The 144,179-nt window shown below is 38.2% G+C and overlaps 1 protein-coding gene, 1 long non-coding RNA gene and 1 pseudogene across 2 annotated transcripts; 2 read left to right on the forward strand and 1 right to left on the reverse strand.

Moving 5' to 3' along the window:
- Positions 1-5,134: 5,134 nt before the first annotated feature.
- On the reverse strand, positions 5,135-65,492 carry RGS5 (regulator of G protein signaling 5). The gene is made up of 5 exons (XM_033200696.1): positions 65,111-65,492; positions 30,217-30,327; positions 23,862-23,923; positions 15,341-15,507; positions 5,135-10,336 (listed from the first exon to the last, which is right to left on the reverse strand). The coding sequence occupies exons 1-5, from the start codon at positions 65,152-65,154 to the stop codon at positions 10,175-10,177; spliced, it is 546 nt and encodes a 181-aa protein (XP_033056587.1). The 5' UTR covers positions 65,155-65,492; the 3' UTR covers positions 5,135-10,174.
- On the forward strand, positions 23,429-75,440 carry LOC117076807. The gene is made up of 4 exons (XR_004434478.1): positions 23,429-23,792; positions 24,836-24,926; positions 68,942-69,084; positions 73,219-75,440. It is a non-coding gene; the product is annotated as an uncharacterized LOC117076807 (long non-coding RNA).
- Positions 75,441-99,143: 23,703 nt separating this feature from the next.
- LOC117076808 lies at positions 99,144-101,516 on the forward strand (annotated as a pseudogene).
- Positions 101,517-144,179: the final 42,663 nt, after the last annotated feature.

Below are 144,179 nucleotides of genomic sequence, written 5' to 3' on the forward strand. Positions count from 1 at the left end.
AAATTGGATTTCAATTGCCTTTATCTTCACAAGCAAACACTTCACAAGCCTACAGGCTGCTAATTAATAAAACACAAGGCCCTTCACACAAGCTAAAAATATATGTTATTTTGTTTCCTCTACCTATATTTAGTCATTCTAGAAAGACTGGACTGGGAAAATGTGGCAAAATGAGAGACACAATTCCTAAATGTCATTAAACCTTTTTAGAGAAATAAAGTGCAGTTTCAAAGGAGTAAGATAATCCCCCTATAACTGCTCACCCCCTTAAGTGAAACAGAATGATAGATTCCTGCTTTAAAGTAAGTTACCTGCTATAATAGTTACCTGCTATAAAGTACAATAGTTACCTGCTATAAAGTAATAATAAATAACTCATTTATTTTCTCAATGGTTAGCAAATTGGCTGGGGATGTGCAGGGATAAAGATCCCAATAGGTATCTAATCTACTTATCCAGAAAAGGAGCAAAGCCACAGAGTCAAGGAAATTTGATACGTAGCTACTTTGAAGGAGACAGAGTAGGTAACTATCTGCCTGGAGTGGTTTGGGGTTATCAATGGTCCCAACAGCTTCCTGTCTGTCTTGGTACCAGCCTTCCCTCCTCTCTGACTTGGTATTCATCACATTGGATAACATCGGGATGTGGGAGGGATATTGTTTCCTGAGGGCAGTTAAAAGACATAGTAATTTTAATTTCTTTTCTTGGCCTATCTTCCTAGGAACTTAGGAGGAGATGGGTCTCTGAAAGTTTACATGTCCAGATTTTTTTTTTCAGAAGTTAAAATACTAGACATTGACTCTTTCAACACACTTCAAAGAGAATTCTCTAACCGTCTCAAACATTTATCTTATCTAATTCATAGAGACATATCTTTAGTGAAAGTATGCCAAACTAGAGGAATATCACCCATTTTGGCTAATTGGGGTCTGATGGGTGTGAAGGAAGTCTTCCTGGGGAAAATGACATCTGTGTGCTAAGTCTTAAAAAATGTGTAGGTGTTGGCTAGGTGAAATAGAGGGAATATAGGGAATAGTACTGGCCTGTGTATAGCCTACAGCGTGAGAAAGCTTGGTGCATTTGGAGAGCTGCAAGAAGTTGCTGACGACTGGCTGGTTTAGAGAACTTTATCTCTCAGGCTGAGGTTTCAAGACACTATTCTCCACAGCAATGGTAATCAAAATTTTAGAATTATAACAACATTTTAAGACTAAGAGTGGTTTTTGAGGGCATCCATATATGATTGGCTATAATATCATTATCTGTTCACTTAAAATATTCAAAATGCAAGCTGACAGAAATTCAGAAGTTTCTAAAGTGAATTTGTATTTTACTATCAACAATTGAACCTGAGTGAGTTTAAAATAATATATGGGCTGGTCATGGGGGCTCACGCCTGTAATCCCAGCACTTTGGGAGGCCAAAGTGAGAGGATCACCTGAGATCAGGAGTTCAAGACCAGCTTAGCCAACATGGTGAAACCCATCTCTACTAAAAATACAAAAATTAGTCAGATGTGGTGGTGCATGCCTATAGTTCCAGCTACTTGGGAGACTGAGGCAGGAGAATCGCTTGAACCTGGGAGGCAGAGGTTGCTGTGAGCCAAGATTGCACCACTGTACTACAGCCTGGGTGACACAGTGAGACTCTGTCTTAATAATAATAACATATAGATATGTGAGGTGCTATTCAATCAATGGATAGTGAAGGATACCCACAGGGATTTATAGACTAGACAAGTCTTTCTCTGTCCTCTGTGTCTGAAGACTACAGGAGGCTGTAAAGCCTGGAAAACTATTGAAAGGTTTGAAACAGAAGAATAACATAATCAGATAAATGCTCTAAATTATTTCCTCCCTTGCCACAAAAAGCAGTTAAAGATTATATATAAAATTAGATTATATATATATATAAGATTATATATAAAATTAGTGTTACCTTTTTATAAGAATTTTCATTTAAGGGAGAATTCTTAAGAGATGGACAATGCTTAACAAAATGAAATAAATTGCAGATGACAGTTTGCAATGGGTAGTTGGGAAATTTAGTATGAGAACTCTGCCAGTTCTTCGAATCTCAGTAAAGAATAAAGCAAATACATGATCGTTGCTAGAGTAATATTTAGGATAAAAGACTTATGGAGATGCATATAATGCATATGAATTACTCATTTTCATAAAGTAACACTACAATAGAGAGACCTCTTTCTTCCTCAATCAAACCAGTCTTCTCAATCAGAACACCCTTTGTTTCTGGGCTGTATTCAGAAAGATTTTAAGAAGCAAGCAATATGTGTCATCCCATTGGAGTTATTTACATTAAAGAATGAATGGCTTTTAACTTCCTAATAGCACATTTTACACTTAAAGGAGTAGTTTGCTAACCCAAAAGGCTAGTTAGTTGGGAAAATTATTACAGAGATATGGGAGAGGAGTCTAGTTTGAGAAGCAGGATGTTTTGGGGTCAACTCTATCCTATCATTTCTCTAGCGTCTTATAGTTCTTTGATATCAACTTTAAGAATGTCCATTATTATGGTTATAGATATGTAAATATGACATAAAATGAATTTTATTCCAGAGAAAAAAAACCACCCACACTAGGAATCAGATCATATTGTAAATATTATGGCATTATACAGATGTGTAACTCTGGACAAACGTTTCACTTCTATGGGCCTCAATTTCCTCATATATAAAATGGAGATTGGACTGGGTACGGTGCCATTGTAGGAGGGCAGAGTGGTTTTTCATGTGTGATGACCATTTCCTGACTGATCACTATTAGTAATTCGGCTGATATGACTGGTCAGGAGAGTAGGTTCCTCCTTTGTTCCCTGGACTCTAAGTGTCTGTGCCTGCCAAGCTGCTGGCATCTAAGCTGAAAAGAATCTGCACAGAGAGGAGGAGTGAACTTTCATCCTGGGCATATGAGAGCATTTGTAATGTCTATTCCAACTCTGACATTTTCTGTATCTGGACTTTTTCTTTTCTTTTCTTTCTTTCTTTTTTTTTTTTTGAGATAGAGTCTTGCTCTGTTGCCCAGGCTGGAGTGCAGTGGTGCGATGTTGGCTCACTGCAACCTCCGACTCCCTGGTTCAAGCAATTCTCCTGCCTCAGCCTCCCAAGTAGCTGGGATTACAGGCATGCACCACCGCTCCCAGCTAATTTATGTATTGTTAGTAGAGATGGGATTTCACCATGTTGGCCAGGATGGTCTCAATCTCCTGACCTCATCATCTGCCCACCTCGGCTTCCCAAAGTGCTGGGATTACAGGTGTGAGCCACTGCTCCCAGCCTAGACTTTTTCTTTATCACCTTCCTTGCTTATTGTTAGTTGAATTGCTTGAGAAACTCAAATAGTATAGAAGTTAAGGCTTTTGTTTAGTGAAATTAAAATAGTCAAAATAAATGTTCAGTTAAAAGAAATAAGGGAACATTAATCTTCATTCACACTTATTCATGAAAGTGTCTAGGCTCCAATTTTTGTTTAAGTGTCTCTTCTGTTTTCCAAGAATTCTGCTTGGAAGCAAAGAGGCTTAGGGCATTTAGCAGCAAAATCTGAGGCAGGCATCTATTTCTCACTTGTCACAGACAGTTTCTTCTAGTGGCAGTCACAAGGCATCACTTTTTCAAAGCATAACTGACCTTCAAAATTGCCTATGGGCATACCCACCCCTGTACCCCTGTCATCAACAGCATTTTTCTATGGTGAAAGTGACTTGAAAATGTGACCTCATTAACAGAGACCAGGCTAACCTGGCCATGAAGACTGGCTGCCAAAGATCGAACAAAAAGGTTTACTTTTAAATAAAATTTTCATTGATATCTTTTATTGCTTTAACAAGTTAAACTGTTAAAAGAGGGCAAGATTTGACCAAAAAGTGGAAAGGCATGGAAAGTGTTCTAGGAACTTGCCAGATGAGACTAATTCAAATGCAGAATGCAGTGGAGGCATTGGGAAGCCATCTGAAAAGGTAATGAACTTGGTAAGTGGTTTGTAGGCAAAATAATTTTCAAGGTACTGCTGATTTAGGAAATGTAAAACTGGTACAATATGCTTTAGAAATCTGATAACCTGGAGAGCTTGGCCTACCTGACTTTGACAGATGGTAAAATGGGTTCCCGCTTGAAGAGTGGTTAATTTAGCTTCTTTTGCTCAAGTTAGAGCCAATAACCCTAATGTCGTGAGGGATTATATGGGGTTACTTTTGTTTATCAGACCAAACGGGCATCTGAGAGACAGTCAAACTGATCTCTAATCTCTGTTCTGTTCTGCTACTGATTTGCAGAGTGACCTCGAGAATGTCACTTCTCTGTAGGGGAAACAAAGAGGTGTGGATGATCTTTGCTCTAATAATAGTTTTTGGTGAAAACTCTTGGAAACTCATTCAAGATAATTAAAATAAAGAAAGAGTAGGTGGTATTGAAATGATTCAGGGGCATTATATCTATATTAAATACAGCTAGCCTCATGGGACCTGGGAATAAAAATTAAGAAATTTACCAGAGACCAAGACAGACACTCTCTTTAATCTCTCTTTGTCTGTCTGTCTGTCTCTCTCTCTCTCTCTTTCCATGGTTTCTCCTTGTAAATCTTCTTCTAATGCTTTTTTCTGAATATAAACTTTCCCCTTTTACCCAGTCCCAATCCCACTAGTTGTATGATCCCCTTTTATTCAGTTTCAATCCCACAATATCTTAACTACCTGAGCTCCAAATCTACGGTCACAGAATTAAGCTGCTTACAGTGGCATCTGGATTTCAAATCTTTCAGATCTTTCACCAGGGGAGGAAGAGAAAGGAATTACTATACTCACTGAATATTGCAGGATCCAAGTGATATAATATGTTCAGTCAGTTTCTAACAGTGATGGCAGCAGAATCAATAAATTATTGTCACCTAAATCCAAGGGAAAGTAGTCAACAGAGTTTATGAAAATGGGGCACTTTGTATTTCCCTGAGTTTTGCATGTCAGGCTGTATTACAGTTGTCCTTTATTAGTAAGCATCTTCCCAACTGATCAAGAGCTCACCTGGTGTAAGAAGCATGGTGAAAGCACAAGTGTATCTTAAGGAATAATGTTTCATATAGAAAACACTTGGGAGTCAAGAAGGACTCATGTGAGGCTGTTATATAGATATATATTTAATATAATATGTGTGATTGTGGTTACAGATACATATTTGGTGCTTTATTTATCCAGAAGCATGAGTCACATAGTACATAAAGTATTGAGTACAAAATTCTAAAGATAAACACAATTGTTCTTGAATTTAAAATGTGTGGGATAAATGCTTACAAATGGATTTATAAATCTTTCACTTCTACTTCATTCTCCTGGCTGTGTCTTCTGAAGATGAGTTGCTAGTTGCAACATTAAGAAGATAGCTCCTTCAAATCCTGACACTATATGACATAGAAAGAACTTTTGGCAAATATTTATTCAGATTACTTGTCTCCAGTGGCAAATTTCTCAGCATTTCTCTTTGTTTTGTCTATGCCTTAGCCTGTACTTTTTTCTAGAAAGGAAGTTAAATGCTTTTAACTTATTAATTATTACATAATTGAAGTTAGACCCAAATATGTTAAATATTTCCTCTTGCAAAAGGAGAAGAGGAACGGAGAAATAGGGGCAAGGTGGGGAGGAAAAAATACCTCAGGTGAGAGAACAAGTAACTTGCAAGAGGCTTATCAAACTGTATATAAATGTTGAAGAGGCTGATTTGTAGTTTCTCTACTAGAAAAATAATAAGATTTATTATTAAACCGTGAGTTGAGAATAATATTCCAAATGTTTGTTGTTGTCGTTGTTGCCTATTACTCTCTGCTGTAAGTTTCCATTCAAAGCCAGGAGTGTTTTCTCAATTGGAAGAGTTGATCATTTTAGTTCTGGGATGGGGAAGTGATGCTGGGAAAGCCTTTCTTTAAATATTAATTGCTCTTGTTTGCCTTAGAATCTATTTGGTGAAAAGTGTGTTTAACATAACAGTAGCTGCTAAATTGTTAACTAAAGAGCCTTGTGCAAAGCTAGTGTTCAATACATCCTTGTCTAATAGAATGAAGAGACTATAAACCAGAGAGGTTTAATAGTAATTGAGCCAGGATAAACCAAGATGCACCAAACTTTATGTCCGAAACCTACATAGAGTTGCCTAGTCCTTGGGTTTGGATGCTTGGATGTTGGAAATTGCATTTTCCATTCTCTGCTTTCTGGCACATGCAGCCAAATATGGACAGGAGACCCTCAATATTTATTCACTTTTCTGGTCAAGGCTTTCTAGGATGTTAAAATCAAAATTTACATTTAGCTGCATTGCAAGTCAGGAAGTACTTTCCTGCAAATATGGAAGATGACAAAAGCCAGTTTCAACCAAGCTGAGCTGCTCTTAAGTATTTCCCAGCAAAGGGATTAATTTCATAGGTCTGGGCACTTACTTTTTAACCACTTCCCTTCTCCCTTTCTTCCTTTTCTTCTCATGACCATTCCCTCCTAAACTTGCTAAATTCCCAGGAAAAAGGGGAAATGACCTGCTAGGGGGAACAGTTTCAATAATGAAATCATTTCTCTGAAATATAACTGGCTTTTTCAATGATTCTCAAATTTGTTATTGGATAGGCAGTTTGGTAAACCTACAAGGGAATGCTTACTAGTTTATCTATTTATTTGTTAATGGCCCAGTTTTTATTGAAATGTTTGCATGTCTATTACTCTTTGGAAAATAATTAACAGCTCCATCCTATTCAAATGGCTTGTGTACAGAGTACACATCAACCAAATAAAATCCATGGCTTTGTAAAGGATACAAATAAAAATAATTTCTTTCACCAAGTTATCCTTGGCACTGAATTCTACTTAAATTATAATTCATACAGTAGGGAATTGGAGTACATGGGGTACGGAGAGTAGGGCACAAAATGTTTCCATACATTTGACTTTATTGATTTGAAAGCAAAGTCACTGAAATGCCTCAGTTAGTTCTGCATTTTAAAAGGTGTATACCCGGAAGAAACAAAAAAAAATGTGTGCGTGTGTGTGTGGCGGGGAAGATGGAAGGTTATTCACATACTTGAAGGCTATTCACACTGCTTTAACAAATAAACATGGAACATACCTCCTAATTAACTGTAGAGTTAATAGTCTGTCTCTTTGTCCTGATGTAATTGAGATCTTAATCTAACCCCAACCCTAAACTATATCAAATCCAGGCAGAAAAATTGAAGTTACAGGCAATTACCTGGGCTAATCTTAGGTTTGTTTCTCAACAGTGAGAACCATATTCTCCTATTTCCATTGACCACAATTTGGTTCCGCCACCTTTCTACATCCTCAATGCACTCCCAAATGTAGTTACATTTTCACAGGGGAGGAAAACTCCAGCACAACAGTGTTCTTGCATCAAGCTTCATGCTTTCCCAGACATTTATTTACTCAAGGGAACGTGGAGAGGAAGAGGAGGAGGGAGATGGAGTGACAAGTAGATGTTACACATGTTTTTCTTGGAAAGATCACCCCACTTTTTCTAATTTCCCAGAATTTAAAAAAATGTATTTTATCTGTATTACCTTGGAAATTACTAGTAACACAGGATTTTTTTTTCTCTTTTCTAAGTTTCCAAAAACTTTCAAAAGTGTTCAAAGAAATTTTCTAGGACAATTTTAATATGTTAGATTTCTCATGTGGGGCTGGAATATTTGTATTCTTTTTAATTTTATTACTTCATATATTAGAAGAGTTTCTAATATGTGTATGAATACAATTTTAAATGTAAGATTATATAGCTGTAGATACAGATAGATAGATATATGTAGATATATAGATATAATGTCACAATATCACTATAAGGCATTCCTTCTTCCGTTCTTTTTATATCTCCACAGAACTGCTCTCATGGGGCCCTTTCCTGCCCTCTACCTCCCACATTCAGCTTGTTAAAAGGTAAAAGCCCTTCTTATTTTCCACTGAAAAGTCTACCCACTTTCACAGGGTGTCCAGTCAATTTGTGAGTACAGTCCATTGGAGTCTTCATAACATCAGCCCTCTAGGTGAGATCTGTAATAGCTAGTTACTTATCTGGGAATTTTCAAACATTTGGATATTTCAAATAATGTGAATAAAATACTTGAATTTTAAATAATTGTTTCTTCAAATGTTTTAGCATTAATGAAAAAATAATGCGCCAAGATTTTGGATTTCAAACATTTCTAGCTGTATGAGAGAGTAAAGGGTTGGCACTTTATTAACTTGGTGGCAATGTAGACAGATGTTGAAGCTGGTACTGGAAGTGCACTCTGGAAATTTTTGTCTGAGTTTCTTGTCAATTCTACAGAATTGCATGAAATGAGAACTTCATGATTGCAGCATTGATCTGGCCTAGCTCTGGACTGCTTGATGAAGGAGTTTCTCTGAAGTGAGCAATACTGGCAAATATGAATGAATTCATACCACTAGCAATTGTTGACAGAACACCCAGCCACTCTACCCATTTTCAGAATGTGAAATGGCAAGTATTCAGCAGGGCAAATTATCCTTGAAGTCACAAAAATAGGGAAAATCCAACAAGCACAGTCAGTGTTTACCCGAAGAATTCAGTCTCATAGTTGCTTCACTTTCAACATTCTTAGGAAATAACCAAATAAATGAGCTACAAATATGGGAAACTAAGAGTGTGTGAATGAAAAAGAGCAACAGAAGGAGGAAATACAAGACTAGACAATGTAGTCTTCTACTTAACATTTCAGAATTTTATTAATCCTTTAAAAATCACCCTCTTTCTTTTGAGTTAATATCCTCATCTCGACTACCATCATACATGGTTTAGTTTGATTCTGTTACTAAATTCTGTGAATCATTATTTAATCAAATCTACTAAATATTAGAAAAAATTCTAGCAAGACTTATAATCATGAAATACAGAATTAAAAGTTTAAACCTACCAAAAGTCCTATGGCCTATCATTTAGCTGTGAATGAGGCATGTCAGTAGTATAAATCTGCGCTTTTGACTGTAAGTAAAATTTACTAATGCAGGAAGCAAAATACTGAGGGAATACTGGGGTTGCTAAAAGGTTACTTTTTTTTTTTTTTTTTTTTGCAAAATGCAGTGTACCTTAAAAGTGTCTCACCTAGAAGGCCTCTACCTGTAGTCATATTTATTTTTCTAAAGACAATTTTGTGTTTTGAAGATAAATGTTATTAGTCTATGATAATAGCATGATAGGACAATTAGCCATTTTAGACTTGACCATATTTTCTCTTCTTAGTGTATAGCTGTCTTGATATTTAGGTGGGAGACTGCTCCAATGGAGCAACAGTTTCATTTTACATGATTGAATTTAGAAATTTATGAATTTTAAACATGTAAGAATTTTAAATAATTTGAAAATGGAAACATTTGACCTATAGTCTAGGAGCATAGATACATTTATAAAATACTTCATTGTTCACCTTAGGTCATTGATTTAAAACAGAATTTGGTAACTATGGGCAGGGGAAGGGGGCCAGTGAGGAAGGTATAAAAGAGAAATCGATATGAATTGTGCTCAGATTGATTTTGTATAAACACAGTATATTCATGGTTGTATCTCTTATTAATAATACCCAGCTAACATGAAGGTGGTGCCAGGGAAGGATCAATATTTTAAATAACATATTTGCTTAAAATATCATACAGTGGCTGCTTCATAAAAATCTTATAACCTTTTATTAACCAAGTTCAGAAATAATTAGAGGGGTGATCTCCCTGGATCAGAACTGAAACAAGTGAGATCAATTAAGCTCCTTTGAAATAGGTCTGTCCACACTTATATTCTGTTTTAGACCAATTTAGGTGGAAATCTATTACCTAAACCCACATTCATTGATATCATATTCTTGTCTTATATTTCTTTGCCTTAGGCAGGATTTGTCTGTGATTCTGACTGGTCTGACTACAAACTGAAGATATCTTAATTAATAACAGGGCAGGAAGAATTGAGTGGGGAAACAAGGCCTTTGGACGGTAGATAAGTATCCAAATCTATGTGGGCAAAAAGAATAAGCAACATCCCCTGGGATTTTTCCATGTGGATATCATTGAGCAAAGCTGCTGTGGGAAGATATGTAGATTAATGGGAAATGCAGGGTTTTTATGGAGGAAATAACTCACAGGATGATTTCATAGCCTGGTTAGATTACTACTTGATTAACTCCTGATAAAACTCAGAGCGCACAAAGCGAGGCAGAGAATCCTTTTCCATCAGGGCATGGATTCTTTTCTGGGCCATGTCAAAGCTGTTCAGGGAAGGTTCCACCAGATTCTTCATTGTGATGTCCTTAGTGAAGTGGTCAATATTCACCTGTGGGCCAGGAAACAGGGTCACTACATAAGCCTAGGTTATAGAATTTGATGAGGCATGAAGAGGGAGTTAGAATTTCTTGTCAATAAAACATAGGAGGGGAGGAAAGTCATTAAAAAGTGAGACATGTCACTTCTCACTTTACAGGCAATGGATTAAGACAGTTGATGTTCCAACAGATGCATCCAACCGGTATTAGACACCCACCAGGTGTCAGACCTCCCATAGAAGCTAAAACACACATTACTTATTTAATCCTTGACAACAATCTTGAGAATGATTCTTCCCTTTTATAGAAAAAAATATGTATATGCAGAAGGTTAAGTGGCTTCCCCAAGATCACAGAACTGATATGTGTATTTGAATCTAGAGAATCAGAATTTGAATCCAGGTATCCTGGTGCCTTTTTCTTTTCTTTTCTTTTCTTTTCTTCTTTCTTCAGATACAGTCTAGCTCTGTCACTCAGGTTGGAGTGCAGTGGTGCCATCTTGGCTCACTGCAACCCCTGCCTTCCGGGTTCAAGTGATTTTCCTGCCAGAGCCTCCCGAGTAGCTGGGATTACAGGCATGTGCTGCCACACTGGGTTAATTTTTGTATTTTTGGTAGAGACAGGGTTTTGCCATGTTGGCCAGGCTGGTCTCGAACTTCTGACCTCAGGTGATCTGCCTGCCTCGGCCTCCCAAAGTGCTGGGATTACAGGTGTGAGCCACCGCATCTGGCCCTGGTGCCTAATTTTAAAATTCTAACACAATATTGGGTTTCACATCTAGTGGAAGAATTGAACACAGAGAAGTAAATTCTGACTGGGGATCCAGGACCTTTTTCATGGCTCCAGAAGAACAAGAAAACTTGTTTTTTCCAAAAACAAACCAGGAAACAGTCATTCTGACAGAATAATAATGAAAACAGCTAAGAACAACTAACATTTATTGAGTGCTCGGTCTGTGCCAGGCACTTTGCAAGGATGAACTCATTTAATCCTACAACTCTATGAGGTATAATAGATGCTGTCATCTACATTTTACAGTTGAGGAAACAGATGAACAGAAATGTTACATGATTTACTCAAGGTTCATTAATGGTAGAGAGAAGATTCAGAAACCCAGTGATGTGGCTCTAGTAGACTCCAGCACTGGGATGATCTGTGGCTTACATGTCCTGAGTGCAGGGCCTGTACATTGCAACCATACTAGGGTCTATGTGAATGGCTCCTCTGGAGTTGTGCAAGGTACAGCCTGTTTGAACTTGGCTAACTATGAGTTTAAAGGAATCTTTATACTCCATGTTGTACGATTTAATGATTCTTAAGGATTTTGAGTGTAAAAGAGACAGAAATAGAATCCAAATCAGCCTATGGTTGTGAATTGAAACGTTGATAAAGGTTTTGGGTCTCTCCTTGGCTGTTAGAGGTTCTTGGTACTGAATAGAGTTCTTTGGGCTCAGAGAATTATGAAGCAGCTATTAGAGTTGGAGACAAAATGCATGATTCCCTGAGGAGCCAGGTCAGAACAGACAGCAGGAATGAACTGCACTTCAAAGTCCAGGATGAAGGGCGTTGAGCTACAGTAAGGTTTTCCAGAGGTGAAAGGGGTCAGTGTACTTTATGCAGGCCTGGTGGAAGACCAGACTGTCAGAATTGGGATCAGCGTCAGAGCCGATGAAGTCCAATGTCTGCCTTTAAATGTGAAGACCTCAAAGAGCTCAGATTACATGCCCACAAACAGCTAGTGCGAATTAGAGGTGAGACCATAACATAGATTTCTCTGTTCTCAGTCTATTATTCTTCCCGTCACACTGAAAGCAATGCTTCTTTCTTCCCTTATATTAAATATATATCTGTATTGAGCTGAGTAAACAGGCTTATTCCAAATGATTGAGTTTCTAAAAATTATAAAAGTACCTCCTAATCTTATTTTTTAAAGGAGTGATGCATTTTAAACCCTCTAGGACATAGTATCCACCAGCAAATAGCAGCTATTTCTCTTGTTATTTTTATGTGCTTAAGCCTTCTTTAATGAGTCATTCTGATACATATTTATCTGTTTAGTTATCCAGAAAAAATATTATTTCATTAATTTGAAATACAGTCAAATGATAATTTGCAATGTATAAATTATCTACTTATTGACCTCCACTTGTTTAAATTTAGTTCCAATTCTTACCATTGTATCTCTCAGTCAGTGTCTTGTATTAAAGAGTTGAGGTGAGTATTCAGAGAAACAAAACTCATATTACTATTTGCCTGGGTAATCTAGGTCTTATATAGGTCAATTTCGCCAAAATTAAATAGTAAATATTTACGTCAAAATACAAAATTTGGAGAATTTTTTAAGTAATAAAAGCTATGATTTAACATACTTCAGGTGCACATACATATATACAAGATGTTAACAGTTAGAAGAACTGAGGATTAGAGAGCTATAGCTAGAGACTTGCCCAAAATTCCACATCTAAGAATGTCTGAAGTTGGATATTTTCACGCTTTCATCTCAAAAATATTTCTTGAATGCTTTTCATGTGCTAGGAGTAGGATTCACATTCTCTCTAATGCCCAGCTCAGGATCATTATTCTACATAATCCTGGGATGCCTGTATTTGGGGTCTAATGTATACTACTGTACCCTTGCATAAGCATAGATCATTTAGAATGAAGGGCAAGGCTATTTTAATTATAGTCTTGCCACTAGTCACCACAATTTATTTGTCCCTGTAACTCAGCGAGCCATGGTATTATTTATTTTAAAATTATATTTTAGATTAGTGTCTCATATTTTCATAATAACCAGTAATGTTTTCCCAGAGCTCAGAGTAACTAACAATTATCTGAGTGGGGTTTCTACCATTTGTAGGTATTTCGGCAAATTCTAGAATTCTGTGAAGAGGAAGTCAAGTGATAGGAAGGTAAGTTGGAGAATCCTTTGAAATGGGAAAATGCATGTCTAATTTAATATCAAATTAATCTTCTTGTCAGTATATACAGAGAAATAACATGCTGACAGAAGAAAGGATGGCCCAGCACAAATGATAACAGAAGTAGGGTAGAGCTAACATATATGCTTAGGGTGGAGGTTGAGGAGAAGAAGGGGTGATCTGGAGAGAATTTCAAGATCAATATCCACATCAAAGCTAAATCTAGTTTCTTTCTAGGACCTTTTCATTTTCGTGGCTTTGACCCACAGTACTCTACATTCGCATACTCCTAACCTCCAACCCTGTGTCAAGGAGGAAGCCCATCTACTAGTACCAAGGTACATAATTTGTCCATCCACTCAAACACATTTAGGGTAACTCATAACTAAAGAAATACATATCTAATGGTGGAACTCCAGGAATCTAGAGTGTCTGCGTTAGAAAAGGGATATTTGGGAGTTTTTTTCTCTCAAACATCTAAAGTAGATTGCTGCCTACTCACAAGGCTTGCCCAGATCACCTCTGTGCTTGACTCCAAACCTTGATGAAACATTTAATTTCCTGACTGGATTAAAAGAAGCAAGTGAAAGTAGAGCAACCTGACCAAACGCTGATGAACAGGGCTTGCTGTGGCCATCCTGAATTCCACAATAGGCTTTCAATGTGGTTTTATAAATAACAAAGACAAAAGCAGATCAACTTCCCCAAAGTTCCTTTGAAATCAACAAAAATCTGGGCTTTAGTAGTCAGTCAGTGGTATATTGGCTTTCAACATCTCTAGCACCGCTTTCTTGTTATATTTTGATTTTCATGAGTAAATGTACCATTGTCCCAACTACAGTTTAAATGGCAAAGTCCAAGTGGGAAAATAAAGGATAAAGAAGAGTAGAGAGGGCAAAAAAAGAGAGGCGTTTAAAGGAAAGAATAGGAATGGGAAAAGAAAGAGGAACAAAGAAAAGTTGTAGAAATACTCATTAAGCATTAATGAGTTCAGACACTGGGATACTGGTTGGTATAGTTTGGCTCTGTGTCCCCACCCAAATCTCACCTTAAATCGTAATAATTCCCACATGTCAAGGGCAGGATCAGGTTGCAATAATTGAATCATGGGGGTAGTTTCCCTTACACTATTCTTGTGATAGTGAGTGAGTTCTCACGAGAGCTGATGGTTTTATAAGGGGCTTGCCCCTTCGCTCCACTCTTATCCTCTCTCCTGCCACCCTGTTAAGTGGTGCCTTCTATCTTGATCGTAAGCTTCCTGAGACCTCCCCGGCCATGCAGAACTGTGAGTCAATTAAACCTCTTTCCTTTATAACTTACCAAATCTTAGGTATTTCTTCATAGCAGTGTGAGAAAGGAATAATACACTGGATGAATATCACGGAATGCTTGGGACCAGAAATGTTTCAGATCTTGAATTTTTTTGAGATTTTGAAATATTTGCATATACATAATGAGATAAGATATCTTAATATGAGACCCAAGTCTAAACACAAAGTTCATTTATGTGTCATATATACCTATAAATATAACGTGAAGGTAATTTTATGTAATATTTTTAATAATTTTGTGCATGAAAAAAGTTGGCTATATTTTGACTGAGACCTATCACATGAGGTCAGTGGAATTTTCCACTTGTGACATCATGGTGCCGGAAAAGTTTCAAACTTTGAGGCATTTTGGATTTTGAATTTTCAGATCAGAGATGTTCAACCTGTATAAATTTTTATACCCACTATTTAATTTAATCCTGACAACATCTCCATAAAGTAGTCTCCATTATTCTTATTTTCACAAAGGAAGAAATGAGACTCAACAACTCATGCAAGATTTCACATTGGTATGATCCCCACTGTAGGTTACATGCTAGTGAGGTGAGACCTGTAAAACTAGAAAGCGGTCTGAACAGGATTCATGTTCATATATACTTGACCATATTGCTCTGCCTTTGTACTCAGTGGGTGCTTAATAAGGTGGCTGACTCACAAATAGGACTAGCCTTTGGCTCCCAATGGGAGGTCTGTGTCTCAGAAGTAAATCCTTCCTGAGAGCTAATGAGCTGCCCTTAACTGACCCACCTACCCACAGACCAACCTCTTTAGGAGCCTCCGTTTGAATGAATTCTTCATATATTTGCTTTGCCTTCTCAGTCATCTTGGCAGGGGACTTGATCTTCTTGTAATCCTCACAGGCAATCCAGAACTCAAGGTTTTCCTCACTGAATTCAGACTTCAGGAAACTTTTGAAACTGGCAAGTCCATCTAGAAAGAAAAAAAAGTCAGTTGGAGAAATGTATTAATTTACTTAACAAATGGCATACCCTTCTATATAGCCTAGTCTTACTTAACGTTTTTTTGTCATTTACGTAAGAATCTTACAAATGTTAACTCATTGAATCTTCCTTAAAAACCTAAGAGGCAGGTGCTATCAATATCCCATTCCCTAAATGAGGTCAGAAAGATCAAATGACTTTCCCATAAATAACCAGCTGCTACGTGGCAGAGCCAGAATTCAAATCCAGGGAAGTCTGACTCAAGAGTTCGTGCATTTATCCATCATTCTAAGCTACTTCTTAAGAGGTGCATAATTCAGCTTCTTGGAAAAGAAACTGTCCAATAATGACTGCCTGCTATCTACTGCACTTGGACTGGGAGAAAAATACAAGGCCAACACAAATGTTATATCCGCGAGAGAAAGGGAAAGGGCTTACCAATACTATTCTATGCACAAAGTTTTAGCTCATTCATGTCTAGCTTCCTTTACTCCTTCATTTGAATGCAGAAGGAATGAGACAGAGATGGAAGATAGAAGCAGAGAACACAGAGCTCAAACCCTGCTCATCATGCAGAGCCGTATGGAACTTTAGAACTAGATGGATTTACCACATTGTCTTTCCAAACAATCAAATGCAATGTCTATTTAACTGACAAATGTTTACCTATTTACGTATCAAGGAACACTATTAACACTAACGCCATTCTGGATACTTAACAAACTACCAAGGAGAAAATAATACATTTAAAACTTGGCTGGTCTATATAAGTAATGTTAATGTTAAGTATCACCATGAACTACTTACAATTCTTTATTTTCTCTTTGTACAGATAATTTTTGTTTAACTATTATGTTCCAAGCACTATGATAAGTCACCATGATAAGTAAAATAGACACGGTTCCTGTCCTAATAGAGATTATAGATTCTGGAAAAAGTAGAAAGAAAATGAAGAAACAGAAGAAACATTTACACAACGAAAGGAAACCTGTATGAAAGGTAGTAACAGAGTCACAGGAGAGTCCTGACTTTATTTTAGGCTAAGGGAAAGCAAGGAAGTAACATTCAATTTGAGACCCAAAGGATGAGTGGGAAAGGGCCAGATGAAATTACCCCATGTAGTATACTTACCATGTCCATCAATTATACATCAGGTTTTTTTTAACATGTTGAACTTAATATGATTATAGCTTTTATGATTCTGTTTCTGGTGTACAATTGCTCATGTAGGATAAACTTTAGTTTATAATTTAAAAACTATATCTATATATAATATATAGATATTATAGTCCATATAGATATAGCCTATTATATATAGATATAGTTTTTAGTTGTAAACTAAAACTATAAGACTAAAATTATAAAATTATAAAACTATGTATATGTAAGGATTCTTGGGCCTGATTCAATATTTTCCTTCTCCTTAATGCTGAATATATATGTATATTATTCAGCATATATTACACACACACACATATAAATATATATATATATATAATATATATATACACACACACCAAAATTCTAAACAATGTATAGCTATAGGGAGACAATTCGTGTTCATTTAATATCTAAGAAAAGTAAGATTTCAAATGAGAGAGAAAAACTCTAATTTTCCAGAGGCTGTGTCAAAATCACAGACCTACCCTCAGTAACACGTTTGGAATGTCACTTTGCCCCCCCCAGGGCAGAAGGCAGGATTATTGTCACCAGTACCTTAGGGTCTGGTTTTCTCTAACTTGCCCCCACCTGGAGACACTTCTGCAATACATTAGTTGTGCTTAGGGATCATATTTACATTCTGAATTCATTTCCTTTGGCCTAATTTCCATTTATTCTTTTTCCCTATTTTTTATAGGCTCTAAATTTGTATTTATTAGTCATTGCCAATACATTGATTTCACACAAGCATAAAATGTACGCAATGATAAAAACAAAGACACTATATATAGTTTTCCATTTTCAATTTACCTCCTGTATAATTTTACTGTTCTCATACCCTTCACAGTACCCTGAAACCATACCCAATTTTAAAGAAAAGAAATGGCTAGGATGATCATTAACTTGTATTAGGGTCACCATCAATTTCAGGATCCAAACAAGATACTTTGCAATTTGATCCCTTCTTCCTGTACTTACCTTAAATACATTTTTAATCGATTAACAATAAAAATATATCTAGGAGCAATGGTAGGTATGAAAAACAATTTTCAACACTTGTGAAAAGAAGGGAAAAGGAAAAAAAAAGAAAAAAACCACAATTTTTTCTAGAAACTTGGCCTGAAGAATTACTTTAAAACCATTTGATAACCTGTAACTGGATAAAATCAGGTGTATTTTCTCTCTCTTCTAATATTTCCTACTATATTTCCAGCACTATTTGTCTTAACTTAGTGACACGAGAGTTAACGTAAGTGCTAAAAGAAAAATATAAGACTTGTTTCTCTCTCTGTCATGGTTAAAATGTCCATTGTTTCTTAAACAAAAGGTGTCAGATAGTCTCTGTTAAAATGAAAACATTCTCAGGCACGTTTTAGCTTCCAGGAAATGAAGTCTTACGAGTTCCCACACAATAAGGTCTAAGATGGTGGAGGCAAAAATAATTCCACAGACTAACTCTGTGACAAATTTATTCTCATTAGCCCTATATCCTCACAACCTATCTCTTAATCACCCATTCTGCATCTTTGGAAAGCGTAGAGACAAAATCTCAGTCCTCCCAAACATTCTTATTTGTGACCCAGGAATGTATGTCGGGATTCCGCAGAAATGTTCACATTTACTGTCTTTCCAGGGAATAAGCTTGCAAAATAACTTTCCTGTGCAGCAAGTCCATTTCCTGGATACTAATTTCATAACTTTCATTAAATTCCACAATATTCTTTTAACCTTTTTGTTCATGTATGACTCATAAAATAGCTTTACATCGCATTGGTCTGCAAGGTGTGTAAAGCTATTCCTTCTCTAAATCTGTGCCCCTGGCTTTTGGACACTCTCTAGAGGGTCCCTCTAAAGCCACCCCTGAGACACCTTCTCCTCTTTAGCCCCTGGTTGTCTGTCAGTTCCTTCCTTAGCCATTCTCTCTGTTTAGTTCCTATCACCCCTGCAGACATCCTATTGGGTCAGAGTCAAACACAATCCAGGCCAAATATCTCTATTCTGCAAAGAACACCCATTTCTTCTTTGCCCTACCACCATTCCTCTACCCACTCCAGTAAAGCCTCAGCACACCTCCCCGACAGATCACCACATTCTTCCCTGCTGAGCCTGCACGGAACCTCTCAACCCACCTCTCCAGGCATCCACTATCTAGAAAGCCAATGAAACCCACATGATTATCTGGTCTTAGGGAAACACTCCGGGTTGTAATCTACATTACAATTCCAGAGTTTGCCCTAATGAATGGTGTCACTTTTGACTTCCATGTAAACTAGCAGCCAGCCCTACCTAAGAACAAGATGAAAATACCTATAAAATCCCTTTGAAAATTAAAGGAGCATTAGACAAATCCAAGTCAGTTTGCTATAAAGGAAAAAAAAATAAAAACTAGATTAATGCAAATCTCTTCAACCAGGGAGGATAAAAATGAAGTCATTGATAGTTGATAAGCACCATTTCTAGCTTATTGGTTCAAAATTATATTACTGCAATAACTTGAGCAAGTCATCAAATCTCTCTGAGACTCTGTTGCATCATCTGTGAAATGGAGATACTAATGCAACCTATCTGACGGGGTTGTGCTAAGAAATAAATGATTCATATAAAGTTCTTACATGGTACCTGACATAAATATCATTATGTAGCTCAATACATGTTGGCGTTCATTATCGTTATTCATTACAAATTTAAAATTAATATTTTAATTAATTAAAAGCCCAACTCCAATGTTGCCTCATCTGTGAGGTAGTCTTTACCTACTACCATTGACTTGCTCTTGAGGATTTTTATCATTATGAGAGAAGCAGTCACTTTCTGTTCTTTTGTTGGGATTGTTTGCTTCTATATCTTTTCCATGAGGCTGTTCTTTGAGTTCAAGGTTTGAGTTTCACCTGTTTGCTCCTCTTTTGCATCCCACCTCCCAGTCTAAATCTGTGCACCTAACATTTAATAGAGGCTCCCACAGAAATAAGACACATTCAGGGAAGCATTTCCTTCCAAGTGACACAGTCAAACAGCATTAACTTTAAAAAAAGTAATTTACGGATTTTGCTGTTATTATAGCATTTTATTTCATGGGCAAGTTGCCTAATCCCCCTTAATCTCAATTTCATTTTCTGAAAACTAGGGATTGTGATGGCACTCAAATCCTAAAATTATTGCAATCATTAAATTAACTAACATATGCAAAGTGCTTAGAACAGTGCTTGGCACATGATGAATAATAAGTGTTAGCTATTGCTTTTATTATTATAATTATTATTTTCAAGGAAATTATGGTTGCCCATGAGGAAGATAATGACAAAAATGAGCCAGAAACGAGAAGGAAGAAAACCAAAGAGAAAGAAGCAAAAGGGTAGTGCAAAGATAGAAACATAAAGATGTGTCTGGATCCAGGCTCCTTCAATTCCCATGGACAAATAAATCGCAAGGGTATCTCAGGGAGATGCTCTGACCTTCTGGAACTCCTCGAGAAGGGAGATTCACATAAAATCTTTGCTGCTTTTGGCTTGTTTCATTCTTCTCTGCTCTTAAAAATGGTTATGTGGGGAACTATTAAATGTCACTGTCTTATTTAAACTCCCATGTGCAATCTATTTTTGTGTTTGAAGAACAACACACTGTTTATACGCCCCACGTGCCTATGAAATGAAAACAGATGGTGCCACCTAAAGAATTGAAGGCAAAATATGTAGGAAGTTGATGTACTTTCAGAACACACTCACATATACTGGATGATTAAAATTTACTTAAAAAATGAAGGAAAGTGAGAAGAATCTTGTTAGAAGAGATTGAGTAGCAACTTAACTGTCATAATTTTTAGAAGCTTGGTACCAATTAACTTCATTTTCACTCAATAAAAATTAAGAAAGATGTGAAAATAAGGAATTCTTGGGGAACTATTTAACATATCAACTGTGAAAGTCAATATCCTACGTTAACATCACAATGCCAAATTTCCCTTATAAATTGACAAAGATGCTACTACTCCTCAAGGTTAAATGGTTTAAATTTATCAAATCAAACATGCAAAAACAGATTGTGAAGTGGTTTGTCTTTATTTGTTTTTAGAGCAACAGGGTCTCTCTCTGTGGCCTAGGCTAGAGTGCAGTGGTATGATCCTGGGCTCAAGCCATCTTCCTGTCTCACACCTGGCTAATTTTCTTTTTTCTTTTCTTTTCTTTTCTTTCTTTTCTTCTATTCTTTTCTTTTCCTTTCTTTTCTTTTTGAGATGGGGTCCTTTTATGTTGCCCAAACTGGTCTCAAACTCCTGGCTTCAAGCAATCCTCCTGCTGCAGCCTTCAAAAGTGCTGGGATTACAGGTATGAGCCACTGCACTTGGCCCCAGTTGTGAAGTTTTAGATACACATATGTCCCAAATGTGTCTTTCTTCATTACCTGTTTTGCATCAGCCACAGCTAATGTTGGGTAATTTCTGATTATAGACTACTAGTTTTTGTGGATTCAAATAAGAACTTCCCATAAGAACTGATTTGTCGGTTTGGCTTACAGTTACTCATGGTATTCTATAGCTGGTTTCTGGGAAAATAGGTCAAATATTGTCTCTTCAGGTCAGTGATGTTGGAGTAGAATTATCTGGGCATGCCTGGCATTCCACTGGTTCTTCTCTAGGAACAGCCAGACAGAGAGAAGCAAAGGGCAAAAACAGAGCGGCAAGAGAGACACAGAAAAAGACAAGTCATTGGGAGAAGCAGAGGCAGATAAAGAAGAAAGCAATAGAGTGACGATAAGAGAACTAGAGAGGGGAGAGACTGTCTAACTTACTGACGGCTTCGCCTCCCAGAGGGCATGGTTTGCCTTTGTTTCTGTGAGGTCTCCATACCATAACACTTATTTTTTAGTTGGGCTACTTTGAATGGATTAGGGTCCCTTTCAAGGAAAGCATTGATTAGAATACTTATAAATGCTTTCCTATTTGTTGCTTTAGGGAAATTAATTGCCCAGGTCTTAAAAATATTAATTACTTAAGAAAATAATGATGTGGAACTTATGTATAAACACACAGGCAAACACACAAAAGAATACATACACATACATACTACATACACATATACACACATATATAATTTTAAATGCATATAGAAATTAAATGAAATATTGTTACATACACACACACACACACACACATACATGTGTATACACACACACATACCTGAACACACACAGGTGTATGTATATTTTCCCCTCTGAGAAGTAGAAAATATTACTGTGAGGCTCTCGGGCCTCAATCTCACACTATGGTAAGCATCTGTTTGCAAGCTGAAAATCTTCAGTCCTTCAACAAACACTAACTGGCTCTAGCTTAACTCTCTTTAACTCTATCTAACCCTAGCTGTCTTATTCCGGTAGCTCTCTGTCTCCTAAAAGCCTGAAATATATAGACATGTGGCCCTAAGGATTTAGTGTGACTGAAAAGGATTGTATACGGGCACATAAATATTTATTATTCTCCTTAATGGTTTTGAAAACATGAAAATAGTTCTGCTAACTCTCAGGTTTTTTGACAATAGCAATAAATACCTGTGCTCAGAGTACTAGTATTCATAATTTATCAGTAGGTCAACTGTCAATCTGCTATTGGCCCAGAAACCACTGGGGCAAGATAATAAGTCCAATAATAAACATAAATATTATTCTACTAGTTGACCTCATGGAATTTCTAGGTCCAAGAAGCAAAATGAATTAGTTCATTCACTTATTCACTACATAAATATTCACCAAACCTCTTACATGTGTCAGGGCAGGGTACTTTGTTTAGCATAAGAAAAAAAGAGAGAGAATCAGAAATGAATAAGCTAGAGAAAGTTCCAAATTAGAGACTGTGGTGTTCTGTCTCCAAAAATAAAAGATTAATTCTATTGCAGGTAAGATTAATTCTATTGCATAAGAAAAGCTTATGACACCAAAAGCAAGACATAAGGAATGTTCATGTACAATTCAACATACATTCTTTGCCATCTATTCTGTGCCCATTAATCATAATGGTCTTGTGAAAAATATTTTGTAAATCCTTATTTTTGCAAAGCATGTAACAAAGTTCTATATTCCATTCTTGTTATAAAGATGGAGAAATATAGGTGGGGTATTTTAAATTGACTCATACTTTTAGAGTGAATTATTCAACAAATATTTGTTTTCCCTATACTATATATTTCCTGTTGTGAAACTATCTACATGAAAAAGACTAACTCTTGCCCGTTGGTGAGTTTGTAACCTATCATGGAAGGGAGCCAACTATGAACAGAACACAAAGCAACAAGTATTAAGTGGCATAAAAGATGTGCGGACAAACGACTTTGGAAGTTCAGAGGGTGGATAAATTGTTCTGCATGGTCAAGGAACACTAGGCATTTCTTATTTGAATTATCTATTATAGGAGGGGGAGAATTTGAAGAGAGAGAGATATGAGTAAAAGACATTCTAGTCAAGGGGACTATATGGAGAAATCCTGTATGGAACAGAGAACTGTTCAATTTGCCTACAGACCAGCCATATAGTTGTGGTGATCTTGAACATCAGAAATTTGAACTTGATACTGTAAGTCATGGGAATCAGTAAGGATTTCGGATTGGGGAAAGACACCTAGTTCTTATTGATGCACTGGTATTAGCTTGGAAAAGAGTCTGCACTGATCATTACCTTTGTCATTTCTTGAATGAAGATGTAAGAAGCATGGTGCCAGAAGAGGAAACTGAGGCTGGGGGGGATAACAACCCATGTCAGGTCACAAGAGCAGTACGATAGTTTGAACCAGGATGACTTGAACTCATGACTTGTTAGCGATCTTTACGCTGCTATATCTGATCTTTATTAATTTATTATGAAGCTAAGTCAGAAAACGTAGTTTCTCTATTTTACTGATGAGAATGTTGAGGAGGTCAAGCCACGTGTTCCGGCTCACACAAGTAAGCAGGACAGATGGGAACACAATTGCAATCATGAGTCTTCAGAACACCTTATGTTCACATTCCCCCATAGTGCCGCAGACCCTCCTTTTCTTGTGAACTGGATAATCATATACCCGCAGCCCCCTTCCCTTATTGATACCACCTTCAAAAATTGAAGAAGTGTCAAAATTGGGGAAGAAGAACACAGGTAATACAAAAGTGTTTTTTGTTTCTGTCCCTAACCTGACCTTTATTTAAAAAAACAATGGAAACTTACAGTTGTTCTGCAGGAGTTTGTCCAGAGAATCACGCCACTGCAGGGCCTCGTCCAGCGAGGGTCTACATCAATTACAAGGAGAGAAAAGGGGTATGGCATAAGTAGGCATTGAAGCACATGTACCAGCAGTAACTACTTCCTGTTTCTCTTAGATGGAAATGACATGACTGCTCGTCTATCCTCAGGATAAGGAAGTTTGAGTTATTTTCTCTCTAACAATTGGGTTTGATGAGCTGGGTTTGCTTTCATACATCTTTATTGCATATATTCATCTTTTTTGAACATTTTGGTTAGGTCTTTCCCTTTTTAAAAGTAGAGTTTGTTTGACATTAAGTTGTGTCTTGATATTCTTTTTTTTAAAATATATTCTCTCTTTTTTTCTTTTTTGTTTTCTTTCTATTTTGATTCATTCCTATTTTCTCCTTCTGGTTTTCCTGAATTGATATTCTTATATATCCCATGAAAGTTGTTCCAATTGTGGTCTTTTTTCCAAATATAACTTCATGAAATCTAGTTGTCCCATTACAGAGATTGAACTCCTGTTTTCTGCCTCACCAATACTTCATGTTAACCACCTAACTGAATCAGCAGCGGGCATTGGGGTTCCACATCCACATCCCAAAGCCGTCTAATTAAGGCTAGTGGAAGATACGAGTGTATAACACTTTCCTTACGTTGGGATTGTGATCATAGCAAATTTACATGTTAAAAAACGTAGGTGCATTTTTCTTACCCACTTAGAACAGGATCAGACTTTTTAAAAAAGATTTGCTCTAATTTAAAAAAAAAAAAAAAAAAAGAGTGGTTAATATATCCTGAATTGAAATGTTACACACAAATGCTCGAGATGCTGACTCAAAAGGAGAAGGTTATAGCCAACATATAATTTCTCCTTAGGCTGTTTCTATTTTAACATTTATGTATGCAGAAACCCTGCAGCTATTTCATCTCAACCACCAATTTTTCTCTCACAGCAGGATGTGTCAAGTGGAGCTGGTATTGTCTGGGAAAAATGGCTGACTGCACACTCTTCGGCTCACCTGGCTCGAACTCTTGCATTATGATGTGAATTCTTCGTTGTCAAATCAAAACAGACTGACAAAGCATTTACTAGAATAGTAAGGCCAATTCAGGTGTTTTTCCTAAACTGGAATTTCCTTAGTTCTTAATTTGTTTATCAACTGGCCAGGCAATAAAAAAAAATTCCTGCTTCAGGTTTTTATACAATGATATTTTGGGGCGGGTTAATTATTCAGATTAGTAGCTTTGGTTGAAATGACAGTTGCTTATTCTACTTTTCATTTTGCTGTCCCAGGTGCAGAATCAGCCTCACTTTATTTATGTAAGGAGTCCAAAACGGCAGTAGGTTTGGGCTAAAGTATTACGAATAATCCCTTTACTTCTCTATTCCTCATTGCAGAACATGCATAGGTTTTGAGTCCTGATTATATGATTTTTCATAAAATTTTATGTGTTCACTCTTTGCAAGTTAAACTTGCCAAATTGAGGGTAACAAACCTTGTGAAATAATCTTGGGTGGTTTCTGTTTTCCTAGCTAGAAACACAGGCATCGTAGATGGAAAATATACTAATGCCTCAGAAATGTATTTCTGACACATGAGCTACCCATCCCTCTTCCCATTTCCTCTGGCTAGTATAAAGGATCACACGAAGAAAAGAAAATGTCAGGAACAGGGTAATTATAAGTATGTCTCTATAGCATTCTTGTTCATTTGATTTCTAACCAGAAAAGGACCTGTCTACTAGAGGTCAATAACTCACCTTGGCTCTTTTGTATTACTGCAGGTGGAGAACTGTTTTATGTGCATATTATTTCATACCTACATGTTTAGCACAAGGTCTTACACATCTTACATTCTTCACTATAGTAGGTTCAATGTTTTGCACATAATAGACACTCACCAAGTCCCTATTCATTGTTCACAGAAGCGGCAGGACATTAAATTATTAGACAAAAGAAAGTAGCTCAGAGCAAGAGGAAGGCTGGTTTACTCACAGGATCTCCTGATTTTATAAATATTCTCATTAAATGAAATCACTTTCCCACCCCACTTTTCCTCTGGTTAGTATAGAGGAGCAAAGGAAGAAGAAATGACATGAGCAGGTGCACCAAACTTAAGCATGTTATCCAATCTGATTTGTCCCAAATGGTCTTGTTGGAACCAGGCTAATGGTCAATAACAGCAGCACATCACAGCCAAGATTAAATTCCTGAAAAGGAAATGCGCAGAGCCTGCTTAGGGGTGAAATTGGTTCAAATTGATTTAAGGGCACAGTCAAGTAGGACACATCCCCCACAGCATGAAGTCCAGTGTTTTGATTACCAGCCTAGGAGTTAACAGAGGTTCATCCTGTCCTTATTCTCAGAATTTGCGAGTCCTCATTAGGTCTGACTTCATTGGAAACAAGATAGATGCAGATCTAAATGGCCAATAAATGTCCTGGTTTGCAAGGTCATAGCTGACCACAGAGGATGGGTATGGAGTTTCTATGTGTGGGAGTGTGGGGGAGAGAGAGGAAGCTATTTCAAATGAAACTCAAAATAAACATTTATAGAGATGATTAACCACATGTTTTATAATGCCTAGTGTAAACGCCACCTGGCCCAGGAAGTGGCCATCTCTGCTGGAAGCACTGTCTCTCTTTTTGCTCTACTCTTACTGCTTTTACTCACTGAATCTCTCACATGGCAATGAAAGGGTATAGGTTGTCATGTGCAGAGAACTTTTCCCATTCCACCCGATCCCATGGTGTATCGATCCACTTTGCAATAAATGTGTGTCAGATTAATAAGTAAATGAATGACGGTTTTGTCTTGAGTTAGCCTGGTTTATGAAAGCCACAAATAACACCAAACTCAGATTTTAATGACCACTCCCAAGAACCATTATTACTGCTATTGGCAATGCTGGCACTTACTAGCTATAACCTCAAGTGCCTGTGGTGGGTTTTTTGTTTGTTTTTGGTTTTCGTTTTGTTTTGATTTTTAATCTGTGCAGTGCCTGGCACATACTTAAATGTCTTAAAAATGTTCTTACACATTGATGCTCTTAACAAGGAAAAGAAAATTCAAGTTTTTTTTACTGTGAATTAGATGTCCCCTCTCCCTTCCTGCCTGACAGTGCAGTCTGCTCATGACCAGGTTCAAGTTTATGAGCATGTATTGAGCCCTTACCTGATAACCAGTGGTGACCCGGGCACCATGGTTGGGCATACAGACTTAAGAACAAGTAAAACATATCATTTTTTGACATCATATGCAGGCCTGAAATTGTGCATAGGTCCTTAGTCTTCACAACCAGGCTCACTCTAACCAGGTGAGCATATGCAGGACAGCTTTCTGTAACTGTTTTCCACTAGCACAGGCTAGGTACTGTTTATGTGTGGAGGTCATTCTTTAGTATAAAATGATCACTACAACAATAAACCAGAAAAAGGGGTTAAAAATTGCTGACATAGGCAGGGGAAAGGGAGACATTTATAATATAAAATAAACTACATGAATATCTATATCAGCTCCGAACATTTTACAATTGATGATATTGTAAGCCATGATAACAGTTATCACAAACTAAACCTATGTGGTTGATTAATGTTGTCTATTGTTTCTTGGGAGGACCTACAGCGGAGCCTTAAGGAATGCTCACATCCAGAGGGTGAGCAACAGTGGGAGCACTTAGAGAAAGAGAAGGCAGGAGGGGAATGCAGGACTAGAAGTCAAGGAAGAGAGTTTTAAGAGTAGGTCAACTGGGCTGGGTGCAGTGGCTCACGCCTGTAATCCCAGCACTTTGGGAGGCTGAGGCGGGTGGATCACCTGAGGTCGGGAGTTCGAGACCGGCCTGACCAACATGGAGAAACCTGTCTCTGCTAAAAATACAAAAGTAGCCGGGCGTGGTGGCGCATGTCTGTAATCCCAGCTACTCGGAAGGCTGAGGCAGGAGAATCGCTTGAACCCGGGAGGCAGAGGTTGCAGTGAGCCGAGATCGTGCCATTGCACTCCAGCCTGGGTGAAATAGCGAACTCCATCTCAAAAAAAAAAAAGAGTAGGTCAACTGGTGAGCCATCAAATGCTGCAGACAAGTCACAGATGGGGCCTTAGTTCGGGTAAGGTAGTAAGGTTGAAGCTGGATAATAAGGAGATACAGAAAAGACTGAAAGCCATGAGTACAGACTTCTCTTTCTACAGTTAGCCAATAAAAGTAAGAGGAAGGTAGAGAAGCAGAAAGAGAGAAAGGCGGGGAGAGAATTTTTCAGCATGGGACATGGGCACCTGTTTGTTCCTAAGGGAAGAGGGTCCACAGAGCAAAAGGGCAACTAAAACTGCAAAAAGGGGAAGAGAGCTGTCTTTAGGGGGTAGGAATATAAGCACTTATTTCTGTTTTTCTCAATGGTCCATTTTTTTAAAAAAATGAGAATTCAAAACTACATGTTAAAAAATAGAAAATGCTTTTTAAAAAACGGATTATACTGATGTCAGTAACCCAAAGAATATGAGAGGGGTTAAAAATACCTCCAATCAAGAGAAGAATTATTTTCCCCTCTGAAAGAAGAACGTGAGTTAAAAATACAGAGAAATTTTAAAGTGAGAGAAGAGATAGAGAGATGGAGCTTATGCGGAACACAGTATTTCCTGTCAGATAAATGGCATAGAAAGTTGCCAAACATGAAGAGGTGGGATGGGGTTTACGGATTCAGAAAAGAGTGGGAAACTTTTTTATTGGTCACTGTTGAAAATATAATAGACACAGAATCATTCTCTAGGGAGATGAAGGAATTTTCCAAAACAATTTAGGCTTCTGGAGGAAGAAAGAGGATGGAAGACAAGAGAAGTAAATAATCCAATAAATGGTCAGCCCCAGGGTTTCTTCCAAAACAGCTTCTCTCTGAATCCCTTTTAACCCCAACAGTTTAAGGGTCTATGTGAATGTTAAAGTAGAGATTTAAAGCAGGAAATGTAGAACTCTATTTTCTTAAAGTTAATTCCAACAGATCAATAAATTGTCATATTGTTTACTTCAAAATAGATGTTTTGATCTGTTGCTGCTACAAAATGTGGTTCTTATTCTCCACTATCGCTTGGTGCCTGCTGCTCCACACTGAATTACCTTCTCCTTTTCAAATGCAGAAAACTCAATTATGCCTCACTTCCTGTTTAGAATCACTTTGAAGTAATAAAAAAATGGAAAAAGATTTAAAAAAGAAAAAGAATAATTCATCTCTTTATCTCCCAATCAATCCAGCTATATTAAGTTGAGGTCATTTGGACGAAGGACAGCCTGGCCAATTACACAAATACTCCATTTAAAAAGAGAAATGGAGGTTAGAGGGACTAATATATTTTTACCACACTTCTGTGATATCCTCAAAGCTCTAACATAACAGAGTGAAGGAATTTGAATGCCTTGGCCTTTTCTTCTTCCCATTTTCCTTTCTTGATTTTCCTGGGTATCTCTGTTTTAATGGGAAGATGGAGTGTATCTGTCTAGGTAGCGACAGCCCCTGCAGCTAGCGAGGATGATAAGGAACAATGGGAATGCTGGGAGTCATGTTCCTGAGTTAAAACAGGGCCAATGCACACCGTAAGACCTGGATTCACTGCCATAACATCACGACTCTTTAGAAGTAATAGTTCCCTAGGATGCCTGAATTGACAGGAGGATTATGTAGGGAGAGGAGAATGGGGATGAGGGAGGACTGCAGAAATTCAATCAAGAATATGAATTTATGAATTGGGAAAAACACCTGGTGTACATTAAATAGAAATAGCTAGTCAAGTGTTCATTCTTCACATAAGTAACAGACTTTGTTCCTCTGTTGGACCTTGAGGGGCACTATCTTGGAGAAGAAATGATAAGGCTGAAATTGTCTGCCTTGTCCTTAGTATCTTCCTGAGGGAAATGTTCTCACATCCTCCTGCTGAGGAAGCAGCTTTAGATAGTTCATCAGCACGTAAGCATCCAGGGCTCATAAGGAACTGGATCAGGAGTGGTTACCAAGGCAGTAAATGAGCAGGTATTTTTACCACACTGCAGTAGTGGCTGGTATCATTTTATAAGTATGGTCTGTCTGTTTTATAAGTATGTCTGTCTCTCAGAAATAAGGCAGAGTCTTATCTTTTATTTTTTAAGTATTCTGCCTGTATTCAATAAGATGCTCCAGACATGAGACAGTTAAGAAAAAAAAAGAGCTTCTTTGCAAACCAATCCTCTGAGGGCTCTTAAGATCCTTAATGAGTAATTGAAGGAGGTAATTCTACAGATGAGGAATGGTGCTAAACACTTGAAAAATAGCCATCCTCTGGAGGAAATAAGTGGAATCCATATTCATGACTCACTTATGGGTCTTGGCTGGTTTCTCCGGCTTCTCATTGTAGGGAATGACAATGTCACCAACTGAGTCTGGCTTCTGGAGGAGAATTCCCAACTTGATCTTAATCTCCTTGGCCCTGAAAGAAGAGACACAAGGGGAAATGAGGACACCACATGTGCACACAGATTTTAAAAAAAGATTTCTTCCTGTGTCAGAGAAACAAAAACGAACAAAATCCCATTTCACTTGTATTTTCTTGTGGCAGAAAGAATACTAATGCAGAAATTAGAATACATAAGTTCTAATAAATAGCATTTACCAAGCTCTTAGTATGTCCTTCATTAACTTGCACTACATTTTAATCCTCATTATTGCTTTATATGTGTTCTCTCATTTTATGTCTGCAGATACTATAGTATTATTTCCATTTCGCAGATGAGGTCACCGAATGAAAGGAGTTTAAATAACTTAAGATAACCAGCCAGTATTTGGTGGAGACGGATGTGAGCCCAAGCTGTCTGATGCTAGAGCTCCCAGGTAGAACTCCTCATGCATTGCCTGCTAGTCTTCTGAGGGCTCTGGTCCTCATTATTATTAGATATATGACATTTGGAAAAAATGATCACTTTTTACTGCCAGACTTCAGTTCCCTCATCTGTAAAATAATGAAGTTATCCATCATTTTAGATGGTTTTTGAGCCATTTCCAGCTATAAGATTAAATAATTCTACTTGATTATTTATTTCTCTATAAAATGTTTGTTTTCGACTCCTTATCCATTGTTCCCTATGGCTGTCTATCTTATGTGCAGTGAGCCTTGATAAATGAGTACTAATTGCCAAACAACAAACTATAGCAGAATTTACTACTTCTTTGTATCTTCAGTATTTTAGTGAGTAGATATGGTCAGAATTCTGTGTACTCCTCCATCACAGGATGCAACTATTTTCATGCTCAGTTTTAAAACTAACCTAGGCCGGGCGTGGTGGCTCAAGCCTGTAATCCCAGCACTTTGGGAGGCCGAGACGGGCGGATCACAAGGTCAGGAGATCGAGACCATCCTGGCGAACACAGTGAAACCCCGTCTCTACTAAAAATACAAAAAACTAGCCGGGCGAGGTGGTGGGCGCCTGTAGTCCCAGCTACTTGGGAGGCTGAGGCAGGAGAATGGCGGGAACCTGGGAGGCGGAGCTTGCAGTGAGCTGAGATCCAGCCACTGCACTCCAGCCTGGGCGACAGAGCAAGACTCCGCCTCAAAAAAAAAAAAATAAAAATAAAAATAAAAAATAAAAAAATAAAACTAATCTAATCTATCCATCACTTTATCATAATTCTAAACTAGAAAAGCACCAGGCAAATCTTAAATATTAATCCATAGGACAAGCTGTTGAATATTGGGAGACCCAAAAAGCTACCCCTTCCCGGTCACCTTAGCACTTGCTTACCTATGCTTTTAAGAGATGCTTCATCATATTGCATTATGGTCATTGACTTACATTTCTATTTCTCAACTTGGATATGAGAACTTTTTGATGGTAGGAATTTAGTCTTAAATACCTTTTAACCCCTGTGCCTAGCACAATGCTTGGCAACATGGTAAACATTTAAAAATATTTGCCAAAGTGAACTAAAAACATCTGGATTTTGTTCCTTACAAATCTGCTAACATTTACCTCTCAGTCAATGCTAATCATAACCAAAGTCTTAAAAAGATGTGGTGAAGTTCACATGGTGGCCAAATAAGATTTTACTACTGTATACATACTTTCCTCATTTGTTCACAGGGATTGTTCACTTCCTGATTTACTCATTGGTCATGTTTACTGTGTCCGGCAGTATGCAGTAAGTATACAAACACCATTAGGTTTGCTCCTTGCTTTCAAGGTACTTTTAGCCTGGAGAGGTCTTAGATGTGGAAACAGTCACAAACAGGTGCTTAAAGACAGACTGTCCAGAAAGCAGCAGGGCTCTGGCGGAGGAGCACAAGTATCCACAAGGGCAAATCAGGGGGAACTTCTCAGAGGAGGCAAAGGAGGCAAAAGAGGAAGCAGTGATGAGGCAATTTAAGTAAATGCCTAAGATTTGCAGTTATGGATATTAGGAAGAAAAATGTAAGGAGACCTACTGTAGTAACTTATAAAAACCCCACAAATACCTAATTATCATAACATATTTTCCTTTAGGCTAGTAAATAAGGTTTTGAAAACTATGTTTTAGGAGTAGTCATCTCTACAGTGTCATTTCCTTTTCATTTCATTCTGCTTTCATTCTTTCCCTAAGACCCTCTCACTGACTAAAGCCAACTCAGGTCCCACAGTACCTCAGATCAAGCTCAGCAGGACATCAGGGTAAAAACTGGGACTGTTCTGCTGAGGGAGCTTATATAACATTGTGATTTAGATTAAGTGTTGCTTTAATTCCAGGCGTCGCAAATTACTTAAATTATCTAATGTTTAGTTCTTTTGTCTAGAAATTGGGACTGATAAAATAGTATATCCTAAGACTTTTTGAGATGATTAAATATACGAATGCATATGAGTCACTTAGCACAGCATTTGGCATAGAACACGGCTTCTTCAAAGTTAGTTCTAACTACACATTTTTCCAACCCACCACCCATGTTCCCTAGCTTCGAACCTTACATTGAAACATACAAAAAATTTCCTGCAAGTTACTAAGGAGTTACTACACCCACAACCTTCTATATTCTACCCCTGGGGACAAGAATTGCCAATTTTATATTTATCTGAAAAATGAAGAAAACATTAAGTGGGGAGGAGAAATGCATGCAATATTTTTGGCTGCACTCTGCTGGCTAATGTGCAGTATTACAGTCAGAGATGCAAGGTGCACTAGGACACAGTATCCCACCCAGTCCATGAAAAACTTCAGCCATAATCCATGTCCTCCTGGCTCCATAGGTCCCTCCCTTCCTGTACATCTGTGGAATGCATGCTGCAACTCTTTGCAGTTTCAACCTTGACCCAATAGTCCACTCACCAATATTTAGATGACAATGATGTAATGAAAGTCTCTCATGTTTAGGTTTCTGTTCGGTTGGTCCTTTTGATTTTAACTTTATTCCCCCTTTCAACTGTAGTTCCTTTTTTTTCCTATCTCTTGCTCTATTTGAACTTTTTGCTTTTGTAAAAGGCAGAAACATATTTGTGTTTGATTTCCTGATGCAAGAAAAATAGTTGGAGATTAAGGGATAATTAGAACAAAGAAATTGAATGTATGTAAAAGAATTATTAGTTACTTAATTCATTGATTCCTTACTGATTTACTCATTGGTCATGTTTACTGTGTCTGGCAGTATGCAGTAAATATACAAACACCATTAAGTTTGTTCCTTGCTTCCAAGATGCTTTTAACCTGGAGAGGTCTTACATGTGGAAACAATCACAAACAGGTGCTTAAAGACAGACTGTCCAGAAAGCAGCAGAGCTCTGGTGGAGGAGCACTAGTGTCCACAAGGGCAAATCAGGAGGAACTTCTCAGAGGAGGCAAAGGTGGAACTAGAGAATGAGTAGCAGTCAGTCAGTTGGGCTAGAAAAGAATGAGCTTTCCAGACAGAAGGGTGGGTGCGTGTTATTTGAAGGGATGTAAAAGTAGTCTGTACTGCAAAAGGGTGAAACGTGAGAGAGCAGAAAGCCAATTAAATGAACTTACTCTGTCTCCCTTCTAGATAGAGGGATGGATGTTGGAGGGACCTCTATACAGTACCTAGCTTGCAGCAAAGTTGGTATGAAAACAAACAAGAGATAAAACTATAGAAAGGTGCCTTTCAATGACTCTGTATGTAAAGAAGTGGCATCCTATCATATGAACTCAATGTATCTCACATTTTCTTTTACTATTTCAGGATGCACCTTCTGTGAAAACACCATTTATAAATGGTAGTTACATGCTCAAGACATGCCACAAAATCCTTTTAAAACCAGGATGAATCAGAGCCCTACTACTATTTTATCTATATCACTGCTTAAATAGAGTTTTTTTGTGGAATGATCTAGAAATCAACTATCATTTACAACATTGCCTAGAGAAAATCATATTCCATTTCCTCAGAGCAGACAAACATACCAGAACATCAGGTTACTCTTTTCCTCATATTTGCCCTGGAGATGTAAGGGAGAAAAGATATTCAGTGCTTTGGAAAACACTTCTTTCTATGGCTTCAATGTCTGGCTTGGTATAGGCTCAAGTACAGAGCATTACAAAGTTAAGAGTATTTAAGTTGTGAAGTCCATTAAATTTAATTAAGAGTTCATTATTCAGGGAATGAATAGCATTATTGCATTTCTGCTCATACGACAGTAAAGTTTAAAGGCCGAGGAGTTGACAAATGCTGAAGTTCAAACCACTTTAAACATTGCACTTTTTTCACAAGACTAAGTAATGTTAGATTTGTTTCTCTCCTCAAGAATTCCTGGAATATTATTTCATTCCCCCTTTCCCTTTCCTCCCTCCCATAGACTCACAAACATATGAAAATGAAACAAACCAAATGAAAAATTCAAACAAAACAATAGAGCCAGCCTACCAAACTATTTTCCCTTCATAGATAAACTTGAATGTATCTGACATTAACTTAACATCAAAAACAACACTATCCAGAGAAGATAATTTTCTAACTTGTTTACAATTTCATGCTCGGTCTCGGGCTCTATTTGACTGCACCCTAGACATTTTTTCCTGGCCACATTACGTTAATGCTAGTTAACAAGAAGCTATTTTTATGTCCTCTCATCTCTCGTCCTCCTGTTATTCTTTTGTTTTACAAAGAAAAACTTGTTTTGAAATAAAATCAGTTGAAAATGCTTGAGTAAAAGTTTAATTAAAGACTCAGAGGAAGATAATTCTTTGTCTAGATGACTCACACTAGTGATTTCAAACTGAAAATGATTTGAATAATTCTGGGGCTGTGCAATTTTAAATCTGCTCCCTGTGTGGGTATGCTGCCTGACTGGGAAGTCAAAATTCAAAAGGCCATGGACCACCTCAGTCCTTCCTGCTAGTGCGTGAATTTAGTGGGTTATCACCTTAAGATGCCTAAGTGTGGAAAACTGGCACAAGCAATCACTAAAACCAGAAACATAGTTAAATTTTGAGAAATATATTCCACCAGAATGTGTGAAGAACCAATTATATATAAAGTCTTATACTAGGTGTTTCAAGGGTTACCGAGTTGTTTCTCACTTCAGAGCCACTTGGAACAATTGAATATAAAACACATACATGTAAACTGTATAGCAGATATTTTTCCAATCGTTGATGAAGGTAGGCGGAGCATAAAAACAAAAGAACACAGGCTGGGCACAGTTGCTCATGCCTGTAATCCCAGCACTTTGGGAGGCTGAGGAGGTTGGATCATGAGGTCAGGCATTCAAGACCAGCCTGGCCAAGATAGTGAAACCCCATCTCTACTGAAAATATAAAAAAAATTAGCCAAGCGTGGTGGCAGGTGCCTGTAATCCCAGCTACTCAGGAAGCTGAGGCAGAGAATTGCTTGAACCCAGGAGGCAGAGGTTGCAGTAAGCCAAGATCATGCCGCTGCACTCCAGCCTGGACAACAGAGTGAGACTCCGTCTCTAAACAAATAAATAAAAGAACATAGACTCTAACCTCAAGGAGCCCTAACTTCCCAATGTGCAATGGGAGACATTATATACCTAAAAACTGCTCCTAACATATTCTCAGAGCCGTCTGAATTTTTCATTCATGGCATTTTTCAATTTGCATTTATATCTCCATATGTATATGTATATGCGAATATTGTCTATCGTTCCCATTAAAGTGTCAGGTCCCCAAGAGCAGAGTGAACATCTGTTTAGTTCACAATTACAGCTTCAGCACTTAGCACAGGGCCTGGCATTTAATAGCATTCAGTAAAGATTTGCCATGTAAATTGATGAATGAGCAAATGAATGAATGAACTGAATTGCTAGGTTATAGTAAAGCTGCATTTTGGGGTGGAGTAGGTGAAATATTGCAGTGCAGCTTAGAATGAGTCACTGAGGACTAAGATGTCTCTAATTTGCTAACTGGACAGAGGTAACACCATTAAATGACTATAAGCACTATAAAGTAAGTGAATTCAATTTCTGTCCTTGAAAGAGATTGAGAATGGTCAAGTGAGGCATTTAGTTCCTCATATTATATAGGACATATGCTGATGAGAAGAGGCAGGGAGGATAATTGCAATCACTAGCAATCTGAAAAGAATCAATTATGAGACCATAATTTTTCAGGATTTAAAAGAAACAGACGTAGCCCTGGGGCATAGGCTATTCCTGTGGTTGAAAGACTTTTGGCAATCACAAACAGGTTTCGCTGTAGACGCCAGACATACGTCAGGAACGAGAAGGAAGAAGAGTTGGAGGAAAGCTGAGAAGCATAAGGCAAGATTTTTACAACACATTTCCGAAAGAGGTGTCCTAACATGGGATAATCCCGTTTAAATTCAGTGCAATTTAAATCCGTGTCTCAGATGCCCCCTGCTGGCCGTGGGAAGGCGTGAGCATTAGCAAAGAACTAAGCAGAGAGTAGATCGGTTCCAGGCTGCTTCCTTCTGAAGAAACACTACGAAGCTTCTTTCCACGGACTAAAAAGAACATGTCTGGAACAGATACCCAGGAAAGATAAACACAAGCTTCTAAAACACTCACTAGTCATCAATGTCTACAGCCGAGAGTAAGGCATTTGCCGAATTGGAGACCAGAGGAGAGGAGCTCCTCTGAGTTCCGTGCAGCTGAGAACTAATCTCAGAGGCAGAACCTAGCAGAAACTGACAGACGGAAAGGGGCCCAGAGGGTCCCTGCGCGGGCCCGTCAAGGGGGATGCATTTTGTTGAAAGCTGGAAAAGCCTTCTCCCTGGCTGCTCATTTAAAACTTTAGATCAATGGAGTTTGCTCCTCGTAGGTGGCTCCGAGACAGGGTAATGGATGATCTTGAAAACCCTTAGGGGAAGTATAAGAATATGATAGTGGAAAGTCAGCTCAGTTCTGGGACTGAAATCCTCAACTTGCCAGGATCCTCAGCATGGCCCCTAAAATCAAGATGGACTTTTAACTGCAGGAAAAGGCAGTGCCAGGTGATTGTGGTGGAAAGAATCTATTGTTTTGGCATCTACCATCTACCCTTTTTCTGAATTAACCTACTTCAATTTGAACTACAGAAAATTCACTCATTGTTCGTGCTTTAACAGCATATGAAAGAGAAGTTTAGTAATGCAGTGTGATATCATATTAAAACATTTATTTTCTTACTTGATTTATATAATTAATATATGATACATGATGGAAAATGACTCTATGGTTAGTTAATATGAAATACTCCTCAGGTGCTCCAAATGCTAAAAAGGTGAAGAAAATGCTAACGAATATATAGTAGTAGTAGTAGTAATTTGTTATGATATGACTTCAGAAATGACAGCTCTGTTTCTAAACACAAGTGAATCATTCCCTAGCAGTGTTTTAGGCTTTCGCTCATATTAGTAATTACATAATAAGCCCCTTCAAACTATAAGATGGCTGAAAAGATGAAACTGACAATGTCATTTGTGTCAAATATATTCACAGAAAAAACGTTTATCTATTATACCCTTTCAACTCTTGATATGTTCGAACATTTCCCTTCAGCAGATTGTCTTAATAACAACTCTTTTCATTTTTGTGTTCAAGCTGTTACCTCAACTGCCCCAGGTTAACTCATTGTCAGTAAGGGACCATCACAAGTAACCTGCAGTAACAGACTAGGAAGTCTCCCAGGGTTCTTGTTTAAATAAGCTGACTTAATTTCTTAGGACCAGGGTGGACACAGAAAAGCCTGTGCAGGCCGAGTGCCGTGGCTCACGCCTGTAATCCCAGCACTTTGGGAGGGCAAGGCAGGTGGATCACCTGAGGTCGGGAGTTCGAGACCAGCCTGACCAATATGGTGAAACTCTGTCTCTACTAAAAATACAAAATTAGCCATGCGTGGTGGTGCATGCCTGCAATCCCAGCTACTCAGGAGTCTGAGGCAGGATAATCCCTTCAACCCAGGAGGCAGAGGTTGCAGTGAGCCAAGATCTTGGCATTGCACCCCAGTCTGGGCAAGAAGAGCGAAACTCCATCTAAAAAAAAAAAAAAGAAAGAAAAGAAAAGTAAAAGAAAACCCTGGGCAGCCTCTCCTTTTGTTCATTTATTTATTCAACAAATTTAAAGTATGTTTACTGAACACCTACCACATGATGTACACTATAATATGTTTTGATATTTTCAATGAAATAAAAAAAGATAAGGTCCTCTCATTGAGTTTATGTTTAAATTGGGCAAGACAGATACAAAACAAGAAATGAAAAACAATGAAATAAGACATTTTAGCTGGTTGTAATCACTACAGTATGACATTATGTACGTCATAGTTAATTCAGTTACTTGCCCTAATCAAGCATTCACATCTCAGTGGTGGTCAGCAAGCTCTTTAGAAAGACCATGCTCCACGGCCGGGTGCGGTGGCTCAAGCCTGTGATCCCAGCACTTTGGGAGGCCGAGGCGGGCGGATCACGAGGTCAGGAGATCGAGACCCTCCTGGCTAACACGGTGAAACCCCGTCTCTACTAAAAATACAAAAAACTAGCCGGGCGCGGTGGCGGGCGCCTGTAGTCCCAGCTCCTCGGAGGCTGAGGCGGGAGAATGGCGGGAACCCGGGAGGCGGAGCTTGCAGTGAGCCGAGATCCGGCCACTGCACTCCAGCCTGGGCGACACAGCGAGACTCCGTCTCAAAAAAAAAAAAAAAAAAAAAAGACCATGCTCCAAAGGTGGCTGCTGTAGCTGCCTCAGCTATCCCTATCGAGATCGACATCAGAAGCTTTGCCAACTAGCAGAACGCATGCTAGAAGTGAGTGTTTACATGTAGGCTTCTTCATTAGATAATGGCCTCTCTCCAGTCACAATAATAATATTCAAGTCATTTGGACTGGTGACACTATTGTGGAAACTCCCACCTATTCCATAGAAAGGTTTTAAAACTGTAATTTGCTCTTAACCCTTAGAGATGGCACCTGTGGCTTGATTCCCACATAGTCCTCTATCCAGACATTGATGCTAAGATTTCTTGTTGCCTGATACCAACTAAAGGGTATTAGAATCCCGGCTTAGAATATTATTGTATCTGAGCAAACCTTTCATACAAGGTGTAGTCAGGGCAGAAAAACTAGGACTTTATTGAGATTATAGAATAAGTCATACAAGCATTTTACATGAGCTTATTAATAAGTATTTGTCCAAAAAGTATGGCACAGTTGGATTTCGTTATACATAGGGTGGTCTTGCTTTCATAAACCTGGCCCTACTTGTTGGGCATCCTCTTGCTAAGTCACCTGGAGGAGAAACAGACTTTATCTCCCCAGATCCCTGATACATCCAAGCGTGGAGGACCACATGACGTCACCAGACTTCCATTTAATCATACAATTCCTGAATCTAGGTGCAAGGACTCCATCCATGATCACGCAGTCACCCCTCTCCATGGCAAACAGGCAGAAAACAAGTGATCTGTAGCAACTCCTAAAGATAATAATAATAGCTTAAATGCATATTAATGTATCGGGTGTTAATTCATGTGTTTCTCCACATGTAATTTTTCCTCTTTAAAGACTGTAGTCAGGCATTTCGTGCTTTCTTGCCTCTGAGGGAGTTGTGTGGTGACGTCAAAAGCAAAGGATAATTGACAAGAGTATCCCATTTTGGTATTTGTTTTCCAGAACCCCCAAATCACTGAGATATGCCAGCTTGTTTCCAGAGAGAAGGACTGAAAGACTACTGTATTTGATGAGTGGTAAAGAAAGAAACAGAAAGCCTGAGCGTGTGACTCACACCTGTAATCCCAGCACTTTAGGAGGCCGAGGCAGGTGAATCACCTGAGGTCAGGAATTCAAGACCAGCCTGGACAACATGGTGAAACCCCACGTCTCTTCTAAAAATACAAAAAAACAAAAACAAAAACAAAAACAAGCCAGGCGTGATGGTACGTGCGTGTAAGTTCAGCTACTGGGGAAGCTGAGGCACAGGAATAGCTTGAACTCAGGAGGCAGAGGTTGCAGTGAACTGAGAAGGTCCACTGCATTTGGACCTAGAAAACAAAAGGGAGACTCTTGTCTCAAAAAAAAATTTTAAAAACCTAAAAATTTAAAAATAAATAAATAAAAGAAGCAGAAAAATAGGGAAAAGAGAGAGAATCCCTGAGAAAATGTCAGAGGACAGGGATTTAGGGTTCAGTAACTATCAAATCCTCATCTTCTCTAGCCACATACGCCTTTTCAGGTGTCCAGGGAGGTGGTAGGAACACAGAAGGGGATAACTATGTGGTACCCCTAATGAGACTTGATCCTAAGCACCAGGGTTCCTACCCTTAGCCAAGATGATACCTAAACCCACACAAGGAGCTCTAGCTTCAAGAGATTATGAAGCTTCAAACAAGAAACTGATGAATAATGATGCATTTATAAATTTTCAAAACCCAACCATCTATAAGTGTGAAAGGCCCCTACCCCAACACACATACACACACACACACACACGAAGATTGCTTAAACTTAAACAGGAAGTGTTCAGGAGAATTTACCATAAAATGGTGATGAAACCATGGAAATTGTGAACAACAAATGTGGTGAAGTTTCCATTACAGAAGAAAAGTTATCAAGAAAAGACTAGCAACCAGTTGTTTTGGATAACTAAGTCATATGACCACCTGGATCTGTCCAAGCAATATCATAAGATACTTTCCAGATCCCCATTCCATTACTACAGTCACAAGTGACATGTTGAATTGTGTTAAATCTTCCCCACACTTGGCAGAGAAAGTGTCCAACTCCCAACCATGGCAAAAATCCTGCCTCAGATTATATAACTGGAAGTTTGTAAAGCAAATACAATACATGTTAAAAAGACTGTTCCTAGAGAGGAAGTCAAGTGAAATATTGAACTCTTAGAAAATCCATTTAATACCAAAACTAAACTCTGTTTTCTTAAAGCAAGAGACAGAATAACATAGTGGTAAAGGGCATGGATACTGGAACCAAACTGCCCAGATTCATCTTACTACATGTGTGACTTTTGACAAGTTTTAAAACCTTACTTTGCCTTAGTTTTCTCATCTGTAAAATGAAGATAATAATGGTATCTATTTCATAAGCCTCTTGTGATTAAGTGAGTTACTATATGTGAAACACTAATATTAGTGCCTAGCACATGTACTGTGGTACTCCATAAGGGGCAAGGTTTATTATTATTATTACTTACAGAAAGTCTTGTGCCAACAAAAGAAAATATCCAGCTTATTAACAGAAAAAAAAATTAGAGCTGTCAACATAGAACGTAACATAGAGCATAACAATTGGAAATAGAGAAAAAAACCACAACAGTACAACAGCAAAAGATTTGCCCTTGACTAAATCCTATTATCAACTCAGTCAGTACTTTTCTGGGTGATCTTGAATATGTTATTTGAGCTCTCTTCTTTTCTGTCAAAAAAGAAAAGGAAGAGAAAGGGAGGAAGGAAATCAGTTTAGTGAGAAAACCTCTAATAGCTCCTCCAGCTATAAAAAATTAAGATTTCAAGAGTATCACATTTAATGTATTTACTATATAAATGAGAACAATCAAGGAGCTGAGGTGTTCAATGCCTTGTGAATGGCACCATGTATTCCTTTTTACTCAACCCTTCTTCCCAATATCCCATTTTATGTAACTATAATATTCTCCTTACTCTCACAATTTATAAACTCTCCAATCTACATTATTTAGACTGTCTTCTTTATTGTCAATAGCTAATCTCTCACAAGTGTTTTTCTGTCTTCCCAGAAAATCCTTTTATTTTTATTTTTTGAGACAGGGTCTCACTCTGTTGCCCAGGCTGGAGTGCAGTGGCATGATCTTGGCTCACTGCAGCCTCCACCTCCTAGGCTCAACCAATTCTTCCAATTTTTGTATGAATATTTTTTGTAGAGATGGCATTTTGCCATGTTTCCCAGTCTGGTCTCAAACGCCTGAGCTCAGATGATCCACCCACCTCCGCCTCCTAAAGTGCTGGGATTACAGGCGTGAACCACTGCACCCAGCCAAGGAAATCCTGTTAAATGTGTCCTTGCTTCTTCATACCTACATTTACCACCTTTCTGCAGGTCTGAATTACTGTAACATCCCACCTGCCCATTTCCCTCTTCCTACTGCAGTGCCTTCAGCACTCCCTATCAGGCCAGCCTTGCAGAGACAATTTCCTCCTCAGCTATAATGGTTCTTTGTATTAACCACAGTAGTTCTCAAACTTCAGTGTGCACCCAAATCACTTGGAGGACTGGTTAAAACACAGACACTGGGCTTCACCCCAGAGTTTCTTTTTTCCCACCTTTTTTGGGTGTACAAATGTATGAGTTTTAACACATGGATTATTGCTACAGTTAGGATACAGAACAGTTCTGTTACCCCCAGAAATTCCCTCATGCTGCCACTTTGTAACAAAGCCCTTACCCTGTCCTTATCCCTAGCAACCACTGATCTGTTCTCCATCCTTACAGTTTTGTTTTTTCTCATATACATAAGATCATATGGTATGCAACCTTTGCCTCTGGCTTTTCTTCATTCAGGAGGTCTGAGGTGGGGCTGGAGGATTCACATCTCTGGTTCAGGACCACACTTTGAGAACCGCTGATCTACCATATCTACTTCAAACATCACTTTCTTCCTTCTAACATCCTCAATTGCTAATCTTATTTCCCATTATTCTACACAACCACGTGTACACCTACTCCTGTTGGCCTCCTCAGTATCTCCCAAGCACACCATCTTTTTCTCCCTCCACCTCTATGCCAGTTTAATACTCCAGGATCAGAACAAGTCTCACTCTTTTCTTGAAACCTCTGTAACGACTCCATCCCAGACTGCTTTATCGCTTTTCTACTATAAAATCACAAAACAGAGGCAAATTTAAGGGACCTCAGAGAGCTTTTAATTTGCACCTCCCCATTTTGAAAGTGGAAAAACTGAGATTTACAGACATTAAAAGATGTTTCCAAGTTCTCATGGCCAATAAGTTACAGAGCAAAGAACAGAAGGCATTTCTTCTTCTAAAGTTATGGATAGCACGTTTTCACGGAATGACTCTAGCTTGTTGTAATGTATACCTAAGAGTCCCATATGTATGTACTCCCAGTGAGATAGCAAGCTCCATGCGGATGGGCTCCATGTCTTACTTCCTTGGTCTCCCCAAAGCATCTTAAAAATAACTAAGTATCGTAAAGTTGCTTTAACTCTCAGGATGACATAGATGATAAGACCACAGGTCCACAGTGCTTGGGTTTATATTCCAGCTCTTACTTACCAGCAGAGTGACACTGGGCAAATAAATTAAATTCCAACCCTTCATTTTTCTATGTAAAAATGGTGATAATAGAATTTCTAACTCATAGATATGCTGTGATGCTAGATTATGCATTAAGAGGTTTAACATGGAACTTGGTGCATAGTATTATAAATACTCAATAAATGTCACCTATTTTTGTTATTGTCACTATCATATTTCTCCTATCCCTATCATCGTATCTCGTATATGTGTGTTGATTAATATATGTTAATTGCATGGATGAATGGATAGGCTAGCCTAGGACAGGATGGGATAGGATAGGCTCAACAATGATCTATTTGACTAATATTCAAGGTAAACTCCTTTCAGAAGATCTCCACCTCATTCATAATGCAACCAATTCTGATAGCAAAGAGAAGATACAGTGCTGGCCTCTTCATTGGGAACTCCTGTGGAGTGACAAAGAAAGCCAGTGTGGAGACCTCCACTGCTGCCTAGTTCAGCTCAATTACATTGTAATATTACCCCCCGGTGCTGTAATTTTACTTTAGTTTTAAAAAGAGTGTTGTTTTTCCCAAGCACTGGCCATTCCCTACTCAAGGATTCCCGTGGAAATTGAGATATTTCCCATGCTTTTCTGGGCTGTCTCTGACATGCTCATCCCTCAGAGTAGGCTACTGGGGGTAAGGAAGGAGACAGTGGAGGGACAAGACCAATAGGACAGAAACAGTTTATTTCCCTTTGACCTTAAATTCCCCCATCTTATTCCAAATGTTGTTGGCAGGATGGCTGGGCTTCTGGCAATTCATTTTGGAAGCCAGATAATGAATAGTGGGAAAATTGTCCTCAAGTCAAGGAAGACAGGCATTTATGGTTTATTTTGGGTTCCAGAGGTGGAGGGGTCAGAAGGGATTCCCACGAGAGCTCCTCTGAACACTGCAGTCATTCAAAGCCTTGGAGTGTCTCCATGTCCTTCTGCTTTGAATTATACAGAGGGGCTTTATAGACTGAAAGTTTCTTATTGTGCATGGCTCTATTTTTAACTCATTTTATATATCATGAAAATGTAAATGGAAGTGGTAGTAAAAGGTATTGGAGAAGGAGGGAGGGAAAGAAGAGAAAGGGAAAATTAATTGAGATCTTAAGAAACATTAACATGTATTACATCACTTAATAAAACTACATTTCCCAGAACTTTAATGTGTCCTCTCACAATACATTTACATAAAAGATACAAATTCATTACTGCAAACAACAATACTTAGTCAACATTTATCTTTGCCAGCTTTTTAAAATAGTTTGCTGAGGAAAATAATAACATCACAATGAGGAAAAAGAGGACTGTTTCTGAAACATTAGATCTCAAACCATTTCTTCTTTCTCCCCCCAAAATTTAACAGCCACTTATTATTCCCAAGATTTCTATTTTCAGGAACAATCTGTATACTGATTTACGCATTCAATTCATTTCTGTATTCATTTACTTGTCTGATTTTAACAGAGCAACCACCAAATTTGTCAGGCACTGTACTAGATGCCATGGGGTTGTTTTACAAAATTAATAAGCAATTATTCCTGACCTCAAATTGCTTTCATTTTACAAAGGAGACATGTATAGATGCTTTTATTGAGATGCAGCTGTGATATGGTAGAGCCTTTGGTTTTGAATTAACACATCTGAAGTTAAGTTCAGGGTTATGGAGTATATTTTCTGTCCTTTAGCCAGACATTTAACTTATTCGCTGGTAAAATAATAATGTTGATAATATCTACTTGGAAGACTATGCTAAGAATTAAATTAGATAATATCAAATACACAGACAAGTTGACTCTGAGGAAAATTGAGTAAAAGTGATATAAACTACAAGAATAATTGAAAAGTTATTTAAGAGTTTATAGAAAGAAGGGATAGTTTCTCTCTGACGGAGATCTTGCCGGGACCTTGCATGCCAGAGAAGGAAATGGTATTGGTTTGGATCCCAAAGCAGGCACCCTCTTCCTGTCTTTCTCCCATCTCTCCAGTGATTCCTTCCAATGTTTAATATAGAAGTTCACATTTCCCTAATATGTTTTCTAAAAATTTCAAATAAGTTTTCGGGGTCCATGCAAATCACATTCCTGGAAACTTCTCCTCAGCATTCTTAGAATATTCCTTCATTTTCATCCCGATATGCCATGCAGTCTGCCCCATTGTTCTTGCACATTGAGGACTAAAGAATAGAAACTCCCCTAAATTGTGTGGTTACTGGAACAGGAGTCACTAGGTTAGAGATCTGGGCTTAATGGAGCAACAAAGTCTAGGAACCAAGCAAAAGGTCACCCTGTTGCCACAAGACAACAGGGTGTCTTTGGGCTGAGTATACTTTTCTAGACTGTAGATATGAACCATTTTAAACAGATAGAAATGTAATTTTATGTACTTCAAATGCAAGTCACAGGTGATAGGAGACCATCAGTTACAAAACATGCCACCAAGGGGAAAAAAAAGAGACCTGAGAACTTGGAGAAGCCACAGAGAGTGCTAGGAACCTTTACTGACCACCCCAACCCTCCAAAAATTAGGGGAAGAACAATGTCTGTTAAATGAAAAAGTATCTAGGTCACAGAAGAAGGGTTAGCAAGGCATAGAAACAGAAATAAAAGGAGAAAGGGGAACAAGTCAGATGGTCAAAGTTACATCCCCACATCACCCTCCGTGGTGGCAGAAGGGACTTCTCAGAAGTGATAAAGTTAAGGATCTTGAAGTGGGAATTTATCCTGGATTATCTAAGTTGTCCCAATGTAATTACAAGAATCCTTGTAAGAAGAAGGCAGCAGGGTCAAGTCTGAAGGCAATGTGACAATGAAAGCAGAAAGAAAGATTAAAAAATGCTATACTGCTGGCTGTAACATGAGTCAAGGAATGCAAGTGGCTTCTAGATGTTAGAAAAGGCAAATAAGTCAATTTTCCCCAGAACCTCCAGGAAGAATGCAGCCCTAGGGATCCATTTTCGATTTCTGACTTTCAGAACTGTATGAGAATGAATTCATGTTGCTTTAAGTGACTAAGCTTGTGACAATTGTTATAGCAGCGAATATGAAACTATTACACCTCACTTAGCTTTTGTTTTTAAAACTTAGTTAACTATAGAAAATAGACTTAAAACCAGTCAGACTGTTCTCTGATCCTCATTCTACCATTCTAGTTTCAGTTAATATATAATCCTAATTCTTTTAACCTCTTTTGAATTATCTGTTTCTCAGCCTTATCTAATCTTCCTTTCCTGAACCAGCTATTTGTTCCAATATTGCTCCTTATCTCCTAAACCCAAAAGCTCAAACCAGACAAGACAGTGTCCTATAGTCTTTATACACACACACACACACACACACACACACACACACACACATGCAGAGGGGTGTGGGTGGGCTTCATTTTTATGGCCATGTTACCTATGAATTATTCCCTGGAGTCTTGCATATTGGAGTCATAGCTGTTTTTGAAATCAAATTAATAACTAACAACTATTAAATTGTCCAGGAAGATCAGGGCTTTTGACTTGAAATCATCTAAAAATTCCTACAAGACAAGGCGAGAGTTCAGAAGAATGAACCCATCACCTGCTACAAATAGCTTCCCTTTCACATAATCATATTCCATCAAGCGTCCAGTTATCCTCTCAACCCCCCAAGCTCAACTTGGTTATCTGTGATCCTCCCTTCTCTCCTTCCTCCTGTCATCCAGTTGTCTCATTTACTTTCTAATGTTCCTTGCAAGGGGCCCTTTCATGGGAGTCCCATTCTTACACCTCTGTAGGGAACTGAAGATAATGCCTGATGCTTTCCAGTCCCCTGTTCTAGATCCATTCTGAGGTTGGGCTGCAAGGCTGTCGCAACCTGAAGATAACTAAGAAAAAGCAAACATTAAGAGAAACCACACATTTCTCAGTTAACTGCATGGTTCACTCAACACATGCAATGCATACACTTATTTAGTGCTCACAATAATCCTGTGAGGGAGGTTATTACTGTGACCTCATAGAGAACTTAGATGATTCGCTCAAATTCACCAAGTAAAAGATAGAGGTATAATTCAACCTGGTCTCATGTCAGCATATGGGCTTTTAATTATTATCATGCAATATCACCTCTCTTGTGTTGCTCAGGTATTCTAACTGGCAGTTATATACATCTGGCAAATAGAAATAGAGAAAGAAAAGTCTTTTTTTTTTTTTTTTTTGAGACAGAGTCTCACTCTGTCACCCACACTGGAGTGCAGTGGCGTGCAACCTCTACCTCCAGGTTCAAGCAATTCCCCTGCCTCAGCCTCCTGAGTAGCTGGGATTACAGGTGCCTACCACCACGCCTGGCTGATTTTTGTATTTTCAGTAGAGGCGGGGTTTCACCATGTTGGTCAGGCTGGTCTCGGACTCCTTGCCTCGTGATCTGTCCACCTCGGCCTCCCAAAGTGCTGGGATTACAGGCGTGAGCCACCATGCCCAGCCTCATTTCTTTTTAAAGATTGCAGTGTAGTAACCAAAACTTTGTGAAAGATGTGCTAACGGAAGAATAAATATCTTAAAAGCAAAGACAGACAAAATTATGAATATATGACCAAAATTCCTAAATAAAAGTCTATCTGATAAAATAAAATGAAGATTAAATGTAAATCTAGAGGCCTTGCATAAGCTCAAACTCCAACTATGTGACCTTGGACAAGTCCCCAAAACAGTTTGGACTTGTTTTCTCATCTAGACAAGAAGGAATTGGGCCGCCGTGGTGGCTCCCGCCTGTAATCCCAGCACTTTGGGATGCCGAGGTGGGCGGATCACGAGGTCAGGAGATCAAGACTATCCTGGCTAACAGGGTGAAACCCCGTTTCTGCTAAAAATGAAAAAAAAAAAATTAGGCGGGCGTGGTGGTGGGCACCTGTAGTTCCAGCTACTTGGGAGGCTGAGGCAGGAGAATGGCATGAACCCAGGAGGCGGAGCTTGCAGTGAGACGAGATTGCGCCACTGGACTCCAGCCTGGGTGACAGAGGGAGACTCTGTCTCAGAAAAAAAAAAAGAAGGAATTGGTCTGTTACCCTGAATCAATTCTCAGTCTGTGATTCTAAACTGGTCATATTAGAGAAAGGGGAAAAAAATTCACATCCCATATAAGGAGCAGAATCTATCAATTCCATTCAATAGACTTTTATTACATGCCTCTGTGTGATCAAGATTGTGCTAGGCACTCATTCCTAGTCTGTCACAATTGTCAACTGTCTTTGGTATCCGTTTCTTTTTCATGCTCTTGAGCCAGAATCCATTTAATAAAATCTTTTCCATAAGTAGCTAATGGCAGTTACGTATCCCTTTCCCTCAGCTGCACTCCAGCCATCTGCACTCACATTTCAGCGTAATTACAAACATCAGGGCCCCATCTGGACCAGGAAGGGAGATAAAAACTGAGCTATACTTAGTGGATACAGAAGATAACAGATTAGAAGGAAATTTTTAAAAATAAAATAAAAGTTATTTTAACTCTCAGATTAGCATTTGAGAAAATCTTATTTGCATTTTTCTCAATCTTGCCAGCTAAATGAGAATGGCTGTGGCCCCCTAGTCACCTATAGTATGTGTGGTGTTATGATATACATTGGTTTTTGTCCAAGGTTCCTGGTTCATAATTCCCATAGCCCTTGTTACAGTCTTTTGTGATAATGGGTGTGTTAGGCCTTAGGAAACAGAATCTCTTTCCAGCCTTCCTTTCACGTACCACAGGCAGGACTCTAATCTCCCACCTTTGTGACTGTGGGTCTTAAAACACCCCCCTGAGAGGTCCCGCCTCATACCCTGGCATAAGAAACACTTCTTATAAAAACCCAAGATAAGTGGGTTCAGGGAGCTTTCGGATAGCTGGACACCTGGAGGTTCCCAGAGGGTGGCGCACCAGGGATGGCATGGGAACTCTGCGCCCCCTCTCCCATGCCTCACCCCAGTGTCTCTTCCTCTGTATTCTTTCCAATATCCTTTATAATAAACCAGTAAACGTTAAGTGTTTCCCTGAGTTCTGTGAGCCACTCCAGCAAATTAATCGAACCCAAAGAGGGGTCCTGAGAACCTTAACTTGAAGTCAGTTTGTCAGAAGTTCCAGAAGTGCGAACTTACCACTGGTAAGGGGAGCAGTCTTGTGGGACTGAGCCCTCAACCTGGGATTTGACGCTATCTCTGCGTAGATAGTGCTGGAATTTTACTGGAGGACACTCAGCTGGTGCCCAGTGCTTGATGTGTGGGAGTTTTTCCAGAAGTCGCAGACGTCTTCTTGATGATTGTTGTGGTGGTGTGAGAGCAGACGGAAAACACAGCTTGAGGAGAGCTTTTCCGACATAGTATGAAACTGCAGCTGCACTGCACTCAGTTGCTAAAAGCCAGAGTTATCAATGGAGTTTAGAAATGGTGGTAGATCTGACTCCTGAGGAGCTGGTTCATTGGATATGTAAGGAAATACAAACTAAGAAGAGGTATGCTAAGCATACAATCCCCTGGTCATTGTTATCTTTAATAACTAAATTCAAAGTGCTGGGTCAGACCTCAGTGTTGGACCAAGTTCAGGTATGAGTTTGTCTGCGCTTTAGCCACTATCCTGAAAGGCACCCACAAAAGGCAAAATTATGCAGAACAACAGAACTACCTGTGAGCCCTCTGGTAACCCAAAAGATAGTCAACAGGGAGAGGGCACAACCCAGGAACTACTGAAACCAGGGCATACAGTATGAAGGAGTTCCTTCATTTTGTGGATTGGTATCATCAGCTTCCTGAAGAACCTTTACTAAAATGGATTTGGGGTGGATTCTGGACCCACAGCTCATGATGAGATAATCACAGATGGTAAAACAGGATCCAGAGACACAGGAGGTTATTCCTGAGGGAAGAGGCAACCTGGTGAACTAGAGAAAAGCTACTGTGGCCGGGCGTGGTGGCTCACGCCTGTAATTCCAGCACTTTGGGAGGCGGAGCTGGGTAGATCATGAGGTCAAGAGATCAAGACCATCCTGGCCAATGAGGTGAAACCCTGTCTCTATTAAAAATTCAAAAATTAGCTGGGCATGGTGACACGCGCCCGTAGTCTCAGTTAGTTGGGAGGCTGAGGCAGGAGAATCGCTTAAACCCAGGAGGCAGAGGTTGCAGTGAGCTGAGATCACACAACTGCATACCAGTCTGCCAACAGAGCAAGACTCCGTTTCAAAAAAAAAAAAAAAAGAAAGAAAGACAGAGAAAAGCTACTGTAAAGTTGTAAGGTCTGTCTGTCCCAAGAACATGAACTGTTCCTTTCCTCACATAAATGCCATCTAGAACAGGCCAGATGAAGCAGCTGTTCTGCTTAGAGTGCAAGCCATGTGGGACTGTCTGGTGATAATCAGGTTATTCACTCACTGAATATGCCTATGTTCCCAGGACATGGTAAATGCTGTAGGTAAGAAAGCACCATTTGCATGGGCACTCCATATAATCTTACTGTGGCAAAATTAAATGACAATCTAGGAAGTTTTATTGAATTTGCTATCTTGGCTTCCCCTCATGGACTGTACATATACTAATAAAAACAATATGAGTAGTTAACAAGAGGATGGCAAAGGGCAGAAGGAAGAGTCAAGGAACTCATCCCAACTCTTCCCAACAAGGTAAAAATGTTTAAAATATTAAGACATTTGGTGATTCAATGGAGCAAAACAAACAGAAAAATAAAGAGATGTAAAATGGGACTCATGCAAGCATGATAAAATCTTTAGATGGTTATTAAGAAGTGCAACGAATACAGCAAACATTGATGGGGTTAAAACAAGGGTCTTAATACAACACTGTCAAAGTTCGTGGGAGTCAAAGTGATCTCTGGTGATTAAAGAGCCCTAACCAAGTCCTTCCATCTACCCCAGTTAGGAGAAGTTTAAAAAGCCAGAAGACTAAGATTACAAGGAGAAATATGACCTCCAATTGCTTGGAGCAAAAGTTAGACCACTCAATTGAGATAAAGATTGACAAAGGGGTCAGGGTCTCCAGGCTCGACCCCCTTGTAGGAACCCAAAGCCCTTTGCTGTGAGTGGGTAAATGGTCAGAGAGTGGAGAAGAAAAGTTTCCAGAGCTCCTAGAAACAGGAGTCTCACGTACCATGGTACCAAAACCCACTGGTAAAATCCTCACTTAGGCTACAATGAAATTGAGAGAACAGAAAAATTTGAGATTTGATAGAATTTGAAATTTGATAGAATTATGAGAATATTTGAATGTGATAGAATTATGAAAGTTGGAATGTTTAAGCAGGCTCTGTGTGAAGTGGTTATATTATGGGGATCAACATTGTATCTGACTGGGGAGTATTTCCCCTACCTAGTATTGTAACACAGAAGACATGTAAATCTGCTCTCCAAACAATGTTAATTGAACATGCTAAATTAGAACCAATAAGATTGCTCAAGCCCAAGCAATATAGAGTAGAGGCTGAATGCACAGAGACTTTGTTTGAAAGCCCTATACAGAGCATAGACTGAGGCTTATAGCAAAAGCCTGTGAGTGCCTCCTCATGACAACTACGAGGACTTTGGACTACAGAATTTCCATTTGAGGGTCAATTATTAGCTTGTTATTGGACATTAATTGAAACTGCCTCTATAACTGAAGGATGTAAAATAATCTTGAAACCTGAAATACCCATGGTGTCTTGGTGATATCAGAGAAACACTCTAATGGGGATGGCAATGCCTGGAAAAGTTCCATAGTAAAATGAACAGGATCTTACATAGGATTATACTACCTGGAGAATGCAAGGAGAAGATACCAGCAGGGAGCCCCTTTTACCAAAGGACTGACTGTGGAACTGTGTGAGGAGCTGCCAAACTCTATCATCATTTAGACAATACCCTATAAACAGTGCTCGACTGACTAACAGAGTTACTTGGTTTGTGGACAGTAGTTCCAAGGTGTATGGACAGCATCCTGTTGGAAGACTGTCACTCCTATCAAAGAAGATAAAAACAGGTGAGCCCAGTGGGCTGAATTGCATGTTGTTTTCCTAGCAATGATGGAATAATTTAACAATGATTAAAGCCTCTGTGTTTCAGTTTTTACTGACTCATGGGCAGTGGCCAACTGCCTGGTCATATGGTCAGTGGAAGCCTAGCCCATTAAAGGGATGCCCACATGGGGCACAGCTCTATGGAAACTACTATGGGAATTCAAGGGGTTCATTAAAGTAGGACATGCTGATGGCCATCAGAAGTCCCTTTCAGGTTTGAAAGGTGATTGGATCAATACATATATATATCCCTGTGTGCTCTACTGTGGCGGCCACCTGGGTCCATGAAATGAGTGGATATGGGAGTACTACAGCAAGGCAGAGATGGACTAAAATGGACATACTCTTCTTGTACACTCTGAAAAACAAAATGCCAGTAAGAACTGTCCAGCTTGTCAGCAAAAGAGATAGAGACTGCCGATGGCTGTGGCAGATTCCCTGGTGGTAAGGGCATGGACATAGCTGGCAAGTGAGACTGATGCCAGTGGCCTTGGAGGGCTACAAATGGGTCTTGACAGGAATAGCCACTGACCCTAAAGGGCGTTTTGCTTATGAAGTGTCAGATGCAAATGCTCAAAATGCTATAAAAAAATAAAAGAAGATAGTGCAGCAATTTGGGTAGCCAGCCATCATTTATTCAGACCAAGGAACACACTGTATAGCCTGTAATGCCCAACAATGAGCAGACAGATATCCTCCTCAGAGTAATAGTTTAATGGAGAAGTGAAACAAGTAACTGAAACATTGGTTGTCTAAAATGGGAGCAGTGAAGGTGTGAAGGGCTGGCTTACTACCTTCATGAGTGCGTTTCTTATTATGCCATAGTCTAACCCCTGGTCTCTGGCCATAAACTCCTGGCACAAAATTGCTAAAACTCTTCTAATTTCCTGACTGATAAGGGTGCTAGGAGCATCTTTTGTTCTAATACTTGGTTTTTGACCTTGGTTCTTTACACAGAGCTCCTAAATCTCTTGGAAATTCCTGGGTAAGAGGACTGTGTTCTACCCAGTCTAATGCTCTAATGAGGCAACTCTTGGTGGCCTCCTGGATAAGGGTTGGTCACTAGAAAAAACAAACCATGATTAGAAGCTTGGAGCTTTCAACAAAGCTTCCTCTGGGGAGAAAAGAGGGGCCGGAGATTGAGTTAATAATCAATTATACTAAGTAATGAAGCCCCCATAAAAATCTCTAAAATGCAGGGTTTAGAGAGCTTCTGGGTTGGTGAACAAGAATGCATCAAGGGGCTGGGAGGGTGCTGTACCCGAAGTAGTCACAGAGGCTCTGTGCCCCTTCCCATATACCTTGCTCTACATACCTCCTCATCTGGTTGTTCAACTGTATCCTTTGCAACTGTATCTTTTGCAATAGCCTTTACGATAAATCAGTAAAAGTTAAATTGTTTTCCTGTGTCTTATGAGACATTATATAAATTACTGAAGCTAAAGAAGGGATTACAGGAAACCCCAATTTATAGCTGAACTTGCAACTGGCATCTGAAGTGGGGGGCAGTCTTGTGGGGCTGAGCCCTCAACCTGTGGGATAAGACATTAACTCCAAGTAGATAGTGTCAGAGTTGAATTGAATTGTAGAACACATAGTTGGTGCCTACAAAAAGCTGGAGAATTTCTTGGTGGGAAAATCCACACATTGGGTGTCAGAAGTGAAGTGTTGTGTGAGGAGAGAAAAAAGTTTGTTTTTCCCACTTAGTGTAAAATCCAAACTATGAAGACAGAAAATACCTATTTGCCTAAGGTGGAAAACTTCCCATCAATCTACATTCATCTTTGTGAAAGAAAAAATGTTTCTTCCTACCAGGCCCAGCTACACTTTCAGTTTGTGTGCACAAATCTCTGATTTCAACAAACAATGCATCTTTTATCCAAGTCATAAACAATATTGAGGGTACAAGTGTGTAAGTGTGTGTGCATGCACATGCATGTGTGTGTTCAAATGACATCTTGTTTTGCACTTCGGTGATTCAGAAGCAAGATTTAAGACTCTGGAAGCTCGTCATCCAGAAAGCATCAGACCACCAGATCCTCTGGGAAAGTCTTCAGTGTGACCTGCATTGTTGACCTTGTCCCAAGTACACAAGTTATGTGGTCTCACACTCCCATTCACTGGATATCTCTCACAAACTATCACTTAAAATAACTTACCAAAATACAGGAAGCTATTTTTTAATGGAACATCTTGATTCTTTCTAAACTTCCTGAATCCCATAGACAAGTGCCTCATCAAGAAACAGATGTTCGGCACAAGAAAATATCAAGAAGTGGAAGCTTGAACAAAACAGTTCCACACACTTTGCTAATAATAACAAACACTTGCGAAGGAGAGCCCTTCACATTTTTACAAGTACTTTATTTTGTGTTGCTTTTCTTCTTCTGACTCTAATATGATAGTTCCAATGTCTTTCTAGAATGTAGAGTTTTAAGTCTCTAAATGATCTGTCCAGATGGGCTAAGTGCTGTTTTGAGCAGTGCCTGGGGAAACAGGAAGGAAAACATGCAGAATATAGAATAAAGGTCTTAGCCTCACTATTCATGAAACCAACATGATCATCAAGTATCTACTGTCCAAAGTATTCAAAAGCTGCTTGGCCAATTCCTTTAAACATTGAAATATTTTCTTTTTGAAGGAGAAAAAAAAATCAGGTTGATATTTTACCTAGGCATGGCAACTGAATGGAACGCCTTGCAAATAAATACTCTGGACGTTTCAGGAGTTCTACGGTCAGGGTAAATAAGCCTAAAAACACACATGGATTAGCTGTGTTGATAATGCATGCATCCTATAATTAGGCTGACCACACCTACAGATTTTCCAATTTCTAATGCCTAGTCTGGAGGCAAACTATATGTGCCTAATCTGGTTGGAATTTGCAGTTGCTGAGCATATACACACCTGACATGGATTTATGCAGTCAGCAGTCTTCATAGCATGTCCAAGAATTGTCAGTACTCCATGATCTACCCAGATGGCAGATGAACATTGGTTAATTATGTAAAGGCCTAGAAACCCTGACATACTCTTCTCATCCCATCCTCAATGATGAAAACTTTTCCACTGTTAAGGCAAACGACAACTTTACCTCTAAGCAGCATTCAGAAGGGCAGGAGTGGGCCACCCTTTCCCACTGGAGAAAATGTAGTGTTGTATAAATGTAGTCAGTGGTGTCACACCCCCAAAGTCAGATGCATCTGTGTTTACTTTTTTATCTTGCTCTCAATGACCTTACACACTTGAAAAAGAAAAAATGAAGTTAACTGTAAATGAAGTGCAAGCACCATACAGTTAGATTCAGATTCTAATTCATCCTCAAATTGTACAAGAAACTTTTTCTTCATAGAATTCACCAAAATAAAACAGAATCACTTTCCACTGCATATTAACATATACTTTTCACAAATTGGGAGTATATTCTGAACTTATCACAAGTCTTTTAAAGAAATATGGGGTTCTTAATTGAGTCCACTGAGATTTTTAAAAATTATGGGAAGAAAATTGCACATATTTAATTGATTGCTTTTTTTTTTTTTTTTTTTTTTTGAGAGAAGTCTCACTCTTATCCCCCAAGTTTGAGTGCAATGGCTCAGTCTCGGCTCATTGCAATCTCCGCCTCCCGGGTTCAAATTATTCTCCTGCCTCTGCCTCACAAGTAGGGGGGATTAAGTTGCCTGCCAACACGCCTGGATAATTTTTGTCTATTTTAGTAGAGGCGGGGTTTCACTATATTGGCCAGGCTGCTCTCGAACTCCTGACCTCAGGCGATCCGCCTGCCTTGGCCTCCCAAAGTGCTGAGATTACAGGCATGAGAGACTGTGCCCGGCCGATTGCTTCTTTTAGGCTACATCTGGAAGTTTGTTTCCCAGGCCTTCCTATATGACTTAGATGAGATACGAATTTAGGATACAAATGGATTATTTTCTCAAAATCCACGGTGTCCCAATTCAGAATAGGTAGGTGTTGGAGCTAGAAGGAGTATAAAGGACCATATAATTGATCACGTCTTATTACAAATGTAATAGTGATACTTGGAGAGGGGAACTGGCACATGACTTATCCTCCACCAGGTAGTAGAAGCCAGTGTTACAGCTCAGATGCCTGTATTCCCCATCTAGTACCTTTCTCACATGTTATATAGCCTCTTAGGCTTGTGTCTAAAAAGACTGTGTTTTACGAATAAATTGCAAGGAAAGAATAAACAGGAAGGCTATTGACTAAGAAACATATAAGATTAAGAAATCTCAATGTGTGAACATTTTGGGGTCATAATACAAAAAATCCAATTGAGAAAAGAGCATTGAAAATATTTTGATTCTTACTGGATATTCAGTGAATTATAGAATTATTGTTAATTTTTAAGTATGATCATGGTTTTTAGTGAGTCTTTATTGTTTTTTAAAGAGTTGATATGTTTTGTAAGAAGAAATATATGTTGATAATTAAAAAGACAAAAAACAGGCCAGGCGCGGTGGCTCACGCCTGTAATCCCAGTACTTTGGGAGGCCGAGGTGGGTGGATCACGAGGTCAGGATATCCAGACCATCCTGGCTAACACGGTGAAACCTTGTTTCTACTAAAAATACAAAAAAATTAGCTGGGCGTGGTGGCGGGCTCCTGTAGTCCCAGCTACTCGGGAGGCTGAGGCAGGAGAATGGGGTGAACCCGGGAGGTGAAGTTTGCAGTGAGCCGAGATCGCGCCACCGCACTCCAGCCTGGGCGACAGAGTGAGACTCCGTTTAAAAAAAAAAAAAAAAGTCAAAAAACAGTAGATGTTGGCATGGATGTGGTAAAAAGGGAACACTTTTACACTGCTGGTGGGAATATAAATTAGTACGACCTCCACGGAAAACAGTATGGGGAGTCCTTAAAGAACTGAAAGTAGAACTACCATTTGATCCAGCAATCCCAATCCAGTGTCTGCCCAAAGGAAAAGGAGTCATTATATGAAGACATATGCACATGCATGTTTACAGCAACACAATTCGCGGTTGCAAAGATATAGAACTAACCTACATGCCCATCAACCAGCGAGTGGATAAAGAAAATGTGCTATACATACACCATGTTGTATATTAGAATGGAATAATGTCTTTTGCAGCAACTTGGGTGGAGCTGGAGGCTATCATTCTAAGTGAAGTAACTCAGGAATGGAAAACCAGATATTGTATGTTCTCACTTATAAGTGGGAGCTAAGCTATGGGGATGCAAAGGAATAAGAGTGATATAATGGACTGTGGGGAATCAAGGGGCAAGGGTGAAAGGGGATGAGGGATAAAAGACTGCCTATAGGCTACAGTATGCAATGCTTGGGTGACGGGTGCACCGAAATCTTAGAAATCACCACTAAAGAACTTATTCACGTAACCCGACACCAACTGTACCCCCAAAACTACTGAAACAAAAGTAACGATAATAATTTAAAAAATATATATGTTGAAAAAATACGAGTAAAGTATTTTTAAAATACTGTACTGTTTTATAAATTTATCTTTATTATTTTTAAAAAGATGAGGCTATGATGAGGAAGGATAAAAAGAAGTAAGTTTTATCAAAGGCTTTGGCACATAATTGACTGACTTAATTATATTTTCTTCACTGCCTACAAAGGGGAAAAGAAAGATAAAAGGAAAATAATTATTTAATAGGGGTCCTTCTACTAAAAACTAGTCACCTTACATATAAGATTTCATTTATTTCTTTTAGCACAAGATAAATATCCTCATTCACAAATGAGAAAATGAAGTTCAGAGAGATTTGGTGACTTCCCAAAGTTCACACAGTAAGGAAAAAATAGAAGTGAAATTATGACCACTGTTCTTTCTACCCCACACATTACAGTTCAAGGGCTGGTCTTGAGGCCAGGGAGAGATTGTGAGCTCACATCCTTCCTTACTCTGCACATGTTCTTTCCTGTTCCTGAATCCTGTAATCTTAAAAGTAACTTTCTCCAGTGGTTAGAAACAATCAGGCTTTCACTGTCTTTATCCTCTGGGTGACTCAGCCTTCAAAGTAGTGCAGATACAATGTTATCTGAGGACTGATTAGAACTTTAAAGGAGGAAAGAGATAAGAAACTGTTATCTTCTGGCCTCCAGCCATATTCTGGTTCCTGTTACTAATTATTGATTCTGACTGAATTAATTAAAATTTAGCCCCTTTGCTCTCTGGTCAGCAGTACAGACAAAAACCATTAACACTGGCTCCGGAGACATAAATAAACTCTCTCCCTAGATGTCATCTATCACGTAATATTGTGTAGTCCTTGCTAGAGAAGGAGAAACAAATTAGATAATCTTTCAGGGATGTTTCAAAATGTAAGATTCTGGGATCTAAAAGTGTTATGAATTGATATCTGGTGATTCAGCATAACCCAGACTAAATGAAAGAAAGAATAGAAAGGGGCAACTAGCTGGAATACAGAATGTAATTCACTAAAGAAGCTTCAACAGTAACTGCATGAGGAACAGCCCAGGCAGTACAATTTCCTAGAGCTCACCTAAGGGATACCATCATTACAGCTAAAAGAAGACTCACCTCTTTAACAAGGCTTTCCTCATTGTAGAAATGCAGACAGTCTCCTTCACTTTTCTTTTTCTCTTAATCCCCACTCCCCTTCTCCCATAGCAGACACCTGTCTATATCTAGCAACACACACTCTTTTTCCCATTGTGGCCTAAAATGTCACTACTGATACTGTTCTTGGTCTCCCCAATACCCAAGGAAAGCAGAGAAAACACCAAGCTGTCCTGGAAGTGCTCCTGTCTCTATTTGCTGTAAATTCATTCATGTATTCCTTCAACAAAATGTTTATTTGGTGCCTACCATACTAAATACAGTCTATCTTTTTAGTAATTGAATCATTTAGGCAAAGGGGATGACCATCTTACCCCTGAATAAATCTCTTCCATCCTCAGAGTTGGGAACAGATGAACACTGGAGAAGTTCCCAGAGAACCATATGCAGGGTGTGCTGTCCAGGAGGTTAACTGTGGTTAGAAACTCAGTGGTTTCCCTCCTTGCTGGCCTCTGGGAGATAATACAGGTTGTACATAGACATCATAACATCAGCCAATTTGGCTGCACCCTCCCATCTCTGGGTCTCTGCACATACAGGCTGTCCCCTTGGCCTACATGGCCTTCCTTCTCTCTCCTCTTCCTGTCTAGACCTGGCTAACTACTCTGTCCTCTTAGACTTTGTTCAAGCATCATACTTGTAACCTTGTAAGTTCTTCCCTGCCCACCAAAAACTCTAGGGGCCCCGCCTACTACCCCAACTTCTGTGCTTCTTAGCACTTTATGGATATATTCCTTCATAGTGGATTGCAACACTGAGCATTAATTTTTTCTTATTTATCTCCCTAACTGGGCTTCAATTTCCATGGGAGCAGGGCATGGGTCTTTCATCCATATGCCTAAGGCAAGTATACAGATTTGAAAGGCAATCTAGAGAAATCATTGATATTGTTTCATCAGTAGGAATCAAAATAAATGGTTTTCTTAGTGATCCCCCTCCAAATTTTATTAAATAGTTCATTCACTTTCTTAATATTCTAAAGTTTCACTGCAATGTTTTCAAGACGTCTCTAGAATATCAGCTATAGTAAGCTTGAAATTCATACTTATTCTCAGCAAGCATAATCCTAAACCCAACCAAAGGCTCTGCTAGGACCTCTCTCAGGCTTCTTTGATGGTCCTCAATTCACTCCAATTGAGCTATCAGTTGTTCAAATTAATTGCCAGTCTTTAATTCACTTGGTGCTTGCCTTTTCTCTACAATTAGCCCAAAGATGTGCTCATGCCTTTGGAAAAGGCTGTATTTATTAATCCTGAAAACCCAGAAACCTTGACTCGCTCTAGTGCTTTTAAAGGTTGAACAGCCTCAGAAGATTAGTTCATTAGTAGTCCTGCTTATTAGCTGCCTTTCTATTCTAAATTGTCCACACTTGGCCCACATAAATCAGAGAACATGGGGAAAAATGATTGTTTTGTAAAATAAAAATACATTTTAAAAACAAAATTTTTTAAAACAAAAAATTTAAAATAAATTAAAAAATAATAAATGTTTGAAAATTACCTTTCCCATTTACTTCCTATTGCTTCTGAAATTCTTAGCATTGACATACCCTTGAGATGGCCAAAAGCCCCTGTGTGAACTGTGGATTAAGCACATTATACCCTTAGCAACCTTTTTAGTCTGAAACAGAAAGCAGATCTATGCCAGTCACCCAGAGTAGCAAAGGGCTTGTAGCTCTTTAAAATATGAATAACTGCACTGGTTCCCTTATATTATGATGATATTTAGATTTTTGAGACCTATTGTTCATTGAAATTTTAAGTAGGCCTCACATACTTTTATATATTTAAAGAGACAAATAATCCAAACTTTTGGGCAATGAACAACCATAAGCACACAGTTTTAAGCCTAACATTCAACGCTGTAATCATAACATAAAGCAACCAGTTCAATTATTAGTATTTTCAGTTTTTTTAAATAACCCTCTTTTTTCAGAGACGGGGTCTCACTCCGTCACCCAGGCTGGAGTGCAATGGTGGCAATCATAGCTCACTATATCCTCAGACTCCTGGGCTCAAGCAATTCTCTCACCTCAGCTCCTGAATAGCTGGCACTACAGGTGCTATCCATTGTGCCTGGCTATTATTTGTGGTGTTTTTGTTGTTGTTGTTGTTTGTTTTTTTGTTTTTTTAGAGACAGGGTCTCCCTGTGTTGCCCAGGCTGGCCTTAAACTCCTGGCCTCAAGTGATCCTCCCACCTTGGCCTCCCAAAGTGCTGGGATTACAGGCAGGAGTAATGTGCCTGGCCAATAGTAACACTTTTTGTTTCATAATACATTCATCTTTTCCCAAAGAGGAATATTTACTTTAAAATGCAAACTTGTTTAGAGAAATTCAACAGACTCTGAAAATAAAATAAATTTTCAAAAGAAGCCTAAAATTCAAACTAGAAAATCATGGGCAAAAGTAAGATCTTCAATTGATGCGACTCTTTTCTTTTTCATTGACAGTATAAGATTCTCACCCATGTAGTACAGGTTTCAATATGCCGAGGGCAGAAAATGTGTGCTTATGGTTATTCATTGCCCAAATGTTTGGATTATTTGCCTCTTCAAACATATAAAAGTATGTGAGGCCTACTTAAAATTTCAATAAGCAATAGTCTTAAAAATCTAAATAAATAAAGAATAGTTTATACAAATATATCAAAGTTGACTTTGGCTGAAAGGTTCCCTAAACATGCAGAAAGGAATATTTTTTAGGATTAGATTTCTCCTTACATGTCATGAAAAAGTGAGTCTTTGTTAATTGTTGAAATTTTCTTACCTTATGCGGCAGATTTTGGATATCCTCACCCATTATATATATTCTACCTTTTAATCTTATGGAAAAAACTTCTCTTTTTGTTAAGAAAAAGTTTATTTTATATTCTTTGCTAATAAAGAGTTGCTGTCAAAAACAATTCCCCTTACAGGAAGCAAATTATTCTCATAATTGCTTTCTTACAAATCAGCATTAGAATCACTGAGCAGGTTGCTTCTGCCGTGGCCCAGTGGTTTCAGCACAGGGCTGGGTCCTTGATTATTTTTTATTATTTGATTCTTCATTCCTCCCAAACTTTATGTTTATTTTACATTAATTAATTAATTGATTTTTAGAGACAGGCTCTTGCTCTGTTACCCAGGTTGGGGTACAGTGGTGCAATATGACTCACTGTAGCCTCAAACTTCTGTCCTCAAGGGATTCTCCTGTCTTAGCCTCCCAAAGTGTGAGGATTATAGGCATGAGCCACCATGCCCCACCTGGTCTCAAACTTTTATAGAAACATAGTAAAATTTTCCTTTAATCACATCTCTTAGTAGTCATTGAGACTAAGCGTACCTCACTTCGTTTACATTACGTTAGAACTGGAAAACATATTAGAGAACAATGAATCCAACTTTTACCTATTAAATTAGCAAATAGAGTCCTGGGAAAATGAAATAACTTGCTCAGGGACACAAATTCAGATAATGACAAAACTGAGTCTGCACCTTACTCCTTAACTAGTACTGTTTCCACTATGATAAATAATGATATGCTATTCAGATTTTTGTAAACTGAATTTCGTTTCTAATGCCATATAGAAGTTAGAACTGAACTCTTCAGCAGAGTTTTTCATTTAAAACAGATTTTTCATATGCGTACTTTTTGCCCTAATTTATTTTATATGAATTTTAAAACATTTTTGTCTAAGCATTGAAGCATATCCATGTTCCTTTTGTGGCTTGGAGAGAAGAAATGCAAAGGCAGGAGGCTGTGTGGGGGAGGAAGGTGGGAGTCAGAGAATAGAGCCATGGAAGGCAGATTTGGAAGCATTTATTCAAGTATCATCTTCCCCTTAGAATAGACAGTGTTAAACCCTTTCCATGGGTACATGCTAACAGCTTCACAGCTCCACAATTCCATTTCTCCAAAACATTCTTCTCAGGCAGCATTGTAATTAGAAATTACAATGACCCTGTTTACAATCAGAACAGATTATGAAATAATATGTAACAGCGCACAATAACTGCAGTATTCTACCACATTCCAATAAATAAAAGACTCAGTGAATCTATGAGGAAAAAAGCTCACTCCTTTACCACTCACCACTCTTTAATATTCTACATGAACATTAGTTATATCCTGGTGCATAAGAATTTACTGTGCATTAAAAGATGAAGTGATCCAATATTAATGTTGCTAGTGAATCAGATATAACATAGTAATAGAAATCATTGAAAGAAATGTACCATCCATATATCTTAGTGAATATTATGCATATTTATGAGAACACATAAAGGAAAATAATGAACATGGCAAGTTTCAACAGAAATTTCATTGATTTCTCACCAAATGCCAAGCAGTGTGTCATAGAATCACAAAATGCTTGGCAAACTGATGTTACAATCATTCTAAAGTCAATTGTTTGCCAATTAATAAGGTAAGATTTATTCACTACATAAGAGTACACAATTTCAAACAATAAGTAGGCACAGAAGGCACAGAAAATGCTCCCTATTTCTTAGGCTTTCTATATAGTAAGTAAGAGGAAAGAACAGGCTAATAGCAATAAATAGTATCCACCTTTAAAACCTATCCTCTTCTCCAGGATTGGTACGATGGACAATATTGATCCCCTAGTTACAATCTAACTACTACAACTTAACAGCTACAAGTTTCTTTTATGTAAATTTAAAAACACTAATAACATTCTATGCTTTTACTTAATTATCAATATGTAAGTATGCACAAGGTCATTAGGTAAACTATATTTCTTACTATTAATCATAATTTTAAAAAAGTTTGAAAGTTATAATTCAAAGAGTAAGTCTCCCTGGAGGTTTCATATTCAGTTGCTAGATAATATTGTTGGGAGAAAAAATTATATGCTACAATGTTATCTCCTTAAAAATTATTTTTAGGTTATTTCTAGAGTGGAAGTCATCAAAAAGAAGACCTGAACTTGTACGAGACAGAAGTCATAGATGGCCCAGTAAACAATAAAATCTTCTGAGACAAACATTGCTAATGCCTTTAGGGATGAAGATCTGTGCAAGGATCTTCTTTATTTACTTTAAATAACGAGGGATCAAACCCAATTTAACCAAATACATTCTTAATAAAAGGAGAAACATCCCTACTTCTCTGCATCAGAGAGGATGGTTGGGTTAAGTTTTCTAATAAGTGAGATATTTGTTCTTCTATTTGCTTAGCCTAGATACCTAGGATTCTCCAGAATATTGTCCAGCCTAGGGGAAACCAGGGAGCCTCAAAGATTTTGATGCATTTATCTGAAAAAGAATGCTAGCTAATCAAATAACCCCTGTGTCCCAAGGGCTTTTCCTCTGTCTAGCCATCCAGCTACTTCTATCTAATGAGGTCAGAGAACAAAGAACAATGGGAAATTTCCTCTTCCTCACTGCAAACTTGCCTCCCTCTCCCAGTTCCTGTACATTAATAAAAACTAACATTTATACAGTCCTACTAGGTGCCAGACATGGTTCTGAGTGCTTCATATACATTAATTCATTCAATCCTCATAACCAGCCTGTGAGGTAGAGAACGCTTAGTATCTCCATTTTACAGATAAGGAAACCGAGCTATATCAAGGTTAAATAAATTGCCCCAAGCCACACAAATAGTAAGTAGTAGAGCCAGGATTCTAATCTAGACAGTTTGATGTTGGAATCTATATCCTTAACCATACAGTTTTTACTCTAAATAAGCACTTATAGAATAGGCGTCTCCTTGAAGGAAATGATGTTCTGGATATTAAATGATGTATGAAATACTCTACATTGTATTAATCTCCCAGTTTGGATCTTCCGAAGTCTCTATATTGTTTACAGAGAAGAGATAATACCCAGTCTACAGTCAAGCACCTGTTTCACCTCAGCTTAGCCACAAACTACAATACCTCTGTTACCTCTGGACAGCCTCCCTTGAGTAAAGATTCTCCAAATCTGCATCTCTTAAACCAAAATAACTTGGTTCTCACCTTTCCAGGCATGAGTGGGGCAAAGCTGCAAGTCCTTTGCACATTTTGGCAGGTGGCTTAGCTCCTCCGCTTTAAGTACAACTTCTTAACAGCAGAGCCAGTCTTTGAAAACTTCAAAACTATCTGGGACGCCTTTCCTTCTGAGGTATATATAGAAGCTCTTTCCCAGCCCTCTGTTGCTCTTCCAGCCAATCCAGAGCCTTAGAGGAAACTGCAGGCTGGAGAGCAGCAGCAGTGGGGCCTGAGGTGGAGGAGGGAATCCTTTCTCTACTGCAGGCACTGCTGTGGCATAAGCCTTTCACCTGCTCGTATCACAACACTCTCTTGCTGACCGGCCAGGGCAGGGTTAGGCCCTAAACTGTGCACAGGTCATTGGTCGTTTGAACTCCTAATCTCAGGCCAATCACAGCGAAGATGTGAGCTTCCTGTGAAGCAAAGTGCCTTGGACCACTTCAGATCGGTCAAAGTCATAGATTCTGAGGACTGTAAGGTCTCCTGGAGATTGTTTAGCCTGACTTGTTTCACAGTGAAGGAAATTGAAATCTAGGGAATTCAAGGAATGTGTGTGTGAGTACTTAACCATGTGCCAGGCACTCAGCTGGATCCTAGGAATTCAGAGAAGAAAGAGAAAGCTCCTTGCCCTCAAGACCCCAAAACACATTATAAGTGAGTGATGGAGGCCAGGCTGGGATGTTGTGAGCCTTCAGGGAGTACCAGGCAAGGTTTTCTGGAGCTGAGAGACAAGATTACTGTTTATATAAATCAAAACAAATATGAATAATTCCTACACATTCTTTATGAACCCATATGTCTGTGAAGTTACTAAAAAAGTGACCTGAGAGACCAAACACGAAAATCTTAATAGGAATTGAGTATAATGATATTATCCCTGAACTCTGTTAATTCTGTCAGTGGTCTTCTGATTATTCTTTGCTTGGATGACTAATACTTTGTAATTCTTTGGACCTCCCCACCCTAGCCATTCTTGCCTAGGCTTATCTTCCCTTCCCCTTCAAACTTTTCCGACCTCCTATCGCTCAAGGAATATTTACTTGAATATTTACCAATATTTACCTGAATTGTGTCTCATCCTGTCGGGGCCCAATGTGCTCATAAGTTAATCTGTAAATATAAATGTCTGAGGTAGGCATGAGTCCAAGCTAAAAACAAGTGGCACTGCATAATCCATAAAAACAGCTCTGAATTTGCAATTAAAGATTATTCTCATAATTTTCTCTGTTATCTGAAATTAGTTGTTTTAAACGACTCCGTCTTTACCCTTTTTGCAATGGTTGATCAACGGCTGTTACTGGCTTGTAAAGTCAATGCAGTGTATTTTGACCTGATGCTTTTAATGAAACAAATCGAATAGACAAATATCCAAGTGCTTTGGATGTAGAACGTTAGTATTGTTTTCTGAAATTTTGACTTTATCAAGACGTATGTGTGTACAGGGTCATCAGGTAAACTATATTTCTTACTATGGATCATAATCAAATAAGTTTGAAAGTTGTAACTTTAAACCCACCCCCCCGACACACACACACGTTTTTGAGACAGAGTCTACCCAGACCAGAGACTGGAGTGCAGTGGCATGATCATAGCTCACTGCATCATCAAACTCCTGGGCACAAGCGATCCTCCCACCTTAGCCTCCTAAGTAGTTGGGACTAAAGGCTCATGCTACCATGCCTAGTTAGTTTTAAAATTTTTTGTATAGACAGGGTCTAGCTTTGTTGTCCAGGCTGGTCTTGAGCTTTTTGCTTCGAGCAATTCTCCTGCCTCCGCCTTCCAAACACTAAGCACAATGTCAGGCACTGTAAATACTGAATGAGTTAAACAAACTAAGTTCTGCCATCTACTGACTGAGTAAACATCGGCAAATCAATTAATTATCATTTTTGAGAGATAGGGACACTGTTGTTGACCATTAAATCTAATAATGGGAATATAAAACCAGTAGAAGAGACTCCTTGGGACAAGAGTCCAAATCACTATTTGATACCAAGGGACCTTGCGGAGATAACAATATGGAAAAGAAAAACCCTAAGTTTAATGTAGAGCAATGGAGGGTGATGTCTTGGCGAGGGCTAAAAATCAAAGCGTGTTTCTGATTGTCCCAAAGGAGATCATGTGATGGACTGTTCAAGAATAAAAATTATCTCGATTTACTAAAACATGGAGCAGAACCCAAAATGTAAAATTCTATAGAAATAATATTAAATCCAACACTGACTTGTTTTTAAAACTTTGTAAGGGATAGGATAGCCAGAGAGTATGTAAAATAGTGTGCTCTAGAAGCAGAAAGTAAAATAGTGATTGCTAGAGGTTAGAAATGGGACAAATGGAGGAGTTGCTATTCAATCAAGTTTCAATAGGTATAAAGTTTCAGTTATGCAAAATGAAAAATTTCTAGGAATCTGCTATACAACATTGTGCCCATAGTTAGCAAAAATGTACTGTACACTTAAAAATCTGTGAAGAGAATAGTTTGTATTATGTTTTTTTAACCACAGTAAAAAAAAGAGAGTATTCTATGTAAAATAAATTTGAAGTCTTTGAAAAAATAAATTGAACTATTTTGAAATCTCCTTTCCTCCTGAGAATCCTTCAGAAATGACAGTAAATATATGAAAAAGATATAAATCTGTAATAGCAAAGAAAAAGAGAAACAAGCTATCGTATTCTGAGTGATTTCAACCACTTCTTCATGGAATGTGAAAAGAGGTGATTAGGACTGGTACCTAATGAAACAGGGAAAGGAATTCAGGGGGTGCTTCAAAGAGATATCCATCTGCCCTGGAGGATGCCATAGGGGTTTGGGATCCAAATCGCTAGATATTACAGTTCTACAGAAGGCAGGAGTTAGCTGTACAAGTGGAAGTAGTGAGAGACACTGAACATTTTCATCAGATGAATCTCCTGCCCACACAACCGCTCTGATTCAGCTCTAATTCATTTCCTTAAATCGTGTGTAAGTGTCTTTAACTACTATTAGCAGTATATTTATTGAGATGCATTTTATCACTTCCAATTTGGGGACCTCTGGGACTATGTCATCCATTGTGAACAAGCGTCTCCTCACTAATCTCCCTACTCTCAGTGAGAGTCTCGCCCTAAAGCCAGCTGGGAGCACATGGAGTAAACAGAAGCAAGGTCTTCACCTTCATGTTGCTTGATTTCTCTTTCTTTCTGATAAATGTTTTAAACGGCATGCAAGCTCAATTTATAATTCTACCACTCAGAAATATATACTGTCAATAGGTTGTGATATTGCTTCCATGCCTTTTTTTATTTAAAGAAATAAAGAGGCAATGGATAAAACTAAAGTCCCTGGACTTTACAGTCCTACTGAACCTGCTGGCACCTTGATCTTGAACTTCCCAGCTTCCAGAACTGTGAGAAATAAATGTCCACTGTTTATAAAGTACCCAGTCTCAGGTATTTTGTTATAACAGCACAAACTAAGACAATATGATTCATTAAAAGTATATAGTTCATGTTGCCTTTTTGTTTTTTTAATGAAAAAAAGAGGACTCTCATGTCCATTATTTTCCCCCTTTCATCACACTCAGAACCTGTTAAGATTTTCGTGTATGGTCTTCCAGATTATTTTTTAATGTCCTCATATACATATGTACTATGATCTGAATGCTTCCCCCAAAACTCATGTGTTGAAACTTAATAAGCACCAATGTGATAATATTCAGAGGTGGGGCCTTTAGGAGGTGATTAAGCCATGATGTCAGAGCTCTCATGGATGAGATTAGAGCCCTTATAAAAGGGCTTGAGGGAGGGAGTTCATTTTCTTCTGCTTTTCTGCCATGTTAGGAGACAGTAACAAGGCACCATCTTGGAGAAGCAGAGAGCAGCTCTCATCAGACACTGAACCTGCTGGTACCATGATCTTGAACTTCCCAGCTTGCAAAACAGCAATAAATAAATTTCTTTATTTATAAAGCACCCAGTCTCAGGTATTTTGTTACAGCAGCACAAACTAAGACAATATGGATTCATAAAAAGTATATGGTAATTATTGGTATGTGTTTTGATTTATATAAATATAATCTGCATCTTTTATTATTTAAAATTATGAATTTTTGTTTTTGTTTTTAGATTATAATGACAACTACATTATTGAATAATTTCTATGTATTAATCACCTTTTAAAACACTTTGTATATTTCCACAATCACAACAAAAGCATGAGGTAAGTGGTATAATTTTTGCTATTTCAAAGAGAAAACATCTGGTCATATAAATGGAAATGAAATTGTTTAGGATTAAAAACCATCAGTATTAACATGGGAAGTATAAAGTCTATACCTCTAGTTTATGCTTTTTAATTGCTGGAAAGAATTCTGTCATATGAATCTAAGAATCATTAGAATCAAAGAATCTAAATATAATTGCATTTCTTTATAGACCCATTGTTAAATAGTTAGGTCATTTCTAATTGCTTCTGGCAAAAGTACTTAAATTAATATTCCTATATATGTCTCCTGGTGCATTTATCTATAATGTAGTTCATAAAATGAAACTGCTGAGAGGTGTAACAGGTAAAATTATCACGCAATCAGACCAATTTAGACTCCTAACAGAAATGTATGAGAGCCTCATTTTCCCCAATATACAACACTTGCCAGGCTTTAATTTTTCCAGTGACAGGCAAAAAATACCAAGTATTTTTCATTTGTATATTTCTAATTACTAGGGAATTTGAGCTTCCATTCATATATATATATTGGCCATTTTAATTTTTCTTCCATTAGTTGTATATTCCCATGCTTTAAACAATTTAATTATCTGACTTTTTAATATTGGTGTGGAAGAATTCTGTATAAAAATAATGAAACTAAATATGGAAGAAAGGAGAAAAGAAAAGTAGAAATAGATCATTGATTGTTGTAGAAGCCATTAAAGAATACCAATAAAATTGGATAAACCAGATAACAGGCTAAAGAAGAAAACAGGAGATGAAAGGCACTAAGAAAAGTATATATACAAAGGTAACCATTAGAACAGAAATATAAATCCTCCTAAATATCAAAAAATAAAAAAAGAAAGCTTAAAAGACAAAGAAGAAACAGTTCATAGAGAATGAAATATAGAAAATATCATAAAAGACACACAATTATACAATATTGTGTGATAGAATTTTGAGAGCAAACATATATCAGTAAATGTCAATGTTCATAAATTTTCCATTAAAAGAAAAGTTTTAGTTAGGCTTACAAATAAAACCCTGCCTGGGTAACAAAGTGAGACCCCATCTCTACAAAAGTAATTTTTAAGAAAGGTAGCCAGGCATGGTGGTGGATGCCTGTAGTGCCAGCTACTCAGTAGGCTGAGGCAGGAGGATTACTTGAGCCCAGGAGTTCAAGGCTGCAGTGCACTATGATAGTGTACACTCCAACCTTGGGCAACAGAGCAAGACTCCATCTCCATTAAAAAAAAAAAAAAAGTAAGAAGTAAGACCTAAGTATATTCTGCATACAAAGGACATACCTAAAACAAAGTTATTTAGAAAGATTAAACATAAAGAAATGGACAAGGGTATAACTGACATAAACAACAAGAAAGCAAGAGAAGTAAACCTGACAGAAGATAAATCCAAGCCAAAATGTACTGAACATAACAAAGGCAAATACTTTTTAAGGCTTAAAAGCTACAACTTAACATGGAAATATTAAATATAAATATTTTTGCACAAAATAACACAGCGACTACCTTTCTGGTACATAGAAACACACTAATAATCAGAGACAGGCCTGCCTTATTCTTAGTACAAGAAAGAGAACAAAAAATAAGTATTATGGTCAAACACACACACACACACACACACACACACACACACACATACACACACACACATAGTTCTTATGGATATATATCAAACTCCACACCCTGCTAATAGAGGATCTAACTTCTCAAATACCTGTGAAATATTCATGGAAAATTAGGGTATAATAATTCAAAAAGAAAATTAGTAAGTCCAATTAAGTAGAAATATTACAAACAATGTTCTATGATTGCAATGAAATAAAATTAGCTGTTATTAACAAAACCTAAAAGCCCCTTCTTCCTGGAAATTCAAAAACTTTCTATTAAATAACTGAGTGAAAAGAAGAAATACAAATTGAAATTACAGAATATCTTTATCTTACACTAAATTTCCATGTGTACTTAAGTCTATTCCTGGACTATTCTTTTCCACCAGTATATTTATCCTTTCGTATACCAGTAGAATACTGTTTGGAAGATTGGTAGTGTGTTTACTGTCTAGGCATTCATGTATGTTCATTCTTTTCAAGTTGAACCTTAGTATCAGGTCATTTTACTCCCTAAAAAATGCTTGTTGAAATTTTTATTAGGATTGTGTTAAATTATAAATGAATTTAGGGAGAGCTGACATCTTTATAACATTGAGTGAGCCTATCCAAAGACAGGAATAGCTTACCATTTGTTTGAGTCTACTTGTGTATCTGCCAAGAGGGTTTTATAATTTTCCTTTTGTTAGTTTTATGCGTTTCTTGCTAAGTTTATCCCTAAGTATTTAATCTTCTATGCTTCTATTATAATTGGGATTTTCTCTACCATTATGTCATCTAATTAATTTCTTATTAATTGTGTGTGTCTGTATATATATATATATATATATATTTCTTTTTTTTTTTTTTTTTTCAGACAGAGTCTCACTCTGTTGCCCAGACTGGAGTGCAGTGGCATGATCTTGGCTCACTGCAACCTTCGCCTCCTGGGTTCAAGCAATTCTTCTGCCTCAGCCTCCCAAGTGGCTGGGACTACAGACACATGCCACCATGCTCCGCTAACTTTTGTATTTTTAGTAGAGACGGGGTTTCACCATATTGGCCAGGCTGGTCTCAAACTCCTGACCTCGTGATCTGCCCGTCTCAGCCTCCCAAAGTGCTGGGATTACAGGTGTGAGCCACTGTGCCTAGCCTATTAATTGTATATTGTGATACCTCACTGAATTATATTATTGTTCAAGGTAGTTTTATTGTCATTTCTCTAGGGTATTTGAGGCCTGCTGTCATGCCTTCTGCCAAAAGGGATGGTTTTCTTTTTCTTTACCAAACTGTATGACTCTAATTGATTTTCTTTGATTATGTTATCTAATATCTATAGTACAATATTGAGAAGGACATGTTTTTGCCTTATTCCTGATATTAGTGAACATTTTCTAGTGTTTCCTCATTAAGTATGATATTTATTTTAAAATTACAACTGTAATTTTATTTTTCTTTTCTTTCTTTTTTTTTTTTTTGGTATGTCTTTATTTTATTTATTTATTTAGAGACATAGCCTGGCTCTATCAGTTGGGTTGGAGTGCAGTGGTGCAATCTCAGTTCACTACAACCTCTACCTGTCAGGTTCAAGTCATCCTCCCACCTCAACCTCCCAAGTTGCTGGGACTACAGATATGCACCACCATGCCCAACTAATTTTCTTTTTGTTGTTGTTGTTGTATTTTTGGGGGTACTGATAGGGTTTCACCATGTTGCCCATGCTGGTCTCAAGCTCCTGGGCTCAAGCAATCCACCTGCCTCGTCCTGTCAAAGTACTGGGCTTACAGGCATGAGCCACCCACCACACCAGGCTATATGTCTTTATTCTTATTAAAGAATTATCAATTATTTCTGAATTAAACATTTTAATGACTATACATTTTATTTCTAAGATTTCTATTTGGCTCTTTTGAATAACTGTTCTTGTTCTAGTTTTATGAATATAATGGCCTGGCTTAATTGCCTTGAATTTTTTTAAAACACTTTTAAAGGATTCCAGTGACTTTTTAGGAGGCAGTATAATATAGTGGTTAAGAGTACAGACTGAAGAAAAAGTGTCCAATTCAAACTATAGTTCTATCACTTTCTAACTGTGACACTGGGCAAATTACTTAAAATTTGAGCACCTCAGTATTTTCTATAAAGTGAAATTAAAGGAGACAATGCCTAAAAGCATTTATAACAGTGCCTTACACACAATGAGCACTCAATAAAGATTTGCTATTGAAATTACCATCGTGCTATTTAAAATTTTTTCCATGACACTGAATTTACTCATGGCTGTTAATTTCTGTCTAGGATTTTATCTTTTGTGGAACTACCTCCTGTAAGAGTTTTCTCCCAAGATAGACTACATGAAGGTCAGGACTCTACATTGGCTATGCCTGACTCTACTGTGTACACTGGCTTTTTAAACCTGGTCGTATGTTGGTGTCTTGGTTGGAATCTGGAGAATGGAGTAGGGTAATGAATAGCTTAAATCTGGATTATGCATATGGAAGACCCAAGCTAGGAGCATTAAGGAATCCTAAATTAAGCCAGGAGTAAATAGGAGTGAGATGGGTACGGTTTGATTCAGGTTTATCTAAGCTAGTTGACTGAAAAAATATCTTGAAGATTATGATGTTGGAGAAGTTGTGGGTGCAGAACTCCATTTGTAAGAAATTTGCTAGTGAATGGGAGTTGAGGTAGTTAAAGCAATGAGCAAAGATTTCTTTTTTCAGGAGGTTAAGGGTGATTGGAAGGAGAGAAATGATGTTAACTAAAGGAGCCATAAGGTTAATTAATTTTAATAGGAGAGTGAGATGTGAGCAGAGTGAATGGAGTGGGAAGGCTGAGGTTTGGAAATGTGTAGGTCCATTCTGAGACAAAGTGAAAAGAAAATTAATAAAATGATTATTCTAAGAAAACTTATTAAGGGAACAAAAGGTGAGGGGCTGGGGGCTTTTTTGGTAACTCCTTAGTTGAGGAGGTGGTGAAGGTATAGAAGCTTTAGAAGGATTCTCACTGGCTCTCTTTGCTTGGTTCATGAAAGAATTGTGACTGGAAAACCCAATATTTTGTTACATTATTAAATGTTTTGATAGAATTTTCTCTGGGGGGTGGCCTCACTGTATCTAAACCCCACTCAACCATAGAATAAGATAATTCTAATGGAAATTTCAGGAATCTCTCACCACATACAATATATAAGAAGTAGGATGGAGTTGGGTTCAGGCTCCATGCTTTTTGCCTCTGGATAATATTTATAAACAAGGAGTCCTACTCTGTCTCTAAAAAGAACAGTCAACATAGTTTTATGAGAGCTGCTTCTCTGGTATAATTACTCTAATGTTGTATTTATCCTCAAGGTCAGTAGTGGTCATTAAAAAAGCTGTCCCTTTCCCTGGAGAACAGCATCCTCCCCCGACAAATAATTTCTGTTGGAAGAACATTCTGTAAGTCCATGTTCTCACTACAAATATTATCCAGTGTAGCACTGAAGGACGTTTTAAAAACAAAGTCCTTTTTTATCTCTCTGAGCCAAAATGTCTTAGACTTAATTCCTTTTCTACAAAATAAGAAACATCTTTTGGATTGAGGATTAGTCTTGCAATTCCTAATCTCCTTCTTCACAAATGTTTTTACTTAGTTTTGGTCCCCATGTCTGAATGAGGGATTTGAATAGATGGCCTCTAAGTTCCCTTCCATTTCTAACATGCTGGGGCTCTTTGAGTCTGGGTGATTACAGCTATTGTGTCTTATTTCCTTGATATACACTAAGCTTCTTGAGGATAAATAGGGAACATGTTTTATTTGTCTTTGGGTCCCCCAAAACATGTAGGCTGGAGAGCCTGTATAAGTAAATCTCTGTTACTGTAAAACAAAGTAAGTTAATTAAATAAATAGGAATACCCACAAATATCATAGCCTAGCCTAGAAATATTTTCTTAATGAGAAGTAGAAAAGAAAGGCTCTTCCAGGTGGACAAAACACCTAAGTATATGGTTTGATTCTCAAAGCACCAAGGCAGAGGCACTGGCTCATCAGATAACCAAACTCTTCTGGCCGTGTGCTATTGTGCAGAACCCAACCTCCATAACTGTGCTGGGCATGCCTGCCACTGACACACAGCATCTTAGCTCCAGTGAAGCCTGAGGAGCAGGCTTCCTCATAGCTCTCTCATGGTTCTGCATGTAAGTCGAGGGGACAGCTGTCCTGGGAGCCACTACACCACTAACCTAAGTATCTAGACCACAGCCACAAAATGATATACAACCTCCTCCAATATACTGTTAGGGATCAACACCATCCTATATTATGTCTCTGTTTACCTCAGGCACCGACAGAAGCCTCACCATTCCTCAACTATTAATCTCACACTATTTTGTTCCAATTCCTTTTTCTCTTACATCCATATCACTGGCCCTCCTATATCTGTGTCTTTATGAATTAGCTTACTCTCCCTATCTTTTTCTTCTTCTCTTTTCATTTCTACCACTTCCTGGACTTCAATGAAATTGAACTGTACCTCAAATAAGAAAAAATAAATATAGTTTTCTTTACTTGTATCCTGTGGATCTCAGGATCAAAAAGTAATTTAGTCTTCCCTTTTGCTATACATAGTTATTTTCAGATTAACAAGCCTCCTTGGTTTCACAAAATTAATTTATTCATTAAAACTCACATCCTGGATATAACACATGGCAGATACTATCAGTTGCTATGCATTCCATGCTTTTTTCCAAAAGAAAGAAAACTGATTTTGAATGGAGCAAAAATATGCCCAGGTTTAAAGGAAAAATTAAAATTTAAGTTTCCCTTGAAGCTAAGATTAGCCATGTCACATGGTTTTAGTTAATGTGGTGAAAACAGAAAATACTGGACAGAATTCGCAAGAACTCACTTGAAATGGGGGAAGAGTCAGCTGGCTCTCTCATTTTGTACCCCTTCTGTCTGTTCTTGCTGAGTGTAATGCTAACTTGATGGTGGATCTTGATAACCATGAGGCAGCAGGTGTGGAGGCAAAAACCACAAGCTAAAGATGGTTTAAAGGAAGGATAAAAGGAGGCTATTGGCATAATGTGGCTACTGTTATCAGCCTGGAGAGCTTACATCCAGGCTTCTGGTTATGCAATGAAAACAAAACTCTTTCTTTATTTAATCCATGTTTGAAGCTAAATAAAACAAAACTGTCTTCTCCCTCCTGGCTTTTCCTCCTATGCTCCAAGAACTTCAACTGCAAGATCACAATCTTCCATTCATTGTGTCATCTGTATTCAGGGGAAAGCCCCCCTGAATCTCCCTTCAGTTGACATTTCCACCAGGGATTTAAAAACACTCATTTATAATTAGCTTTGCGTCAGTCACTCCACCAATGATTCACTCAGAATTTCGTCATTACCAGAAACTTCTCCACCTGCAAGATCTCAAATCCAAACCTTCTGTTTTCTGACACCATCTCCTATTGTTTGAGATTAACTCATCAAATAATCCCATTAAAATAATCTTTTGACCTCATCAGATAATCAGTTGATTGAACTCTACTTTCTTATCAGTCTTCAAATCGCTCTTCTATTTATTTTCCTACTTTAGTCCCATGGTTGGGCTCCATGGGACTAAAGTATGATTACTCTTGCAAACACTCCCTTGACTCCCGATTTCTCCAATGTCTTCTTATAGCAAAACCTACTCTAATTTCACCAAGCAACTAAATGTTCTTGAAGAGAATCATATAGGTTCTCACATAGCAAAGACAGATTTCATGTTAAATTTGTGGTCAGTAACTTCAAATGGGTACTTGGCCCTCCCCAGAAATTCTACCAGTTTCCTCTACTAAGTTCAGTTTCCCACTTGCTGAAATGACTATCTCATACCTTCTCCTCAAGGCCTTGCACCACATCCATACTTCACTCCAGGGTGAATCCTTTAGAAACGAACACCTTCACATTTCTATTCCTACATACATATACCCTTGCTCCCAGATACAGGGCTTTGCTCCTTTCTATATAATCTCCCTCTATCTTCATCATCAGTTTTTCCCTTCCTTTTGGCTCATTCTCCATGATCACACAACCATGCTCCAGTCTCTCTTCAAGAACCTACCCTTAATCTCACCCCTACCACCAACCACAGCTCCCTATCTCTCCCCATTATGGCCAAAGGTCTTTTAAGAATTTTTCCATATCTAATCTCCATGCCTTCGCCTTCTATTTACTATTCACATTTCATTTTCTTGAATTTTTGTGTTATTGTTGCTTTTTGCTTTTGGGAATTGAGCTTTAAAAAGTGTTTGCTTTAGTACAATTGGTAATATAGCAAACATTGATGTACTCATGACCTAGAATCAAAAATTGCCAAATTTTGTCTTTTTTTTTCCCCCAGATTCTCTATTACTTTGTGGTTTTAAACAAAGAAATCATTACAGGTGAAGTTGAAATCTCCTTTGTTCTCTACCCTAGACATACTTTCTTCCATTATCAAGAAAACCATTATGATGCATTTAGTTTGCTTTCAAATAACCTTTTATAATTTACTACAAACACACACACATATATCCATAAACAATCTAAAGTTAGTTTTGCATATTTATTTTAAAATATACATAAAATGGAATGATTCTGAAGCTTTCTTTTTGCCTTAACCTTAGATTCTTGAGATCTACCCATGTTGGTTCATATTGATCTATGCCATTCATTGTAAATGCTGTATGTATTTCATCTTACATAGTCAAAATCATTTATTTGAGAGACTGCATAGTATAATGGTTGAAAGCAAGTATTCTGGAGCAATGCTGCTTGGGTTTACTCAAACCCATGTTCCTAACTAGCTATGTGACCTTAGGCAAGTTATCCAAACTCTCTGATGTCAGTCACTTCATCTATAAAATATAGTTAATAGATGTAGCTACATTTTGGGATTAAATGATTTAACTCATCTAAAGTACCTAGAATCTTTCTGTCTCATAGTAAACATGTAATACTAGTGTGTCAGTGGGAAAACAGATGGCACACTCAAATTAGGATAATTGGAAGAGGGTTTACTTATAAAGGAGCAAATTACAAAAGTATAGTTAGAGAATATGAGGAAGACAAAGAATAGTACCTTTACCCATGACAGCAGTTGCGAGAGGGAGCTGTTAACATTTCTACGCCAGAATGAAAGCAAACATTAGAAAACAAATTAATCTTATAAATAAATTGAAATCTCTTCCCCAGTCTTCTTTCCCCCACTTTCCTAAGGGAATTATTAGACATTTGGGTTATATCCAAACTACATTTAAAAGTTTTTAGGCCAGGCACAGTGGCTCACACCTGTAATGCCAGCACCGTGGAAGGTCGAGGTGGGAGGATCACTAGAGGCCAGAAGTTAGTAAACATAGTGAGACCCCACGTCTATTCATTTAAGTAATAATAATTAATTAATATAAAATACAAATTTTATACACACTCCTATATGCAGACACCTAAACCTTTTTAGAGAAAAAGGTTGCCAGAGCCAGGCAGAAGTCATGTAATGAAGGCCTCCCAAAGGCATGTTCAGTGGAGCACTGATTCTGTAGGATGTTAGTGGGTTTCTTGCTAAATAAGCTTATAAACAGTGCTTAAAACAAAATTAAACTTTTTTTTTTTTTTTCACCAGGACTTCTTAGAGCTTTACCTGTGCTAATGTGGGAGTCAGGAAGAAACCCATGAAGAGCGCTCCTTACCCGTCTCATCCCCTTGTCGAAGGTTGCCAAATGCATGGGGGGCAGGGAGGCTTTGCTATCCTGAAGACTTGCAAAGTCAGGAGAGGGTGACATAAGGCACCATTTGAGCTTCAATTCTCTTGCAGCCTAGTGGGCCTAGTGAAACCTCTTGGCCTGGGAAATTTTAACCATGTGAAAAGTGACAGTGCAAAGACTCACAAAGCAGATGGGCTCCAGCCCTCACAGATTTCCCTCACTGTCTTGTGAAGGAAACAAATCAATAAGATCCATAAATAAACATTTTTTATTTTGTCTCATTACAGATCAACTCTATAGTGTTAACTAGGCAGATTGACTTCAGCTATAGATAGCACAGTGGAGATTTATAACCTGTCAGCAAACTACTTTTAGGAGATTTTTTATAGGTCGTCATTTGCAATCACAAAAACTGTGCTGAATATAAGAACAGTTAACTCTAATACTGAATTCACTGAAGATATTATCATGTAAGACTCCAATAAGTGTCAAGTATTTTGCAGATAACTTTGTAGGACCATTGTGAGCATGCTATGGGCTCCAGGGTTCTCAGCTTGTGACTGGCCCTGAGAAAGGGTAGATAAAGTTACTTTAAAGTCATTCTAGATGAAATTCAATTTGAAATAAATTTTGATTCACAGTGACCTTGCCAACTAAACTTCACAACCCCCAAGTATTCACATTACAGTTGGCTTCATAAACTCCAGCGGGTTTTCAATGTCCACTCAAAGTGTGGTCCTTAGCTAACTAATGCAGAAACAGAAAACCAAATACCACATGTTCTCACATATAAGTGGAGGATAAGTGATGAGAATGCATGAACACAAAGAGGGGAACAACAGACACAGGGGCCTACTTGAGGGAGGAGGGTAGAAGGAGAGAGAGGATTAAAAAAAAAAAAATAACTATTGAGTACTAGGCTTAGTACCTGGGTGGTGAAATTATTTGTACAACAACCTTCATGAAACAAGTTTACCTATATCACAAACCTGCACATGTATCCCTGAATCTAAAATAACAGTTAAAAATATAAAAAGACTCAACTATTCAGTTCACCTTTCCCATAGAACAGAACCAAAACAATCATGCCTTTACTCTGGGTTTTTTGCATGAAGGAACACTGTTGAAGAACAGTCCCTGAAAGACATCAGCACTGGCACTTTTCCTCCCATCAAAGAGAAGAAATTTGGGCCCTAAAACAGAGCACTATTGGCATCCTTCCACAAAATGACTATGCACATTCTTTCCTATAAATTATAAAATTAAACAAAACCATTATTTAAGACTAATATTTGTACAGACATTGATATGCCAATGAACACTGTAAGATGAGAATATCCTGTGAAATGTTTCCTGAGGATATTTTTCACCGAGGTTTTGTTACTTTGTTTTGTTAGACACTTTTTTTCTGGGCTAGTGTTCCTTAGAATTTATTTTGGGAAATAATGCTGAAAGAAGAGCAGAGAATCTGGAACCTTGATGACATTGTTGAGCTACTGATTAAAAGCATCCTGAATCTGAATTCTACCATTGCATGAAACTTCTGATATGTGGTTTATTAAATCTTCTTATTGGTTAACACTGTTTGAATTGGGATTTATGTTATTTGGAACATAAACAGAGAGAGAATTGGTACACAGATCAGGGTACTGTGAGTAGCAGATTTTAAATTGCGGAAGTGATTGGATGCAAGAGGTAGGACATGGAGCCATAAGGAACCCTCTATTTACAATGTTGATTTGTGTTGACCATTTATCATGCCTGGAATAGAGACTATTCTATATCATGCCTGGGCTAAAAGTGACCTGTCTACAAAAAAAAAAAATGTGGGAAATATGGTTTTGCCATACTTAGTCCACCTGCAGCCAAGTGAACTAAGCGTCTGATAATTTGGAGCTATTCAGGTTTGAAAAGCTGAGCATGACCCATGAGTTCTTCATCAGGACTCCACGTGTGTTGGGTGCTTTGAGAGCCTGTTGATAAAACTGAAAACATATGTGAACTTGAATGAGAGAAAAGTGATATCTTTCTTTTCATTAACCTCTAACTGAAATTTAGCATTTCCTGTAATTATAAATGTGGAACCAACAAACCCACAGATGGATATTTGTAATTTGTCACCAACAGAATTCACAGATATTTTCATGTCACATTATAGTTGTCACAAATATCTTAAAATATCATTTACATTCAAAACTATTTTTAAATTTTAGTAGATCCACGGCTACATATTAATTTTGCATATCTTAAATATTAATTTACATGAATTATAGACACTTATATCATGTGTTTTTAATAGTTTCACAACTATATTTCAATTTATTTTGTCTGTGCATTATGCATTTTATTTTATGCAAAATAAAATATGTAAAAATAAAAATAAAAAATATAGAAAATAGTAAAAAAAATTTATGTAAAAATATTATTCTGAGAAAGAGTCTATAGGCTTCACTTACACTCCCCAGGTGTCTGTGGCATAAAAAAGTTTAGGAATCTTTACCCAAGGTAAAATTAGTGAGAGAAACTATAGGAAAATAGGAGATTTAGGAATGGGATTATGGTAAAAGACAAACGGATTGCCTCAGGATATTCTCCAGCATTTCCTAAGAAGTGTTCTCTACCTGACAAAAGGAACAAATGTATCTATTGTGAAGATATAATTGGGAAACAGCTGGGGATCAAGAAGCAGATTATGGTAGCGCGTCTACACCCAAACTATTGTCTATAATTGCGTGAGGACCAGAGGGATGGGCTGGAGTCAAAACTTGTTGCTGGGAGACTGGAATTCTCAAACTCAATGACTCTTATCTGGAAAGAATTTATGCCTCTCAGTAAAGTAAATAGATCAGTAGCTCACTACATTTTTATTATATTTTATTTATTTGTCTTACTCTTTATTGAGGTGTAATATGCATACAGAAATGTATTACAAGTGTAGAGCTCTATGGATTTTCACAAATTTAACACACTTGTACAACCAGCACCCAGATTAGGAAACAGCACTAAGAGCACCCCAGAAGCCCTGCCTGTTCTCCCTCTTTGTCCTATTCCTGTAGTATGTTGACGGTAAAAAGCACAGTTTAGTTTTGCTGGTCCTGGTTATTTTTATATAAATGGTATTGTATAGTATGTACTCTTTTGTATCAGGCCTCTTCATGAAGCTTGGGAAACTAATCCACACTTTTGCATCTTGTAGTTTTTTCATTTTCATTGTTGTATAAGCAGAGATTTTAAAAAATGTGATCTGGGGACTCCTGAGATTCCTGCAACCTTTTCCAGTGTGTTCACAAGATCTAAACCATTTTTATAAAATGGTACTATATAATATGCCTCTTCATTCTCATTCTCTCATGAGTGTACAGTGGAGTTGTCCAGAGGCTACATGATATGTAGATGGTGTTCATGCATTCTTGTTTTCAAAATTTTCTGTTTTAATTTCCAATATGATAAATGCCATAGATATAACAAAATATAAAATATATAAACAAAAGTTCCTTGGGTTCTGCAAAAATTTTTTAAAAAGTAAAGATGTCCTGAGACCAAAAAGCTTGAAAATCATTACTGTAATTTTGTGACTATACCACAATTTATTCTTCATTACATTGTTGATAAGCATTGGGTTTTTCTAATTTTTGGCTATTATGAATTCTGCTTCTATGAATGTGTCTTTTGGTGAACATATGGACTCCTTTCTGTTGGCTATATATACCTAGGATTGGTATTGCTTGGACATGGAGTATATATTTAGTTTCTAGTAGATACCACCAGTTTTTCAGAATGTCTGTACCAATTTACACTCCCATCAGCAATCTATAAAACTTTCACTTGTTCTACATTCTAATCAACACTAGATACTGTTTATACTTTTAGCTATTCTTTTGCTTGTTAAGTGGTATTATATCAAGGTTTTAATTTGCATTTCTCTGAAACAAGTGAATTGAGCACCTTTTTATATGCATATTAACCATTTAATTTTTTTTTGTAAATTGTTCAGTTATTCTATTTTTCTACTGGGTTGTGTACCTTTTTCTTACTGAGTTGTAGGAGTTCTTTTCCTTTTTTTTTTTTTTTGGAGACGGAGTCTCGCTCTGTCGCCCAGGCTGGAATGCAGTGGCTGGATCTCAGCTCACTGCAAGCTCTGCCTCCCGGGTTTACGCCATTCTCCTGCCTCAGCCTCCCGAGTAGCTGGGACTACAGGCGCCCGCCACCTCGCCCGGCTAGTTTTTTGTATTTTTTAGTAGAGACGAGGTTTCACCGTGTTAGCCAGGATGGTCTCAATCTCCTGACCTCGTGATCCGCCCGTCTCGACCTCCCAAAGTGCTGGGATTACAGGCTTGAGCCACCGCGCCCGGCCTAGTTCTTTTCCTTTTTAAATGTCTCTTTCTGCATCCATTAAAATAATCATATGTTTTTCTCTCAATATTGATATAACACTCATCCAATCCACAGACTCCATTCAAATTTTACTAAGTATCCAAACTTTCTATTTCAGAATCACGTGTGTGTTGTATTTAGTCATCATATTTTATGAATCTCCTTCAATCTGCAATAGCTCCTCTTTTCCTCTCTTTTACATCTTTGACAGTTTCAAAAAGTCCAGCTCTTTAATTCTTTATGATGACTTTCAAACTTAGTCCATCCGATATTTCCACATGACCAATTCTATAACAAGCCACAAAATTGATGCCGTGCTCTTGTGGTAGTCTGAATAATACCCTCCTCCCTCAAAGATGTCCATGTCCTAGTTCTAAGAACCTGTAAACATGTCACCTTATATGGTAAAAGGGATTTTGCAAAGGTGATTAAGTTAAGAATAAGAATCTTGAGATAGGGAAATTAACCTGGATTATCTCAGTGGGCCCAATGTCATCACAAGGTCCTTACAAGAGGAAGGTAGGAGGATCAGAATTAGTAGAAGGAGATCTGATGGTGGAAGTAAAAGTTTGGAGTGGTGCAAGGGAGGGGTCATGGAAAGTGAGGAGCCTTTAGAAACTGAAAAAGTCCAGTAATCACTCTTCCCAATGTCTCTGAAAGGAACACGGCCCTGTTGTGACATTCACTTTAGACTTCTGAGAATAAATCTGTGCTTTTTCAGGCACTAAGTTTGTGGTAATTTGTTACAGCAGTAGTAGGAAGCTAATAGGTTCTTTTTAATGAATTACATCAGGAGACGCTCTGTGTCAGCCCTTCCCACCATTTGTACATATGTATGCAAAATGATACCTTTTATGGCTATCAGCCAACTTCTTTCCTCAGTGTAATGTTGTAGGGAACAAGAAGACCATTAAGATCTCTGTAGAGACTGGGTACGGTGGCTCACACCTATAATCCCAACACTTTGAGAGGCCAAGGTGAGAGGATCACTTGATGTTAGGAGTTTGAGACCTGCTTGGCCAACATGGTGAAACTCCACTCTACTACAATACAAAAATTAGCTAGGAGTGGTGGTGTGTACCTGTAGTCCTAGCTACTTGGGAGGCCAAGGTAGAAGAATGGCTTGAACCCAGGAGGCAGAGGCTGCAGTGAGCCAAGATCACACTAGCCTGGGCAACAGAGCAAGACTATATCTCAAAAATAAATAAATAAATAAATAAATAAATAAAATCTCCGTAGAGTGCATTATGGCCGAAGGCAGTCAAAGTGATATAGCCTTGAGGCAAGATTGTGAAGTTTTACTCTTAGTCATACCAGATAAAAAGAATTTGCTTCTGATGTTTGTTGCAAATTAGTATAGGGAAAAAATATTTTTCAGCTCACTAGCTGCATGCCACTTATCAGGGAGTTGTGCTGATTTATTTTAGTAAAGTTACTATATCTAGAAGAGCAGCTGCAATTGGAGTTGCTTCCTGATCAAGTTTATAATCTACAGCCATTCTCTAAGATCCTTTTGCAAATGCTAACCATGTGACTTAAATTAGAATAACAGAGCTGTCAACATCTCTACATCCTTTAAGATTTTTATGATGAGGTTAACCTCTACAGTTCTCTCAGAAACCCAGTATTTTTATGATTTACTAACATAGTAGAAAATAGAGATTCCATAGGTTTTCACTTGGCCCTTCCTATAATAATGATCTTTACTCAAATGGTCAGATATCCAATGTGGGGTATCTGCCAGTTGCCAATATATTTTTTTTCAATTTTTTATTCAGGAACCAGAGAAATAATGATGGACTTACTTGGCCAAAATTCAATATATTACCTCAGGGGTCCCCAACTCCCAGGCCGCCTGATCAGTACCAGTTCGTGACCTGTTAGGAACCAGGCCACAGAGCAGAAGATGAGTGGCTGGTGAGTGAGCATTATCACCAAAGCTCCGCCTCCTGCCAGATCAACAGCAGTGTTAGATTCTCATAGGATCATGAACCCTATTGTGAACTGTGCATGCAAGGAATCTAGGTTGCACACTCTTTATGATAATCTAATGCCTGATGATCTGAGGAGGAACAGTCATCCCAAAACCACCAACCCCTCACCCCACTTACATGGAAAAGCTGTCTTCCATGAAACCGGTCCCTAGTGCCAAAAAGATTGGGGACCACCATTGTACCACCCGACCTCCATAAGCCACCACCGTGACTGGTGGACCAAAGTGGTGATTGGATCCTCAACAGGCAGTATTTAGTAATTCCTAAAAGATCTGGGTTCTCCTTTTCTCCATGTATGGCTATCTTATTAAATAGCCACAGGTCCCTTTACAGAAAGCTTAGAAGAATCTTTACAGTGTATACTTGTGACAGAGCAACAGAGAAGATTCTCAAGGAGATCTGATCTCTCAGCACTCAAAGGACTTGGACTGTGAACTGGCTTAGGTGTGGAGACTAGGTTAAAGACCCGTCTTTGTTGAGATGACCAGTCAGGTTTCCGACCAACAGAACTGGAATTTTTCCTGTTATGTAAAGCAAAATTTTAGTGAGCTGCTTCTCTATTTATATTTATATTTATATTTATTTATTTATTTTTTGAGACGGCCTCACTCTGTCACCCAGGCTAGAGTGCAGTGGCATGATCTTGACTCACTGCAACCTCCGCCTCCCAGGTGCCTCAGCCTCCCAAGTAGCTGTGATTACAGATGTGCACTACACACACCAATACACTAATTTTTGTATTTTTAATACAGACGGGGCTTTACCATGTCGGCCAGGCTGGTCTCAAACTCCTGACCTCAGGGGATCCTCCCGCCTCAGCCTCTCAAAGTGCTGGGAATACAGATGTGAGTCACTGAGCCCAGCCTCTATTGATTTCTTCAAGATTAACTGGCCACTACAAAGTCTTCTGAGTCACAAGAATTCTGACTACCACTGTGTCCCTTTTGCCCATTACAATAAAAGTATCCACCTTGTCATATGTGATAAAGCATTGCCAGTTGACCACTTCTATCCCAGGACTCTTAACAATCTCAGTGAAATCAGAGAGCCCATCTTAATGGTGGCATCTCCCACTGCAATCACAGGGTGATAGGGTACAGATATAGTTCAAGTTGTTAAGGATTCTGCTGCTCCTCCCACTAATGTATTAATGCCATGGGGAAGAAGAAATTGCTACCTGAACCCCATTAAGGGATGAAGTGTAGGGGTTAGTGAGTGTGTAAGGCACAAATGATAAATCTTTTTCAGCATTCCTATATCTCCAATATCTTTCTTTCTCTTTAAGCTGGGAAAGATCTAATATCTCACCCTCATAAGACATAGCCCAAGTTTTAATCAATCCACCAAATACACTTTTATGACTACTTCCAGCTGTACTGTAGAGTATCTGGCAGAAGAACTCATCAATAAATTAGACACAACCCAAGGTTATATTCCATACCCCTTGATCTACACATTCCGCCAATTTGAATTACATAAATTAGCAAAACCTTCCAATTATCTTGGCATATAAGCTATTTCCTCCCAGGTCAGACTTCACACTTGCCGCCATCCAAATTTGCTGAGACTGAAGTCTATTTATGGGTCTGGGAGCAACATAAGGTCATGGTGGTAAGACTTTTTGAGTTTTATTTTGTTTTTAATGAATACATAATAATCGCACATATTTATATGGTATAGTGTAATGTTTTGGTACATGTATACGTTGTGTAATGATCAAATCATGGTAATTAGCATGTCCATCACCTCAAACACTTGACATTTCCTTGTGGTGAGAACATTCAAAATCCTTTCTTTTAACTGTTTTGAAATATGCAATACATTATTGTGAAATACAGTCACCCTATTGTGCAATAGAACACCAGAACTTATCCCTCCTATCTAACTGTTAACCAACCTCTTTCCATGCCCTCCTCCTCCCTCCCCTCCCCAGCCTCCAGTAACCACTGGTCTCCTCTCTACTTCTATGAGATCAACTTTTTAGATTCCACATGTGTGGGACCATGTGGTATTTGTTTTTCTGTGTTTGGCTTATTTCACTTAACATAATGTCCTCTATGTTCATCCATGTTGTTTGGTTTTTGAAAATATTGACCTTCTGGCTACAAAATTAGAGACTTTTTTAGGGCTCTCTCACCATGATTCAAGCTTAGTATTTAAACATCTAAGCTTGTCGTTCTCTTGAACTGCTTGAATATACCCACCCACACCCCCTACCCACCCCCCTCACACACATATCATAGTCCTTGCAGAACTTACTACTAAGTAACTGCCATAGAGTTAAGTGTATGAGACACTTGGTACCCTGAGGCACTTGCTGCACTAGACATACCAGTTCAATCAGTCACAAATAATAATTTTACTATGATGACACTGAATTTCATAAATTACCAGCATCTCATTTCCCAAGGTCAGAATCTCAGCACTGAATTCAAGTCCAAGGAATTACCAAACCAATGCCAAAATTCCATCTTCAAAGGACTATGTCCTGAGACAATATTGATTCCAATTTCTGATTCAATTCAGTCAGAAGGTCAAAATCACAAGTAATTTTTTTTTTTTTGATACAGAGTTTTGCTCTTGTTGACCAGGATGGAGTCCAATGGCACAATCTCGGCTCACTGCAACCTCCGCCTCCCAGGTTCAAATGATTCTCCTGCCTCAGCCTCCTGAGTAGCTGTGATTACAGGCAGGCGCCACTATGCCCGGCTAATTTTGTATTTTTGGTAGAGATGGGGTTTCACCGTGTTGGTCTTGAACTCTCGACCTCAGGTGATCCGCCTGCCTTGGCCTCCCAAAGTGCTGGTATTACAGGCATGAGCCACCGTGCCTGGCCAGAGGTCAAAATCACAGGTAATTTTAACAGGAAGGATTCAATATGAAAAACTGTCAATTAGGTATAAAAATTGTTCACTGGGTACATTTAAAAGCAAAAAAGTAAACACAAAATTATCACTAGGGTAGAAACTGCAGGAAGCAGCTACCACCTCTAGAGTTGAGGGAATAAGGTATCTGGTTGGAGTCAAACTTAAAAGTTTGAATGAGTGGCCCCTTGGACCGGTAGTCCACACCTTTGAGGAGGAAGCACAGCTCAACTGATGCTAGAGTCTCTAGTCTCCAAAAAGGGGCACGTTGGGATTGGGACCAAGATCTCTGAAAAACAAACCTATTCCATAAATCTGTTGTGGTTTTTGAGATGCACCACCACCTTAATAAGGATGCTCAATATAGTAACAAAAGAATGTTCCAGAACTTGACTTTGTTCATAAAGCAAATGCTAACTATGGGTACAAAGAAGAACTAACTAGAGAATTATCTTTTCTAATCAACAACAGAAGCGTGATTACAAATAGGGCTAAGTTTTATGTGATGTGTGAGTCTTTGGAGATGATTGCTATTATATCCAGTGGGAAAAAAGTGTTTCAAGTAATTAGCATTTTATTTTTATCTGTGCATAACTTCTTTACTCCATAAGTACCCTTAAAGACCAATGGTTGTTTTGCATTTCTCGTCTACTTGAGTTTTTAAGGATTATCATTCTAAATGTTGGGCATTTTTAAAAGTGATATAACAAAGTAAGAGGAGTGATAGCCCTAAGTGACAATTAGAAAAAAATACTCTCACAACCTCCAACGCTTGATAGCATGGCCCAAGATATCACCATCTTTCATTTGAGTTAATGATTTAGCCTCTTAAGTGTTTACCATTCCTACACACTTGTCTTTTTTAGTCTATTCTTAACACACCCATCAGAGTGATCATGTTATGGGAAGAGCTAAGTCACTGTATGGTCACATCTTTGCTCAAAACTTCCTGATGGCTTTCCATCTTGCTGAATATAAGGTGTATTTGCTGTTCTCATGCTTCTGTGAAGAAATACACAAGATGAGTAATTTATAAAGAAAAGAGGTTTAACTGACTCACAGTTCCACATGGTTGGGGAGGCATCAGGGAACTTATAGTCATGGCACAAGGCACCTCTTCACACGGTGGCAGAAGAGAGAATGAGTGCAAGGCAGGGAATACCAAATGCTTATACAACCATCAGATCTTGTGAGACTTATTCATTATCATGAGAACAGCATGGGGGAAACCACCCCTATGATTCAATTACCTCTACCTGGTACCATCCTTAAAACATGGGGATTATTACAATTCAAGGTGAAACTTGGATGGGGACACATAGCCAAACCATATCATTCCACCCCCGTCCCTTCCAAATCTCATGTCCTCACACTTCAAAACACAATCATGCCCTTCCAACAGTCCCCCAAAATCTTAATTCATTCTAGCATTTACTCAAAAGTCCAAGTTCAAAGTCTCATCTGAGACAAGGCAAGTCCCTTTCACTTATGAGCCTGTAAAATCAAAAGCAAGTTAGTTAATTCCAAGATACAATGGGAGTAAAGGCATTGGGTAAATGTTCCCACCCCAAATGGGAGAAATAGGCTGAAACAAAGAGGCTACAGCCCCCATGTAAGTCCGAAATCCAATAGGGCAGTCATTAAAACTTAAAATTCCAAAATGATCTCCTTTGACTGCATGTCTCACATCCAGGTCACACTGATGCAAGAGGTGAGCTCCCACAACCTTGGGCAACTCCACCCCTGTGGCCATGCAGGGTACAGCCCTATTCCAGGTTGCTTTTACAGGGGGCATTGAGTGCCTGTGGCTTTTCTAGGTGCACAGTGCAAGCTATTGGTGGATCTACCATTCTGGGGTCTGGGGTCTGGAGGATGGTGGCTCTCTTCTCACAGCTCTACTAGGCAGTGCCCCCATGGGGACTCTCTATTGGGTCTGCAACCCTGCATTTCCCATCCTCACTGCCATAGCAGAGGTTCTCCATGATGGCCCTGCCCTTGCAGCAGACTTCTGTCTGTACATCCAGGCATTTCCACCCATGCTCTGAAATCTAGGTGGAGGTTCCCAAACCTCAGTTCTTGACTTCTGTGCATCCACAGGCCCAACACTACATGGAAGCTGCCAAGGCTTGGAGCTTTCACCCTCTGAAACAATGGACTGAGCTGTACTCTGATCCCTTTTAGCTGTGGTGTGGTTAGAGTGGCTGGTATGCAGGGCACCAAGTCCCAAGGCTGCACACAGCAAGGGGGCCCCGGACGCAGCCCAGGACACAATTTTTCCCTCCTAGGCCTCCGGGCCTGTGATGGGAGAGGCTGCCGTGAAAATCTCTGGCACGCCCTGGAGATATTTTCCCCATTGTCTTGATGATTAACATTTGGCTCCTGATTACTTATGCAAATTTATGCAGCAGGCTTGAATTTCTCCTCAGATAATGGGTTTTTCTTTTCCATTGCATCTTCAGGCTGCAAATTTTCCAAACTTTCCTCCTCTGCTCCCTCTTCAATGCTTTGTCACTTCGAAATTTCTTCCAGCAGATACCCTACATCATGTTTCAAGTTCAAAGTTCCACAGATCTCTAGGGCAAGGGCGAAATGCCATCAGTCTCTTTGCTAAAGCATAGCAAGAGCCATCTTTGTCCCTGTTCCCAAGAAGTTCCTCATCTCCATCTGAGACCACCTCAGCCTGGACCTTATTGTCCATATTACTATCAGTATTTTGGTCAAAATCATTCAACAAGTTTCTAGGAACTTCCAGATTTTCCCACATCTTTCTATCTTCTTCTGAGCCCTCCAAATTGTTCCAGCCTCTGCCTGTTACCCAGTTCCAAAGTCGCTTCCAAATTTGTTAGTATCTTTACAGCAGCGCCCCATTCTATGGATACCAATTTACCGTATTTGTCCATTCTCATGTCACTATAAAAAAACTGCCCAAGACTGGGTAATATATAAAGGAAAGAGATTTAATTGACACACAGTTCCATATCGCTGGGGAGGCCTCAGGAAACTTACAATCATGGTGGAAGGTGTCTCTTCACAGGGCGGCAGGAGAGAGAATGCTAGACTCTTATAGAACCACCAGATCTCTTCAGACTTACTCATTGTCATGAGAACAACATGGGAGAAACCTCTCTTGTGATCCAATTACCTCCGCCTGGTCCTGCCCTTGACAAGTGGGGATTATTACAATTCAAGATGAGATGTGGGTACACAGAGCCAAACCATATCATCAGGCAAAGTTGGAGTAATAACATTCAAGGTCTCAAGACTGACATATGTTCCCTCCATCCCTAGGTCCAATGACTGCTACCTCTCTGACTCTGTCTTCTACTCCCCTTCCTCTCACTCTGTCCTCACCACACTAGTTTCTTTGCTGTAACTCAGGGCATTTGCCCTTGCAGTTCCATTTCCCTGGAATGCTCTCCTCAGACAGCTACATGGCTGTCTCTCTCACCTCCTTCAGACTTTTACTCAAATATTGTCTTTTCAATGAGACTTTTCCTATGGTTCTAATTAAAATTTCAACACATACATGATATTCTCCTTATGTCCTTTCTGCTTTATTGTCTAATTCCTCCCACTAACATTTGAGTTTCTTAAGGGCAGAGATTTCCATTCCTTTTATTCATTTCTAGATTCCCAGCATATTCCAGATACCTGGTGCATAGTAGGTCATTAACAAATATTCACCAAATTAATAGCTACATGAATGAATGATATAAATAAAATAAACCTGGACTTTACATCTAATTGTTGGCTGATTAGAAACAAGCCTCTCTTTATCTCTTTTTACTTGATTTATTCCTCTGTAAACTAAGGTCATAATACTCCATCAAACTCATGGCTTTCACTATTGATTGTGAATTCATGACATTTCTTAATCAAAAGCATTGAGAGAGGAGATGTTTATAGTTAGAGAAAAAATTCAAAATTTTGATCTGGGAGTCAAAAGACCTGGGTTGAAGACATGGAAAAGAGATCTTTACATTTCATATTAACATAACCATAATTTCCCTTTCTACCTCATAAGATTTTTGTGAACTTTGAAGGAGAGCAGGGAACATAGTAGGTATACAGTCAATATTTGTTTAAATCCTATTTTCTCCCTTATTAGCCAGGCCAAAAAAAGAAAAAATGTTACAGTGATAATGCTAACAACATCAATAGGAGCTATTCTTACTTTGTCTCTGGGTGGTTACCTTAGTTGTAAGATACTAAGCTTTTGGTGGATTTAGTACACATAGGCTGATTTGTTTAACTCAGTTTCATCTTCATTGACTCTACCCACACCTTGGCCATACCTGATATCAATGAAGGCTGTGTCAACTCATGCCTTTCTCGTACTACTTTTAAAAGCAGTCTAAAGTTCAGTATCTGATGACAATTCATTCAGTGATACTATTCTGCCACTAAATTACTTTTACCATTAATTAACTTTGCAAAGGATAAAAGATTTACAATACCTGATCATTAACCTTTGGGAGCTCATAGCATATTGGATTTATATAAAAAGAAGTGCACAATACATTGACTAGTTAGAATAGGGTCCTCTTAAGACAGTTATCTGATTATTTGTAACAAGTTTCTATATGCCATATAAGAGGCACAACAGGATATGTTAATCAGATGTCCTTTTAAAAAAATCCATAAAGACTCATTACAAAAAATTCAATTCCATTTGTAGTCACTTTTCCCATTATTGATTATAAGATGGCAACAGTAGACTTTAAATGGACTTTGCACAAGTGATTGACATTTGTCTGTCTGGCAAAGTCAAGTCAGTCTCCATTCTGTGGCCAATACAGCAGAGTGGAGGTGGAGTGAGAGAAACTGCATAAATGTCAGAAGTTGTGGGAGACCAGAGGAACAGGCTAAAAGTACAAAGATAACATTTAGAGAAACTTTTTCCACATTTTTATCTTTTTAATATTAAATTACAATTAAAAAATGAAAAAAATACCTCTCAGACTCTGACAACTATAATAATCCTGTGCATTTGCACACATTTATGTACTTAGAGCTGCACAAAACCCATGAAATAACCAAGAGCAGTTATTATTCCCATTTTACAGGCAAGAAAACAGAGGCATGGAAATGACAGCTGGCTTGTTAAATTTGTGTATTGGAGAAAGACAAGAGTTTGTGTTTATGTTAGGAGGGACTCGGAGAGCAGTATGTTTTGGGGGAGTAACCCAGGAGAACCTTAGCTTTTGTGATCCCCAGAAGTAATCTCCTAGGAAAAACATTTTGCCTGGAAAATTTAACAATAGTAAACTAAACAATGTTCCAGGAATAAACATTGGGTCTATTTTCAGTCCAGTGGTATGCACAAGGCTAGAGTAAGCCTGAAGGAATGTTTTGTGTGATGGAGAATAAACTGAACTTATTTGGTGCTGTTGCCTTTTGTCCAAGCCCTTGTCCTAGAGTCCCCAGGACCATTTATGCTTATTAGTCCTCCTTTATCTGGTGCCCTGGGAAGAAACAAGTGGTAAAAATAAAAAAAAAAAAAAAGAAAAAAAAAGGCTAAATAGGACATTTTCTTATCTTCAGGGTTAAAATTGTTACTTCATTCAAAACAACTGGGAAATAGCAGGCCTTCCACCTTTCCTTGTTATCACTATATGTGCAGAAGTAAAGTACTCCCACTACTACAGTAGTTGCTATAACCCAAATAATGTAGTTTCTGTATTTAACAGTAAAATCGGAGAGGCTGATATGCAAAGAAAATAAACCAAAAAAACCCAGAAGTTATAAGACCTGGACTATAGAGACATTTTTTCCCTCTAATTGTATACCCTTGGGTGATTAATTTACTTTTATTAGTACTCCATTGCTTTGTTTTGTTTTCTTATGAAATGCAAAGATGGCGGGGGTGGGGAAGGATGGGCACTGAACTAAGTGGTTGCTTATACTTGATATAGCACTCTAATTCTTTGAGAGATTTTTGCTAGAAGGCTATGGGATGAAGATTGGTCAATTGTCCATTTAAAGTAGAAGCAATTTTCTGAATTGCTTATTTGTGATGAGCAGAGACACACAACCTTAGTGTCTCTTCATTCACTGTTCATACTCAATGAGTTTCCTGTGCCTTCTGAAGCAAATAATGTATATCTGATACATTTCTGGCATTCTGTTCACCACACTCTTAAAGATAAGTATAAACTTTTTGTGGGAGATGTAGTTATATACACAGTAAGTCTGGGTGAAATATTGGCTGTGGTTTAAAGTTTGCATATATATTAGTGTAGATTGCTTCTTCAGAGATTAGGAAATCTCTCAAGGAGGAAATGTCTCAAGGAGGAAAGGGAGTCAAGTAACAGGTAGAAATGAATGTTATTAAACAGAAGACATGCCCAGGTACAGACCCTGTCTCTTCAATCTGTTAATATGATTTGCCTTCTATTTCATTAACTTATCAATCAATATAATAGTGTGTTACATACATTAAATATTGAAAGAATTCTGTGGAGGGAGATGTGCATGTGGGCTAGGGTCATCAGAACAGGTTTCAGAGAAGAGAGAATTCTACAAGGAATCTGAAGATCAGCAGAAAATGCATAGATGGAGAAAATAAGAATGATTTTTCAGTATGAAGGATAGCATAGACCAAAATTAAAAAAAAACAGAGTATCTCTTTTAAAACCATTGTATATTGATCAAATTTAGAAAATTTAACATCAAGAGAATAATACTATTTACCATTCAGTCTATGTTCAAAGTTTATGTCTTCTATATCATTTTTTCCCTCTTATTCAAGATCCAATCCAAAATCAATTTCATTATTGTCATGACTCTAATTCCTCAACCTTTATGATGTTGACATTTTTGGAGAACAAAGGTCAATTTTTAGGATTTCCTTTAATTTGGATTTCTAAAAAATATTTCTCCATGGTTAGATTTAATTATGAATCTTGAACAGGAGCACTACTTCAGTGATATTTTTTCTTCTCTGTGCATCATATCAGGAGGTACATGATTAATGACATTAACTTTGTGTCATTGTGTGTCCAGTCATTGATGACATTACTTTGACCACCTGATTAAAATGAGATCTATGGGGTTTTCCCATTTTTCTCTTTGTAATTAATGTGATCTGTAATAGGAGATGTTTTAAAATGATGTAAGCATCCTGTTCTGCGTTAAACTTTCCCCAAATAGCTTTCCTATTCATTAAGCAGGCTATTCCTTTGCTTCAAAAATTTCCAGTGGGAGTAGGATTCTTTGGAAATTTCAATTTAAATGACACATTATTTTAAAATAAATATTTAAATCAATAATCAGTGTCACATGCGTCTGTGTTAAGAGACCAACAAACAGGCTTTGTGTGAGCAATACAACTTTTTAATCACCTGGGTGCAGGTGGGCTGAGTCCAAAAAGAGAGTCAGCAAAGGGTGGTGGGATTATCATTAGTTCTTATACGTTTGGGATAGGCGGTGGAGTTAGGAGCAGTTTTTGCAGGCAGGGGGTGGATCTTACAAAGTACATTCTCAAGGGCGGGGAGAATATTACCAAGTACCTTCTTAAGGGCAGGGAAGGATATTACAAAGTACCTTCTCAAGGGTGGGGAGAGTGTATCGTACAAACTACATTCACAAGGGCAGGGGAATATCACAACGTACATTATCACAAGGGCAGGGACGGTGTATTTTCACAAAGTCAATTGATCAGTTAGGGTGGGGCAGGAACAGATCACAATGGTGGAATGGCATCAGTTAAGGCAGGAACTGGCTATTTTCACTTCTTCTGTGGCTCTTCAGTTGCTTCAGGCCATCTGGATGTCTACGTGCAGGTCACAGGGGATATGATGGCTTAGACTGGGCTCAGAGGCCTGACAATCAGCACTTATTCATTTCCAATCCCTGAACCTTTGTTTCTGATTCTTGACCTACTGCTGGCTAGGACTTCAAACACAATGCTGAATAGAAGAGATAAGAGCACATATCCTTTCCTTGTTTTTGATTTTAGAGAGAATGCATTCTATTCGCTGTAGAATTTTTAAAGATGTTCTTTACCGGAGAAAATTTCTTTCTATTTCTATTTTTCTTAGTACTTCTTAATCATCAGTGGGCATTGGATTTTCAAATTTTTACACATCTATTGAGATGATTATATTTTTTCCCCTGGAACAATCTTCCATTCTTAGAATAAAACCCACTTGGTACTGAAATATTTTCCATTTTATATATTGCCTGATTCAATTTTTCAATATTTTCTTAGGGATATTTGTACCTATAATTATGAGGAATAGTGAACTAATGCTTTTTTTTCTTATAAGAAATGTACTTGTTTATTATCTACATCACAGTTTTGGTGATCTCATAAAACTAGACTTTAAGTGTTCCTTCCTCTTTTATCTTGGGGAGTGTTCATATGGAATGGTTTTATTCCTCCATAAAGATAATAGAATTTGTTTGTAAAGCCATCGAACCAGTTTTCTTTGATGAAAGATTTTTTATAACGAAGTCAATCTCTGCTTTCGTTATCTATTATTGTTTCGTTATCTATAACAAAACACACAAAAACTTAGTGGCCTAAAACAATAACAATCTATTATCTTTTCACACTTCTAAGAATTGGCTGGTTTTGTCTGGGCTGCCTTCACCTGGAGGGTTGGCTGAGCTGTGAGCCCCAAGACGCCCCCACTCCCAAGTCTGTCCGTTGGCTCTGGCTAATGGCTCAGACTTTCTCTCTGTGTTTTCTTTCATCCTAGGTAACCTCAGGAAACTGTTCAAAAAGATTGGAGGTAGAAGATACAAGATATCACTGTGCCAGGCTTCAGAAATTGTACACCATCACTTCTGCCACATTTTGTTGATCGAAACAAGTCACAGAGACATCCCAGATTCAGGACAGGGGATACAAATTCTGCCTCCAAATAGGAGGAGGGGCATGCGGAATATGCGGAGTTGTTGCAACCACCTTTGAAAACAATTTACCACAGCCAATTCAGGCCAGAGTAATTCATATCCCTTCTACATTCTCATTCAATCAGAGCATCAGACTTAAAATTCTTGATCTCATCATATAAATCTGGTGCACATCTTTGATACCACTCCTCTTTTTTTTTTTTTTTTTTTTTTGAGACGGAGTCTCGCTCTGTCACCCAGGCTGGAGTGCAGTGGCAGGATCTCAGCTCACTGCAAGCTCCGCCTCCCGGGTTTACGCCATTCTCCTGCCTCAGCCTCCCGAGTAGCTGGGACTACAGGCGCCCGCCACCTCCCCTGGCTAGTTTTTTGTATTTTTTAGTAGAGACGGGGTTTCACTGTGTTAGCCAGGATGGTCTCGATTTCCTGACCTCGTGATCCGCCCGTCTCGGCTTCCCAAAGTGTTGGAAGTATAGGCTTGAGCCACTGCGCCCGGCCACCACTCCTCTTAATCTAGATACCTCTGAACAAAAATGACATCATCTCCTCCAATACCTACAATATGTAATGTTGAAAAAGTAGTAGGATATTGGCTACAAACACTCCCATTCAAAAGGTGAAGGACAAGAAACTCATGGAAGGAGTAGCAATTCTTACCTCCAGCCATGGACATGTTGCTAATTTCATGAACTTCCACAGTAGGGACTATTTCTCGATTAGGGCCCAGTTCTAATCCCTGAAAGTATTAATAGTTCCCTAACCCATGGTTCTTCTCATCTCTTGTTTTTCCCTATTTGGGTCTTTCTTGCTCCAGGTCTTGGTTCTACCCGCTGGAACATCTTTTTTCATAAGCAATAGCTGTGTTGGCAGCTGAGTAGCTCTCTCAGCAAACTTTCGGCCTGTGGAAAGTTAGAAGCCAAGAAGTCTCTTTCATTTTGTAGTATCTCTGATGTTTTTAGTTTAATATAATACATCTCTCTTAAAACTTTGTGGGGGTTCTATTATCTATCAGGTTATAGTTCATACAAGACAAAATCCATTCCAACAACTCATTTTTCGGGCAGGTTTCTCTCCACTTTAGACATCGTGTCAGGACAATGCCTTTAAAATTCTCAGGAGCTTTTTTGCCAAGCTAAGAGAGTCTAGCAAGCATAGCCATAAATCTTTTCAAGGATTTTAACAAAAGGTTTATAGTCTTGCCCTTGATTTGATCTAGATTCTGAGGCTATTTCTTACTTTGAGAATATTACATCAGTTAGAGAGATAGGAGATGTGAAAAAGTTTCATCTTCCAATCCAACATAATTGGGGCCCCTCATATTTCTTCTAAATTTTGTTCATAAATTGAATAGCTACTACTTTAAATTGCCTCTTTCTTCTCATACCTTATTCAGTCAAAAACAAAAAGTACAACAAAATTTCCCAAAACACCTCATTGACACTTTCAACCTTCTGCTTGGATGACCTCTTCTCCTTGCCTCCTCACAGTTAATTATCCATACAAACGACAAAATAATCCTTATCAAGATCTATGGCAGTGGTCCACCATTACCTCAAGTGGTGTTTCTGAGCAAATTAGAAACAAAATTGTTTCTTCCTCAAAATATACTGTTATATCAAGGAAAATTGTAACAAATATACATACCTATGATGACTATAAATGTGAATGGCAGCCCCTAAAATTGCACAGTGCAAATTCTGCATAACTAAACTACTGGCTTTGCCTTGTTCCGAACCTTCTGATGGCTTTCCTTCACAGTTAGAAAATTTTATAACCTATATGAATCTATAAAGAATATATAAATACCTCCTACAAACCAGTAATATAATAGGCAAAACCCTTGAACGAACTCTCTACAAAGAATGATATAAAAATGGCCAATGGGCCAGGGGCAGTGGCTCATGCCTGTAATCCCAGCACTTTGGGATGCCCAGAGGGTGGCTCACGAGGTCAAGAGATCAAGACCATCCTGCACAACATGGTGAAACCCCGTCTCTACTAAAAATACAAAAACTAGCTGGGCGTGGTATCACATGCCTGTAATCCCAGCTACTTGGGAGGCTGAGGCAGGAGAATCACTTGAACCCAGGAGGCGGAGGTGGCAGTGAGCTGAGATCACGCCACTGCACTTCAGCCTGGGCGGCAGACTGAGACCGTGTCAAAAAAAAAAAAAAAAAAAATGGCCAATGAACACATGAAAAAGGGTTCCACATCATTACATGTCAAAAAAAAAAAAAAAAAAAGGCACATTGAAACCACAATGAGATGGTTCTATGCACTTACAAAAAAAGATTAAAATTTAAAATGACTGATGACACTAAATGTTGGGTAGGATGTGGAAGAACCAGAACTCTGGAACATTGTTGAAGGGAATGAAACATGGGTGCAGCATCGGTGGGGTCCCTGTAAGGCTGCTGACGTTCTCTCCAGATGCTGAGACCTGTGTATCCTCTGCACAGGCCAGCGTTGAGCTGTAGTTGTAGTAGTCTGCCTTCCGAAGCAATGTGTATTTACAATGAAGTGGCAGTCTTCATAATTCCAGTCACTTTTCTCAGAAGGATTGAAGAGTTTTACAATTTACTTGTGAAAGAGAATCATGAATTAAGACTAACAGAGGGGGCAGGTGTGGTGGCTCACCCTGTAATCCTGGCACTTCGGGAGGCTGACATGATGGACAAATTGCTTGAACTGAGGAGTTCAAGACCAGTCTGGGCAACATGGCGAGACCCTGTCTCTACAAAAAATACAAAAATTAACCAGGCATGGTGGCACGCACCTGTAGTCCCAGCTAGTCAGGAGGCTGAGGCAAGAGAATCACTTGAGACCAGGAGGTGGAGGTTGTAGTGAGCTGAGATAGCAACCCTGCACTCCAGTCTGGCTGACAGAGACCCTATCTCAAAGAAGAAGAAGAAGAAAAAAGAAAAAAGCAGGAGGGCAGGAACAGTGAGGGGTTTATTCAATGGACTAAAGCCTGGAAATGTAGACTTTGCCAACACTGCCACTCCTACTCAGATGAAGACGATGTTTCAGGCGGCCAGGATTTGCATGATAAACAACAAAGGAGAAGAGTGCAGAACAATTACTGCCAGGCTTCACAAAGAAAATGTTAAGATTACTACACTAGAGATTGATGTTGCCACTGACGGATGATACGCTGAAATTGAAGTCACAACTGACCGGCAGAAAGATGCTGAACACAAGGCTGTCCCTGTAAATTCTGTTTTAAGATTTTAATGATACGTTATTTGATGACTTTACTGGTTATGATTTAAAAAATAAGAAAGTTAGACCTGTTGGACATGCCAAACAGAAATAAAAGAGGATTATCTTATACTTTTAAGATATTTCAGGTTTTATAAGAGTACTGGCTTTTTAAAAATACTTGTACGGATCATGACTGACTGATAAATATTCTTACTAATGAAATCTTATAATTATTTACATATATCCTTGAAAATAATAACAGGAACTGCAAATAACATTATTTGGAAAGGTCCACACACCTTAGAGAATTCAGTGTCAAAATCATATTAATTGCCACAACCTGAACAGGATAAGTTAGAACAAAATCCAAATGTTTTCTTTTAACTAAACATGAAAATTGCTACAATATTCAAGTTCAAGCTTCCAAAATGCTCCAGGAGTTGCAGAAACTCTCAGAGTGTTGATTGCTAAATTAAAATAAGAAACTCATGAGCTTCCACTTAGCACAGGTTGAAATTTCCTCTTAATATTCTTCCCAACTTAGCTAGACCTTCCTACACTTTTATGGGACAATTGTAGAGCAACCTGGTGACCATGGTCCTGAGACTTTGTAAACAATTGCAGAAAATGCAAAACACTTGGCTGGAATATCAGGAATGACGATTTGGGTGGGACTGAAGAAAATATTGTTGGTAACCATGTAAATCATTTGATTTCCCTTATCTGTGATCTTGATGTGGGTCTTTATGTAGGTTTACCTGCTAATTAAAGTTTAGAAGAGTTTAATAAGGTCAGTAAAAATGTTGAAAGTTTTTCATCAAAGTCAATGACTCTTTTTGCCTCATTATTGAAATGATAGGATGATGTTGCAAAAGTGGATTTGAGGTTGAAGACTGCACCAAAAGAGAAAAGCCTTGGATTATTTATGGTTAAAACTATGAAAATTTAGTTAAAGCAACGGATAGTTCAGAACCATTAAAACTCGATTAAGACTTCATTATAGGTTCTAGGGAATGTGATGCAACTGCTCGTGATGCAACTACTCGTGTATGTGAGCTACTGAGGTACCAAGGAGAGCACTGTCTCTGAAAGGAAATGTAGCAGTGGTGAATCCCATTTCCTGCAAGTGTCACGACATCAGGAAAGTGGGGATCTCTTCAGGGAAAGAAATTGGGGCTCTGTTACAACAGCTGGGAGAACACTGGGAAAAAAATGGTTACTGGCTGGGCATGGTGGCTCATGCCTATAACCCTAGCACTTTGGGAGCCCCAGGTGGGTGGATCGCCTGAGCTCAGGAGTTCAAGACCAGCCTGGGCAACACGGTGAACCTCTATCCCTATTAATATACAAAGAAAAAAAAAATTAGCCAGGGGTGGCGGCCTGTGCCTGTAATCCCAGCTACTCGGGAGGCTGACGCAGGAGAATTGCTAGAACCTGGGAGGCGGAGGTTGCAGTGAGCTGAGATCGCGCCACTACACTCCAGCCTGAGCGACAAAGCAAGAATCCGTCTCTAAAAAAAAAAAAAAAAAAAAAAAGAAAAAGAAAAGTGGTTACCAAATGGAAAAATATTCCCTTCTAAATGGCATAAAGAAGACATAAAGCTGGTGGCTACTAAAAGTCAGAACATTTTAAATAAGGCTATTTTTTCCTTCTCCCTCTTAGTGAGATTTTGTAAATTGACAGTACAATAAAAGCCAGTTTAAAGGACCTCTTAAACATAAATGTCTTATTTTATGAATTGTATTTCAAGAATTAAACTGAAGTTGACCTCCTCTTGATCTGATTTATATTACTGAAACAGTTCTGTTGAAATAGTTACAACTGAGAAAAGCATAATTGGCTTCTACTCTCTTAATCTATTTAGACTTTTTTTTTTTTAATTTAGCATTTGCATAAGGTGGCACTCAGATTGATCTGAAAAAGTGTTAACTGTCTTGAAGAAAAAATGTTTATTAATTGCAATTGAGATAAGTGAATTACTTTGTACAATGACTGTCTATGATGTGTTTGTTCTTATCTGAATTCCAAAATAAATAAATGAGTGCCTCAAAAGAACTTGAAAAAAGGTACAACTATTTTAGAAAACTGTTCAGCAGGGGTTTTTTTTTTATTAAAAGGAAAAAATACACTTGCCCTATGCCCCAGCAATTCCACTCGAAGCATTTATACCCAAGAGAAATACAAAGATATGTCAACACAGTGAGTTATATAAAATAATATCTTTATTCATAATAGTCAGAAATTAGAATCCATTCAAATGAATACCAACAGAAAAATAGATAAATAATTGTGGAATGGTTATATATGGGAATATTAACTAATTAGCAGTTAAAAAAAGAATTGAATGATAGTGTATGCAAAAACATAAATAAATCTAAAAACATATTGAACAAACAGAGCCTTACCAAAAGAATGTATACTCTATGGTTTCATTCATATGAAGTTCTAGAATGGGTGGAACTAATTCGTGGTGGGAAAAAGAAAAACTAGACCATATGCATCAGGAGACAGGGTGGAGATTGACTGGAAGTGGAGATGAAGGAACTCTTAGGGATAATTGGAAAAAAAAAATTTAGAGAGAGGGTTTCACTCTCTCTGTGTTGTAATCACAGCTCACTGCAGCCTCAAACTCTAGGGCTCAAATGATCCTCCCACCTCAGTCTCTGAAGCAGCTGGGACCACAGGTGCATTCCACTGCACCTGGCTAATTTTTAAATGTTTTGTCCAGACAGAGTCTTGCTATGCTGCCCAGGCTGATCTTGAACTTCTGGACTCAAGTGATCCTCTAGCCTCTGCCTTTGAGAGTGCTGAGGTTACAGGTGTGAGCCACTGCACCAGGCCAAAATAGAAATATTCTGTAACTTGTTTGAGGTGATGGTTACATGAAGGAATATACTTGTCAAAATGTATCTCAGCCAGGTGTAATGGCACATACCTATAGCCCCAGCTACTCAGCAGGCTGAGGCAGGAGGATCTATTGAGCCCAAGAGATCAAGGCAATAGTTCTCTACAATTATTCCTAGGAAAAGCCACTGTACTCTGGCCTGGGCAACAAAGTGAGATCCTATTCCTAAATTTTAAAAAAGTTATCTAATCCTAAAATCTATGCATTTCACTGTATGTAAGTTTTACCTCAATTAAAAAAGAATCTGTGCTTGGGTCTAATATGATCTTCCTGGCTACCTCTCTGATCTTATGTTCAATCACTGTACCCCTAGCTCACAGTGTCCCAGGCACTATGACTTTATTGGTTGTTCCTCAAACCCACCAACCACTCTCACCCAGTCTTTGTGCTTGTTGTTCTCTTTGCCTGAAACACCCTTCCCAAGATCTCTTCGTGGCTTGCTTCCTTGCCTCCTTTGGGTTTCTGCTCACTTGTCTTCAGGTAAGAGACCCCGGCCACTCTCTCTGAAATTCTATCTGTTATCTGACTTATCCCCAAATGCTAGATGTCTTGACCCTACTTTACTTTTCTTCTATAATAACTGATATTGTATTATGTGTTCATTTGATTATTTTCTTCTCAGACTAGAATGTAAGTTTAATAATGGCAGATTTTTGTTGTTGTTCTTAACTGTATCCCCAGTTCTTAAAATGGTGCCTGGCACAGAGCAGGCCTTGTTAAATGAATGAATGATGACCTCTGTGGCTTACTTGAAATATATTATCTTCTGGTCTGAACATAGCTGGGAGATTCCCTTCCACTGCTCTAAACTCTTGTTAGGTATAGTTGCATTTTGTCTCTCTCTAGAAGGCCCTCCCCTACCTGAAGAAACTGGGAGTAAAATATTTTCTTGTGATAAAACTGTTTTTCCACCCCATGTTTCAGACTATGGTTATTCTGGTTTGTGGTTTCCTTCCAGGTAGGTATGGATCACACTTATGCAACCCACGGTCGTTTATTCTCACATTATCTGATTTCCAAACCAGCTTAACTCAGATCATTAAGTTGCTGATCCAATTCATTCTTTAAATTAAAATGACTGAAATGATCAGGCTGACTAGACTTTGGCATGGCCATTCCATTCTTAAATATTTAGTTTAAGATAGAGAACAGTGACATACACAGATATTCATGTATAAAAATAATATGTAAATATTTAAAATAGAAAAAGACACACTATTTTCACTGGTAATGAAGTTTTGGCCAGTGACTGTAAGTGATGGAGAACTGTGGTTGACTTCCTGGGGATATAATCAGTCTTTGTTAGGAAAATGAATGGCTACATAAGTATAGTACTTGTATTAAGTATTCTATGCTCAAGACTGAACTAGATTAATTGTCCATAGAGTATTAATCTCAAGCACCTCAGGCTACTTCTTCACATTTCACAGCTAGCACTGGAATAAAGAAAGTGAGGCATTGAATTAAACCTCTTCATTGTATAGGAAGAGCTTTCTTAAAATAATAACTTTTAAAAAAATTTTTGATTCATGTCTTATAGATGAGATATATAAAAGTTTTGACATAAACATCTGAGTTAGTGGCTCCTTGAGGATAGAGAGATAATGGATCAAACATGGCATATTTTTAAATATGTCAGAAAAATATTTACACTTTGGCCATTTCATAGCATAGGTACATTCTTTGCACTGGTGGAATGAAGTAGTTATAAAAATAAATGACATTAGTGAATATTTGCTTCAAGTTAACCAACATTTTCTGAGCATGTGTTAAGCATTATGCAAGAAATTCTAAATACAAAATAAACCAGGTGTTCTCATGCTTGAAAGGAGCACAGGTGGAAGAGAGTTGTGAGATAAGACAGATGCATACACAAATGAGTATTATGCTCTAAGGCAAACTTTGAAACACACCATAATCAAATGTAATATTTAATGAGAAAATAAGGCAGATTCTGTTCTTAAGTGTTTTCATCTGGGTCTTAAAAGATGTTTAAGACTTAGGACAAGTATTGAATGTCAGGCAGAAGGGACAGCATGAAAAAAAGATACACAGTCAGGAAACTGTGTGTATATTGGTGGGAATGATGGTAGCCTACTATAAGAAGAGCTTAGAATTGGAAGGAAGATGTAATGAAATACAGGATTAGAAAGTTCAGCAGGGGAAATGTTTACAGAGGGCTGAGGAGTTTAGGCTTTATTACATTATAGGGAACTTCTAAAGTTTTCTGAGGGCAGTAGTGACATGGTCAGATCTGTTTAAAATAAAATTACTTCTGCAAAGCTGTATTGGTTGGACTGTAGGGAAGAGAGAATAAAAGGAGTCTCTATAGCTGCAGCTCACTGTGAGTGGTAATAGTTCTACTACATGTTTGCAAACATTCTATACTCAGAAGTGCAAAGATACATTTGTATAGGTGTCTTTATACATAGAAGGAGGCATTTACTGCCCATCAATGATAGACCTGATAAAGAAAATGTGGTGCATATACACCATGGAATACTATGCAGCCATGAAAATGAATGAGTTCATGTTCTTTGCAGGGACATGGATGAAGCTGAAAACCATCATCCTTAGCAAACTAACACAGAAACAGAAAACCAAACACTGCATGTTCTCACTCATAAGCGGGAGATGAACAGTGAGAACACATGGACACAGGGAGGGGAACATCACACATTGGGACCTGTTGGGGGTTGGGAGTAAAGGGGAGGGAGAGCATTAGGACAAATACCTAATGCATGCAGGGCTTAAAACCTAGATGACAGGTTGATAGGCGCAGCAAACCACCGTGGCACATGTATACCTTTGTAACAAACCCGCACATTCAGCATATGTATCCCAGAATTTAAGTAATATTTAAAAAAAAAGGAGGAGACATTTACACATATTCACACAACACACACACATATACATGTGTTGGTTTAAAAAAGACTCAGTGAATCTGAGAGATAGAATATTGTATTGGTTAAGGACACATGCCTTAGAATCAAACAAACGACTGGCTCCTTCACTGTGTAACTTTGCTTAAGATAATTAAACTCTAATATAAAATGGAGTTAAAATGTTTAGTTTTAAGTTTTGTTAAACATTAAATGTAATAACCTATGAGAAGGATTTAGTATAGTTCTGACCTACTGTATGCACACAATAGCTGAGAGCTAACATTACTACTATTGCCATTTTCACTATTGTTGTCAATTTCAGATGTACTTCAAGTCAATGAGTAATTTGGTAATAGCATTTACTGGAAACAGCTTGAGGTCTAGAGTCAAGAAGATAAAGCCCATCATCTCCAAAGCTGTAATTTTGCCATTTTAACAAAAGAAGACCCAGAAACAGAACACAGAATCCTCTAAAGTCTGTTCCAAGTTTCTTTCCCAGAAATTACTTCAATGAGTAAACACTTTCCATCTCTCCTGAAGTTTCACTATATACTTATTAATGCGTTATGCTACTCCTGCTCAGGAATGATCTCCAAAGCATTTAATCAAACATATTTTTCCCAACTGCTTGAAGTTTATCATACAGTAGCATCTACGACTCATGAAGAAAACAAGCTACAAGGATTACAAGTGATTTTTTTAATTTTTTATCTTGACAGATGTTAAAAAACAACATTAGCAGAAACAATGACATTTGCAACAAATGAAAAATAAAGTAAATTAAGGGACTCAGAAAAGACAATGAGGGTAATTTGTTCACAATGGTTGTTGACTCACTGGGTGATTGGTGCCAAAAAGAGTAAACAACCAAATATAGTCACTGAAAACAGTAATAATCCACGAAAGAATGAAGACTTGCTCTGTGATGAATCACAGAAGTCAGTGTTACACAGAATCATTCAGAGGGTTTAATTAACCAGAAAGCCATCATTATAGAAGCTCATCTATAACAAGTCTAATGGCATGGACACTGAAGACAGCATTGTCCTGGGCTCCATTGTTGGGAAAGGCCTGGTTTCATCTAGAGTTCTACTTTTCAGATAACACCCACTTTTCATATGCCATAAGGGCTCATAGATCTTGGGTTCCCATTATTCTCCCCGGATTCCATATTATCTAGATAGATAGGAGGTACTGGAAAGAGAAGGTCTGAGAAATAAAATCTTAGGTTACATTATTGAATATAGTCTGCTGAGTAAATTTCCTCAAAACAACAATGAAAAAGATTTTTTCTCACTAAAATATCCTGAAATACACCAGAATATTCATAGCTTTAAAATTCTTCCTTTTGTGTGTGTTGCAGGATAGGTAGTCTGTGGTCTTGCTCTTTTCATTTACTTCCACTTTTCCAGCTTAATCCTGTCCTATATCCCTCATGTACTGCACCATGAACTCTATTCAGCCACCTACCCATGGACATCTGAGCAAAGCTCACATACTTGTACCAGAACACTTGCCTGGAGTTCTCTTTTCCCCATGATAACTTGTTGAAAATATTTTCTTTTGAAGTTTCACAAAACTCCAAGGAACCTATCTATATTTTTTCTTTTTAAATATTGCTGTAAGATTTTGCTTCTAAAACTTTAACATTTACATCATTTTGCTTTCATAAATATCTGATTCTCCAAGCATATTATAAGATCTTAAAAATCAGGAACCAAGGCTTTTGTATTGCCTCATCATCCGAAATGCCTGGCATAGTGATTATTGTATCACAATTGAGAATGCAAAAGCAAATCCTAGTTTTACCACTTAGTACCTGTGTAAATTTAGATGTATTATTTTACCTCTTGGAATTTTTGATTATGCACCTGTAAAAATGGGTATAATAATACCAATTTCAAAGGTTTATGAGGATTACTTATTACAATACATAAAAAGCATCTAAAATGGCACTTGATCCATTGTGTGTGCTCAATAAATAGTAGCTTAAAAAATAAAGTAGCTTAAAAAATAACTCCACTTCATTCTGTGGAGTTGAGGTATAATAATCTTCTTCAGATACATCACTCAGATTATGCCTTCAAGTTGGCCATCAGTTAAAAACAAGCAGCCATTTGTGAGAAAGGATACCCAAGCACAGGGCCAGGTGTGGTGCCTCACGCCTATAATCCCAGCACTTTGGGAGGCCAAGGAGGGCGGATCATGAGGTCAGGAGATCAAGAGCATCCTGGCTAACATGGTGAAACCCCATCTCTACTAAAAAATACAAAAAATTAGCCGGGCATGGTGGCGCGTGCCTGTAGTCCCAGCTACTCAGGATGCTGAGGCAGGAGAATCGCTTGAACCCAGGAAGTGGAGGTTGCAGTGAGCCGAGATTGCACTGCTGCTGCACTCCAGCTTGGGCAAGAGAGTTAAACTCTGTCTCAGAAAACAAAGAAAGAAACAAACAAAAACCCCAAGCACGTTACTATAACTCTAATCACTGGGAAGTACAGTTCTTCTTACAGTGATATATTGTTACAAAATCCACGTGTCTGCGAGCAATCTATGATGAGTCTAGTTTTACATGCTGATTCCTCTGGAATTTATTGCAATGACAAACTTTCCAAAAATTAGAAAGTCATTCCAATATACATAAAATAGTCATCTGCATGGAATGAACCTAGATTCTCATCCACATTGGACCAGATAAAGAAAATGTGGTACATATACACTATGGAATACTACATAGCCATAAAAAGAATGATTTCATGTCCTTTGCAGCAACATGGATGCAGCTGGGGGCCATTACCCTAAGTGAATTAATGCAGGAACAGAAAGCCAAATACTGCATGTTCTCACTTATGAGTGAGAGCTAAACATTAAGTACACATGGACACAAAGAAGGGAATAATAGACACCAGGGCCTACTAAAGAGTGAACGGTGGGAGAAGGGTGAGGATTGAAAGCCTACCTATTGGATACTACTATGCTTATTACCTAGGTGACAAAATAATCTGTATACCAAACCCCAGCAACACATAATTTACTCATGTAACAAATATGCACATGTCCCCCTAAATCTAAAATAAAAGCTGGAAAGAAAATAATCATCTGAATAATTATAAGAAAAGAACTGATAAGAAAATGTGAGTTTTGTTCTAGTCAAATGAATTGTTGAGCTTTCAAGGTTTTTCTCAGCCCAGTGATGGTGCCATTCTTAAGCTGTATGTTTCTAAGCATATTATCTGTGACAGGGGTAACCCGCTAATTTAGATCAATGTAATATGCAATCAGTAACTATTAAGATTCACTATCAGGCAAACAAATCCAATTAAATTGCATTTAACTCTACTAAAAATATTTTAAAATCACCTATCTATGCCACTTTAGTTATGAAAATTACATTGCAATTGAATTGGGTAAAAGTTGATTTATATATACATATATATGTACATGTATGACATATATAGGATATGTATAGGTTTTATATATAATCTTTTTCATATATAATTTATATTACATATAACTTTTTGATAGTGATGTTCTGAATCTTTTCTTCTAGAAAAATGGGCACTCCCCCCTCAGTGATCTTGTTGTATCTTTTACAATGTTCTCTAATAGAACCATCAATATTTTATTGCTCCTAAGGGATGAGAAAGGACTCATGTTTATTCATATTTTTAATCCTACTCTTATAGCCTAGTACAATGTTGGCCCATGGTGGATGATCAATGAATGTTCTTTCAATCAGTTAACTCATTTTCTTAGTTTTTCCTACTCCAACTTGCTCTGTAACTTTGAGCATATAATCAATCTCTATGGGCCTTCACTGATTCTTCCATGGAAAAGAGACATTAGACACAAAGGGTATCTCATAAATATGTAGTTAGGACAGCTGGTGCTCAACTTTCCAGATCCCACTCTCTTCTCACCCTTATTACCTCCCTTAGTACAGAGAGTGACAGTGTTAGTAAAAGCAAAGATAAAACCACTTTCTTTATTAGATCTGGGTAAGGTCAGCAGGCCCAGGAAACATGCAGAGTCAGATCTGCCTAGGTTTTAATAGGGTTAGAGAGCATAACTGGATCTCATCCTCTGTTTTTTTTAATGGATTATTACCAGGCCCCAGGATCAAAGACTCCTGTTGTTTATCTTTGCTCTTTTACTTTAATAACTGCTGACACTCCATCAGGGTGTCCTGGAGGCCCAGAAGGAGTTTTGGTTGTCATTCAAGATGAGATGATATAAAACTCACCAGGCTCTGTACATATCCTCTTATGAGCCTAAGGGGGTAGAAAATAGCATTACTCTTGTTTAAAATGAGCTATCCTTAATCTTTATTTTACAGATCAGGAATCTAAGGCTCAGAGAGACTAACCCATTTCCTTGTTCTGGGCACTGATTAAACAGAGAAACAGAGTTTGCTCTAAATATCAAGAATACCCATTTCCCTGGAAAAATAAAAAAATAAAAAATAAAAAACCACAGCTCAGTGAATGTGAACCTTGTATTTCCATCCCCACTGGTGCTTCTCTTGGGTGCTAATAACTCGTTTTCTCCTTAGCACCCTAACAGGTCTAGAAAGATAGAAGGAAGAAAGAGTCAGCTTTATTGTTGGCTGTCAGTAAAACAAAATAGACAGCTTCTTGGTGAAGCTGGATTTGAGATTGTAACTGGGGTTGACCTGTGACCATCTTTATACCTCACCCTAAATGTGGACATCGGCACCAATGGGTGGGAACATTTGAGCCTAATTTACTCATCCAAATGTCAAGGAGGAAGCTGAAGAATAGCCCACCTCAACCAAGTGGGAGAACAACTGCCCCTCTGCCTGCTTCATAATGGGAGGAAGAGGTGAGAAAGCCCTGTTCCCTCTTATAAAACCCAGGGCAGAAAACACAAAAAGGTACAAGAGAAATGTGCTCATATTGCCATTCAACTGAATAAACATTCCTTAAGTGAAGTCACCCTATAGGGCATGAGGTGCTCAAATTTCAAATCAGCTATCTCTGCTCCCTGAGTTGGAATAAATATAGGTGAAGATGGAGAGACTGGAAGTATTCACTTCAATATTATCTTCTCTATGAGGAGTACAGGAGAAGTATCTCCTTTATGGAAATGTAAGGAAGAAAGAATAAGTTCTTCCATATAGAAGCTTTTAAGTCTCCATCATCTTCCCACCTGCGCTATGGCAATAGTCTCTTAATTAGTGTGTTTGTTATCATTCTTTCCATTTATGTTTTTCACAACATGAAAGATGATTATTAAACTGTGACTCCAACCTTCTGCCAAACCCTTAATATTCATTTGAGAAAATCACCCACTCTTTCCATGCTGCTGTTTCCATTTTAATAAAATGAAGGTCAGGCACAGTGGCTCACCCCGGTAATCCCAGCACTTTGGGAGGCCAAGGCGGGTGGATCACCCGAGGTCAGGAGTTGGAGACCAGCATGGCCAGCATGGCGAAATCCTGTCTCTACTAAAAATACAAAAATTAGCCGGGCATTGTGGCAGTCGCCTGTAGTCCCAGCTACTTGGGAGGCTGAGGCAGGACAATCGCTTGAAGCCAGGAGGCAGAGGTTGCAGTGAGCTGAGATCACGCCACTGCACTCCAACCTGAGTGATAGAGCAAGGCTCCATCTCAAAATAAATAATAAAATAAAATAAAATAAAATGGGGAAGATGGTAATTGCCATGCAAGCTTTTGGTGATGGATGAGTTAACATCATAAAGCACTAATAATTGCTAGTTATGATTCTCATCTATTTATCTTTCTCTGCCTTCTCTCAGCTGCCCTGGCTCAGTACGTGGTATTCCTGTTGTTAGGTACATCACTGCCACAGTTCTTAGATTAATATGGGCTTGAGCCTGGAAGTACTCAGCTAATTCATTTAACTTAATACCACCTAATGAGTCTGGGCTGACTCAGGACACAAGGCCCCAAAGATGATCATTGGGTTCTCCAGTTGGTCCCTGAGCTTTTCTTAAAACATAGCCTAGGCTTTGTTGGTACAGAGCTACTTACTGATTATCCAGAACTGAGCATTAGAGAGAGAAGAAGACTGGGGATACAAGTAGCAGATTTAATCTTTTGGAAGCAATCACTGCAATTATCATAAATGAGTGCAAAGAAAAAAGAGAGCCAAAGACAAATATGTACAGAACATCTGTATTTAGGGCAGTGGCCTTTAACCATCAATATGTCTTGAACCAATTGGGAATATTGTCTCAGATGTTCCCACAGCAAAATTATGAGATGTGAAGGTGATGTGGTGATTATAGCATTATAATCGAGTCATTACAGCTTTGAGATTAAATGATTTATCTACGAGCAGAACCCACATTCCCTAAATCTCTGCTAAAGAAAAGCTACTAAAGTCAGGTATGGTGGGAATGGAGAAAGTCTTATATTGGCTGATGCAAATCTTGATGTGAACTTTCAAGATTTGGCCTTCAGAGAGGAAATGCCTTTTACTGCCTACCTCATTACTTTTTTAAGCTCTTGGCAGAAAAACTCCCAAAAAATAGAAAATATTATTAGTGTTAGAAAAGTGCCAGTTTCAGTTAAGCTCTGTTGAGTCAGTAATTCAACATAAGAGGATTGGTAGAGAGAGTAAGAATAAATAACTTCTAGGGTTGTCTGAACAGCTGAATTTATGATCTATAAAACTCCATCCATAAAAGGGAAAAAATTTGAACATATAAAAATTATAAGCAAGTTCTGCACAGAGCTCAGTTACTGGCAAAAGAGTTTTTCCTAAATGTAGCATTTGGGTTTTGGGGGATTTTAGCAGACAAACATGTTTCAAATTTTATGGAACTTTACTAAATGGAAAGCGTTGTGCAAAGAACTGGATAGATACTGTTCCTGACCTTATGAAGCTTAGAATCTGGAAGAGGGAAAATTCAACCCTGAAGGTTATCTAGTAACACATTTTATAATTTTTCTTTTTTCCTCAAGTTACATTTATGTAAGACAATGCAAACCTATACGAGATGAACTCGATCCTCTATCATGCCTACTGAATGCCTTAGCTAATGTATTCCTTAAATTAACAATCTTTTTCTCTGTGAAGAATATTGGTTTCTCAGTGGAGTTGAAGTATATAAACAATCCGAAATAAAGACATAGATTTGCTCTGTCTTCAAGGAGTTTACAAACACATCAAAGAAGAGAGATATATTTGGATCTTTTAAAAAAATTTTCAAGTAATAAAGCCACAGTAAAGAAAATGTAAAGAGAAAAATCACCCCAAATCTCACCACTCTAACACTCTCTGGCCATGTCTTTTAATATCTTATGCTGATCCCTCCTTTTCTTGTGGATTCTTAAGATGTATCAGAATCCACAGTTTGGTCCTTAGACTTCTCATCTTTTCTATCTTCACTTATCCCAAAGTGATCTCATCCAGTCTCATAGCTTTAAATGGTATCTGTATGCTGATGACTCCCAGATTTATAACTCCAACCTAGATATTGTGCTACTCCTATAGTTACACTGAGCTGTGCCCTTGGTCTTCAGCAACCACTATCTCTAGCTCTATAATTTTGTCGCTTTGAGAATGTTATATAAATGGAATCATACATACAATCATGTATAATCTTTTGAGATTGACTTATTTTCACTCAGCATAATTCCTCTGAGATCCATCCATGTTGCTAGACGTATCAATTGACGCATTTTCTGTGCTATGTATATACCGCCATTTATTTAAACATTCATTCATTGAAAAGCATTTGAGTTGTTTCCAATTCTTGGCTATTACAAATGAAGCTTCTACGAATATTCATATACATGTATTTTTGTGGATGTATGTTTTCATTTTTCTGAGATTAACACCCAGGAACATGATTGCTGGGTTGTATCTTAAATATATATTAGTTTACTAAGTAACTGCCAAATTATTTCCCAAAGTAGCTGTACCATTTTACAGTCCCATCAGCAATGTATGAAATATCTAGTTTCTCTACATCCTTCCCAACACTTGGTATTGCATGTCTCCCTGATTATAGCCATTCTAGTGGGCATGTTGAACATCATTAATAATTTTGCATTCATATATTCTTGATGAAATATCTTTCATGTCTTTTGCTCATTTTCCAAATTTTACTGTTGAATTTTGAGAGTTCTTTATATATTCTACATAAAAGTCTTTTGTTAGGTATTTGGTTTGCAAAGATTTTCTCCATCTGATCTTGTTCTTTCATCCTCTTTTTTTTTTTTTTTTTTTTTTTTTTTTGAGACGGAGTCTCGCTCTGCCGCCCAGGCTGGAGTGCTGTGGCCGGATCTCAGCTCACTGCAAGCTCCGCCTCCCGGGTTCACGCCATTCTCCTGCCTCAGCCTCCCGAGTAGCTGGGACTACAGGCGCCCACCACCTCGCCCGGCTAATTTTTTTGTATTTTTTAGTAGAGACGGGGTTTCACCATGTTAGCCAGGATGGTCTCGATCTCCTGACCTCGTGATCCGCCTGTCTCGGCCTCCCAAAGTGCTGGGATTACAGGCTTGAGCCACCGCACCCGGCCTCTTTCATCCTCTTTACAGGGTCTTTTGCGGAGCAAAAGTCTTTAAAAAATTAATTTAACTACATTTTGACATTTCTCAATTGATTTGACCAAGATTATCTCTTTTTTTGGTCCATAATTCACATCTTAACAGATCATAAATGTTCTGCAAAACACATATCTGAAAATATTGTTCTAGAAAGTTCCTTTCACTCCCAACATCCAAGTGTTCTCAATTCTCTCAGAATTCTACTTTCTACTAAGGATCAGAAACTACTCTAAGAACCAAATTTATGGCAATGAATGCTATAAGAATGAACCATTTTTCCGACTTGCATATTGATGCTTTGCTTGGGGTTTTCTGGGGACAAATGTAAAACAAATAAGAAATGATTTTAAGGGTGGGAATTTTAGTCTTCATAGGAGCTGTTTGGAAAACACCATTATATTGCTAACACATGGCCACTAGACATGGATTCTAGCCTTGGATTTACCATTAATTGTTTGTGTAACTTTGGATAGGCCACTCTATCCTGAGCCCGAATTTCATCATCTGTAAAAATGAAGAATCTGGAGCACATTTAACATCCTATAATTCTAACTCATATCAGTACTCTATCCAGTTGCAGATGGGAATCTCATCTGTGATGAAAGTGTTGCACGATTCTGATTGGGAACACCAAACAATACGTATGATTTGAGCACTGAGTGTTTAAATGATCCCTAAAATTTCACTAGGATGAACCAATTTTTTGCAACATCTTCCTAATAAAAACACAAGGTGTTTTCTGCTTTTTCTAGAATCAAAGTGTTGAAGCAGTCCTCCACTGCTCCAGGTTTCCTGTGTCAGAGTACTCTGAAATCTATATATCAGTTCTCTGATCATTTCTTTCTAATCTCAATCAAAACTGAAAATCTGTGATCATGATCAGAATAAACTAAGACAGATAAGACTATTTTTATTTATTTATTTATTTTTGAGACAGAGTCTCACTCCGTTGCCCAGGCTGAAGAGAAGTGGTGTGATCTCAGCTCACTGCACCCTCCGCCTCCTGGGTTCAGGCAATTCTCTTGCCTCAGCTTCCCATGTAATTGGGATTACAGGTACATACCACCATGCTCGACTAATTTTTTTTTTTTTTTTTGTATTTTTTGTAGAGACCAGGTTTTACCATGTTGGCCAGCTTGGTCTTGAACCCCCGACCTCAGACAATCCACCCAGCTTGGCCTGCCAAAGTGCTGAGATTATAGGCCTGAGCCATCACACCTGGCCAAGACCATTTTTCTTAAAGTTAAGTGGGATTTGGAGGTAGGAAGGGAGGAGGAGTGAGAAAGAAGGAGGAAGAAGCTGATGAACATCAAGACCTGTGATGATTTATTAATCAATTGGCAGATACACATTCATCCAGTAAGAAGAATATCATTAAAACTGGGTTATAATTAATTGCAACAGCACCCTTGCTTAAAAGGAACTTCACAAAGAAAAGTACATCTCCTAGGCAATTTGGAAATCAGTTTAAAAGATGCTTTTCTCCTAACCTGTCATCCTAAGACTAGGGAACAAGCAATCATTTATAGATACAGAGGGAAGAGAAGGATGAATGTAGTAGTCAGCCAAAGAATGCTGATATCCTGGGTGCTGGAGAGAGAGGCAGAAGTGTAAGTGCAAGAAAGAGGTGTGTCTGAGAACACAGTGGTGAAGGTGGGTAGGGAAGAGGATAGTCACAAAATCACAGATATTTAGAAAATCACTTGGTTAAGTGAATCAATAAAAGTTTAACAATCTGAGATTTGCAAAGGATTTGAAAGGTAATCCATTGTCAACCACCTTTCCCTTTTATCTGTGCTCAAATTTCTTTTTCATCATAATCATTCACTTTCTCATTTACTCAGCACATATATTTTTTGAGGTTTTATTATGGGCTTAGTACTGTCATGGGTCTGGAGAACACCAAGGTGATTCAGACAGCATCCTTTTCATCAAGTAGTTGACATTCTAGTCCAGGCTAGTCTAGTTAGGACAACTAAAGAAGTAGTTATTAAAGAATAAGATGTGGCTTTTTGCAGATACATACTGGGGTGATTTAAAGCAAAAAGGAAGAAGGCTTATTTCTATCTGGGCAAGTGAAAAACCCACAGGAGGGGGACCTGGGGTTTGGGAAGGTGGGATCAGAAAAGGCTTCATAGTCAAAGAGGATTCTTTAAGTCTAGGGTCCTCTTTGGGTTCTTCATAGTCAGAGAGGATTTTAAGGGTCGCATTTGAGGATCTAACATCACCAGTTTCGTTCTTTCTGAGATACAAAGCTCGGATGTAGGGTGAGAAGTGAGGTGGATAGAGAAGCCCAGACTCCCAACCCGCAAATTTTTCCCTTTCTATTTCCGTGTTACTACTTTTTCACACATTTAAAATTAATCTTGTTTTATGTTCTCTTTTGTATCTATTTTGCTTTTAATCCAGGGGACTTTAGTTAAAAACAGTACCACAGAATTTCAACACTAGAAAGTATCTCACAGAATGTAACTAGAAATGACATTTCCTAGAAGGAAACTGAGGCCTAGAGAAAGATACCAACACACACTGGAATATTGTTAACACAGCTGGGTCTAAACTTCTAATCCAGTTCTTTTTTCTTTTTTCCATTATCTCTGCTGCCTACTTCTTTTTCAGGCTATAGTTAAAATCTCCCTAGGGTGCCAGATAATACTTGTATATTCCAGCTATTTTCATTTTTGCATAATTTTCCCATGAAGATTTTGTCGTTTCCTCTTTCAGACATGACCCAAGAACCTCAGTCTGGCCTAATTAACTGATCCCTATGGCACCTTAAAAGACACTGCTCCCTTGGGAGATGAAGGGCTCAGGATTGCTGGGCCTCAGCTGCTGCGTTCCCACCAGCTCAGGCCCTCTCAGCATGGCTAGGATGCAAGCAAGTTTCATCCTACATTGAAAAAAATTTGAATGCCTGTAGCTGGTCTGGTTTCTTCCAATGTCATTTACAACCTTTGTGGTTTGAATCTGTTCATAGAAGAATTAGTTGATGGTTTTGAATGTTATTAGAGAAGAACCCCAACTAGTTTCTCAGGGCATTCTTCTGGGAAAACTGCAGCTTAATGAAGATAGTATTCCACATCGTCTCAAGGAAACAATTTGTCAAAACAATGCCCTTTTCAGAATTTAGTTGTGGGTGGATGGAATATGGATATAAATCTGGAGTAAATAGAAATGCTTAAATGTGGCAAAGCCCTTTCCCCTTCTGTATCTTTGCCTTTGTACAATGACTCATTCAGGATCCCAGAGCCAAAACTGGTATTGTACACAGAGGTGGAAACATTTACATGTGATTTGGGAAAGCTAAAAGCTAAAAAAAAATCTGCTAAAAAGTTTCTCTCTCCACTGAAGCTTCCTGTGGCTTGGCCTGGTAAGTTTGTCTATTAGATGTTCACCTTAAGTTATTTAACCAAAACATCCACACCCTTATCTTCAAGAGGAAAATGCCAAAATGTGTGTGTGTGCAATTGTTTTTGAGCCAGTCTCTCTCTCTGTTGCCTGGGGTGGAGTGCAGTGGTGCAATGATAGCTCACTGCAGCCTTGATCTACCAAATTCAAGCAATCCTCAGTCCTCTTGCTTCAGCCTCCCTAGTAGCTGTGACAACAGGTGTGCCACCATGCTTGGCTAGTTTTTTTTTTTTTTTTTTAACTTTTAGTAAAGACAAAGTCTCATTATGTTGTGCAGGCTGGTCTTGAACTCCTAAGCTTTTGTGATCTTCCCATGTCGGCTTCCTAAAGTGCTGGGACTACAGGCGTGGGCCACCATGCCCCACCAAAATAAATATTTTAATACATGTAAGATCACTAACATAATGCTAGGTAAAGAGCCAAGGTGTTCCATGTACATAACATGACGATGATGCTAGTTTATTTCTTCATTTTGTTGAACAAGGTACCTGACCTCCCAGTTTACATCAAGCTTGTAGTTAAAAGATAAAATAAGACATAGTCTTAATTTTTTTTTTTTTTTTTTGAGACGGAGTCTTACTTTATTGCTCAGGCTGGAGTGCAGTGATGTGATCTCGGCTCACTGCAAGCTCCACTGTCCAGGTTCACGCCATTCTCCTGCCTCAGCCTCCAAGTAGCTGGGACTACAGGTGCCCGCCACCATGCCCAGCTAATTTTTTTTTTTTTTTTTTTTAGTAGAGATGGGGTTCACTGTGTTAGCCAGGATGGTCTCAATCTCCTGACCGCGTGATCTGCCCGCCTCTGCCTCCCAAAGTGCTGGGATTACGGGTATGAGCCACCACACCCGGCTACACAGTCTTAGTCTTTAAAGATCTCACAGTCCCTGAGGAAAGACAGATCCATAAACAAACTCACAATACAATATGGTAAACAATTTTAATGGAAGGAACCACAGGTATGTTGAAGGAACATCAGTACAGCTGGAGACAGGGAGGGACCCATATGATATGTAACTCCTAAAAGCCAGAAGGAGTTATTATCACATGATTTCTGGGTGCTACAGAAGTTTTTCATCACTCACTAGTATTATATAATTTGCTAGGAATCTATTAAGAAACTTCAAGTAGCCTGATTAGAAGAAAAGACATTAGGAAAAGCAAGTCTCAAAAGTTGGAAAGGGGAAAGAACATGGCATCAGAAAATCCAGAGTGGCTGGCAGCGGGGGCAGAGACTTGCTAGAGAGGACTGCAGGTGGAGCAGGAGTTCTGCGCACTGGGTACTGAGGTAACATACTGACTGTATCCTCTTCCAGGAAGGGAAGGTTCAGAAGTAAGTGTTGGAAAAAGAAGGTCACACACAAATTCCAAAAGAGAACCCTGAGGGCACCCTCTAGATATCCAAAATATCCCATGCTCCACTATGATCATAAGCAATGATAATCCATATAAATCATTTCCATCTTCAGTGTTGTATGTAATACAGGGATACAGAATTCAGCTTCAAAGCCTATGCTTTTTTCTCATGATGACATAACACTGCACGAACCTTTAGTTTGAAATTAATTTGAATTTGAAGTAATAAAAATAAATTTAGTTCTTGAGTGATTTTTGTTTTTACTTCTCTTGCTTTGTAGTAAAGATCCTTGGATGGTTTGCATCATTTTTTAATCCTATATAAATATTTGTTTCTCTCATTTGCCTATTTTGGCTTTCTTTAGAAAATGGTCTTAGTTTATTGAAATTATCACAGTGCTTTAAAGAGTATGACTTCCAGTAAATTCAGTTCCACAGTTTTATTGTGCAAATATCATGGATTCAAAATGAATGCACACTCTAACCCAAAGTCATAAAGAGTGGTATAAAGAACTTTATAGACTCAGCAGGGGGAGGGTGGGAGGTAGCATAGAGATAAAAAATTGCATATTAGGTATAATGTAGACATTACCATAATGTAATGGGTGCACTAAAATCTCAGAATTCACCACTATATAATTTATTCATATAGCAAAAAAACACTAGTACCTCAAAAGCTACTGAAATAAAAATGAAAAAAAAAAACAATATTAAGGAACAATCTAGATATTCTACTTGGTTTGATTCATATTTTTTACTGCACTTAACCACTACCTAACATGTCGTGTATTTGTTCTTTTGATTATTGCCTGTTTCCTGTACTATACTGTGAGCTCCATGAGATTAAGAACAGTCTCAGTTTTGTTCAAAGATGTGTCTTCAAAAACTAAGTAGTCCTGGAAACTTATAGTTTCTCTACAAGTATCTGTTTAAATGGCTGTGTGACCATGAAGTGCTGAAAGGAATGAAAGAATGTGTAAGGCATTTGGTCTCAGTATGTGCATCTAATTGGAAACTCAAGATACAAATGAATGAAGTTGACAACACAGCGGCAGTTAAGCTTGTATAAATCTGAGGCCTCAAATTCAGATGTGATTGAAATTTAACTTTTGTGTTTTGACTTAAACTGAATTTCAAGCTCACATTCCACTGGGATGGTACAAGATTTGTGTGCTTCCTCTCCTTTCCCCAGTTTGAATCTAAGATTAGTTGGGGAGCTTATATCGGCCGAGACTGGTAGGGATGCTATCTGGACCTCATGCATCCAACCACACCAGTCATCACTGTGATACCCATGGTCCTCTCTCAGTGGCTCTTCTAGGTATGGCAGTTTTCTCTGCCCCTTCCTTCTCATACATAACGACACAAGAATTCTTGTGCTACTTCTCAGCCATCTTCTAAAGATTGCCTTTGGTCCTCCCTGCATGGTCTAAGCATCCCCATTTAGGAAACTAGGTCCATCCTCTGCTCTCGAGACCACCACAGACCTCAAACCACCTTCCTGGGCTTATATCAGATTAATAAAGGAAGAGGGTCTTTCTCTTTCTTGGGTCCACAGAACTCTCTGTTCTCAACAACTCCCTTCTAGTAGTCTTTCCGTTCCCAAACCTGGAGGAATATTTTTCTAGTGTACAATGGGAAATGCCTCACCCCTCAATCTATACATTTCCCAAACATTTTGGATCCTCTCCATTCTTTTCTGAAAGGCCTTTGAAAAACAAACCAGGATCAAGAGGCTCACAAGCTTTTTGTCCTTTCCTAGAATGACAAACACAGATAACTGTTCCATATAAGATAACTTATATAGAACTATTAACTTGTAAAGAAAATGGGGACACATGATGGAGGGGAAGGATAATATTTCAAAAAACGTTATTTTATTATATTCTCTTAGTAAATCTTTGCATTCCTATTTTTTTAAAAAAGTATTTCTCATTCAGTTGTTCAACCTCTCCTCCCTCCTCAAGGTGAGATGATCTAGGTCTGTGTCACAAATTGGCATCTAGGACAATGATATTCTTGAGCAAAGCAATCCACACAATATCAGGTAATCTACTCCATAATGGAGGCAACAATCTAGAGGCAATGAGGCAGTAGTCAAACTGGCTGACATGGTTAGTACTGGAGTTGAGAAACCAGTCTATGTCCCAGAAGAAGAGCAGATCACACTGAGTTTTGAAACTTTTTGCATAACTGTTATTTCATCAAAGTTCTTTCTGACCCTAGGCATCTCCATGGGCTGGAGATTCCTGCATCTATTTGAGTAGTGGTAAATTCTCTACTGGGCATGGAGGTGAAATTAATTTCATAAACTGGTCGGGCAGCATCTGACTGAAGTTCAGCTCTCAGCTAAGCTACTTCCTACCCACACCCAAACCCACATCTTATGAAATAAAGAACCTCAGGGACTTCATTGCTTGCGCTTTACAGCTTAAACCCTTTTCAAGCAATCTGGACAGCTGTAACTTGCTTAACATTTTTGGATCTTATAAAAGATCTTCCGTAATTTCAATTTTCTCCTGGTTTGCCATCTATGGGCCCACTCTATCTAAACTCATGGTAATATGCCCACTACGCATTTCCCTAAAAGAGGACCCTTTCCTGATTCTTCCAAATACTCACCTCTGTCCATATTCAAGAATGAATGTTACTTCTTCAGATTCTTGAACTAGGTTCTTTTCCCTTTCAAAGCTCTCTAAAAATATTTTTTAGAATATTTGAATCTCCCATAGTTGGAATATCTTCTCTCCTAATGGTCAATGCCCTCAATTAATTATTAGGCTAAGTATAACTTACTTACCATTTGTTAACACCTGCCATATTTTAACTACTATTACTGGGTAGGAAAGGAGCCCCAACATCTCCCAAAGACCAATCTCATTCCTTCACTGTTTTTGTAATGTATGAACTCTAGTAGCAAAAATTATAGGAAAGTGGGAAAGAGTATTAAATCTTGTTTTCCTGCCTTAATAGTTATGTTAAATCAAACAGAAGAAAGAACTTACCACAATGTTGTCTAAAAGCAGGGACTCTGATTCTTGTTCCCAGAAAGATTTGGTGCTTCAGGAATATTTTGTTTAAATTATTACCAGTACTTTTGTCTTTGAGAGGAAATGAGAATCATGAAAGACATGAACAATAAGACCTGAACCATCCATTTTTTATGTTGTTTTTAAGTAGGATATTAAATGCTCCATGCCTTATTTCCTGATCCCTTCACCTGACATTTTTGCCCAGGTGTAATTGAGTTAAATTAAATATTAAGAAGCACCTATGCTGTATGGCTGAGAGTCGGTTCTGCTCTTTACCTTGGAGCAGCTGAAGACAGGTTTTGACTGATGTACGTATGTAAGCCTTTCATTTTCTTTGGCACAAACTGAGGGAAATTCTTTTCTTCAACCATTGCTTCTGGGAAAGCAACCCTTACCTAGTAAGAGGTCTTAAATTTCACATTTATATTATTTATTGTTTGGTTTAAGGGTACTCTTTAGAGTACCCTCTGTTAAATGTGTGCCCCAAGGGGTACAATTTCATCTCAGCTAAGATAGTGTGAGATCTGCAGTCAGAAAGTATGGGCTTGAATTCCAGCTCTGTCACTTACTAACTTGAGTGATGTTTGTTTGGCAAGTCCCAACTTCTATCTCAGTTTCTTTGTCTATAAAATTAGACTAATAGTCATGTCTACTTGATAGATTGTGAAAATTAAGTGAAATAATATCTGTGAATACCACGCTGTAAACTCTAAGTTGAATAAAAGCTCTTTTGTTCATTATTTACCCTCTATCCTACACCCCACACATTTCATCCTTGAGCATTCTGGTGTGACTCAATTTGCATTTCTGTCCCAACTCTTGCCAAGATCATTCATGATTGTATCATGCACATGCATGACTATCCAACAAGCTTATCTTAAACTTTTTGACTTCAAAGTCCTTCTTCCACTTTAATAATTTAAACACATGGCTGAATCTTGACCTTGGAGTACCCTCATCTCTGAAATGGTAAATTCCAATACTTCAATATCGGATTATGATCTCTTATCCTTAGAGTCACTATATTTCCCTATGTCAACTTGCTCTTTAACCTCATTGAGACATAGTTCTTTAAATCCTCCTATCTTCTCCCAGTTCATCACTCTCCTGATGACTTCTCTTTTTTTCCTAACCAATCTAGATCCATGGTGTATCTCTTATACTCACCAGCACTTCAAAATCCATAGACCCTTGAATCCACCTTGTGAATTTACCTCCATAGTAAACCCAGACACATGGCTTCACCACTTGTGCACTTGGAATGCTGAGCATTGCAAAAGCATGTTACATACTTGTGTATATTACCGCCCCTAGAAATTTGTGGACTCCAACTCAGTAGTATGCCCTGTACTGTTTGACAAACCTTTCACCATCACTGCTCCAGTGTCTCTTCTGTCTCCCACAAAGGTTAGTTCATAGTTTCTTTAAACTTCATAAACTGTTAAGTGTAAAGATGGATCCCTACTCCATCTCTGCTGCAACTTCAGTGATGATCATATCCCTTAAGTTCACAGGGAAAAAAAGGCCAGTAGATATGAAACCCCTTACCATCTTACCTTTGATCCTACAATCTTAACATTTACTTAAATATATATTCATCCCCACTATTTTCAATTCTGTATCAAAGGAAGAGGTTTCTCCTTTTACTTCAATGCTAGTTTATTTCCATATTTCCTACATCTGATCTCCTAGTCTTGTAAGGCAACTTATACCTTTATCATCCTCTTCTAACCTGCATTTACTATTTTCTTTTTAAACTCCTTTCAAGTAGGCTATAAATAATAGTAGTAGTAATAACAATAAATCTTCTTTTTGAACTTTGCATACTTCTCTAACTAAACCCCTATATCTCTCCTTTCTTTTACTCAACTGTTCAAAAGATTATATATGCTTTTGTCAATGCGTTTCAACCTCTCAATCACTCTTCAGGGTTCTGTTCCCATTACCCTTTGGAAACTGTGACTCATTTCAAACTGAAAGGATCTTTCAGGTTTCAATTCACTTATCCTCACTGTTTCTATAGAACTCTTCCACATAATCACGCCTACCTCAATAACCATTTCCTTTTCTGGCATCTCATCTTCTTGCCTATATCCATCCTATGGAACTCTCTCATGCCTTTCCCCTCACATTTATATGTCATCCAAATTGAAAGCATATGGAGGCCCAGGATTGAGTCTGATTATAAATTGTGCCCCCTAGAGTTGAGCAGCTGACAATCTATATACCACACATGGCAATCCTATTGTGAATCTGTTCCACAGTTGCAATATATACAGCCAGGTTAGTGTCATTGGGAGCCATTTGAGTTTTATAAGGGTTAGAGAGTGGGAATACAAATTCAGGGGCATAGGTCATAAATAGAAATCATGAAGTGAAAATGACATTTTCTGAACTTTTTTTTCTGTGTTGTTGATGGTAGTCTGAAAAGAATACTTCTTAAGTTACCTAAGTGATGCCTACCCTTTGTAACTTTCATTCATTCACAGACATGCCTGTAACCATATTTGGCAAATTATTCAAGGAGTTGAATAATAAATTTTCTCCAATTAAAATAATAGCTTGCTCCCAGGTGATTTATATATAAATAACTATACCGTATCTGACCCAATTGGTTTGCATTCTTTTAGCAAATATGAATGAGATTTGGCTGACACTTTCCCCACCTCTTAAGGTTTCTGTGGCTTTACTAGGTAACTAAAACGTTTTATCTGCTCAGCTCCTAATAAGGAAAAACACATGTAAATGAGACACTAAACATTTTGGGGTTGGGTTATTAGCCCATCTCCTTTTTAAAATACACAGTTGTTCCAGACACAAACAATACCCTCCTTATTGGGACAGAGCAGTGTTTTAACTGTAGCAATTACTCACTGGCATAAGAAGCAGCATGAAGCACAGAACCCAGAGCCATGGGATTTTTCCCTACAGTCAGAGACATACATTAGAGGTGACTTCATTCAACATTTTCATTTTACAGACTAGAAAAAAGGTGTGAGAGTTGAAGTGATTTGACTAAAATCTGTGTTGACTATGTCTTGTTTTCTGTATTCTTGATGCTCTGGCATTTAAGGCATTGATCCTGGAGCGACTGCCCCACACAGGGCTAGCTAATTCCTAGAGAAAGCACACTCCCCAGCATGTGTGTCTTGGATATTTAAACCTACCAATCCAGACCCCACATCCCCAACTCTATGTTTTATCAAACTCTCACATGCCAAACCAATATTCCCCCTGTCCTAAATCACCTCAGGGTCACCTACCTGACAGCTAGGCACCACTACTACAGCCCACAACTTACCAAAATTACTCAAACTATCCCATCTTAAAGTGTTTCCTTGCCCATTCATTCCTGAGAAAACACCAATAAAGCCTCTGGGTAATGCTCTCCCCTCTCTTCCTTCTGCCTTCTGACTGGTCTGGGTGTTCTCGCCCGTGACCCTGTATGGCATGGTTTATCTCTTATTTTTAGAAATTTGTTAGTATACTTCTTTCTCATGACAATCATTTCTATGTCTGCTGTCTTACCACACCTGATTAAAACAAATCTTAGGTACATTTTGAATAAAGTGAAATACATTAGTTATAAAAGTTAAATGGCTAGGACCAGAGACTACAGATTGCTAGATCTCTGTACTGTTGACTACTCCCATGTAGCATCTTCTCCTGCAGTCCTGAAAGGAATAAAGACCAGGGATCGTATCTTTGGAGAGAACCAAATTTGCTTACAAAGATAAATTGTTCTTGGAAAATAATTTTTAAAGTTCTATGCAAATATAGTATATTACAATTGTTTGTGGGGCCATCTAAAGAAATCTAGGAAATATTTATGCGTGTACACATACATGAAAAGGGGTTAATATAAAATTGGGCTGGTGCTAGAGAAAGGCACTTCAGTTTGCCCATCTGTGTTTATTTCTTAGCTAATGGGTATCTGTGTAAGGCATGGTGCTAAGCATAGCTGCAAACAGAAGGTCAATGGACCCAGTTATTTTCTATGGGAGCTTTCAGTTTAGATAACACATATGCATCTCTCCAACGTAGCAGGGCCAGAGGGGTTTAAGTGAAAAGACACTACAGGATTCAGTGGGGAAAAAAAAATTCTGGTTGGGACAATCAAAGAAAGTTCTATGTTCATTTTTATGCACTCTAGGGTTGGTTATGGGACCTGGAGACATGTTATTTGAGATTGGCTACATATTAGTTTTCTTGTCTTATCATCAAACTAGGACTATGCAACTATTATGTTATTACTAAATCCATTTAATACATGAAGAGAAAAAAGGAATTAAAGATTTTAAATGCCTAGAATTTAAAAATCACAGTTATTACTAACAAAACAATCTTCGGTTTTCTGACTTCTGATCCACTCTTTGCCTCATTTGGTTTTGTTTTTAAACTACTATTTGGAAGACAAAAGAATAACCACCAATCTGCATGCATATAAAATTGAATGGGGGGGGCGGAGCAAGATGGCCAAATAGGAACAGCTCCAGTCTCCAACTCCCAGCGCGAGCGACACAGAAGACCGGTGATTTCTGCATTTTCAACTGAGGTACTGGGGTCATCTCACTGGGGAGTGCCGGACAATTGGTGCTGGTCAGCTGCTGCAGCCCGACCAGCGAGAGCTGAAGCAGGGCGAGGCATTGCCTCACCTGGGAAGCGCAAGGGGGAAGGGAATCCCTTTTCCTAGCCAGGGGAACTGAGACACACAACACCTGGAAAATTGGGTAATTCCCACCCCAATACTGCACTTTAAGCAAACGGGCACACCAGGAGATTATACCCACACCTGGCTGGGAGAGTCCCACGGCCACGGAGCCTCCCTCATTGCTAGCACAGCAATCTGCGATCTAACTGAAACAGCAGCAGCGAGGCTGGGGGAGGGGCGCCCCCCATTGCTGAGGCTTAAGTAGGTAAACAAAGCCGCTGGGAAGCTCGAACTGGGTGGAGCTCACAGCAGCTCAAGGAAACCTGCCTGTCTCTGTAGACTCCACCTCTGGGGACAGGGCACAGCTAAAAAACAACAGGGGAAGCAGCAGAGGCCTGTGCAGACACGAACGACTCTGTCTGACAGCTTTGAAGGAGCAGTGGATCTCCCAACACGGAGGTTGAGATCTGAGAACGGACAGACTGCCTGCTCAAGTGGGTCCCTGACCCCTGAGTAGCCTAACTGGGAGACATCCCCCACTAGGGGCAGTCTGACACCCCACACCTCACAGGGTGGAGTACACCCCTGAGAGGAAGCTTCCAAAGTAAGAATCAGACAGGTACACTCGCTGTTCAGCAATATTCTATCTTCTGCAACCTCTGCTGCTGATACCCAGGCAAACAGGGTCTGGAGTGGACCTCAAGCAATCTCCAACAGACCTATAGCTGAGGGTCCTGACTGTCAGAAGGAAAGCTATCAAACAGGAAGGACACCTATACCAAAACCCCATCAGTACGTCACCATCATCAAAGACCAGAGACAGATAAAACCACAAAGACGGGGAAAAAAGCAGGGTAGAAAAGCTGGAAATTCAAAAAATAAGAGTGCATCTCCCCCTGCAGGGGAGCGCAGCCCATCGCCAGCAACGGATCCAAGCTGGTCAGAGAATGACTTTGACGAGATGAGAGAAGAAGGCTTCAGTCCATCAAACTTCTCAGAACTAAAGGAGGAATTACGTACCCAGCGCAAAGAAACTAAAAATCTTGAAAAAAGAGTAGAAGAATTGACAGCTAGACTAATTAAGGCAGAGAAGGTCATAAACGAAATGACAGAGATGAAAACCATGACACGAGAAATACGTGACAAATGCACAAGCTTCAGTAACCGACTCGATCAACTGGAAGAAAGAGTATCAGCGATTGAGGATCAAATGAATGAAATGAAGCGAGAAGAGAAACCAAAAGAAAAAAGAAGAAAAAGAAATGAACAAAGCCTGCAAGAAGTATGGGATTATGTAAAAAGACCAAATCTACGTCTGACTGGGGTGCCCGAAAGTGAGGGGGAAAATGGAACCAACTTGGAAAACACTCTTCAGGATATCATCCAGGAGAACTTCCCCAACCTAGGCCAACATTCAAATTCAGGAAATACAGAGAACACCACAAAGATACTCCTCCAGAAGAGCAACTCCAAGACACATAATTGCCAGATTCGCCAAAGTTGAAATGAAGGAAAAAATCTTAAGGGCAGCCAGAGAGAAAGGTCGGGTTACCCACAAAGGGAAGCCCATCAGACTAACAGCAGACCTCTCGGCAGAAACTCTACAAGCCAGAAGAGAGTGGGGGCCAATATTCAATGTTCTTAAAGAAAAGAATTTTCAATCCAGAATTTCATATCCAGCCAAACTAAGTTTCATCAGTGAAGGAGAAATAAAATCCTTTACAGAGAAGCAAATGCTTAGAGATTTTTCACCACCAGGCCTGCCTTACAAGAGACCCTGAAGGAAGCCCTAAACATGGAAATGAAACACCGGTACCAGCCATTGCAAAAACATGCCAAAATGTAAAGACCATCGAGGCTAGGAAGAAACTGCATCAACTAACGAGCAAAATAACCAGTTAATATCATAATGGCAGGATCAAGTCACACATAACAATATTAACCTTAAATGTTAATGGACTAAATGCTCCAATTAAAAGACACAGACTGGCAAACTGGATAAAGAGTCAAGACCCATCAGTCTGCTGTATTCAGGAGACCCATCTCACACACAGAGACATACATAGGCTCAAAATAAAGGGATGGAGGAAGATCTACTAAGCAAATGGAGAACAAAAAAAAGCAGGGGTTGCAATCCTAGTCTCTGATAAAATAGACTTTAAACCATCAAAGATCAAAAGAGACAAAGAAGGCCATTACATAATGGTAAAGGGCTCAATTCAACAGGAAGAGCTAACTATCCTAAATATATATGCACCCAATACAGGAGCACCCAAATACATAAAGCAAGTCCTTAGAGACTTACAAAGAGACTTAGACTCCCATACAATAATATTGGGAGACTTCAACACTCCACTGTCAACATTAGACAGATCAACGAGACAGAAAGTTAACAAGGATATCCAGGAATTGAACTCATCTCTGCACCAAGCGGACCTAATAGACATCTATAGAACTCTCGACCCCAAATCAACAGACTATACATTCTTCTCAGCACCACATCGCACTTATTCCAAAACTGACCACATAATTGGAAGTAAAGCACTCCTTAGCAAATGTACAAGAACAGAAATTATAACAAACTGTCTCTCAGACCACAGTGCAATCAAACTAGAACTCAGGACTAAGAAACTCAATGAAAACCGCTCAACTACATGAAACTGAACAACCTGCTCCTGAATGACTACTGGGTACATAAAGAAATGAAGGCAGAATAAAGATGTTCTTTGAAACCAATGAGAACAAAGATACAACATACCAGAATCTCTGGGACACATTTAAAGCAGTGTGTAGAGGGAAATTTATAGCACTAAATGCCCACAAGAGAAAGCTGGAAAGATCTAAAATTGACACTCTAACATCACAATTAAAAGAACTGGAGAAGGAAGAGCAAACACATTCAAAAGCTAGCAGAAGGCAAGAAATAACTAAGATCAGAGCAGAACTGAAGGAGATACAGACACAAAAAACCCTCCAAAAAATCAATGAATCCAGGAGTTGGTTTTTTGAAAAGATCAATAAAATTGACAGACCGCTAGCAAGACTAATAAAGAAGAAAAGAGAGAAGAATCAAATAGACGCGATAAAAAATGATAAAGGGGATATCACCACGGACCCCACAGAAATACAAACTACCATCAGAGAATACTATAAACACCTCTACGCAAATAAACTAGAAAATCTAGAAGAAATGGATAATTTCCTGGACACTTACACTCCCAAGACTAAAACAGGAAGAAGTTGAATCCCTAAATAGACCAATAGCAGGCTCTGAAATTGAGGCAATAATTAATAGCCTACCAACCAAAAAAAGTCCAGGACCAGATGGATTCACAGCTGAATTCTACCAGAGGTACAAGGAGGAGCTGCTACCATTCCTTCTGAAACTATTCCAATCAATAGAAAAAGAGGGAATCCTCCCTAACTCATTTTATGAGGCCAACATCATCCTGATACCAAAGCCTGGCAGAGACACAACAAAAAAAAAAATTTTAGACCAATATCCCTGATGAACATCGATGCAAAAATCCTCAATAAAATACTGGCAAACCGGATTCAGCAGCACATCAAAAAGCTTATCCACCATGATCAAGTGGGCTTCATCCCTGGGATGCAAGGCTGGTTCAACATTCGCAAATCAATAAACGTAATCCAGCATATAAACAGAACCAAAGACAAGAACCACATGATTATCTCAACAGATGCAGAAAAGGCTTTTGACAAAATTCAACAGCCCTTCATGCTAAAAATGCTCAATAAATTCGGTATTGATGGAACGTACCTCAAAATAATAAGAGCTATTTATGACAAACCACAGCCAATATCATACTGAATGGGCAAAAACTGGAAAAATTCCCTTTGAAAACTGGCACAAGACAGGGAGGCCCTCTCTCACCACTCCTATTCAACATAGTGTTGGAAGTTCTGGCTAGGGCAATCAGGCAAGAGAAAGAAATCAAGGGTATCCAGTTAGGAAAAGAAGAAGTCAAATTGTCCCTGTTTGCAGATGACATGATTGTATATTTAGAAAACCCCATTGTCTCAGCCCAAAATCTTCTTAAGCTGATAAGCAACTTCAGCAGTCTCAGGATACAAAATTAATGTGCAAAAATCACAAGCACTCTTATACACCAGTAACAGACAAACAGAGAGCCAAATCATGAATGAACTTCCATTCACAATTGCTTCAAAGAGAATAAAATACCTAGGAATCCAACTTACAAGGGATGTAAAGGACCTCTTCAAGGAGAACTACAAACCACTGCTCAGTGAAATAAAAGAGGACACTAACAAATGGAAGAACATACCATGCTCATGGATAGGAATAATCAATATTGTGAAAATGGCCATACTGCCCAAGGTTATTTATAGATTTAATGCCATCCCCATCAAGCTACCAATGAGTTTCTTCACAGAATTGGAAAAAACGGCTTTAAAGTTCATATGGAACCAAAAAAGACCCCGCATAGCCAAGGCAATCCTATGTCATAAGAACTAAGCTGGAGGCATCGCGCTACCTGACTTCAAACTATACTACAAGGCTACAGTAACCAAAACAGCATGGTACTGGTACCAAAACAGAGATATAGACCAGTGGAACAGAACAGAGTCCTCAGAAAAAATACCACTCCTCTACAGCCATCTGATCTTTGACAAACCTGAGAGAAACAAGAAATGGGGAAAGGACTCCGTATTTAATAAATGGTGCTGGGAAAATTGGCTAGCCATAAGTAGAAAGCTGAAACTGGATCCTTTCCTTACTCCTTATACGAAGATTAATTCAAGATGGATTAGAGACTTAAATGTTAGACCTAATACCATAAAAACCCTAGAAGAAAACCTAGGTAGTACCATTCAGGACATAGGCATGGGCAAGGACTTCATGTCTAAAACACCAAAAGCAACGGCAGCAAAAGCCAAAATTGACAAATGGGATCTAATTAAACTAAAGCGCTTCTGCACAGCAAAAGAAACTACCATCAGAGTGAACAGGCAACCTACAGAATGGGAGAAAATTTTTGCAATCTACTCATCTGACAAAGGTTTAATATCCAGAATCTACAAAGAACTCAAACAAATTTACAAGAAAAAAACAAACAACCCCATCAAAAAGTGGGCAAAGGATATGAACAGACATTTCTCAAAAGAAGACATTCATACAGCCAACAGACACATGAAAAAATGCTCATCATCACTGGCCATCAGAGAGATGCAAATCAAAACCACAATGAGATACCATCTCACACCAGTTAGAATGGCAATCATTAAAAGTCAGGAAACAACAGGTGCTGGAGAGGATGTGGAGAAATAGGAACACTTTTACACTGTTGGTGGGATTTTAAACTAGTTCAACCATTATGGAAAACAGTATGGCGATTCCTCAAGGATCTAGAACTAGATATACCATATGACCCAGCCATCCCACTACTGGGTATATACCCAAGGATTATAAATCATGCTGCTATAAAGACACTTGCACACGTATGTTTACTGCGGCACTATTCACAATAGCAAAGACTTGGAATCAACCCAAATGTCCATCTGTGACAGACTGGATTAAGAAAATGTGGCACATATACACCATGGAATATTATGCAGCCATAAAAAAGGATGAGTTTGTGTCCTCTGTAGGGACATGGATGCAGCTGGAAACCATCATTCTTAGCAAACTATCACAAGAACAGAAAACCGAACACCGCATGTTCTCACTCATAGGTGGGAACTGAACAATGACACCACTTGGACACAGGAAGGGGAACATCACACATCGGGGCCTATCATGGGGAGGGGGAAGGGGGGAGGGATTGCATTGGGAGTTATACCTGATATAAATAATGAATTGATGGGTGCTGACGAGTTGATGGGTGCAGCACACCAACATGGCACAAGTATACATATGTAACAAACCTGCACGTTATGCACATGTACCCTAGAACTTAAAGTATAATAAAAAAAAAGAATTGAATTGACTGTCTTTTCTAGAATGATCTCTTTCCCTCAATAAACTGAATGAATAAACCATTTATTTTGACATTATACAGAATCTGTCAAATGTAACTGGAAAGGCAGACATAAACTTAAACATAGCAATTAAATAGAAGATCTCTATTATTAAACTCTAAAGAACTCACAGCTCCTGTTAACTCATTTTTTTTCCTAAGACTGAGTCTCACTGTCACTCAGGCTAGAGTGCAGTGGCATGATCACAGCTCACTGCAGCCTTGACCTCCTTACGTAAGTAGTATATAACTATTTATAACTTCATGAATGTAGAGTCAGCATGTATGTACTTGGGGTCACTTCACCTAATTACTCAGAGATGTTTGAATTCTTGACACAGTTCTTTTTCTTTGCCTGAAGAGTTCACAAGGGGCTGGGCATGGTGGCTCACACCTGTAATCCCAGCACTTTGGGAGACTGAAGCAAGAGGCTTGCTTGAGCCCAAGAGTTAGAGACTAACCTAAGCAACATACGCAGAACTCATCTCTATTGGAGAAAAAAAAAAAAAAAAAAAAGCCAGGCCTGGTGGTGCACATCTATAATCCAGTTACTTGGGAGGCTGAGGTGGGAGTATTGCTTGAACCCTAGAAGGTCAAGGCTGCAATGAGCCACATTGCACCACTGCACTCCAGCCTGGGCAAGAGACAGACCCTTTCTTTAAAAAGGGGGTGGGGGGTGGGGAAAAGAGTACACACAGACCTTATAAATCTATAGTTAATTCGATTTGTGGAAGCAAGAAAATGAATTTACCTGTTGAGAGATTATCGGGAAATTAAAATCACTGACAATCTGTCCTAAAAAAGTTTTTTTTTTAATTCTACACTTTTCATTATTAATGAAATTCATGCATCTGTTATTTGGGTGTTTTTACTCCAACATAACAGAAAATTCAAAATTCTCTAGGGAGTTAGGCATCTAAATTTCCCATGAACTTTTCCTTCTGAAAGTAGAGTTAATCAAGTCAGAGAATGAGAAAGAAAAATAACCACTGTACAGCTCAGTCTTTATCTAAATATGCAGAGCCAGACCTGACCAGAGGCCTTGGTCTTTCCTATTCCTTGGGGTTTTTTAAAGCTTTTTAAAATACATACAGCTTTTTTGAGGTATAAATATTTTATCTACTATAAGTATACAATGCAATGATTTTTAGTAGAGTTAGAGTTTTGCGTTATCACTACTATCCAGTTTAGAACATTTGTTATTGCCTCCAAATTTTCCTAAAGCCCTTTTGCAGTGCACCATATCCTCTGTCTCCAGTCAAGCACTTCTTCCTGCCTCTATAAATTTGCCTTTCCTGGCCATTTTATAAAAATGGAACCATAGAATACATAGTCTTTTGTATCTGGCACCCTTCACATAATATTTTTAAAGTTAACTAATTGTTTTGGACTGCATGTTTGTGTTTCCTGCAAACTAACCCCCAATGGAATGGTACTAGAAGGTGGGGCCTTTGGCAGCTACTTAGATTTAGATGATGTCATGAAGGTAGAGCATGCATGATGGAATTAGAGTTCTTAATAATGAAAAAGAGAAAGAGACTAGAGCTCGCTGTCTCTGCCATGTAAGGATACTAGTTGATGGCCATCTGCAAACCAGTAAGAAGGCCCTCACCAGATAGATAATTTGCTCGCATCCTGATCTTGAACTTTGCAGCCTACAGAACCATGAGAAATAAATTTCTGTTGTTTAAGTCACCCAGTCTATGGTGTCTTATTAAATCAGCCCCAAATGACATCCATGTTGTAGCATGTGTCACTCTTTTACTTTTCATTCCTGAGTAATATTCTGTTGTTTGGACACACCAAATGTTAACCCCACCCCCACAACACCAGAAAAAAAAAAAAAAGTTCTGACTTTTGTAGGTCTTTTGCATTTCCATATAAATTTTAGGATCAGCCAGAAATTTTCTAAAACAATAACAACAAAAAAAGACTGCTGGGATTCTGTAAGGGATTGTGTTGAATCTATAGGTCAATTTATTGAAAACTGGCATTTTAACAGTACTGAGATAGTCAATCCTTGAAGACAGAATGTTTCTTCATATATATATATATCTCCCTTAATTTGTCTCAGCAATCTTTTTCAGTGTATAAATAATGTACTTATTTTGTTCAATTTATTCCTAAGTATTGTATCCTTTCTGATGCAATTGTAAATAAGCTTCTTAAAATTCATTTTCAGATTTTTTTGCTGACATAGGGAATATGCCAATTTTTATGTTGCTTTTGTATCCTGCAACCTTATTATACTTCTTAATTTGTCACAGTTGTATGTGTGTGTGTGTGTGTGTGTGTGTGCGCATGTGTTCATTAGAATTTTGTACATATAAGATTATGTCATCTGTGAGAAAGGCAGTTTTTACTTCGTGCTTGCTGTTCTAAATTCCCTTCTTTTGAATTTTTTTCCTTACTGCACAGGTGATTTTTTTTAGGATCAGTAGTGATGCTGATCTTTCACTCCTGACTTTGGTAAATTGTGCTTCTCTCTTATTATCTTCTTCATTCTAGCTAGGAAAATTTGTCAATTTTGTGGGTCTTTTGAAGAATACATTTTTGGTTTTACTGTTTTTCTTTATTTTTAAAAACTATTGATTGCTTTTTTTTTCTCAGATCTTTATTATTTCCTTTGCATTTGATTCCACCTTTCTAATTTTTAGGGTAAGAGCTTAAGCTTTTGACATGATACTGTCTTAATCAATTTTCTGTTTCTGCAACAGAATACCAAAGACTGGGTAACTTTTATTTTTTAAAGTGCATTTAGCTCATGGTTCTGGAATCTGGGAAGCCCAACAGCATGATGCCAGCATCTAGTAAGGGCCATCTTGTGGATAGGCAGAAGGGCAAGAGCCTGTCAGCTCAGGTCGCTCTTTCTCACCTTCTAAAGACAGCAGTCCCAGGCTAAGCACAGTGGCTCACATCTGTAACCCCAGCACTTTGGGAGGCCGCCAGCCTGGACAACATGGTGAAACTTCATCTCTACAAAAATACAAAACAAACAAATAGCCAGGTGTGGTGACGCATACCTGAGGTCCCAGCTACTTGGGAGGCTGAGGTGGGAGGGTCACCTGAGCCTGGGAAGTCGACACTGCAGTGAGCAGTGACTGCACCACTGCACATCAGCTTGGGTGACAGAGCAAGACTCTGTCTCCAAACCAACCAAACAAACAAACAAACAAAAAGACATTAGTCCCATCATGGGGGACCCACCCTGATGAATTTATCTAATCCTAATTATCTCCCAAGGGCTCCACCTCCAAATACTATCAACATATGAATTTTGGAATCAAGTTTTCAACACATGGAATTTAGGGGGCACATTCAAATCATAGCAGATACCTCGCTTACTTTCTGATACAGTTTTTGAAAGCTACAAATTTCCCTCTCAATATGGCTTGAACTGCATCTTATAAATTTTGATATGCTGTGGTTTTGTTTCCATTCATTCACAATATTTTAAAATATTTCATTGTGATTTCTTTTTTGAATCATGAGGGTTATTTTTTCCTAAGTATGTCATTTGATTACCATATATTTGACATTTTCCCAGATTTGTTTCTATTATAGATCTCCAATTTAATTTTGTTGGGGTCAGATAACATACTTTATATGATTAATTTTCTTCAAAAAAATGCATTGAGATGTAGTTAGTGGCCCAGTACGTCATCTATCTGCAGAATTTTCCAAATAAACTTGAAAAGAATGTGTATTCTGAACTCTTTGGGTGGAGCGTTCTGTAAATGTCAGTTATATTAAGTTGGTTGATAGCACTGCTCAAATTTTCTTTACCCTAGCCAATTTACGGTCTAGGCATTCTATCAATTATTAAGAGTGGGTATTGAAATCTCCAGCTATTATTGCTGTCTATACTTTCAATTCTTAGTTTTTTTGCTTCACATATCTGGGACACTGTTTTTAGGTGAAATACACTTAAAATTATTATATCTTCCTGATTCTTTGACTTTTTACTTTTATGAAATATTCTAGTAATATTTCAACTTCAGAACTTCCAGTTGGTTCTTTTATACAATTTTTATCCCAGCTGAAATTTTCTATTCATTCGATCATTGGGGTCATTGTTATCATACTTTTCTTTAATTATTTAAACATCATTTTCATTAGTTCTTTGGATAGTTTCTTTGAAGACTTTTTCTTCTAAATCTAACATATAGGACCACTCAGAGACAGTTCATATGAACTGTTATTTTTCCAGAGTATGTGCCACACTTTCTTGCTTCTTTCCATCTGTCTTGTTTATTGAACACAAGACATTTCACATAATATATTGTATATCAGTATCTTGGGATCTTTATTTTCTCCTCTGAGATTTGTAGTTAATGTTTTGCTTGTTTAGTAACCTGCCTGGAATAAATTTGGGAAATCTGATTCTCTGGAATATATGGTTGATAATGTCTTTGGGTTTTTTCTTGTTTTTATAGTTAAGCCTGGCTTACTAAGGTCACCATTGTGTCTGCATAGCTTAATGTTTAGCCAAAGATTGGTCAGAGCCAGTAAGGTGTCTAGTCTCTGCTGATGGATTTGTGTGTGAATTGGCATGGAAATAAAAATATGTTTGGTCTTGGCCCCTGGTTCCTGACACAGAGCTCCTAAACCCTTAAAATTTCCTGAGTGATAGAAGTGCCTTTGTTATCATAAGGAGCCCATTTTGATAATGACACCTGAGTGTATGCTAATCAGGTGACAGAGTGAGACTACCAAATAGCCTCAGAATAGGGCTGATTACTAGAGAGACAAGAAATTAGAGGGTTGAAACTTTCAGCTCCACCCACGGACCTCCTGGGAAAAGAGAAGCGAGCTGGAGATTGAATCTATAAAACTCTTGAACAATAGGACACAGAGAGCTTCTATGTTGGTGAATGTATTCATATGCCAAAAGGGTAGTAGATCTCAAGTTTAGGGAAAAGAAGCTCCTGTGCCAGGATCTCTTTCAGACCTTGTCTTGTGCACCTTTTCATCTGCTTATTCATTTGTATTATTTATAATAAACTGGCAGGCAAATGTAAGTAGAGCGTTTTCCTGAGCTCTGTGAGCTGTTACAGCAAATTATTGAACCTGGGGATGGATGTGGGAACTCTCAACTTATAACTTGTTTGTCGGGACACCTGGCCTGAAACTTGCAACTGGCATTTGAATTGGGGGCACTCTTGTGGGACTGAGCCCTTTAAGTGAGGGATCTGAAGCTAGCTCCAGGTAGATAGTGTCCGAATTGAATTGAATTGTTGGATATCAAGTTGTTGTGAGAATAAGATAATTGAATTGGTTAGTGTTAAAAAACACCTCAGAGCTAAAGATGCATTCAAAGTTCAAGGTGGCCTGGTATGGTGGCTCATACTTGTAATCCCAACACTTTTGGAGGCCAAGGTGGAAGTATTGCTTGAGCCAAAGAGTTCAAGACCAGTCTGGGCAACATAGGGAAACTCCATCTCTACAAAAAATAAAGAGTTAGCGGGGCATAGTAGTGTACACCTGTAGTCCCAGCTACTCAGGAGGCTGAGTTGGGAAGATCACTTGAGGCTGGGAGGTTGAGGCTGCAGTGAGCTGTGATCACGCCACTGCACTCCAGCTTGTGAGACAGAGCAAAACCCTGTCTCAAGTACAAAACCAAAAAGTTTAGGCTGTTCTCAAGTCTTCTCTGGTTTTTATAAACCCCTAACTTTCACACATCTCCTCTGTCTGTGTGCATGGCTCTGTCTTCTAGGGATGTACGGTAGGCTTGAGCCCATTCCAGTCCCTGCTACCCATGGCCTCTGATCAACCTAGGACATGCAATAAATCTTCTTAGTGTCCCCATGTTTAGCTCACGTCCAAGATTTCACTGTTAAATGTCTGGCAAATCTGCTAGTCCATCGCATGGTTCCCAAACAGGGCTATAACATCAGCCTAGTGAAGATGCTGGCTCATCCTACTCACTCTTATGAATATGAGATCATATGAGATCAACACTTTAAATAGTAAAGTCCAGATTAAGGGGGGACACTTTCTAGCAGTGGCAGCTAAGTTGTTGATTTTCACAGCGTGTCCTACTCTGGTTGAATTACTATGCCAACAAAGCTGATATAGTAATTTTCAAGGATAAATGTCAAGACTAAATGTTATTCAGTTTATTGGAAACTTGGGTTACTTCCAGAGAACTGAAATGGTTATTTTTTTACATTTCTTTTTAGCTTTATAATTGCTTTTTCAGGAGAGGATATGTTAATCTTCTCACTACATCATGGCAGAAATAGGGCTAATTTGAATAAAGATTACTTTAAAGAAAATAGATGCTCAGGATATATAATAAGTAAGGGAGGGAGGAAGAAAGGAAGTAAGGAAAGAAGTAAGTACAATTTTCAAACCATTTATATGGAAATTGTAAGGGCTGGTTCTGAGGGACAGAATTAGTTCAGGCCCTTCAGAGCCTCCAAATCCTCCAAATCAAGAATGGGTACACAGATGCCTAAATAGCTGGTAAAATAAGAGTCTACCTCCTGCATTATTATACGGCACATTCTTTTTTTTTTTTTTTTTTTTTGGAGTTTCACTCTTGTTGCCCAGGCTGGAGTGCAATGGCGCAATCTTGGCTCACTGCAACCTCCACCTCCCAGGTTCAAGTGATTCTCTTACCTCAGCCTCCGGAGTAGCTGGGATTACAGGCATATGCCACTATGCCTGGCTAATTTTGTATTTTTAGTAAAGACAGGGTTTCCCCATGTTGGTCATGCTGGTCTCTAACTCCCAACTTCAGGTGATCCACCTGCCTAGGCCTCCCAAAGTGCTGGGATTACAGGTGTCAGCCACCACACCCGGCTATGAGGCACATTTTTATCCATCCCAGCCATAAAGAATTTCCTGCTTCCTATAGAATTTAAAAAAATAATTACTGAGAGGATAAAGATACTCATGACAATACTTACTGGGTATAATACTCCCAGTTATGAGTTGTGCAGATAAATATTAAATTTTTTTTCATAACGATGTTTATGTTTGCATATCTAATTGCTATAAGTCTGTAACTAAAACCAAGATTATAGTAGCTCAACAAATAGAAGTTAAAGATAAGTCAATTTTGTAGCTTTGCCTTGACTTTTGTTTGTTGGTTTTTATATTACTTAGACATTTTTAAAGGTTAATGAATGGCTGACCATGTCCATTCCTGTCTGACCTAGAACATTTAAATTGGTTTATCTTTTGACTCTAAGTCTCTTGGCCATAAGCATCCCAACAAGGGACAAGATGAACCTGAGGCCATCAGCTATGCCACCCTGGCAATGCTATGGGACAAAATAAAAATGTGGTGGCCATTAATGTTGACTCTGGCAAATCTTGGCCAGAAGTGGAAGACTGTAAACCAAGAATAAAATTCCAACCTTTTGAACCTACCCCTCCTCTCGGCCAAGGGCATTCCAAAATTAACCTAAGAAACTAGTACACATAGGTCATGACAGGAATTGGGAGTCAGACATGCTTCATTATATCCTGCTCCCTTTTGGAATTCAGAAAAAGCTGACCAGGATTAACATCAACAAAGACCTTTAGTCTGATAAGAAACATTTACAATCTATTCTCTCTGAAGTCTGCTACCAGGAGGCTTCATGTGCATGATAAATTTTGGTCTCCATAACTGCTTCCCTTAATCCAGACATTCCTTTCTATTGATTCCAGGTCTTTAGATAATAACTTAATTCTTTCAACCAATTGCCAATCAGAAAATCTTTAAATCTACCTATGACCTGCAACCTCCTGCTTTGAGTTGTCCCACCCTTCCAGATAAAACCAATGTACATTTTACATGTATTGATTGATGCATTATGTCTCTCTAAAATGCATAAAAGCAAGCAGTGCCCCAACTACCTTAGGTACATGCCAGGACCTCCTGAAGGCTGTGTCACAAGTGCATCCTTAACTTTGCCAAAATAAACTTGCTAAATTGATTGATACTTGTATCAGGTACTTTTTGGTTCACACAATGAATGACAACTAAACCCCTGGCTCATCCTTTAAAATGTAGGACATACAGAGGATTAAGGCCTTTTATTTTGGGTTAAATGGGTGTTGCAGGGTGAAGAAAGCTAAGTGAAAATGTTACATGAACTGGATGATTTTTACAAATGGTAATGGTTCTTCTGCCAAGCCCATAACCACTACACCTTCAATAAAGTCCAACTTAGTAAGTCCTGTGTCTCATTTGTTGTCTCTGGGTCTCTTCTTTGGCCTCTCTGACATGATGCCATCCCTATTAGAATCAACAGGGGTCCAACATGAGAGGAACACAAATGGATAATTCAAAGAAATCAAGGAAACAATTCATGATCCAAATGAGAATTCAATGAAAAGATAGATATCACTAAAAAACCAATCAGAAATCCTGGAACTGAAAAATTCAATAAATGAAATTAAAAATACAATTGAGAGCTTCAACAATAGACTAGCTCAAGCAATAGAAAGAATTTCTAATCTTGAAGAGAGATATTTTGAAATAACCCAGACAAAAAGAAAAAAATAAATAAAAATAATAGAGAAAGGCTACTTTCTGAAATTTTAAACATTTGCTAAAAAACATGCAAATGTTTAAAATTTCAGAAAAAGAGATGGAAAAGGACACAGAAAACCTATTTAATAAAATAATAGCAGAAAACTTTCTGAGTCTTGCAAAAAATATAGACATCCAGATACAGGAAGTGTAAAAATTCCCAAATAGATTAAATCCAAAAAAGTCCTGTCTGAGGCACATTATAGTCAAAAGTCAAAGACAAATATAAAATTCTAACAACAGCAAGAGAAAAACATTAAGTTACATATAAGGGGATCTCTGTCAGACAGATTTCTCACCTTACAGGCTGTGAAAAGTGCTGAAAGAAAAAACTGCTGGAAAAAAATACTATACCCAACAAATCTATCCTTCAAAAATGGAGAAATACAATCTTTCTCACACAAGTAAAAACTGAGAACATTCATCATTAGACTGGCCACGAAAAATGCTTAAGGGAGATCATTTTCAGGACGTGAGAATAAAAGAATGATCTCTATTATCATGAAAACACAAAAGTATTAACTAACTAGTAGAGCAGATACACAAATGAAAGAAGGGTAAAAAATCAAATGTTATCACTACCAAATCACAAAGACAAAAAATTAGAGAGTAAGAAAGGAATAAGAAATAAACCAATTAGACACAAGTTAATAAAGTGATAGGAGTAAGTCCTCACCTATCAATAACAACCTGGAATGTAAGTGGTTTAAATTCTCCAATTAAAAGATAGTATGGCTAAGTGAATTAAAAAACAAAACTCAAATATATGCTGCCTACAAGAAACTCACTTCTCTTGTAAATACGCACATAGACTGAAAGTGAAGAAATAGAAAAAAACATGTCATGCAAATAGAAACCAAAAACACCCAGCAGTGGCCATACTTATACCAGATAAAATAAACTTCAGGTTAAAAGGGACAAAGATGGTCACTATATAATACTAAAGGGAGTAATTCAGCAAGAGGCTATAACATTGTAAATACATGCATCCAGAGATATAAAGCAAATATTATTAGAGCTAAAAACAGACCTAGACCCTAATACAACAATAATTGGGGACTTCAACAGCCCACTTTCAGCATTTGACAGATGATCTAGACAGAAGATCAACAAAGAAACATTAGACTTAAAGTCTACTATAGACCAAATAAATTTAGTAGACATTTATAGAACTCTTCATCCAACAGTTGCAGAATACACATCTTTCTCATCATCACATGGAACGTTCTATAGGAAAGACCATGTTAGGCCACCAAACAAATATTAACAAATATAAAAAACTGAAATAATATCAAGTATCTTCTTGGATCACAATGGAATAAAACTAGAAGTCAATAAAAAGAGAAACTCTGGAAACTGTACAAATAATAGAAACATAAAAAAAAAAAATGCTCCTGAACAACAATTGAGTCAATTAAGAGATTAAAAAGAAAATTTTAAAAATGTATTGAAACAAATGAAAATAAAAGCACAACATATCAAAATCTATGGGACATAGCAAAAGCAGTCCTAAGAGGAAAGTTTATAGCACTAAACAACTGCATCAAAAAAACGGAAAGATTTCAAATAAACAAAGCACCTCAAGGAATTAGAAAAGCAAGAAGCAGCCAACCCCAAAATTTGTAGAAGAAAAGAAATAGTAAGTTCAGAGCAGAGCTAAACAAAACATGGACTTTAAAACACAGCATAAATGATAAACAAAATGAAAATCTGGATTTTTGATAAGATAAAGAAAATTGACAAACCATTAGCTTGACTGAGAAAGGAAAGAGAAGACACAAATAAAATCAGAAATGAAAAAGGAGGGATTACAACTTGATACCAGAGCAATACAAAGGATCATTAGAGAGTATTATGAAAAACCACACCAACAAATAAGAAAACCTAGAAAAAAATAGATAAATTCCTGGATACATATAACCTACCAAGAATGAGCCAGGTAGAAATAGAAATTCTGAACAGAACAATAATGAATAACAAGGTTGAATCAGTAATAAAAAATTTCCTTTCTCCCTGCAAAAGTCCAAGACTAGATGGCTTTACTGATGAATTCTACCAAACTTTTAAAGGAGAACTAATATCAATTCTTCTCAAATTATTCCCAAAAATTGAAAAGGAGAGAATTCTTCCTAAATCATTTTAGGAGGCCAGCATTATCCTAATACCAAAACCAGACAGGCACAAAAAAAAAAAAAAAAAAAAAAAAAGCCTACAAGCCAATATTCCTGAGGAACATAGCTTTAAAAATCCTCAATAAATTACTAGCAAACAAAACCCAATAACATCAAAAAGATAATACATTAGGACCAAGTGGAATATATCCCATGGATGCAAGGATGTTTCAATGTATGCAATTCAATAAATATGATAAATCACATCAACAGGATGAAGACCAAAACCCACATAATCATCTTAATATATATAAAAAAGCATTTCATAAAATTCAATACCTCTTCATGTTAAAAACTCTCAAAAATTAGCTCTAGAAATCAAAAAGGGAATCTCATTTGTAATAGCTTTAAAAAATACCAAGAAATAGACTTAACTAAAGAGGTGAAAGATCTCTACAAGGAAAACTGTGAAACACTGAGGAAATAAATTAAGAGCATAAAAAAAGTGAAAAAAAAATTTCCCATGATCACAGACTAGAAGCATCAACATTGTTAAAATGATCATACTACCAAAGCAATCTACAGATTCAGTGCAATTCCTGCCCAAAGTAATCTAGAGAGTCAATGCATTCTTCACAAAAGTAAAAAAAAAATCCTAAAATTTATATAGAACCAAAACAGAGCCTGAATAGCCAAAGCAATATTGAACAAAAAGAACAAAAGTGGAGGCATCACACTATCTGACTTTAAAATATACTACAAAACTGTGTTAGTACATTTGCATTAGTATAAAGAAATACATTAAAATGGGTGATATGGTTTGGCTCTGCATCCCCACCCAAATCTAATCCTG

The sequence above is a fragment of the Trachypithecus francoisi genome, unplaced genomic scaffold (genome assembly GCF_009764315.1).
Source record: "Trachypithecus francoisi isolate TF-2019V2 unplaced genomic scaffold, Tfra_2.0 Lachesis_group5, whole genome shotgun sequence".
Lineage (NCBI taxonomy): Eukaryota > Metazoa > Chordata > Mammalia > Primates > Cercopithecidae > Trachypithecus > Trachypithecus francoisi.

Coding starts and splice junctions, on each gene's coding strand:
- RGS5 (XM_033200696.1), bottom strand. CDS start 65,154: ATGTGCAAAGGACTTGCAGCTTTGCCCCACTCATGCCTGGAAAG. Junction 23,924..30,216: donor AAACCAGCCAAGACCCATAA/GTGAGTCATGAA, acceptor TAATTGATGTAG/ACCCTCGCTGGACGAGGCCC. Junction 15,508..23,861: donor CAAACTCCTGCAGAACAACT/GTAAGTTTCCAT, acceptor TTTTCTTTCTAG/ATGGACTTGCCAGTTTCAAA.